Source organism: Cornus florida, unplaced genomic scaffold, assembly GCF_030987335.1.
Source record: "Cornus florida cultivar Cherokee Brave unplaced genomic scaffold, ASM3098733v1 CherokeeBrave_3.0.0_Hap2_Chr11, whole genome shotgun sequence".
In the NCBI taxonomy this organism is placed as follows: domain Eukaryota; kingdom Viridiplantae; phylum Streptophyta; class Magnoliopsida; order Cornales; family Cornaceae; genus Cornus; species Cornus florida.
This window is the reverse complement of record NW_026775581.1, coordinates 76,782,620-76,926,798: the sequence shown is the minus strand read 5'-3', so window position 1 is coordinate 76,926,798 and position 144,179 is coordinate 76,782,620. Positions and strand designations below refer to the sequence as shown.

The 144,179-nt window shown below is 35.3% G+C and overlaps 5 protein-coding genes across 9 annotated transcripts in view; 3 read left to right on the top strand and 2 right to left on the bottom strand.

Annotated features, from left to right (window-relative positions):
* Window positions 1-3,256, top strand: part of LOC132283055 (chaperone protein ClpB4, mitochondrial-like) — a 26,849-nt gene extending 23,593 nt beyond the window's left edge. For 4 of the 5 annotated variants that reach the window (XM_059784935.1, XM_059784938.1, XM_059784937.1 and 1 more), the window contains 3 exons: window positions 1-9; window positions 137-1,057; window positions 2,100-2,690. The exon at window positions 1-9 is cut by the window's left edge and continues 254 nt beyond it. In XM_059784935.1, coding sequence (XP_059640918.1) covers window positions 1-9; window positions 137-1,057; window positions 2,100-2,405 — 1,236 coding nt within the window. In that variant the 3' untranslated portion in view covers window positions 2,406-2,690. Of the gene's footprint in view, window positions 10-136; window positions 1,058-2,099; window positions 2,691-2,752 lie in introns of those variants that run through there. The other variant, XR_009471932.1, reaches the window with a different exon arrangement.
* Window positions 3,257-51,726: 48,470 nt separating this feature from the next.
* Window positions 51,727-52,528, top strand: LOC132281327 (F-box/kelch-repeat protein At3g06240-like). The gene is made up of 2 exons (XM_059783043.1): window positions 51,727-52,243; window positions 52,407-52,528. Exons 1-2 carry the CDS (start codon window positions 51,727-51,729, stop codon window positions 52,526-52,528), a joined length of 639 nt encoding a protein of 212 aa, XP_059639026.1.
* A 22,906-nt stretch (window positions 52,529-75,434) lies between these two features.
* On the top strand, window positions 75,435-76,058 carry LOC132281326 (F-box/kelch-repeat protein At3g06240-like). Its single transcript, XM_059783042.1, has one exon. It carries the CDS (start codon window positions 75,435-75,437, stop codon window positions 76,056-76,058), a length of 624 nt encoding a protein of 207 aa, XP_059639025.1.
* A 13,928-nt stretch (window positions 76,059-89,986) lies between these two features.
* On the bottom strand, window positions 89,987-97,054 carry LOC132282500 (uncharacterized). Its single transcript, XM_059784205.1, has 10 exons — window positions 96,823-97,054; window positions 95,858-95,934; window positions 95,509-95,729; window positions 94,339-94,456; window positions 93,227-93,304; window positions 92,991-93,114; window positions 92,326-92,888; window positions 91,944-92,080; window positions 91,347-91,436; window positions 89,987-90,433 (listed from the first exon to the last, which is right to left on the bottom strand). Exons 2-10 carry the CDS (start codon window positions 95,882-95,884, stop codon window positions 90,331-90,333), a joined length of 1,461 nt encoding a protein of 486 aa, XP_059640188.1. The 5' UTR covers window positions 95,885-95,934; window positions 96,823-97,054; the 3' UTR covers window positions 89,987-90,330.
* Window positions 97,055-113,299: 16,245 nt separating this feature from the next.
* Window positions 113,300-116,165, bottom strand: LOC132284497 (uncharacterized). Its single transcript, XM_059786607.1, has 4 exons — window positions 115,649-116,165; window positions 115,268-115,404; window positions 114,670-114,759; window positions 113,300-113,759 (listed from the first exon to the last, which is right to left on the bottom strand). Exons 1-4 carry the CDS (start codon window positions 116,153-116,155, stop codon window positions 113,657-113,659), a joined length of 837 nt encoding a protein of 278 aa, XP_059642590.1. The 5' UTR covers window positions 116,156-116,165; the 3' UTR covers window positions 113,300-113,656.
* Between the last annotated feature and the right edge of the window lie 28,014 nt (window positions 116,166-144,179).

The window sequence follows — 144,179 nt, the reverse complement described above, 5'->3', positions numbered from 1 at the left end:
AAACAGTTGGTAATTCTTATTTTCGTGTAGAATCTGCAAAGCTAATTAAGTTCTCAAATTTTTCGTCCTATATCTGATTCATATATTTTAAATCATATATTTTTTTCCGTAAATAATATTTTAAAACATATGATAGATTGAAAGAGTTAAAAAAGATATGGAAGCCCTAGAGCATGATGATCCGCTCAAATATGAAGAACTAAATAGTTATGTGGAGTCTCTTCAGAGCAAGCGTGAAGAGGATAGGAAGAGTTTTATGGAATCACAAATTTCTGGAAATTGTTTGCTTCGATTTGTAGTCACTGACCATGAGATTCAAGAGGCTGTAGGTGAATGGACAGGTATACCATTATCGAACATATCACAGTCAGACATGGAGAAGCTAGTCACGATTGAAGAGGTTCTCCACCAAAAGGTTATTGGTCAGGATGTTGCAGTTAAATCAGTTGCCGATGCAATTCGGCGTTCAAGGGCAGGATTGTCTGACCCCAAAAGGCCAATAGCAAGCTTAATGTTCATGGGCCCTACTGGTGTTGGTAAGACTGAGCTGGCTAATGCATTAGCTAGTTACCTCTTTGGCACGGAAAAAGCTCTTGTGAGAATCGACATGAGTGAGTACATGGAAAGGTCTGCAGTTTCCCGCTTGATTGGTGCGTCTCCTGGACTTGTTGGTCCTGAGGAGGGACAGCTTACTGAACCAGTTCTTCGGAGACCTTATTCTGTTATTCTATTCGATGAGATTGAAAAGGCACATAGTGATGTGCTCAATATTTTGTTACAGCTTTTGGGTGATGGGAGGGTAACTGATTCTAGTGGGAGGACCGTTAGTTTTAAAAACTGTGTGGTGCTAATGACATCAAATATTGGGTCCCAGGATATCCTAAGAATTCTTAAAAATAACGACGACGGCAAGGAAAAAATTTATGATACAATGAAAAGACAGACTATGGAGTTGGCTAGAGAAACTTTTAGTCCTGAATTCATGAATCACGTTGACGAGTTTATTGTTTTCCAGCCGCTGAATACAGAGGAAATTGCTAGAATTGTTGACATACAGGTGACTTCTCTTCTTTAGTTTTTATTATTTTCATTCAATTCCAACCAGCAATTTGCCTTACTGTATCCTTCTTCTATTAATTGGCATATATGTATATATATTATATATTTAACCTAGAGTTAGAGTGGAGACGCTTTGTTTCAAAGTGTTCATTTTTACCCTTGATTAGTTATAATCTTCCACTTGATATATTTTTATTCTTCTTATGGACAAGAGGAGTTGAGAAGATATCAACATGATGGAGCCTCCTAGGCCTTTGGTTCTTGTATTGACATCTGATTTTTTTTAGTTTCTTCAATGATGAATCTATTCTTTTCTTATATATTTATACATGTGTGTGTCAGAACCCATCCACACCGTGTAGATATTTTTCGCTTTGCACACTCTACTCTCAATGCTCACGTTTTCCTTGAAATGTGTCTAACACATGTAGGTTGGGGTATCCGCACATACACGTCTCAACAACTTCTCCCTCGGGCGATGTGAAACGTCACAATCACTTCTTCTTAAGTAACATTGAACTAGTTCTGCTTGAGTATAAGTCTTAGTTGGATGATCCAAAAACCAATTGATCGATAATGTGTTATGAAAATAAGATGAGAATTCAGAGCAGCTCATTACTGCATGGTCAAAATAGATGTAATCAAAAGTAGCTCAATGCTTAAAGTAGTTGGTTTTTGTCAGGGGCTTGCTTTTTTTAGAGATTAAGAAATTTCTCGTGTCACATAAACATTTCATACAATTAAGTTGAGATGTGTTTCAAGTTGTTTCCATTGATATGGTTGTGGCATGGGTGCTACTGACTTGAACAACATGAGGAAGTTTGAACTTCTGATATCTTCAAATTGTTTTCCCTTGTTGCCTTCTCACATGCACCTCTAAACATCATCATCATCCTTGCCTTTATCTCAAACGAATGCGGTTAGCCAAAAGGTTATGTATCTACATGAACTTATTAATCTCTTAATTTAAGAATATTAACGTATTGTAATTATTAAAAGTAACTTGTATCGCTAACATCATTGCTAATTATGTGTTGCAGATGAACTGCTTGAAAGATAGACTCAATGAAAGGAAAATTGATCTCCACTACACAAGGGAAGCTGTCGATCTTATTTTAACACTGGGCTTTGATCGAAACTTTGGTGCCAGACCAGTGAAAAGGGTGATACAACAGATGGTTGAGAATGAAATTGCAATAAGAGTCCTCAAAGGTGATTTTAAGGAAGATGACTCGATTCTTGTTGATGCTGACATGTCCCCATTAGCAAATGACCTTCCTCCCAGCAGTAGACTGCTTATCAAGAAATCGGAGATTGAAATGGTGGCAAAGCAAGCAGAAGCCTGAACATGATTGGCGGTTTTAAGTGTTTTGAAATGCCAGTTTTTTTTTTTTTTTTGGCTTATAGAGGGATTCAGGTAACTTAGGTTTTATTGTTGCATGCCCATAGAATAGTTTCTTCAAAGCACAAATACAATCTATAAAGCGTCACTACATAAAAACACGCCCACTAAATAAATTGAAAGGGAAAAAAAGGGATTGCTATATAAGTGACAACTCTCCATGCGAGGAAAATGTACATAAGAGGGTTAAATTCAATGCTTTTAAACACCACATTTCATTTCATTTGAATGCAAGATTGTCGTATGGAGTAACCATTTGTTAACACTATAGGAAATTTTTATCTTTTTCAGGAGGCATCTGAATGATCGGCGCTGTAACTTACTACGTATGATTCTACAACACAAAGGTGGCTTCTTCTTCTTCTCCTTATGTCCTTGTGAAGAAATCTGGAGAGCATTACCAAAATTGTTGCACTATTAATCTATTGTTGTTGGTTTTGCATTTGAATGAACGAAAGAAAAGCCTGGAAAGATACTTTACTAGAAAACTGATTGGAAAATCAATAGGTTTGAAAAGAATAGTGCAAATTCATCCCATGACTACCTACAATGAGCAGTAAAAAGATATTGTTCCCTTCTGAAGTGGAAACAAAAATCTAATCTCAATATTTAATTAGGGAGGCCGAATTATAATTTTTTTATTTTTTTCGCATATTGAAACTTTTCAGCCTTGGAGCATTTGGTTTTTGAAAGTAATGGCATATTGATAGTCATTTTCTCTTCTTTCACCTGGCTAGTGATAGGTATATGGTAAGAGCAGTATCTCAAGTCCAGTAAGTTTTTTTAGTTTTTGTAGTCAGAACTCTTTGATAGTCTTCTTTGTACTTTGCTCTTGTCAATAGTTAGCAATGAATGAATGTTGTTCTTGTGGATTACAATAAACAATAATCAAATTAAATTAATAAAAAATAAAAAAATCTTTGGAAATTTAGATTTTGTGTGACTCCATCTATTTTAGTTTAAGAGGCATATTCAAGTCAAGAGCTCATGTTTTAATTAGTTATTCATTAGAGTTGATTTTAAATGTGGATTGTGGCAACTTAAGTGAACACTTTCACCTTTATACAGTTAGAGATTCAGCATGGAAAATAATTACCCACCAAGGATTGGCAAACTTACATATTAAAAAATACTAATAATAATAAAATAAACTAATCTTATCAAAAAGCAAATATGTTCCCAATTTTGCAATTGAATCAGCAATGCAGCAAGTCAACCGGACGAAAAATAGGAGTGTAGTGATAGTGCGGTATTCAAAATTTGTATAGTATTTAATAATTTGAAAATTAATTGTTGTAAAAAAAAAAAAAAAAAATGAGAAATATAAAATAATAAGGATATTAAGGACCTGTTTAGTAAAGCTTTTGCTTTTTGATTTTTTACTGTCAATTCCTAAAATTGTGAAATAAAAGTGAAAATTATGTTTAGTAATATAATTTTACTTTTTACCTTTTTCTACCGTAACATTATTTATCAAAAAATAATAATAATAATAAATGAATAAATAAATCTCAAAAATTATTATCACCAATCGCTCCACGCTGCCTCCCCCGACCATGGCCACCGGCTACTGCCACCGCCATCACCTCCCCCCACCTCCTCCCCACCATAGCCACTGCCACAACCATCTCCCTCCTCTCTCGTACCAATCAATAATATATACCCAAATCAACTTGAATCAGTCACATAAAGACGAATTGGAGAAGGCGAAGTCGACTCTCTTTCATTGGCGACAAGCTGTGTTTTCACGTCCTTTCCCGACGAATTCGTGAAGTTCACTGTTGTTCAACCACTTGTCACAGCCTAAGAAGAATAGGTAATCAAAGAAAAAAAGCTAAAAACAATTCGAATCAGGACAAGAGCAAGTGCCAGAGCAAGCGCCAATCTCAGAAGCTAAGGCGGCCTTTCTTTTTTTCCTTTTGTTTGTTTTTCCTCTTGGTAGCAATTTCTCTTTATCTTCCCTATGTTCACAATCTGACTCTCTAAGCTTATTGCCAAGAGGTTTGGGGTTGCACAAATAAGTTTTGCGAGGTCAGATCTTGAAACCCCAATAGACTGAAAAAATTCAAGTTTAGGCAAAAGGGTTTTATCAGGATTGGCTAAAAGCAGCAGTGGATGTTTCCTCACAAGAAGGGCTATCTGGGTTTTGGAGAATCCATGGTTTCCTGAGTCCGGTTTTTCTGGGGTTTCAAAGTAGAAATACTAGTTTCTGGAGACAACCCACATGAATTTATGAGGTAAGAGACCATAAATGAATCTTGATTTGAGGAACTCTTTGACGAAATGGGTGTGAAAGTTGATGCAGAGGTAGCAGTTTCACGGTCTCTAGTTCCACTGAATCAACCAGAGTAATGAATCTGCCAATTGGTTGGTTCACACCAATTTTTCTGATGTTTTGATTTATCATTATGTTAAAATCTGCATTTAAAAAAAAAAAAAAAAAAAAAAAAGGGATATTGTAGGGAAAACAGAATTAAAATCAAAACTATTAAACTTACTTTCTATTTTTTGCTTTTAAAATATTAAAAATAAAATCTTCTTATTAAACATCATTTTACTTTCTATTTTGATAGAAAAAGTAAAAATAAGAAAATGAAAGCGTTGGTAAACAGGCCCTAAGGGGTTTTGGCAACAACTCTATTTTGCATTTTGGTTTTCACATAAACATTCATTGATGAGGCAAGCTGATGGAAATTATCAAAAGCCTATCGTCTATTTTATGAGAAGAATATGTAAGTAGTGGTATACATATAAAATAAATTAGTTGTTATGAATATAAAATAAATTAGTTGCTCTTTAGTTAATAACAATGAAAAGAGAAAAATAAATAAATAAAGGGGATTCATGGAAATGTGAGTTTAGATATGTAAATATTCACCACCAAACTTCTGACATAATATTCACACACGCACGCATGCACGCAGACAGAGGAAGAGACTCTACTTACTACAAGACAACACAAAATATAAATTACAAAAGGGATCACACACACACACAGAGGAAGAGACTCTACTTACTACAAGACAACACAAAATATAAATTACAAAAGGGATCACATATGGTATAATACTAAAATATACGTCCTTTGTGCAATTTTGTGCAATTGGTAACATACATGTCCTTTGTGCGATTTTTTATTTTATTTTTATTTTAACAACAACAATATATTCGACAACGAAAAGGAAAAGAAACATCAAGGAGAAGAGCATTTAACAACCACAAGGGCCATATGCTCCACTCAACATCACTACATTCAGCTATAAGAGCCTTTTTACTCAACACATGAGCGACAACATTCTCACGACCGGGAACCTAAGCAAGGGAAGAACCCACACAATCCTTAAGGATAGAAAGGATGTCATTGAAAATCACCATCAAACCATCAACCGAAGCTTGCAATTTCATCACAGGCATATAATCTCCTTCCACAACCACATTGTGATAACCCTAATTTTTGAGAAGAATGAGCGATTTACGAAGAACAAGGCCTTCGGCCAGCTGAGGGCTAGATGCATGATCAAGAAAAATTGAGGCAACTTTAATGGGATGGCCTAAATGATTATAAAGGATCATACCTCCTCCACAGGTCCGCAAAGAAGAATTAAACGCAGCATCAAAATTAAGCTTGAGGAAACCCGGAACCGGAGCATACCACTCCTCGCAAGGAACCACAGGAGGAAGAGGAGAAGGGGGAAGGGAGAGCATCGAATCTTGCCTAGAGATTTCCTTGAATTCCTGAAAATCAATGAAGGCTTTTTGAGCAGCCTCAAATGGATCCCATCTTTTTCGCTGGAACACCAAATTGTTGCGGCATTTCCAAATTGTCCAACAAACAAAAGCAGCCAAACTAGAACTATCATCCGAATTATCCGATTTGTGCTAGCGAGCCAAAAGGTCCGCCCATCGTTTTGGCTAAATGGTGGGAGAAAGACCACCAAAACCAATCCGAAGAGGACACAGTTTCCACACCAGACCATCAAATGGGCTTGTACAAAGGAGGTGGTCTAGTGTTTCAGCAAAAATCTCACAAAAGGGGCATAACGAAAATTCAGAAGCTCCACGCTTATACAACATAGAATTCACAGGGATGCGCTCATGAAGGCACTGCCATAGGAATAATTAAATTTTTTTGGGACCTTGAATTGACCAAACCTGCTTCCACATAGATTCTCTAAGAACATCAAAGCTACAACCCTCCTCTGAAAAAAATTCTGACTGAATGCTAAGAACCGAAATAGCAGTATAGTAGGCATTTTAATAGTAAAGCGTTCGTCCCTCGATGCACCCCAAACTTTACAATCATCACTACCAACCGAGCTTAAAGGAATTTGGAGAATGAGTTCCCGATCTCTCATGTAAAAAATACGATTCACCAAATCAAACTTCCAATTATGGGTAGAGTGGTTGATAAGATCCGAAACCAAGGAGAGGTTGATCCCTGGAGTTGACGATGTAGTAACAAAATTAAAGGTATCTGGGAGCCAATTATCCTTCCAACAATCAACCTTCAATCCATTACCAATACGACATTTCATCCCCTTTTTGATAACCGCACGAGCCGAAAAAAATACTCTTCCAGACCCAAGAAGCTCCAGACTTTAGAGAAGCGTCCACAGAGCTACAATTTTTAAAATATTTATTCTTAAAGATCTAAAAAGTAGAGAATCATCCCCAATCTCCATCCACCAGGCCAAATTTGCAAGGAAGGCCAGATTGAAAGCTTCAACATTTTTAAAGCCCAGACCACATTTATTCTTTGATTTACAAAGGTTTTCCCAGCTGATCCATTTAATTTTGTTGGACTTCTCTTCCCCACTCTACCAAAAATTGAGGAAGTTACTTGTTAACCTCTGGCAGTTTTGTTTCGGAAGACGAAAACATTGCATAGCAAAGGTTGGAAGGGCTGAGAGTACTAATTTCACCATCACTTCCCTGCCAGCTTTTGACATCGTCAGGCCTTTGAGAAGCTTAGTCTTGGATGAGACTCTCTCCAAAATGAAATTAAGCGCTGAAACTTTGGAACGCCCAATAGGGAGGGGAGACCGAGGTATGTATTACACCAGTCCACATTTTGAATCCCCATAAAAAACACGACAACCAGATTTTTGGGCAAGAAGAGTATTTGGAGAAAAATAAATACAAGATTTATCAAGATTGATTAATTTACCTGTAAAAGCTTCATATCGATCAAGGATGACTTTCATGTGTTTCGCCTCAAAGGCATTAGCTTTGCAAAATAAGAGGGCATCATCAGCGAAAAGAAGGTGAGATATAGGTGGGCAGCCTCTACCTATCTTAAAACCCAAAATATGTTTTCTTCACGCAAACTCCTGAAATAACATAGACATAGCTTCGGTACAAAAGAGAGAGATATGGGGAGAGGGGATCCCTTTAGCAAAGGCCTCTGGAAGGAGAGAAACTGTCTCCACTCTCGCCATTTAAAAGGACAGAATAAGAAACCGTAGAAATACATTCCATAATTAAATTCACCCATCTCAGATCAAATCCTAAATGACTCATGAACTTGAGGAGAAAGGACCAGTTAACTCGATCGTAGGCCTTAGCCATGTCAAGTTTTAAAGCCATGAAACAAGAGTCACCATGCTTTTTGGATTTAAGAACACGTAGGAGATCATGTGTGAGAATTATATTATCATGGATGAGTCGTTGAGGAACGAAAGCACTTTGGGATTCATTGATAAGGAGAGGAAGGAGAGGCTTGAGATGATTTGCAAGAGCCTTAGAGAAGAGCTTGTATGCAATGTTACATAAAGCAATGGGACGAAACTGAGACATGGAAGTCAGATGAGGGACTTTAGGAATCAGGACAATATGAGTAGAGTTCAGATTCTCAGGGAGAAGACCACCTTGGATGAAAGCATTAAAACTGATAACAAGATCAAATTTGAGCGTCTCCCAATTGGACTGGAAGAAAAGGGGCGTGAAACCATCCGGAACAGGGGCCAAGGGTAAAATGGAGTTCTTCAGCTGTACCCATCTTCAGGAGCTCACCATTCATCTCAGGCATTACTTTAGGAATAACCAAATCCCAAAAATCCATGACATCTTGAGGAGGAGTAGAAGCAAAGAGGATTTGAAAATAGTCTTCCGCCACCCTTCGTATATTATCTTTGGAGTCTTGTCATTCGCCAATAGAATCTTCAATACCAATGATTTCATTTTCCTATGCCGAATTTTTTTCTTCCGATGAAAGAATTTTGTATTTTGGTCGCCATGCTTCAACCAAGCAATTAAGGACTTCTGCAACTAATAAAGTTCTTCCTAACGCCACGCATTCCCCAGTTCTTGTTCCAAGTGAAAGCATTCAGCTCTATCAAAACCATGGATTGTCTCGCTTGCTACCATGCCTAACTCGTTGTGTATTATGACATTATCTCTTGGTCATATCCATAGTTCACCGTATCGTTTAATACGCGATTTATCGGCTAATACGCGACTTTTTTTAAGTTTGATATGCTACCCATATCGACCAGTTTGCACTGACTTTATCAAATTTGGTTATACCGCAATCGCAACCGATACGACTATGACTGATACTGCGAAACATGGTCATAACTCAAAAGATTTGGGATAACTATAAGAAGTTTATTTTTAAATTGAATTACAATTACCCATGATCACCCAAATTACAACAAAATATAAGTGTTTGGCCAATGAGACATGCCAAGGAATTTTTTTATTTAAAATTCTAATTGAAAAAAAATAATAATAAAAAAATTGTTCACCCGTATTACCCAATATAATGGTAAATAACAAAGACTGTCAACTCACTATCTTACTAGGGATGAAACATATAATGTGCCCACTCTCTGCCGGACACATCTTCTTGGTGTACAATGTACAATACATGCCCACGTGTAATGTGTCTGATGCACCACATTGTACATTTTCTCCTTGCTAGTACTATTATATTGGTCGGAGTTATGTTAATATTTTCAAAATGTAGATAATTTATTTATTTATTATTTTAATTTTTAGGTGATTCGTCATCTAGAATAACTACCATAAAAACTTAAATAATTATTTTCTTGAAAAATCTAGAAATAAATCAAATATTATAGATTAAAATATCCTACAAATCTAGAAAGTTGTACAAAATATCCTTTGGGTACTCAGATATTTTGTGACACGGTGACACTTAAAAATGGTCATTGTGCGCTATCATTTGAAAACAAGACACAAATCAAGTATACAGTGTGTATCAGAGAGAAATAGATATCAGTAAACAAAACAAATATTCTCTCAAATTTCAAAATGAGGATTAGAAAATCTCATAGAAATGTCAGATTGACTTTTCCATAAATCGAGAAAAAATCACGTGTATCCAACTTTTCTATACACACACTAAAATTTAGTTCATAAGGAATAGTATTATGATATACATTTTTGGACCATTTTTTTTAAAAAATCATTTTGACTTTATCTTTTCTATTTTTTCCCTAAGTCATCTAACTTAGTTTTTTTTTTTTTTTTTACTCTCCGATAAATCCCTGCTTCATCAATCTTCCTAGAAACATGAACCTAATTGAATTCCATGAAGATTATGATTCTCTATAACAAATCATCCATTCTCACCTATCAAAATTCATGAACATCCTGATTGTAAGCAGGGACGGAGCCATGATCTAAGGTAAGTGGGGGGCAAAAATAAATTTTGGGAGGCAATAGTGCATTTTTTAATAATTTTAATGGGGGCAAATGTAATATTTTATGGGTACATTACTGAAAATGACTAAATTATAAGGGTAAAATGCTAAAAAAAAAAAAAAATCAGGTGGATCCGTCCCTAATTGTAAGATATTAATTCGATCGTCACATTTATATATATATATATATATATATATACTTACACAAAAAATAAAAAATAAAAAATAAAAATGAAAAATTAGTTACTTTTAGGACTAGGTTAGTAAGTAAAAATTTTAGGATAATTTATACTAAGCTAAGCTGGTTAGATGGGGTGAGCGCTTACCCAACCTATTAAGGTTTTGGGTAGTGCTACCTGGACGTCTTTCGGGTTGGACCGGAAGTTTGGCGTAACACCGGATTAAAGATTGGGTCTAACTCTGATATCAAGTGTAACTGGTAGACGTTTGTACATTTAATCAAAAGCTTAAGTTGTTGGATCGTGCTGCATACCCACCTATTTATACCATTTCACTTTCCATCTAGATTCTATGATTTGTAACAGCTTCGAGTGGTAGCAAAAGAAACGAAATGAAAAAAAATTAATATTTATACAAGTTTGGATCGGATGAAAATCAAACGTCATGTTAATTCTTGTTCATTTTCCCATAATTTTTCGGTGTCAAACTAGCTCCAAACGCTCCCCTTCAAAGCAGAAATGATTACGAGAGTTCCAAATGTACCAACAATAAAGAGTAGAAAACTCATCAATCGATTTTTGACTTTCTGGGATCCTTCCACAGGACAAAGGTCATCCTACCACTCCACAGAGGACTAAAACTTGAAAGAAGAAAAACCCCAACATAGTTCGTCGTATCATACGCGACGTATCAGTCAATACACGACCTTATTTCAAGTCCAATACGTGATTCGTATCGGTCAATTTATACTGATTTTGTACGAATCTGTTACACCGAGACCGCAACCAATACCGTGACCGTGACCGTGACCGATACTGCTTATAGGGAAAAATAAACCTAATCTACCTTAGCCTAATGACAGAGGTAACTGAGTGTTGACCAGCCGCCAGATCTCTTTTACTTTCGAACGATGATATTTTCATTGGATAAGATGATGTGTTTCAACAGTCTAAGATAACCTTGGTACAATTTGAGAAAGTCAAAGGGTTAAATCATATCCTGGCAAATCTTGCAACAAACAGATCTCCTCTGATCTCGCAAATAAACTGAGGGAGAGTAGCTATAAGAAGGAGATCCTACCAGTCAATAAAGGTTACAACAAAAAATGATTATTAAATCCCTGCCTTTCTTTTAGACCTCCGGTGATTAACTTGATCATCAGAGAGCTCTCGGCAGGCACCACACCGGTGCTGTCAAGCTTCATTGATCTTCTATTCTTTTCTTTGCAGGAAAACGGTGCCATATCGGACCGCGTGGATTTCTCCCCCAACAGTTGGTGCCGTCTGTGGGAACGACGATTCCCTTAAATCAATTACTCGGTTAGGTATATACACTTACAGTTTGGTATGGTAACTAGAACAGAAACATCATTGCAGGGATCCAATCAAAGAGAAGGGTCGGGTGAACACCCAGATGTCCTGAATGACCAGGAACGGCTTGCAGTGTTAGAATTACAGGTCCAAACTCTGAATCAGGGTATGGATTAGTTGATCTAACAAAATGTAAAGATCCTGCAACATCTTATCCCAGCGGGACCACCGCCTCAACAAGAATTATCTGACCCATATCTTCCCAATCTGAATGATAAGGGACAACACGAGGAGGACCGAGAAAACAATCCTTCTCACAAGTCCAAGGCAGAACAAAGCCAAGTCGGAAACCAACACAGAGAACCTCCTTCCCCGCCTTCGCGGAATCCCTAGTCTCAAACAGGCACAACCTTCTGTGTTAAGGAAAAGACATATAAAGTTACTTATTTCGACCTACAGATCGAGGATCTCAAGGCAAAAATGGAGGATGAAATGCAGGCTATAAAAGGGAAAGGTCCTGCTGCCATAAATGACCTGGTGCAGAGGACCAACTTGTCGTTCAGCCCCGCCGTTATGAAATGCCTCTTGCCTCGCAAGTTCAAGATGCCCTCGTTCGAAAGGTTTGATGGGACCAAAGATCCCTTCGATCACTTGGAGACTTTTCAAGCTCTTATGCATTTACATGCCATGCCAGATGAAATCATATGCCGAGCTTTTCCTACTACACTTAAGGTATCGGCAAGAATTTGGTTCAACAAGCTGAAGCCAGGAACCATCAACACCTTCGAAGAACTGAGTAAGCAATTTGTGAGCCACTTCATTGCAGGTCAGAGGCATAGGAGGTCGGCCACCTACTTGCTTACGGTGAAGCAACAGAAACGAGAGTCGATCCGGGAATACATTACTCGATTTAACACAGAGATGTTGCAGGTAGAAGAGGTGAACGACAAGGTTGCTTTGACCGCTTTCATAGGAGGCCTCCAAACCTCCAGATTGTTATTCGCCTTATCTAAAGAACCTCCCACCAGTATGGCAGAGTTGTTGATCAGAGCACAGAAACACATGAACGCTGAAGAAGCCATAAATCCACGGAAGGGAAAAGAAGGAAAGGATAAGAAAAGGTCTACCCCTCTCACCAGGTATGAAAAAGGTGTGATACCTCTCGAATCCGAGACACGAGTTGATCAAGCCCAGGCCCAAACCCGGGGGAATATCAAACAATTAAAGTATTTTAAAACAAACACAGATGACAAAAAAAATAATAAAGATAAAATAAAGCTGAAAGAAATAATAATAATAAAACCCTCCATGTATAACTGAAAAATGAAACTCCAATCCTCCAAAACTTCAAGGTTACAACTTGGGAATCCACTAGTGGACCCCTAACTAAAAGTTCAACTGAAACTGAAATCTGAAAATAGATAATGCTAGAAACATTGAGAGAAGTCCTACGTAATCAGATGAATGTGAGACTGTCCTCGACAAGCACGATCAAGCTCTAAGGCTGGAACCGTCCCGTACCTGAAAAAAATAATGAAGGAGTGGGTCAGACCCACGAGCAAATTCTAATCTAACTGCAATCCATACAGTGACCCGATACGCAGATACACCGTAGACACCTCACAATATCTATCTAGTTCATACATATAAATATATCCACACTAAGGGACATTCACTGGTCTATAATAGGGGTCTGAACCTGAATAGAAGGCAACATGCGAATACGCACCCAAAGGTTGGCATGAGTACCTAGACCTAACGGGGTACACCTCAACCTATTATAACCAGCTACACATCCTCCGCATATACGCACCCTAACCAACGAGTCTGAGACTCAAGCTCAACTCGTGGTACTATAACCATATATATAAAGTCCGTCCAAATCCAGGGTATGTAGTTCAACTATTTATTAAACTGACATACAATAAACCAACTAGTTAGTCACTCAACTTATTCAGTTGATATGACTTAACTACCATCCGTTAATGCAGGAAGTCATCCAACTTGGTTACAGCTGATCTGACTTAGTCACAATTAGGATTCGATATCTTTCAATCCATTCCATTAATCTATTAGGTTAGGTTTATGCGTTTTGAGCTAAATCGTCCCTAGTATGTCACCGTCCCATACCGGTACATACAATCCTCCATATCCATATAAATTACAATATATATAACAGTTCAATAATTTATAGACCAAAACCACCATCCAAATAATTGCAGAAACATATTTAAAGTTTTAGCAATTTAAATCCAAGCATTTAACCATATAGTTGCAGGAGACGATTTAATAAATCAACAACTAACATCCAGAGCATGCATAGACTAAATTTAATATGTCAAAGACTCCATCATGCATGTGAATAGGTTAAATAATCCTATTATTTTTCAATAATTTGCTAAAACAATTTCAGAAGATTGTTTAATGTTTCATCAATTTAAATCCAAGCATTAACCATATAATTGCAGGAAACGATTTAATAATTCAGCAACTAGCCTCCTAAGCATGCATAGATCAAAATTAATAATTAAATGACCTTATCATGCATTTAAAAATAAGTTTTATAAACACATTACATTCCATCAAATTGTTGAAATTTATTTCAACAATTAATTTAACTTCCATTTGTTAACAACATAGGAAGTGCCTTAATTTTTACACTATTTGTCCCGACAATTTAGAATTAAACTTTAATCAATTTAGGGTCTTAATAACACTCAAAATTCATTCCTTAATCCCTCTGTAAAGTTCCAGATTCATTCAAATAGTCTCCATGCTCTAACAGTGTTAAACAGTACGTAGAAAACTAAAAAAAAATAACAAAAAAAAAAAAAAAACAAAATTGAAGATGGAGCCTGCTCCAAATTTTGGGTGCAAGCTCTTTCAGCCTAGAGCTGGCTCTAGGAGTCCTTAGAGCCGGCTCTACTTGTTGTGGGAGCCGACTCCCACATCCATGGAGTCGGCTCTCACCTCCTTTGAGAGCCTCTGTCCCCGTTTTGCTTCGTTTCAGTCCGTCTGCTCCCTCTCTGATCAATTCCTACCACTCCGTTGGTTTCTAAAACTAATCTTAGGAGTCTTAATTTAGTCTAGAAGCATCCCCAAGGTTGTTTACAATAATTTTGAAAACAATTACAGAGTTTAATCAAGCCATTTAAACTAGCATTGTTGAAGAACAGCACTGAAACTAATTTGCAACATCAGTTCTATCCCAACCCCTCTGTTCTTCCTCCAATTTAAATTTGAAGGTCTTAAATTACATCTAGTATCCATTCAGACCTTGGTTGATTTCAGTAAGATTCAAAATAAAAATTAGAACAGTGGGACGTTATGCTAAAACAAAGAATAGAACACATACCTGACAGAATAGTTTTACAGATAAATTTTCACGGTTAAAAGATCCTCAAGTAAACATATACAAATCATGCATGGTTCAGTTAATGGCCAATTAATCCCCTAGATGTTATCTAGGTACACAGAACACAAGCCAGAGGGAAGGAGGAAGATAAGAACTTGCATGTACAGTTTTGTAAACAAAACCTTGTCGCCGTTGTTCTAAGCTTTCCGACGACCACTGCAATATCGTCTAGCCTCCTATGACTTCTGTTCCTCCCTTCTCCTAAGCCAAATCTTGAAGCCTCGGTTGGAAACCTCACAAACTTGCTCTGCTCTCTCAAAGCCTCACTCTGTAACTCTCTGTATCTATGTTACGGGAGTAGGGTTTTTCCAACCCTTAATACAGATTACAACTATGTATATATAGGCGTAAAAATCCTAAACCCTAATCCTTGTTTAATTAAAGCCAGAGCCCTAATGTAAAACTCTAGTCAGTCGGCCCATATAGCAATCTAGGTTATAAGATACTCGGCTACATACGCGTAACCTCTTAGGGAACCCTACTGTTTAAAATTAGACCAGTTATTAATTTATTTTAATACAGTAATTGTTACTAATTTAATCCATAATTTAATCTAATTAAAACATTTAAATAAACTAATTTACACATTAGAATGACTAAACTAATCCAATTACAGAAAATACACATATAACTAAATACACAACCCAATCAAAGAAAACAAGAAACAATTAACGAAATTAAAATTCATAATTAAACAATTAAAACACTTAAACAATTAATTCCAATTAAATAATAAAAGATAACACATGTCACATAGTTAAGCAATTAAATCAAATAATAAATAAAAATAATTAAGCCAAATAATCACCCAAAAATATAATAAAAATAAATAAATAAATGCTGAGACTATCCTTTTTAAATTAGGGGTATTACAAAAGGATACCAGCTATAAGAGATCGTTCTTTAGCCAAATCGATAGGACATATCGTGAGGTGGACTCAGATAAGTATATCGACTAACAATTGTCTTACAGCTGGAATTAGCCTTATCAAGTCATTCAAAATAAAGACTGGGGGCATCTCAGTTCATCATTTTACATGGAGGGTAGCTCCTTCACGTGTTATTTTGTTTTTCAATAAAGTCACCATCACCAATGAGATGGATGACCCTTAATTTTTACGCAATAAAATATTACGTTTTCAGTTACCTACTTATGTGGTAATATTAAACTCATATTAATCCACTTATCTTATTAAAGGGACGAGAGGCCAACAACACATTCTTCCCTCATTAAAGGGAGAAGAAGCCGACTACTCCTTCTACATAGAAGGGTGAGATAATTAAAGCTTCCTTCATTTACTAGAGAGACGAGACGACTACCTTTCGTATTAAAAAGGTCACCCTCCTTCAGACTACACCTCTTTCCTCCATAAAGGAACGAAGGGTCAACTTTATCTTCTTCCCTCGGTAAAGAGACGAAGGGTTAACTACTCCCTTATTAAAGGCAGAGCTCACAACGCTCGATCAAATCTATTTCCCTTATTATAAAGGGTAAGAAAGTAATCATCAAGCATGCTCAGTAGGACTTGGCATTCCCGACGCTTTACAAAAATCTAATTCCCTTACTAAAGGGATACAAGGGATGACAATAAGTGTCCTATATTAAAAGGACCCGGGCAGAATGAATCTCGTAATCAATATCCCTGTACTATAAGGGATAGTAAATAAATGTCCTGTACTAAAAGGATCCGGATTGAATAAATCTCGTAATCAACATCCCCGTACTATAAGGGATAGTAAATAAATGTCCTGTACTATAAGGACCCGGGCTGAATGAATCTCGTAATCAATATCCCCGTACTATAAGGGATAGTAAATAAATGTCCTGTACTAAAGGACCCGGGTTGAATGAATCCCGTAATCAATATCCCCGTACTATAAGGGATAGTAAATAAATGTCCTGTAAATGTCCTGTACTAAAAGGACCCGGGTTGAATGTATCGCATAAACAATATCCCTTTACTATAAAGGATAGTAAATAAAAATCCCTTACTAAATGGACGAGCTGAGTAAAACTCGTAAAATTTAATTCCCTTATTAAAGGAGTGACGATCTGAGTGAAGCTTGTACAATTTATTCCCTTACCAAGGGAAGATTACCCAATGGAGAAGTACCCAAGGGAATATTGTCCGAGGGAAGAGTAGCCAAGGGTACCAAAAATAGTACTCAAGGGAAGATTACCCAAAGGTACCAAAAATAGTACTAAGGGTACTCAAAATGGTACCCAAAGGAAGATTACCTAATGGTACCAAAAATAGTATTCAAGGGAAGATTACCCAAGGGTACCAAAAATAGTACCCAAGGGAAGAGTAGCCAAGGGAACAGTACCCAGGGGAGGAAAAAAAATAATAATAAAAAATAAATAAATAAATAAATAAATTTACTATTCACATGAACAGTACCCGCGGGCACTATTCCTGAGGGAATAGTGCCCAGGGCAAAAAAAAAAAAAAAAAAAAAAAAATTCATTCCCAAAGCTAGACGAGCTAGCTTGGGAATGGGGGGCAACTGGTAGGGAAAAATAAACCTAATCTACCTTGGCTTAACGATAGAGGCACCTAAGTGTTGACCGGCCGCTAGATCTTTTCTACTTTCGAACGATGATATTTTCATTGGATAAGATGATGTGGTTCAAAAAGATAAGATAACCTTGGTACGATTTGAGAAAGTCAAAGGGTTAAATCATATCCCGGCAAATCTGGCAACAAACGGATCTCCTTTGATTTCGCAAATGAACTGAGGAAGAACGGCTATAAGAAGGAGATACTACTAGTCAATAAAGGTACGACAAAAAAATGATTATTAAATCCCTGCCTTTCTTTTAGACCTTCGGTGACTGACTTGATCATCAGAGAGCTCTTGGCAGGTACCACACCAGTGCTGTCAAGCTTCATCGATCTTCTACTCTTTTCTTTGCATGAAAACTGTGCTGTATTGGACCGCGTGGATTTCTCCCCCAACAACTGTGAACCATAAATCCCAGTGGAGGGGAGACAAGTTCCAACTTAAAACGTAGTGCAGACATGTGAAAAGGAGATAGAATCAGAGTTTCTTCGTGCATGTAATGACCCTGTCATTTTCATTCTTTTCCCTTTTCTCAGATTTTTACAGATATTTTTTTTCCGTTGATCTTTCCTTTCTGAGTTCGGTTTCTCGTCACTTAGTGTCGTCTTGAGTACTCGAAAATGGTTTCCGAGACTCTTTTCTTTGGATTGACAACTTCCTTTGAGGACCGAGTCAATTCCACATTTTTTCTTTTTTCGACACTATTTACTTTTCGTCTTTTTCCCTATTTCGTCCTTTTCCCTATTTTGTCTTTTCCCGTTTGTCACTTTGTTGGCATAACCCCACTTCTTGTGTTCGGAGTTAGTTTTTGACTTCACATATCTTCATTCTAAGTGGTTTCCACGAAATACGTATCTTTACTTTTGTAAGAAAGTACTATGGTTACTCCCGATGTCCATAGGGGCATGGGTGCATAGTTTTTCAAAATCTTTTTCTTTTCTTGGGGTGTTTTTCATAAATATCTTTTAAAGATATTTTATTTTAGGAGTTTTTAAGAAAATATTTTTGAGAAGATATTTTCATTCTGGGCCATTAGTGCAGTTTTCACTTTTTGGAGGGGCCATTGTGCAATTAATGAAAGTTATTACTAAATGCCTTGTTTTGAGCCTGGATCCTCGTACGAGATTCATTTTCACTTTTCGTCGAGTCACGTACTCCTTGAATTTTCTTCTGGTTGTTTTTCTCTAGTTTCAGAGTTTTTAGCACCGGTTGTCGCCGAACTTGTTTAGGGCATAACTTTCTGCTCGGGACTCGGTTTTCGATGCCGTTTCTTCCGTTGTTCATATTTTCTCATTTTGAATCTTTTTCATTCATAGATTTTTTTTTGTTTGAGCGCATTTGCTCGAATTTAACTTTTTCGGACCCGGCGGGGCCCGTTCGGGACACTTTTAAGGTTTTTCTATAAATAGGAGGTCTTAAGAAGAAAAATCAGATTTTTTTCTCTCTCCTCTCTCTTGGCCGGCAAAGGGGCTGCCACCCTTCTCTCTTCTTTTCTGGCCACTTCCCTTAGGTAAAAAGGTGTAGTATCTCAGTATTTTATGCTCACCTTGCCGTGCTTTACCTTTCCCCCTTATTAGAATCCGTTTTTGGCCATTTCTTGAGTTCGGGTTTGAGGTCAAGTTGTGATTTTGATGGGGCTTCCTTGGGGTTCTTGTTCACTGTGTTGTCCCCGACAAAACCTAGAAGTTTCGTCGGATTCAGAGCGGTTTCGTTTTGGTGGGGATTTGAGATTTCATCTCAAATGGAGGTAGGTGGTGTTAAAATTTCATATTTTTGTTGTTTTGCATGTTTTTTATGCTTATACAACTTGTATGCATGTTTTTGTTAAGAATATAAAATTTAATTTAATTATTTTCTATGGTTAAGATTTAACTCTCATGATGATATTCAACTTAGAATTTAATAGTGGCATGCTAGGAAATTAAGTTTTGATGTCTTTGTTAACATATATTAAATTAGGATAATTTGAATAAGAATTGCACTTTTTATTTAATAATTATCCTTGTGAAGTTTAATACTCATGGACGTGCCTGGCATGAAATTAACTTGTGATATGCTATTAAATTAAGTTTTGGCATGTTCTTTAACATACTTTAATTTGAGAGCATTTGAATTAGTTTGAAAATCTAGGGACTTTAATTAAGAGAATTAATTAAAATCTATTTTTATGGTTCCATTGGTCTAATTAGGATTTTGAATGAATATATGTAATAACCATGCTATGTCCTTTAACATATATTAAATTGAAGCCATTTGGAAATGATTTGAAATCTAGAGAATTTAATTATTTTTATTTAATTAAATTCTATCTTGTTATTCTATGAATTTAATTTTGTTGTACAAATTGTTTCTATGTATAAATCTTGGATATGGATTTGGACTTTTGTGTATTCACATAATTGTGTTTTGAGTATTGGATAACATTGTTGCTATATTTATATTCATGAGAACATGTTTTCCTTATGGAATATGTTGTTACCTTGTGTAATGAATTGCACACTTTGTAATTGACATTATATATGCCATTTTAAAATTTAGACTCTAAGGCATGGATTTTGTGGTTTCAACCTACTTGTGCATAGAAGGTGATTTCGTGCATTATATAAATTATGTATAAGTTGTGAACTTATTTAGATTATTTTAGAATCTTGGGACATTGTTATTACAAGTGACATGTCTAGAGTTTGGCTCTAGTGCGGGAGGTATAAGTTCTCCCCAATTGAGATAGTGCGCACTAGGGTGGTCTTCCCAGCGGGTTAATGCCCGGAATATCCATTGAGGTCTCGGCAGAATTCCGAACTTGATGTCCAAGTCTTCCACTATTTGATTTCGCATTCAATTTCAAGTTGACAATCATGTTTAATTGTGACTTGTGGTTTTGGCTATTGGCGATTTGATGTTGTTAAGTACATTCATACTAAATTGTTATATTTAGTTGTTTTCACACTTTTAGATTTTAAGTTGATAACTTAGAGAATCTATGTATTGATGTGTGATTTTAGAAATTGTAATTGTACTAAATTGTTATATTTAGTGGTTATTGCATTTTAGATTTAAAGATGGTAACTTTGAGAATCTATGTCTTGATGCTTAGTATAGCATGCACCTATGTTGTTGAAATTGCATAGAGGATGTGTTTTATGCTAGAAATGATTCAAGGTAGCTTAGGATGCTCCCTGAGTCTCACCTTTGACATAGACATTAGGTGGCATGACCATTTTGAACTGTTTCATGGTAGTCTAAAAATCTGTAAGAAATCGAGTCGATGCATGCTCATTCTTAATGAGTAAACTTGTTTACTCACCCCGAAGTTACTGGGGGATTTGTTTAGGTACATGATTCAAGATTGAAGACTTGCATTTGCCTTGGGTGGTTTGGAGATTTGAAGCATTTTTGTATATTGACATGAAAGTGTTTAGCATGTTTTACTTTTGGATATTCTATTTTTTGCATACCATGGATGTATGGTATTTTAGAAGCTTATGTAACTTTCTTGATGTGTAATGATACTTAAATATTTTCTTTTGACATTATAAACATATATGTAAGGAGACCAAGGGCTAAGCATGTTCACTTTTGCATCTATACTCTTTTGGTTTCAAACTTTTCTTCAAAAATGTATTTTAACCATCTTGGAGGTTTGCCACATGAAATTCTTGTAATTGACATGTTCATATGTTCAGTCTTCCTTAAAATGAATCAATTTTCGATCTATGCATGTGGGTAGAATGAACCCCATAGGTTCCATTGCAATTTCACATGTTTGGAGGAGCTTTCAGCAGCATTTCGAGGAGTTTCGGTTGACCAAAACACCATCTCAGTCGACCGATCCCTTTTTGAGACCAAATGAACAGTAAAAAACCAACCTTCAGAAAACATTCTGTGAGTTTCGGTCGACCGAAATAGCCCCTGTGCACCAGCACTTCCAGATTTTAATTTAGCACTGATGGTCCAACTTCGAAAGGCCATAACTTCTTCGTTCCTTATCCAAATAGGGTGATTCTTGAGCCTAAACTCAAGGATTTTGAGTCAGCTTTCCAATGATACCTATGCCATTCTCAGATTCCAAAAAAATTGGAAGTTATTCATAATTTAGTAAATTAGTGTTAGTTTTCACTTCAACCGGGAAAGGGCAATTTGTGGGATTCTTAGCCAATGTTCTTAAAACCTCTTGGAATGTCTTAAAATGATTAGATTAGGTTGTATTAACCTTGTTTGACTTGTTTAGAGTCAAGTTTCTCACTTTAATTATGAATTGACCGTTTTGCCCCTTTGATATCGAATTTTGTCCTTTTTAACCTTTATTTCTGCTTTTGCGCTCTTTAGATCCCGTGATCTCATGAAAGGTCACATTTGTGTCTTAGGAGTGATTCCTATCTCTTAAAACCTTGGTTTATCATTTGCTTCCGCATTTCGGATCCGTTATTGGATTAACTTTCAATTCATCACTGACGCACCGGGTTGAAAAACTTGGGCTGTCACAGTGCAGGCCACAACGGGAGCACAAATCATTACCAAGAATACCCCAAAAGTGGAGAGAAGACTGAGTGGGAAAGCTTGATCTTTGGATAGGTGTTACAATCCCACATACTCTTCCAGAGAGTAGAATAATGTCAATGAGACCTTGAAATCCATAGCTCGTATCACTTTTCTTAATTGTGCTGCTTTTACGTCTCTCCGAACATGTTCAAACCATCTTAACCAATTCTTTCTCATTTTATCTCTCCAATTTGAGCTACTTTAATTATCTCCCAAATTTAATCATTTTTAATTTTATCATTTCTAATCTTACCGAACATTCATTTCAACATTCTTACACACCTAAAAAAAAAACATACATATAAATTAAAATTAAGAAGATGTACATCACAAAGACTTCACCTGCAAGAAGTTGAAAATGACTGGAAGAACATGTGGAAAATAATGCTGGTGTTCATATTAGTAAATAAGCATTTCAGACCTGAATTCCCCCTGCAATATATATCATGCATCAAATTGACAAATTCATATTAGTAAATAAGCATTTCAGACCTGAATAACATATTTTTCTTACTTCACAAACTACACAAGAACAACAAAATTTACTTACCCAATAAACAAGAACCACAAAAGTTGTGATGAAACAAGATCTTAATTAATCGAGGTTTCATACAAGAGTTCAAGTTTATACAACAAACAGAGAAGAAAAAGAAAGGAAGGACAAAAGGTTCAATTAATGTTACACTGTAATAAGCACCTCAAGATGTAAAAATAATAATAATAATAAAAAAGAAAAAGAAAAAAAGTCTCTCTCTAGTTCAGTCCTAAAACATCTCAAACATTCCCTTCATTTATTCTTGCCACACTATTATATAACATATCTAGAATTTTCACTACGTAAAAATTTATGAGTGATTGTACATATCTAAGATTTACCTTGCAGCAGGTAGAATGGTTAATATTAATATTAATTCTCAATAAGTATTCAAACTCACAAGATCTTCAAGATAGGGAAATTAAACCACCTTGGAACTAGTCTTCTTGGCATCTTCCTTTGCCACCACTTCCCATAATTCTGATGTGGACAATGTAACTCTTGATTCACACACACACAAAAGCATCCACAAAATAACAGTACCGTTGAGCCGGCTGGCTTATTGTTCTCAGGGCGCAATGACTCTGGATAATGTGGTTATAGTGCTTGACTAGATGTTGATGCACCGGAGATTTTGACATGTGGATAGCGGTGAGAATGCTGAAGCTAGGGTTTAATAAAGCAAATGGTAGTTTTCGTTCTTGATAATGATTCTCAATCCTAGAAGAAAATCCAGAAAGTACAGACACTTTTCGTTGATGGTTTCGGTTGTCGAACTGGACATGAGTAGAATTGTCCCCAAATTTGATTATTTTATTTTGATTTTGTAATTATTTTTTAAATAAATTACACTCAGACCCCTTAGGTCATTTTTCGGCTATATTAACATTTTGATTTTAAATTTCACTTATATTTGAATTAGTTGTTTAACATTTCACTTACACCCAAAATGTCAATTTTTTCTAGGGACATAATACTTTTGAGATATTAAATGACTATACTACCCTTTGACCTCATGTTGACTGTTTTTGTGACCAAACTACCCCAACATACACCTTTCCTTTTCTTCCTACCATCATCATCCCCAATTAACCAATTAATCTCACCATATTCACACACTCATCATCCCCAATTAACCAATTAATCTCACCATATACACACACATACAAAACAACCATATATACAAAACAGCCATATGTATACATGGTTGTTTTGTATGTGTGTATACAAAACAAACACACACACACACACACACAAAACATCTATTCCAAAGTAAAGAAATTCCATATTTTTAATGTCATATCTTGTAAATCCACCATTCCAAACACACCATTATAATTCCATTATTGCAACGTTAAATAATAGAGTGAAGGAGTAATTAGTAATATACAGAAAGTTGTTATGGGTCTCTGTCTCATTTTTCTTCGTTCTCATCATCGTCAAGCTCCCGAATCTCAATATCTTTGCTGCTTGTGTAGCTGAATATTGGACCGTTATTCCATGGCTCGCCAGACCCTTTTCAATCATGTTCATCCGGAGTTCTTTGACTGGGTTCCAGAAAAACTCTCTCTAATTCTCTCTAATTCTGTATTGTAGAGAGAGAAATAACTTTTTGAGCTCAACACATGCACTTTATATTTTTTTTCTCCATTGAAGCTCTGTTCTCTTTCTTCCTTCGTTCCTTCGTTCCTTGAATTAGTCAGCAAAACAAACTCTAAAAGATAGGCAACAGTTCAATCACATTAAAAAATAGTTATCAATCATCATATTCAATTCCATCAAAGAATGCGGGGATGAACTATTCAAGATAGAATCAAAATTGGGCTTTCTCTCTCTCTACAATACAAAATCAGAATTGGGGTTTTCCAATTTAAACCGTAGAAATAGTGAGTTGAAGAATTAATCAACTAAATGTGTAGCTAACGAGAGAGAATGGTTGATAATTAAGAGTGAACAAAATTTGAGTTTTTTCGCTTTGGATTTCCATCTCTAGTGCTCTCTGTATATATATGGTTATCTCTAGCTCATATACATACACACATATATATATATACATATTTCTTTCTATGGGGACCAGTATTGTTGTTGTTGTGTTCTAATTTCAGTTGACGTGGATCTTCAACTTACAAGGGAGAGAGAGGCAGAAGTGAGAGAGAAATTTGTAGAGGGGCGTTTATGTCATTTAAGATTAAACATATTTTGTATTAAAATTTTGAGGGGAAAATGGCTAATTCGCATGTGTTTGATGCCAAAAAATAAATTGGGGTGTAAGTGAAAGTTAAAACCAAAATCTCCATCTAGCTGAAAAATAACCTAATTCCAGGGGTGTCTGTAATTTACCCTTATTTTATTATAAAAAAAAAAGGAATTCAATACAATTTAAAATATATTAAAAATAATATAAAATTAAAAAAAAAAAATTACAAAACATCTAGCTCAAAGCTTCAAATAGTGATTGGGATTTTTTTCCCCCTTTTTTTTGAGATTTATCATGTTCTCATGTCCATATTATGCCACTTTAATCGTTGTGGTATTTGTAAAAGAAGGTTTGACATGCATAAAATAAATATTTAAATATAAGGATAGAGAAAATATAGAGAGAAACAAATAATTCAATTCCCGGAATCAAACATGAAAGAGCTCTCAAATTGTACATCAAACCCAAAATTAATTCAAAAATAAGAGTGAGACACTGATCTAATTGTAAAATCTAGTTTTAAATAGTGAAACAATTAATAAACTAAATAATAAAATTGTCCAGACTCGAATTCATGATCTTCAAACCACAAAGAAACAACTTTATCATTGTAATATATATATATATATATATATATATATATATATATATATATATTTATTTATTTACCGTATAAAAGTGTATTCTATTTGTATTTTTTATATACACTTTTTTGTAATAATATATACTCGATTTCAATATTTTATAAGCGCCGTTTCGATTTTCAAACACTAGTTTTCGATTACACAGTTCTCTCATTACATACATTTCTTAAGACGCCATAGTTTTATTTTTAGAATTTTTAAAAAACAAAACCCTAAAACAAAAAAATGATAATGTTTGATGAGTCGCAATTTTTGAATTGATATAAAATAATATAAGAAAATCTAAAGAGATATATATATTTCTTTCAAATTCAATGATAAGTTAGGTCTTTTGAAATTAATTAAGCAACAATAATCCTATATATAACAAATACACTTGTAATGTTCCTATTTTTCGCCATTTTTCATTTTTCTGGAATTTCTATTGTTGTAAGGGCATTCTAGTCTTTTCTTGTTTTACGTGCACGACACTGTGGGGTGTGCCGGGTGTGTCTGAGAGTTGGGTGGGATATTTCCTTGAGTTCAAAACTCTTGAAAATACATCGGTTTACATTTCGGCATTTTTCCGTCTTTCGGGCTGAAAGGTCCCGGGTGCGACTCGCTACCGGAATTGTTGTGCACGGGGGTTTTGTCACGGGTTTATTGCATTGCATGCATATTTATTTTATGAATATTTCTATATGGGTGTGTGATTAATTGTGTGGTTGCAAATTAAAAGGTATATATATATATATATATATATATATAAGTTTGATTTTCTTAGTGATGAGACCCACTCCCCCCTTACTTTTCTAAAAGGCCAAGAGGCCACTTTGTAGCCTCATCTTTCTCTCTCACTCCCGGCAGTCTCTCTCTCCCCCCTTGTTTCTTTTTCTTTTTCTTTCAATCAAGCTTTTAAAGCTTGATTTCTTCTACACCATTGGGATTTTGATAATACTTCCTTCGGCAAAGTTGTAGAGCTCGTCGAGGCCATCGATTTGATAGGAGCCAAGCACTATTTGGCCAAACCTATGGATTTCGAATTTAGGGCTTGATTTGGGAATTTTGGGGGTTTTCACTTCTATTGAGATATGAGTCTCTAATACATGAATTTCTTATGCTTTTGTGAGTTACTTCCTTATAATTTGTTGAATTGCATGCTTAATTAGTTTAAGTTCTTGCAAATTGCTTAAGTGTTGTATATATATATATATATATGAAATTGTGGCTATGTGTTAGTTGATATGTTGTGATTAAGCATGCCTATATGAAATGGAATTTGTGTTTTGTATGTTTAATATGCTAGATCAATATGGGATGAAAGCATGAATTACAATTTTAGAAGCTTATTTTTAAAGAGCATGTGTGAAATTCTATAGTTGAATTGATGATTAGATGCATGAAGCATTCATACATCCATTGGGAAAGAAAAAGGGGAAAAGTATTTTGAAAGTAATGAAATTGTTTTGGAAAAATGGTTTTGAAAAGTGGTTATGAAAACCGGATGACTATGAGACGTCTAGTGGTCCATGGTGTTAATGTGATCTAGAGGGAGCTAGAGAGAGACTCTAGTCGGGTTGAGCTACCTAGACCCAGACGACGCCATGAAGGTGCCATGTGGTCTGGGAAAGCTTGCCAATCTTTCCCTCATAGCGTCATAGAGGTGTTATGGGCTGAATTGCATTAACGGTTTGGAATGGTAAAAAGGAATTGTTTTGGAAATTTAGGGAGCGACATTACATGACATTGCATCCTATAGCACAGCATGTTTCGTTTGTGACTTGGATTATTACTATTGACACTATTGTTGTATTTCTCCCAGAATTGGCATGATCCCGTCCTCTTCATTTCCTATTCATTGTATGGATTCAAAGGGACATAAGAAGTGTGTCTTAGACACTTCGTACTGAGCTTAGGCTCACCCCTTTATTCTTAACATTTTTCAGGTTTGGGAAAAGAAGTGGCAGACCATAATCCACCACAACTCTAGACAGGATCGGGACTAGCATTTTGTTGTCTTTTGTATAGTGATACAAACCATGTTCTTATTGTAAAGCTTAAGTATCACTTGTTGATGTTGTAAATCATGGTTCTTTGTACATCTTTAGTTTTGCTTCATAACCTATAAATTGATATTAATTTATATTTTTTGATTATAGTTATTACTTCATGAAATGGATCATGTATTATAATGTTGTTGGATATTGTAAGGTTGTATTCTAAGATTTTATATGTGTTTGAGCAAGATTCATTCAGCGTAAAGTTCCATAATAGGCTTTTGTGCATTTTCATGTTCATAGCAGTCCAGCAGGAATTCCTTAACTCGCAAGGCCATTTCGGTCGACTGAAACTTCTAGTGGCCTCATTTACTATTTGAACCACAACCGGCCGACCGAAATACAAGAGCCATTTTGGTCGACCGGTCTACTGCTATTTTGTGATTCTTGTCCCTTCTTTTGACCTAACCAATCTTGAGTCTTAGAAAGTTGCTTAGGGTCTTTATAGATCATAAATAAGATGTATTAATGATGCAAAAACACCGGACTTGATGGCATTGACTTAGGTAACCACGAGTTTGGGCAAGGACCAGGTTAACGGTTCGGACCTACAAATTCAAGTCGTTACAACACTACTCTAAGATTTAAAGTCCAGAGATTGATTTCATAGCGCTCCTCATTCCATCTTTGTCCATACTACATGTAGAGTAGACATTGAATCAATCTCTATTTTGCAAGACTTCTTAATTAACGAAAATTCTTCTTGTACGATTTTACTTTAAAACATATTTATTCTGATGAGCCATGTAAGATTTATTCAAATATTTATTTGACCTTTTCTTTTTATAACGTATCTCTCCACTCCAACTTATTATTTAGTTTTCTCTTTCCTCAACTCTAAACTAATAAATTTTAAAAATTTATTTACTAATGGAAACCGTGAAATTTAATTATTTATTTTAGTAAAATAGTTATCCTTTACTAATTATTTAATTTTAAATTAAAAAAGAATGTACGTAACTATTGCAACTTGTACCCAACAATGTGCCGTTTGGAAAAACGATGTGCTCATTTGTCAGTTGCGAAGAAGTTTGTGTTCTTTAAAAAACTGTAAATGGTAATACAATTATTTAGAAAAAAAGAAAATATTTTAGATAAATATATTTATGTCATACCGTCAATTCTTTTTTTAGAATTTTTTAAAAACTAAACAGTTTTCCTTTACACTTTTTGGTAATAATAATAATATACACTCGATTTTAATATTTTATAAGCAGTTGTTTCCATTTTAAAAAACATATATGTTGTTTTAAGTTACACAGTTTCCTCATTACATACGTTGCTTAAGACGATGCCAATTTAATTTTAAGAATTTTTAAAAAAACAAAACAGTTTTTCTTTTTGTCCCCCTTTTTTTTTTAAATAAATAAATATTCCTTTTTTTCCATTGTTTCAAAACAATAGTAAACACATCTTCTTTTTTCACGTTTACTCGGCTGTTAGTGTCTGAAGAAAGTTATATATAATTGGCAGATTGAATCTTGCCTCTCTCATTCTATCTTTCTCGCTTTTTCTACCCATCTCTTCTTTCAATATTTACTATCTAACTCTATTTCAAAGCTTACCCAGAAAGTCAGTATTTGGTTGAAGCGCATAACTCAAGGCCTCTTTTGGCTTAAGATATGTTTCAATCTGTATTTTGTTTTATTTATATTTTTGTTTTTGAGGATACAATGTTTGAATTTTTTTTTCCTATTCTGTTTCTTAATTATCTAAAGTTTGTTGCCCATAATCTAGAATTATTCATCGTGGTGTTCTCATTCTTTGGTTGCGCTAATATGCTTATTGTTTAGTATATGTGTGTGTGTGTGTATATATATATGCTATACTATCTGAAGAACTCTTTTAAGATAACTAACATTTCAATTCATAATGTTAACCTTAGGTAATCATGTATTTATTAAAAGTCATTTCTTCTAAGATAACTAATACAACTTTTCTATTTGAATTATATCCATTTGGATGAAAACCACAAAGTCATTTTGTTTGGGAAAATGTGGTATACCGGTGCTGGAGGGCAGCCTTTTCCTACAAAGTATTAATAAAGGGGCTCTTTTTCAACCTGGCCAATAAACCAAATAAGCCCTCATCGGAAGCAAGGAATTGGAAGCTTATGTTTGCAGTTGATAAGACCTTTACTAGACTATAGTTTCTGGTCGTTTATCTGTCGACCTTCACTATCTTATTTGTGGGAAAGGATATTGTCCAATTTAAATCATAAAATTGATATTGGTTTTAAAGTTTTTTACAAGAAATACAAATATTGACTGAGTTAGTAGAGGCCATCGAAACCTCGAGGAATAATGTCATCCACATAAGTTCTAATAGTGAAGAGGAGAATCCAGCAGAGGAATATTCTCCATGGTAAATGTTCGTTTTATATCATTAATTGATTAATTATGTTTGGTAGAGTATTTGCAAATTCATTATATAATAATAATAATAAAGTTATTTTAACATAATATTTTTTGAAGAATTGTCTCAAATAGTCATGACTGTTCCGAAAAATTGTCATTATTAACATATATTTTTTATATTATATTTTCCTGTATCGAAATAGTTGTATCCAAATTGAAATGCATGTTCGGTTAGAATTCATTTTTGTTTCCTTTCACAATAAACTATTTTCTTAACATCATAAAATGTGTCTTTATCACCCACTATCTATTATCATTGTTGTAAAATAAAATTTTCTCTTTCGAAAGCCTTGTATGGAAATTGAAATACATGGGTAGAACTCCTTTTTTAATTTCTTAAGGGAAAAAAGTGATCCACTGTGTTCTGCAAAACCAAAATCAGCTCAACAAACCAACTCTGAAATAAGGTACGACATGAACCTCGAAGGTAACTCTGACGAAATAGGTTAGAAATCGTCCCTAGCTCTTCCCTATAAGCCTCTACCTGTTCGCGCACTAGCCGCAGCATTGTCTTACTACGTTGTTACGGGTCTGAACTCCGATAGTATATCTTGACTACTATTAGCTTATTCTCTTGGATCATATTTTAAGATTTTTTTTGTAATATATTAATAAATATAAAATAATTTTTTGTTTTTGAACGAAAATTTTCTATGTATTTTTTTTCTTTCTCATGTATCAATAGTCATATTCTTAGTCTCTTTATCACTTCAAAGTTTTATTTTTTTAATTATTTATTATTTATTGTTTACGTGACTTATAAAAGAAAAATTAAACTACTTAATGACTTACAATCTTAACAACAAACACCCTTTTTAAAAGTCATCTCCTTAATGCAAAACACTTCTCATACTTTGTAAGTTAGACAGAAAGATGATTAAGACCCTCATATAAATCATATTAACAGTTATGTGACTTTTTTTTTATTCTTTATATTAATAGGTATAAAATTCATCTGTATTAACATTTATTCCGTTAATCTATTAATATGTATTAACATCTATTCCGTTAATCTAAATTCATTCTGATTAAATTATTTTCTATTTGTATATATTTTTATTAATTTAATTAAAGTTTAAATAAAAATAATTAAATAGATTTTTAAATTACATTAATGTTACTAATAAGTTTATTCATAAATAACACATCAATTGTTGAAGGGCACAAACGTTCATGTAAATAACACAACCTTTCACAAAGAATAGGCTTGTCGGATAACATAGTAAAGTATCAGTTGTCCAATATTTTCAATACAACAAGAAGTATATGATTATGAAGTAAATAATAAGATTAACATAAATATCAACAAATGAGTAATTAAAAAAAGTCGCATAACCATTTGGTAAAATTCAACAGAAAAAATTAAATATCAATTAAAAATGATTCTTTTGGTAAAAGGAGGCATTGTGATTAAATAGAATTTTAAGTTATTTTTATTAGTTAGTCAATGTTTGGTGATGAAAAATATTTTCATCTTTCATTTTTTGTTTTGGAAGATTTAAAATTAAAGTCAATTTTATCTTATTTTGAGATATAATAATATATAAACTATCAATTATTTATTCAATATAGATTTTTATTTACATGCAATGCATTGAATTTTTACCGAAAGTACTTCCTATTTTTTTATCTTTTAAGAAAAATCACAATCCCATTCTATTAACAACTCTATGCAGAATCAAACAAATGCGACACAACGAAAATGGGCCTAATTAATAGGAGTGATGCGGCATGCCTATCTATAAGAAGAGAAGAGGCCAAAGCCATGGCGATGAAATAGGCAAAGAAGAAAAATCAGTCGTGCAAAGAGGCCATGCCTTTGCGTTACCTTTTTTTTCAACAGAAGTAATTCATTTATTTGGGATCTCTCATCTTTTGTTAATTAAATTTCTATCGTATTCGTAAATTTTTAAAAATAAATCTACCTTATTCCTTCTACTTTATAAATGAAGGAGTTTATCGAGAAAGGTAATTACACACGACAAACTCATCAACCGGCGTCTCTTCCCCATATAGTTAGTTCACAATCCATGCAAATTTCACTCGATAAAATACAATTGGCATGCTAAGAAGCATTCACGCCCCATCTATGCGTAAATACTAAATAGTATATCAATTATCAACAATATGTTTGCTTATAATTATTTTTATAAATGAATGTGATAATACTATTCTAATTAAATGATTGGAATATTGGAAGAAACTAAATATATAGTAATTTCTCAGCTGGCAGTACATTCTATCCTGAATGCGCCACGTATCCATCATAATATTATAGCTAAAGCGACTTATATTATCCCGAGATTGCAACTTATATTCCATCCAGCTATACTGGTCTTCAATATTCACTCTATTCCTAAAATGGTTATGATATATATCAAAATTTTAAATTATTTATTTGAAAATTAATTGGGGAACAATTTGCATGCTTTTAGTGAAAATGTGTTCTTGGTATAAAAAACATAGATGGAATCATCCCATTCAATTATCTACTTAGAATCAAACAAATGCGAATCAAACAAATGTGGCAATTTCCTTTATAAATAAACACCTATGTGAAAAACAGAGATTACAACTTTCAGTCCTTTACTCTTGTATGTTTTCAGTGCATCATTTGAACTTCTAAGTAATAGGAGTGATCTAATATTCTCTCTATCTAGAGGGAGAAAAGAGACCAAAGCCATAGCATAGAAGACAAATAAGTCATGCAGAGAGGCCCTGAATTTTGGATAATGAAGGAATATGGCTTGAAGCAGTCGTGGACTAAAATTGGGATCACCATTCAGTTTTCACATGTAATCAAGCTGTTGCCAATGTTAAACAGTGATGAAACTCTTGACGACGGCCATTCCTATACGCTAAAATAATGTAGTGAATGTGCAGTTCAAGAAAAGCCTTTTAGGTCAAGTTTAAATTTATAAAAATCACTACTACCACTACTACTAACGTAGCAAGAGTGAGTAGGGATCGTCCCAATGGATTATACATGTTGGAATTTAATTTCGACTCTAGCGTATCATAAGATTGCAAAGAAGGGGTGGTTGGTTGATTAGTCTAGAAAATAATTAAATTAAAATGAAATTAAAGTAAACTAGTAAGAGATAGGGATTTGAGAGATATGAAGAGAGGTCTTAGGGTGTTTGGAATCACCACTAAGCTCATGTAATTAACCACTTGCTTTCCATTAATGGGGAATACATTGTTGTGAACAAAATGCGACTACCAATTGCAATATTTAGCATGGACCATCAAATTCATGTATGAATTGTCTACCTAACCGATAAATAAACTAAGTGTAGAACAACCCATCAAATCTAAGCATGACCCATCAAACTAGTCACAATTGTAGCACACATCAATTTAAAGAATCATGGAATTTGCAATAATAAGTCATGAAATATCAACTCAAGTATAGATTGTCTACCTACTTACAAACATGAATTAAATTGTAGAACAACACATCAAGTATAAGAATAATCTATCAAATTAATTGACAAACCCATTCAATAAAAACTCATGCTTAGCCATCACGAAATCCTTAATTAATCACACATAAACATGCAAGCAACATAGAGAATCTAGTGTAGAGATCAATTCCCAAATAATCACACATAAGACAACATGTAATCAAATAGAGAATCAATAGAAAGAATTAATCCATATGAATCATGTAAGAAATAATTCCTAATTTAATCACACATAGACATGTAAATAAACTAGAGAATTAATAGGAAGAATTAAACCATAGAAATCGTAGAAATATACCAAGATTCATTAAATTCACAAGAGTAGAACACTAATCACAACAATATATATAAATCCCCAAAAATAAAAATACAAGGGTTTAGATTACACAAGATTTAGGGCTCATCCAAGCTCTAAGTATAGATCTAGCCAATCATAGAGGAGGTGGATGTCGTCATGAAACCCTCAAGGGCAAGCTCCAAACATGGCTCCATCTTCTTCTTCTTTTTCTTTGAAGCTCTAAAGAGAGAGAATATGTGGATCTAGAGATGTGTTTTTCAGATGAGCCTCCACTTCCCTCTTTTCTTCTAACCCTAATCTTTAACTTTTCTAGAAAGAGAAAATAAAAATTACAACGTAAAAATAAAATGATAAAAAACTCTCTTACAAAATGGGTCACTTCCCTTTATATAGAAGGTCATTTTCTTAGTCATTAAGTCAAAAATATAACCCCAAAAATATCTAATCCCGCAACTATGTGGTAGGTAAAAATTGGCGCGCTCGGAAATTAGACAGCTCACTACCAGCACATTTTCGATCGATTAGACTTTTCTTCAATCGATTAGAGTTTGTTCGATCGATCTAACTTTTGATCGATCTAGGTTCGATCGATCCAACTCTGATCGATCTCACTTTTCTCAAATCTATCAGACTTTTCTCAAATCTATCTAACTTGGCAGTTTTTCTGCATCAGCCTCCTTTTGCTCCAAATTCTCATAAAGACTTAATTTGACTCCAAAAAAGCCTTAAGAAGTCATTTTTAGCTCGTTTTAACTTTATTGACCTAAAAAGGGAAATAACACGAAATTAATCTAAAATGGGAAAATAAGATAGATAAAGGTCCTAGAACACTCAAGCTTAAGGGGTTTAAATGTGCACTTTTCAGCGCTTATCACACCCCCAAATTTAAATATTGCTAGTCCCTAGCAATGAATTACAAAGTAAAGGAATGAAATAAACAACTATACAACTATGAATCTAGAAAGCAATAAATGGATAACGCCACTTTCGTAGGAAACACGATTGCATTTAACACATGCAACAAGCCTTTTAAACACCTAATGGACGAGTGAAGTCTCGTGAGGGTTTCCAGAAATGATACCCACAAACATTAAGCTCATTTTTTCAAAAGAGGCACCAATATTGCAAACAAGTATTGGGACAAAACTACCTCAAGTATGTAATTTTTCAAACATTTCCAAGCAATCTCCCAAAATTTCAATATCAAATAAGAAATTAAATATGGTCCTCCACACATCAAGAAAATGATTATGCAAATCAAAACAACTCTAGAATTCTTTTTGAGTGGACCGGCATCAAATATGTTGTTATCTAAGCCAATTAAAGAAATGATCACATCCTTACTCTCAAACTAGCACACAAATCTAGTCCCGATCATCAAGACAAAGAGTGAACTTTTTATTAAAGCTTTATTCATCTAGATTCGCTTATTCTTTTTACTCAAATTTTTTTTTTATATATAAATATCCTAGAGGATCAAAGATGGAAGCATAGTGCAATGTGTTGATCTATTAAGCTTTCTAGCGATCCATGAGGTCGAGCCTTAGGTCAATGACTCCCAAACCAAACGGTTTTAGGGCACTAGGTGTTCAAACACCCCTAATGACTTACAAGCTCAAATCAACTAGACTACAAATCAAGACAACCTCCATCTAATCATTTCCCACTTCTCACCTTTTGGGAGAAGTCTTCACTTTTTTATTGCTTTTGCAACTTTCTTGTTTTTTTTTTTTTTTTTTTTTTTTTTTTTAAGCAAGTTCAATTATTAACTTAGAGTTTGGACCCTCCACCTTTCGGCTCTAAAAATTCAGTGTTTGATGAGGCTAGAATCCCGACTACTCAATGAAAAGGGTTTGTTATCCACCTTTATCAAGAATGAAAGCTTTCAATGCACTACTAGCCCAATTGGGATATAACCAATTCAATAATTAACAAAGCATGTACCCCACGAATGAATGCTAGTGTGTGCCTGTGCTAGTGTAGAATCATAGAGTGAATCTCAAAACAATCACAAAATTAGGATGATGTGGACCACAAGTGCAAGCAAGATATCAATATTGAAAAATTTACTCATAAATGGCATCCACAAGACATACAAGGAGTATTGGACTCTCAAGTCAAGCAATTTTTAAATTCGAAGCAATATAATCCTCAAAAGATCAAAATCATAGCTAACATGGATCTCCAATCTCAATCATACATTTCAAGCTCAACTTTAAGTATAATGCAACAAAGTCAACTTACCCCCAAACTTAAACCGCGCATTGTCCTCAATGTGCAATGAGAATAATGGAAAAAATGGAAAGAGTATACCGTGGTGGCGAAAACATGAAGCCCTGCAATGATTCAATATGAAAAGGATCTCCCCCAACCTATTTGAATAACCACACTAGCAAACTCATATCAAATATCAAATGGGATAAGAATAATCAAATTATGCATTATATGACAATATATAGCAAAAGATGAAAGAGAGATATGAGATCAAGCCCAATATAAATCATAAGGTATGCATGATTACACATAAGGGTACAATGGTGAAAAGTTTTTATATTTTTCTTTTTATGAAAGTATGTACAATGCAACAAAATGCCAGAAAAACAAAGAATAAAATTCATAAACAAAATAAATAAAATAAATAATAAAATAAAAAAAGAAGAATAAAGAAAGTAAAATGTAATGAAGGAATATGTACAATGTAAGAAATGAAAAACAAAAAGTAAGAAAGGATGCAAGAACAAAATAATGAAAAAATAAATTATTATTATTATTATTATTATTATTATTGACATAACAAGTATGTACACACAAAAAAATAAAAAGGCAAATAAATAAAAATGAAAGAAGTAAAAATGTAAGGAAATTAAGAATGCAAGAATCCAACATTTTTTTTTTTTTTTTTTTTTTTTTTTTTTTTTGAAATTTAAGATTCAAAATAAAGTCTAAGTAAAAGTCAACCAAAAAACAAAGATCGATCAATCCTAGATCGATCTAGAAGAGGCTCAGATCGATCGAACATGCAAAAACCTGCATATAAGTTCGAACAATGCAACATAGAGGCCTTTTTCCGGGGGTTCAAAATTTTTTCTAAGTGTTGGAACTGAAGATCAATCTAAGAGGGGGTTGGATCGATCTTGAAACTTAAGATCGATCAGATAAGAACTTCGCACAATGGGACAGAGAGCTGTTTTATACAGGAAATCTTCGCACGATTAAACAGAGAGGTGATTTAGATGCAAGGTGGAAGTTCGATTGATCGAACCTCTTTTGAGATCGATCGAACAGACACAAAATGCTTATTTTCAACATGAAAGTGCATGCAATCCTAAACCACAGTTCCTAGCAGTGTGTATGAACCTAAAACAAATATTTAAACGTCGCAAGAAATGAAAGATAAAAAGAAATGGGAGAGAAATACTGTTAAAAACTCTACGAATACTAGTGTTTAACGTCTCTAGCAAGACGTTGGGTCAACTCACTAATCAAAAGAATCAAAAATCGGATATAAAACATCCTTATTGATCCTCTTTTCACTTTTCTCATTTAATGTCCCACTTAGAACAATGAAATCATCCTCCAAAAGAATGACTTGAAAAGAAATGAAAGAGATGATATTGTTCCTTTTATCCACAGTCTAAAAAACAAAATCAATCATGGTTGGTCTTGCCTCTTTGTTGTGTTCTTGAAACACATTCAAAGGATCATTCACTTTGATAATTGGTGAGGCATTGTCTTTCAAAGACTCATTTGGAATATTAAGAAACACCCTCTCTTCATCCCTCTTCTCTTCCTCAAAAATAACCATCTCATCACCTTCCAAGTTAGCTAAGGAGTCCATTAAAGAGTTCACTTCATTTTTGGAGCTTTCAAAGTCAAAACCTTATACATTTCAAAAATGCATGTCTCAAGAGGGTCTTTAGAGATAATAGAATGAAGGTTCTCTTCAACAAATTCCTCCTCCCCCTCTCCTACCTCTATAGTGGTCAACATCTCCTCACTCTCTAAAGTAGCAATAGTGGAGATAAAATCGTAATCAAAACAAGAAAGTCCTCATTAATCATATTATGCTCTATTCGATTAGCCACTAACTCACTTGCCACTTCCTTCTCTATACAAGATAGAGTGCTAGGCATTAACTCACTTGTTTCATTTTCATCATCCTCATCTATATACATTGAAATTCTTGCCATTTTTTTATTTGCCTCTTCCTCCTCCTCTTGATGAGAAAGAGTACTTGCAATTTGCTCAACTTGAGCTTCAAGCTTGGCTAAAGTTTGAGAATGAGAATTAATAAGTGGAGTTTGTGAAATATGCACATCAAGTAAAGCTAATACTTTTTTCTTTAAATCCGGGTGAATAAGGCGATGGAGGTGGTTCTTCATAAAATGGTGGGGGAGGGTAATAGTCACAAGGAGGATTAAAAGAGTGATCAAGCCCATAATAAGATGATGCATGAAATGAATTGGACTCAATCTCATAAGGATTAAAATATGATAGAGGAGCATAAGGTGAAGGGATGTAATTTTTCCCCAAACTTGGATCAAACAATTCCTCCATTCACAATTAAAATCCAAATGCAAGAAAATATTGGCCTCCGCACGGGCCGATGCTTGGACAAAAATTTAAGTAATATAATGAGCCTCAACAAGGGCTATCACAAGCATGTAAAGAAGTGCACAATTAAAATACAAGAGTTCCAAGAATTGCTCACAACAGTTCTTAAGCAACTTCAAATTCCAATGTTAGCTTTAAGCTCCAATGATTGCTTCAAGTTCCAAAGCTTGCCTTTCTTATAGTTAAGTACCTAATTGACAAATAATAATGAGAACAAGAGAAAAGAGTATATAATGAAAAATAAAACAAAAATAGAAGCAATCAAATGAACATTATTGTCTAGTTTAATTCCAACAAAACCGTTAATCCCCGGCAACGGCACCAAAATTTGACGACGGCCGTTCCTATACGCCAAAATAATGTAGTAAATGTGCGGTTCAAGAAAAGCCTTTTAGGTCAAGTTTAAGTTTATAAAAATCACTACCACCACTACTACTAACGTAGTAAGAGTGAGTAGGGATCGTCTCAAGGGATTATACATGTTGGAATTTAACTTCGACTCTAGCGTATCACAAGATTGTAAAGAAGGGGTGGTTAGTTGATTACTCTAGAAAATAATTAAATTAAAATGCAATTAAAATAAACTAGTGAGAGATAGGGATTTAAGAGATATGAAGAGAAGTCTTAGGGTGTTTGGAACAACCACTAAGCTCATATAATTAATCACTTGCTTTCCATTAATGGGGAATACATTGTTGTGAACAAAATGCGACTACCAATTGCAATATTAAGCATGGACCATCAAATTCATGTTTGAATTGTCTACCTAACTGACAAATAAACTAAGTGTAGAACAACCCATCAAATCTAAGTATGACCCATCAAACTATTCACAATTGTAGCACATATCAATCTAAAGAATCATGGAATTTGCAATAATAAGTCATGGAATATCAACTCAAGTATAGATTGTCTACTTACCTACCAACATGAATTAAATTGTAGAACAACCCATCAAGTATAAGAATAATCCATCAAATTAATTGACAAACCCATTCAATGAAAACCCATGCTTAGCCATCACAAAATCCTTAATTAATCATACATAGACATGCAACCAACATAGAGAATCTAGTGTAGATATCAATTCCCAAATAATCACACATAAGACAATATGTAATCAAATAGAGAATCAATAGAAAGAATTAATCCATATGAATCATGTAAGAAATAATTCCTAATTTAATCACACATAAACATGTAAATAAACTAGAGAATTAATAGGAAGAATTAAACCATATAAATCATAGAAATATACCAAGATTCATTAAATTCACAAGGCTAGAATACTAATCACAACAATATATATATAAATCCCCAAAAATAGAAATATAAGGGTTTAGATTACACAAGACTTAGGGCTCATCCAAGCCCTAAGTGTAGATCTAGCTAATCATGGAGGAGGTGGATGTGATCATGAAACCCTCAAGGGCAAGCTCCAAACATGGCTCCATCTTCTTCTTCTTCTTCTTTGAAGCTCTAGAGAGAGAGAATATGTGGATCTAGAGATGTGTTCGTGAGATGAGCCTCCACTTCCCTCTTTTCTTCTAACCCTAATCTCTAACTTTTATAGAGAGAGAGAAAATTAAAATTAAAATGTAAAAATAAAATGATAAAAAGCTCTCTTACAAAATGGGTCACTTCCCTTTATATAGAAGGTATTTTTCTTAGTCATTAAGTCAGAAATATAGCCCCAAAAATATCTAATCCTGCAACTATGTGGTAGGTAGAAATCGGCACGCTCGGGAATTAGACAGCTCACTACCAGCACATTTTCGATTGATCAGACTTTTCTTCAATCGATTAGAGTTTATTTGATCGATCCAACTTTTGATCGATCTAGGTTTGATCGATCCAACTCTAATCGATCTCACTTTTCACAGATCTATCAGACTTTTCTCAGATCTATCTAACTTAACAGTTTTTTAGCATCAGCCTCCTTTTGCTCCAAATTCTCACAAAGACTTAGTTTGGCTCCAAAAAGGCCTTAAGAAGCCATTTTTAGCTCGTTTTAACTTTATTGACCTAAAAAGGGAAATAACACGAAATTAGTCTAAAACGAGAAAATAAGATAGATAAAGGTCCTAAAACACTCAAGCTTAAGGGGTTTAAATGCGCACTTTTCAGCGTTCATCAGCTCTGTTAGTGATAGACTCCAACAAATTAGTTCTGTATAACATAAAAGAGGGAACACATAGGGATCTTGTATTTCAGGACATTGGGTCCATTGGGTATGCATATTGTTAACCAAGAAATATTTATGGAGAGCCTCATATCACCATGTTGTCACTGTGAACAACAACCAATATGGTTGAGATATGAATTTCTGGGTGAAGGATCTTTTGTAGAAAGGTAAACCATATCAATTTTTTTTTTCCTTTCTATATTATAATTCCATGAAATACATAACGGTTTTTTAAGAAGGATTTGAAATTATATGCTATTCAGGTGCTTTTTTTATTTTTTATTTTTTTATATGGAAGTAGATTGGTCCTTCTATTGAAAACTGTTTGTCATTCGATCCCATTGTCCTACAATGGCAGCATTTTCACTTCAACAATAGCTAGAAGCCCTAGAATATATAGAATCTTCTAGTTGAAGAGATTAAATTTGTTCATCATATATATATATATATATATATATATATATATATATATATATATATATATTGTATTTTTGTTTTGTGAGGAAAGAAGCGACGCCCTTCTGTTTTTAAGTGGTCTAGACTACATGATCTTAGTCAATTCCCTACATTCAGCCATACAATCAAGTGTATTAGCTTTATTCAATTTTTTGATTGCATGACAAATTATGATTGGACGGGATCATGTAGTTCTGGTTAATTACCTGTTGGGAGAGATGACAATAAACAAGCACAGCGGAATAATTCTTCTCCTTATATGCAAGAAAATATAGTGTATCTCTACTTTTATATGTGCTGAAAATAACAGAGAACAAATCAATCACACCAAGCCACAAGAACACAAGTAATGTTTTACGTGGAAAACTTCCCCAGTGTGAGGAAGAAAAACAACGGGATCTAGTATAGTTAAAAACTCCAGTATCAACCAAATAATTGGTACACAAAGTCTTCTCTAATCTCAATTAGAGGCTACAAAACATCTCATCAAGATAGCAACAATCTTGGCAAAAAACAAAGAGAATTGGAGAGAAAAATACCAAAAACCTGTTTCTTGTTCACGGGAACGAATCACTATTCCTGAGCTCAAAATCCGATCTTCACCGTTCAAATTTTAATTCATTGACTCATGAACCTATCCTCCAAATTTCAGCTCGATCGGACCATGGACGAAGCAGGATCGGACGTTTGATGAAATCTTGGCAGAATAGAAAAACCTGCATTTTTCTACCAAAAACCTGGTTACTCTTCACAGGCACGAATCACTGTTCCTGAGCTCAAAATCTAATCTCAACCGTTCAGATTATGCATCACTGAGTCATGAACCTCTCCTCTAAATTTCAGCTTGATCGGACCACAGACGAAGCGGGATCGGATGTTTGATCAAACCTGGGCAGAATGAAAAAACCTGCGTTTTTCTTCTCTTTTGTTCTTCTACTCGTGGCTAACCTCTCTCTCTTTTTATACTAACTTCCTTAGGGTTTTCTTTTCCCTAAAGATTGGGCTTTGGGATTTTAATAAAACCCACTTGGGCTTTCCACCATATAGAAGGAAATAAACCCAACAAATCTCCCCCTTTCCGACTATGTGGAGGGAATCGCCATCCCGGCGATCGAACAACAAACTTCAAGCTTCTCTCTTGGTAGGGTCTTTGTCAACATATCAGAACCATTATCATCAGTGTGAACCTTCTCAAGTTCAAGTAACTTATTGTTCAACGCATCTCTGATCTAATGGTATCGTACATCAATGTGCTTAGATCTTGCATGGAAACTGGAATTCTTAGCAAGATGAATAGCACTCTGGCTTTCACAAAACAACACATACCTCTGCTGCTTGAAACCAAGTTCTCTCAAGAACTTCTTTGCCCATAGGAACTCTTTAGTCGCTTCCGTTGCTGCAATAAACTTTGCCTCTGTCGTAGAAAGAGCAATACACTTCTGAAGTCTCGATTGCCAACCTACAGACCCACCTGCAAAAGTGATTAAATAACCCGAAGTAGACCTACAAGTATCCACATCCCCTGCCATATCTGCATCTGTGTAGCCAACTAACAATGGTTGTCCGTTTCCCAAACCAAGGCTCAAACTGGAAGTGCCTCGAAGATATCTCATGATCCACTTCACTACATTCCAATGCTCTCTTCCCGAATTTGACAAGAATCGGCTAACTACACCAACTGCATGGGCTATATCTGGTCTTGTGCAAATCATTGCATACATCAAACTTCCTACTGCTGAGGCGTAAGGAACTCTTTGCATGTCTTCCTTTTCCTTGTCTGTGGAAGGACATTGCTTTGTACTCAGTCTGAAGTGGGTAGCAAGAGGAGAACTAACCACTTTAGTGTTGTCCATATTGAACCTCTGAAGCACTTTTTCAATGTACTCCTCTTGTGACAAATATAACTTCTTGGCACTCCTATCATGACTGATTCTTATGCCAAGAATTTTCTTTGCTGGCCCCAAATCCTTCATAGCAAATGACTTACTCAATTGCTTCTACAACTGGTCAATTCTTGAAGCATTCCTGCCAACAATCAACATGTCATCCACATAAAGCAGTAGAATAATAAAATCATCATTAGAGAATTTTTTAACAAATACACAGTGATCAGAAGTTGCCTTCTTGTAGCCTTGCTCCCCCATAACAGACTCAAACTTCTTATACCACTGTCTCGGTGCTTGTTTCAAACCATATAGGTTTTTCTTTAGCTTGCACACATAATCCTCTTTCCCTTTCACTTTGAAACCCTCTGGCTGCTTCATATAAATCTCTTCCTCCAAATCACCATGAAGAAAGGCAGTTTTCACATCCATCTGCTCAACTTCCAAGTCAAGACTAGCTGCTAGGTCGAGTGTTATGCGGATCGATGACATCTTTACGACTGGAGAGAAGATCTTATCAAAGTCAATACCTTTTCTCTGACCGAACCCTTTGATAACCAATTCAGCTTTGTACCGTGGCCGTGAAGATAACTCATTTAGCTTTCTTCAGCTTGCACACATAATCCTCTTTCCCTTTCACTTCGAAACCCTCTGGCTGCTTCATAAATCTCTTCCTCCAAATCACCATGAAGAAAGGCAGTTTTCACATCCATCTGCTCAACTTTCAAGTCAAGACTAGCTGCCAGGCCGAGTGCTATACAGATCGATGACATCTTTACGACTGGAGAGAAGATCTCATCAAAGTCAATACCTTTTCTCTAACTGAACCCTTTGACGACCAATCTAGCTTTGTACCGTGGCCGTGAAGATAACTCATTTTGCTTCTTCATGTAAATCAACTTATTTTCCAAAGCTCTTTTTCCTTTAAGTAGCTTCACTAACTCAAAGGTGTGGTTATCATGTAATGACTGCATTTTATCTTGCATGGCCTCAACCCACTCTGTCTTTTGTTCATCTTCTATGGCTTCTGCAAAATATTGGGGCTCTCCCCCGTTAGTCAATAACACATACTGCTCTGCTGAATACCGAATGGAAGGACGTCGGTCTCTGGCAGACTTCCTGGATGGAATCACTGGTGGAATTTCTGGCACTGTCAACTGCTCATTAGTCTCAACATCTCGCTGAACCTGTAAGGGAACATCCACATCACCTGTACACTGGTGGTCATCCTGACCATCATTCTCAACCTGAGATGGCAAATTCTTCAGAGGAGTTGTATCCATATCAGTCAAGATATTACCTCGTTGAGACATAAATTTCCCTGCTTTCTCAATATCTTGAATCGTCTGATCTTCTACAAACACGACATCTCTGCTTCTTACAATTTTCTTCTCAACTGGATCATAAAGCTTGTACCCAAACTCATCTTAGCCATAGCCAAGGAATATACACTGTCGCATTTTCACTTCAAGTTTGGACCTTTCATCTTTTGGAATATGCACAAATGTTTTGCACCCAAAAACCCGCAAATGATTATAGGATACATCCTTACCTGTCCAAACTCAGTCTGGCACATCAAACTGTAGAGGAACACAGGGTGTAAGATTCTACATATGAACAACTGTGCTCAATGCCTCCCCCCAAAAAGATTTTGGCAATTGGGCTTGTGAAAGTAAACATCTCACTCTCTTAACCAGTGTCCTGTTTATCCTTTCTGCTGCGCCATTCAACTAAGGAGTTTTTGGAGTTGTCTTTTGATGCCGGATACCCTATTGTCTACAATACTCATCAAAAGGACCAGAATACTCTTCGCCGTTATCAGTACGAATACATCTCAGTTTCTTCCCAGTCTGTCTCTCAACTAGGGCTTGAAATTGCTTAAACACTGCTAACACTTGGTCTTTTGAATTCAAGGTATATACCCACAACTTCCTTAAATGATCATCAATGAAGGTCACAAAGTATCTGGAGCCACCAAGTGTTATCGTCTTCATAGGGCCACACACATCTGAATGTACCAAATCCAGTATCTCTGACTTTCTCGAATGAGGGGAATTCTTGAAGGAGACTCTACTCTGCTTCCCAGACAAACAATGAGTACACCTTTTCAGAAGTGTACTTTTCAGTCCATATAGTGGACTTTTCTTCCCTAGTAGAGCTAATCCTTTCTCACTCATGTGAGCCAGTCTCTTGTGCCACAATTCTGTTGTATCATTATCCTCCATCGCATTAACAATGTCGTTGGAGAGCTTTGCTTGCAGAACGTACAATGCAGAATGCTTTATGCATCGAGCCACAACCATAGCACCCCTAGTGAGCTTACACTGACCATCACTGAAAGTGCTGTAATACCCTTCATCATCAAGTTTACCTGCAGAAATTAAATTCAAGCGAATGTCAGGAATATGCTTCACATCTCTGAGAACTAACCTCGTGCCATTATTCATCTTCAGATACACATCCCCAATTCCAATAACTTTAACCAAGTCATCGTTGCCCATCTTTACTGTTCCAAAATCACCAAATTTATAAGATGTAAAGAAATCCTTCCGAGATGTAGCATGAATGGAGGCACCACTGTCAATCACCCAACTAGTCTTATGGTATGAAACATTTATCATCTCATCATCATAAACAATAAGGAAGTCTGCAGGAGTGGTGGTAGCAACTCTGTCATCACCATCTTTGTCATCTCCATTCTTCGTTCCCTTTCCTTTCTCATTCTTGTTTTCTTTCTTCAATTGCCTGCAATATTTCTTGATATGTCCCTTTTCCCCGCAATGATGACACTCAACATTTGCAAACTTGTTGAACTTGCTTCTGCTGTTATCTCTGTTCTTCGGACCTCTGCTCTTACTTCTCCCCCTCTTTTCTGTAACCAAGATCTCTTACTGTGAAGAGGATCCCTGTGTTTTTTTCTCATCTCTTCATTTAGCAAACAACTTTTGGCCATATCCATTGTGATTACACCTTCTGGAACGGAGTTAGACAATGAAGTTCTGAGCATCTCCCATGAGTCCGGTAATGAACCAAGCAACCATAACCCTTGTATCTCATCATCAAACTTAATACCCATTCCAGCCAGCTAATTAATAATTCCTTAGAATGTATTCAGGTGATCAGATAAAGGAGTCCCGTTCTGGTATCTCAAAGCCATCATCTGCTTAATCAGAAACGATTTATTATTTCCAGTCTGTCTAGCATATAACTGTTCAAGCTTACTCCATAGAGAACGTGCATGTGTCTCTCCACTAATATGGTTCAAAACATTATCATCTACCCACTGCTTGATATACCTACACACCTGTTGATGTAACAAAGTCCATTCCACGTAAGATTTGTTTTCTGGTTTTTCAGCACTAAACACCGGTAGGTAATAATCTTTCACAAAAAGAAGACCCTCCATTTTTCCTTTCCATATGTGATAATTTGAACCATTTAGATTAATCATTCTACTCGTATTTGCTTCCATAACTCAAACTGCCAACCTGGCAATCTGTCAACCTAGAGCTCTGATACCACTCTGTTGGGAGAGATGACAATAAACAAACACAGCGGAATAATTCTTCCCCCTCTATGCAAACAAATATAGTATATCTCTACTTTTATATGTGCTAAAAATAATAGAAAACAAATCAATCACACCAAACCACAAGAACACAAGCAATGTTTTACATGGAAAACTTCCCCAATGTGAGGAAGAAAAACCATGGGACCTAGTCCAGTTAAAAACTCCACTATCAACCAAATAATGGGTATACAAAATCTTCTCTAATCGCAATTAGAGGCTGCAAAACATCTCATCAAGATAGCAACAATCTTGGCAAAAAATAAAGAGAATTGGAGAGAAAAATACCAAAAATCCGGTTACTGTTCACAGTCACGAATCACTGTTTCCGAGCTGAAATCCGATCTTCACCGTTCAAATTTTAATTCATTGAGTCATGAACCTCTCCTCCAAATTTCAGCTCGATCGGACCACGGACGAAGAAGGATCGGACGTTTGATGAAATCTGGGCAGAATAGAAAAACTTGCGTTTTTCTACCAAAAACCCAGTTACTCTTCACGGGCACGAATCACTGTTCCCGAGTTCAAAATATGATCTCCACCGTTCAGATTGTGCGTCACTGAGTCATGAACCTGTCCTCCAAATTTCAGCTTGATCGGACCACAGACAAAGCAGGATCGGTTGTTTGATCAAACCTGGGCAGAATGGAAAAACCTGCGTTTTTCTTCTCTTTTGTTCTTCTACTCGTGGCTAACCTCTCTCTCTTTTTATACTAACTTCCTTAGGGTTTTTTTTTCCCTAAAAGTTGGGCTTTGGACTTTTAATAAAACCCACTTGAGCTTTCCTCCATATAAAAGGAAATAAACCCAACATTACCCACCTTGGTGGATTCTTATGACGCTTCTAAATGAAGCCATTCATTAAAGTTCGAAAGGAGCCACTTTTGTGTACACTCGCCACTGTACACGCATTTTATTAGCATGGTCTGTCAACTGTTTCGTTATGTTCAATGAATATAATGTATTTCAGACTTTCAGTGCATGTGTAATAGATATACGAATGAAATGAATATAATTTTCATTTTTCTTCTTTATTGTTTCCTGAATTTATTATCAGATAAGTTTTTCCCTCTTCTTCTCTGTTAAAATAAAACTGAATTGGAATATGAACAAAATATAGGTAAGCCGAGACTTGAGTATGGTGAGTTCTAACAACAAGAACACCACCGAAGAGGGAGGAAGTATAGGGTGAGCCACGAATACTACATTATTGGTAATTGGTATGTCCACTCCGTAAAAAATTAACAATTCAGTTTGTGAACAGTAGTTTTGAGCAATTTTTTTCAACTGTATGTTAAGACCTATTTCATTGTATGTTGAATTTTCAGTGTGATTGCGCATATCAATAGCATGGCATGCCCGACTTCCCATTATCTTCTCAATTCTGTTTAAGTAGAAAGTTTGGACGAATTTGAGACACTGATTGTCTTTTGATGGAATGAGCTCAAATACCTCATATGCACACTCACATTCATATATACATATTATATTCCTGCCAAATCTTGACCCTTTTTGGCCATGAGCTAAATAATAGGTGTGCTTCAACTCTCAAGTCTCAAGATCCCAGTTTGAAAACAAAGTTTGTGCAATTGAAAATTACATACTTCTTTGAGCCTTTATAATATATTAATTAATAGTGCCAAACCGATTCTCTATTTGCATCTTTGTTTTAAGTGTAGTTCTAAAACAGCCCATCTACACACTGACCGCCACATATATTGACTGTCCATCCACAATAAACTGAACGGAGCTTAACCCTAAGCCTTTATTTTTCTTTGAAATTTACAAGCAATTATTAATAATTACTTTATTAGTGTTTGTTTTCCAAATCTTAGCATAGATGAGATAGGGTGACTAATGAAAATGTAAGAGAAAAACTAAAAGTGGAACAAGAGGAAATAATCGTTTGGACACGTCCATTAGAATGATTGAATAAAATTAACGGTACAATCTATTGAAAAAAAAAAAAAAAAGAAAAAAAAGAAAAAGAAAAATTGAATACAATATGTAATTTACACTTTTGTATTTAGAAAGACTAGAACAATAATTTCTAAATAAAGTTAGTTAATTTGATTTTATGTTAGTAAATTATATATCTAAAGTAGAGAGGGATTTCTCTTATCAATACCTCTACTTTTTTTTCTTTTTTCTTTTTTTTTTCACCTAGGCAGGGCCTCTTCGAGACCCACCCTAGGCTACAAACCTGGGGGTGTAAGAGCCTCGCCCCAAGGATAACACCGGGTGAGTCGGAGGACAAGGAAGGCTTGGGAGGAGTCGAACCAGGGCCGTTGGTGTGGCAGGCCGAGCTCCTACCATCACTGCCCTGCCGCCGGGGGTTACCATACCTCTACTTTGTAAAAAAAAAAAGAAAGTGTCTTTTGCGATGTCAACTCCTGATATCCTCTTACCTAACAAGTATAAAAACGATACGATATGGATAGGCCGATGAATCAAATTCTAAAAAAGTAATAACGGACACTGCATGAACACGACTAATAGAAATATAAAATTTTCATTTATATATCTATGGAATAAGATAATTATAGAACTTTATAATTTTTAAACTAAAGTTACATAAGTTAGAACAATTTGAATATCAAATGTACTATACATGATATTACTATTTTATTTTGTTATTGTGGTTATGTTTTTGTTCATGTACATATGTTTAATAAATTTTTTTTTAGAGAAAAAAAAAAAAAAAAAAAAAAAAAAAAAAAAGAAGATTGAGCACTTTGATATATATTCATAATATTATTTCTAGGACTGCCATTATTTATTTTATATAAAATAAGATGTGGGATATGCTGTCGAGTATTCAAAATGTGTCTGAGCAGATGTATCAATCAAGTGTCTAAAATAATAAAGTATATTTTTAAATTATGAACAATAGTATTGATAAAGTATATTTTTACAATAGTATCGATAAAGTATCAGCGTCACCATGCAGACACTCATAAAGTGTCCAATCTTCTTAGCCTCTTACCAAAGAATTTCTATCCCAATAGACATGTGCCTTTCTGCCTTCTTTGAATCCCTTTAGGATGTAAAGACTCTAATGTTACGTTTGGTGTGCAAGAATATAATGAAATGAAATAGTCATTCCAATCATTCATTTATTTAGTATGTAATTTAAAGTGGGAATAGTTATTCCATCATTCCACAACTAAACCTATGAAATGACCATTCCATTCCTAAGTAATTTTTAAAAAAAAAAATCAAATTCCAAAAAAACCCTTATGTTCCAAGTTCAAAAACCACCACTACCTAGCTAGCTCCACCACAACCACCTCCGCCTTTCACCACCACCACTACATCCCTTTCACATCCGATTTACACATAGAGCCTTCCACCACCACCACCATCGACTTTCACCACCGACCACCACCACCTCCATCGCCATCGCCTTTCACCACTGCCACCACCTTTTGCCACCGCCATCGCCTTTCACCACAGCCATCACTTTCCGCCACTGTCATCACCTTTCACCACATCCGCTACCTTCACCACCGTTACCTTCCACCTCTACCACTACCACTACCACTTCTTTTCACCACCACTATCGCCTTCCACCGCTTTCATCACCACCACCGCCACTGTCTTCCACCCCCACTGCCTTCCACCACCTTACAACGTCTTCCATCACCGCCGCCTTCCACCACCACCGCCATTGCCACCACTGTCTTCCACCACCACCACCGCCACCGCCACCTCCTTCCCCCACCCCCACCGCCACCGCTTTTCACCACCACCACTGCCACCACCACCGCCTTCCATGTACCACCACCGCTACCAACTTCCACAATAGCCACCACCACCACCTTCTACCATCGCCACCGCCACCTCCACCGCCTTCCACCACTTCCATCACCGCCTTCCACCATCACCACCACCTTCCACCACCACCACTCCCTTCCACCACTACCATAATCACCTCAATTGGCTTCCACCACCGTCACCTACACCACTATCTCCTTCCACCACCACCACAACCACACTACTACCACTGCCTTCCACCAACACCACTATCGCTTACCAGCACCGATGCCTTCCACCATTGCCACCACCGCCCCCTTCTGCCACCATTTATTTTTTAAAAAAATTATAGAAGAATGTCATTTTGTTAATTTAATATATTTATTACTAAAAGGGATATTTTGAAAAACTCAATTTAAAATTTATTCTATTCTAAATTTTAAATTGGTACAACCAAACACTAGAATGGTTATTATTATTTTATTCCCACACATTTTATATTTACAACCAAACAATAGAATGAGAATAGACAATCTTATTCTAATTTTATTCTCATCCCATTCCCACTTATATTTCATTTCATTCCTACACACTAAACATATCATAAGAAGCAACCGACCTTGACACTTTGCGATAAAAAGTATATATGAGAAGTTTACTACTACTAATGCCAAGGCCCACTATCTTTTTTATCTTTTCTAAAGCAAAGTTTGGTCAAATTACTCAATACCGTGAAGACATATGATGTTGGACAGATTTAGTAATTTCATTAATTATGGTTTTAGTTTTCTTTCCTTATTTTATTAGGTTTTCCTTATAGTGTTAGGTTTCCTAGTAATTAAGCTTTTTTATTTTTATTATAATACCAGTATCTTAGGAGAGCAGAATTAATTAATTGATAATGCTTAGCTATTCACGGGTAAGTAATTTCACCCTACTCACCCCTTATGTGTTCTAATAACAATTTGTCACATCAGTTTTAATAAAAAAAATAACCCACGTTTATTCAATGGTTGATCCCAGAAAATACAAGAGGATGTAGATTATTTTTTTATTAAAGCTAATGTGGTAAATTGTTATTGGAACACACAAAGGGTGAGTAGGGTGAAGCATTATCCTTAATTAACACACTCAATTAGCAATACAATTTTATCTTCCTTGGTGATAGCTTCACCTTCGTCAAAATAGTTGGCATATTATCATGAAGAGAATTCGGTAACCAAGAATTAATAGATCAAGAAAGAAGCGAGCCACAGCCAGCTACTCAAGGGAAGAAGCAGCCATGCCTTTGCCGTTTTCTTACCTTTCCTGAACATCTCGTGGTTGATGAAATACTTTCAAAACTGCCCGTCAAGTCTCTGTTGAAATTCAGATGTGTTTCAAAGTCATGGTGTTCTTTGATTTCCGACCCTCACTTCATCAAAACCCACCTCAATCAATCACTCTCAAAGACCAACAACATCCGGATACTCATACCCAGTACTCCCAACGGCCCACTCCGTTTATACACGGCAAGTTTCGGATCCTTGGGTAATGACGTCAATGCAGTATCGAAGATATATTGATATTTTATTGAAGGACAATCCTCATTGTAAATGGGAAATTGTTGGTTCTTGCAATGGGTTGATATGCATGGCGGTAGATTTTCAATTCATATATATATTCAATCCTTCAACGAGGGAGTACAAGCAAATACCGGATTTCGATCCCTCTGGTGTAGTTGGATTTGGCTATGACCATTGTTCTGATGATTACAAACTGTTCAAAATACACAGCAATAGCATCTATGCATATTCACTGAGAAATTGTTCTTGGAGAAAAGTTCACGACTTTACTTATAAGTCCAGTGTTGGTGCTTCTTCGAATGGGATCCAGCTGAATGGAGCCCTTCATTGGCTTTGTTTGGACGAAATAGGGAATCCATTAGAGATTGCAGTTTTTAGTTTGGAGGATGAGAAAGTGTGGAAGATTCCCATTCCCATTCCCATGCCGACTCCCTTCACCGATGCTGATGAAGCATACTTCCTAGGGGTGCTTGAAGGATGCCTTTGTAAGTTTGTATACTACCAGATCAATGTGATGATGCATTCTGGGTTATGAAGGAATATGGGGTGAACGGACTAAACTTGAACTTAAAATCCCATTTCGGCATAACTTCAAGCCATTGGCTTTGTTGAGGAATGATGTTGCTTTGTAACCTTTGTTATTGATAGACTTCAGAAAGTTTGTTTTATACTACACAAGAGAGGGAACATATAGGGATCTTGTCTTTGATGACGTGAACGGTTATGATGCAGAGATCTACGTAGATAGTCTCGTATCACCGGTCATGTGATGGGAGAAAAACAAATGAAATTTAGGATGATTGATGTGCTAGAAACAAATAAAGCCTTGGATCGGACTAGATAAGAAATTGGGCTGTGTAATTTCTTTGAACCTCTCTATAATATGTATTAGCTAGTGTCAAACCGATTTACAATTTGTTTCTTTGTTATAAACATTGAGCACGTGAGATTTAAAATTGTAAAAAATTTAGTTCAAAGTTTAAACTAAATTTATTTTAATTCTAATTTTGGTGCCTTCACGTTCACAACGGATCTTAACCATAAGCCTTTCTATTTATTTGAGCTTTACAAGCAATTATTAATTACTACTTTATTAGTATAAAATTTCAAGCAATTATTAATTATTTCTTTATTAATATAAAATTTTAATTACTTTATAATTTCAATCTATATTAAAGTTACATAAAGATAGAATGTGAAAAAATCTGAATATCAAATGTACTACGTAGTATGATATTACTATTCCATCTCGTCATTGTAGTGTATTTAATGTGAAAAAAAGAATTAAAAAAAGAAGAAGAAAGAATTGAGTACTTTGATATATGTTTTTGTTATATGTTCATGATGTTATTTCAAGGACTACCATTATTTGTTTTATATAAGACGGTGTATTTGATATATTGTCGAGTGTTTATTGTTCAAGATGCGTCTTTAAATTATGAACAAGGCGTCGAAGCGTGTGCAATAGTGTTGAATGAAGTTTTTTCGGCTCCTCATAAAAGTGTATGTGGCTCCATGCTTCTTATCCTCTTACCAAAGAATTCTGTCTCAATGGAACTAGGCCTCTCTTCTCTTTGAATCCCTTTAGGTTGCAAAGACTCAAGTCGTAACCCATTTTGACACTTTTTGTATGAATATATAAAGATCGGATCATTATAATAAGAAATTAACTTTTTTTAAAAGAATAATAATAATAATAAATCACTACTACGAATGGTACAAGGCTCCTCGATCTTTTATCTTTTCTAAACGGAAGTTTGGTTAAATTACTACATATGTAAAGAAATATGACGTAGGACAGACACATTTAGTAGTTTTCATTAATTAAGTTTTTTATTTATTTTCTTTTATAAATTTTTAGAGTATAATTTTAGATAATTTCGTTATATTTTTAGTTTTCTTTCTTTATTTTATTAGATTTTCCTTGTAACTTTAGGTTTTATAAATATATGTATTGTAGAATTAACACATTCAATTATCAATACAATATTAGATTTTAACAATTAGTTTATCTTTTTTTTTTTTGTGAACTTTCATAACTTCTCCTTGGTTAAAATAATTGGCAATCATCGTGAAGAGAAGTCAGTTACCAGATTTTAATAATAGATCAAGAAAGAGGCAAGCCCATGCCAAACCAGGGAAGAGAATACAAATCATGACTACTCACTCATGCGAAGAAGAAGCCATCATGCCTTGGTCTTACCTTGATCTCCGACCCCCACTTCATCAAAACTCACCTCAATCAAACTGCTGATACTCATACCAACTCCCGGCAGGAACGGAGCCAGTATAGGACCGGGGGCATGTGTTCATTAGATTTTTTCCTTTCCTTATTTTATATATATATTTTTCTATAAGATGTATATATTTTTTTAAAATGTGTAAAAATGCCCCCTGAAATTTTCTCCTTCCCTTATATACTATATATGTTTTTTTAAATGTAATTTATTAATTTACCTATGTCATAAATACTCCGCAAACACTAATTTATATGTATTGAGTGTAAAATGTGCTCCCTAGACAAAAATTCTGGCTCCGTTCCTGACTCCCGGCTGCCCGCTCCATCATTACACGGCAAGCTTCGGATCAGCCGGTAATGACCACATTGCTAAATCGTAGATTGGTTTTTTATTTCCGAATAATCCTCATCCTAAGTGGGAAATTGTTGGTTCTTGCAATGGATTGATATGCATGGAGGTAGATTTTGGATTTAAATATGTATTCAATCCTTCAACGAGGCATATACGAGAAAGATTCATATATGTATTCAATCCTTCAACAAGGGAGTTCAGGCTTACCATAGACAAGATTGTTAATCAATGTTGTAGTGTTAAATGATCAAACTACCCTCGTCATGACCATATCACCATTGTGTGTCATTACATGAGGACTCTATTAACAATTCGGAGCCATGGATTCGGATCGTTACATATACCTTCGGAGTGGGAGAACCAAAAGAAGAAGCGCATAATGTCCCAGATTGTTGTTGAATTTTTTTTCGGATTTTTCTGGATTTTTCTTTTATTTATTTTTCGTGCCTCGTTTTGCATGCCACACTGCCCCTAGGCCCGTTTAAGTCATTTTCTCGAGCCGAGAGTTTTAGAAATGCATTTTTAATTTTTTAAGCCAATTTCAAGTGACGGGATTATTTTTAGAATTTTTCAAAAGTCGGGACGACCTTTGGGCTCGGAAAGTTCTCTCGATTTTCTCATTTTAAGTGAGGGGCGTTATTGGCATTTTTCACACACACACACACACATATATATATGTAAGTATGCATTGAGGGGATATTTTAGGGACTTAGATAGCATTGCTAAGGATGAGTAAGGGCATTTGGGGAACTTTGGCTAAAGTTAGTAATCAACCATTTGGACATGAAAAGTTGATTTCTAGGTCCCAAATGGTTGCCAGACTTAGAAGCAGGGATAGTAATAAATCTCGCCTCGGTAAAGTCGGTTAGCAGTTTTAAGTGTGAGTTAGGGCCGGTAGAAATCAAATTTGGGGACAGTTGTGCATTGCATTACATTCTATATAATAATTTGATGAGTTGTATAAATGGTATTGTTGATATTGATTTGTGGTTCAAATGTGAATTAATCTCCCCAAAAATGACCCCTATTCCCTTTTATCCCCATTATGTGTTACGTGACTCAAGAGAGTCCAAAGTTGGTGCCTTAGACATCTTCTACTCAGCCTCTATGCTCACCCCTTTCCTTTAATATTTTCCAGGTTATGACGTGGTTGATGGCGAACCCTCACATATGTAGTTAATGGTTGACAACGTGATTCCACGAACCTAGAGATGTACTAGTGTTTTTTTTTTTTTTTTACTCGCTTTGTAACGACGCTTGTTTTTGTAAAGACATGATTATGGAATTGTAATTTTTATAAAATATTGTATTAACATTATAATAATATTATTTGGGCTCACTTTTGCATTTGAAAAAGCTAGGTTGGTATTGGTATATGTAATAATTCTATTTTAGGCATGTAACCATAATATTATGTATTTACGTTAATGTTGTTTTGTTTGAGGGCGTAAGAGAAGAGAATTATTTGAAATATTTTAACGTAAGTGTGTGTGTATATATATATATATACACATACGTATTTTAGTGGCATTTTAGTATGTAATTGTGGTATTTTAGTGGTTGGATTTAGGGATAGTTTGAGTGTAATTGGCTGAGCAATTAAAGGAAATAAGTATCCATCCATAAGGGTCTACACGTCGACTTATATTTCACGTTTTTGGTCAGTGAGCAATTTTACTGTGGATGTCCCTATCGGTCAAGGTGAAGTACACACACATCAACCGAATATCCCAAACCAGTCGACGTGACTGGTCCCTGCTCGTTGTCGTTTGTGTTTTATCTTCCTATTTTTCCCCTTATCACCCATTTAGTGTTGCTAGCTAGTATATACTATGTGACCTAGTAAAATACATTAATTCTATTTTAACCACAAAAATGACCATTTTACCCAAGGATTTCATCCTAATCATTCGATGACCTTAGTAAATGACCATTTTACCCTCTCTTTTTTTGGGTCTTAAACCATCATAATTATGTTAAATGACCATTTTATCCTTGTTGGGCTTTAAAGTAGTAATTTAACGTGAAATGACAATGTTCGGGTCGGGTAAGGACCCTATTAGCGATCCAGATCCAGCAGATTTAGGTCATTACAAAGCAGCACTTGCACGAAACCCCACAACATGGGTTCCAAGGGAGCAATGATGAATGGTAACACCTCTAAAACCTCCTCTACTTTCGAAGACGGTTGGAATTCCTTTAATAAACTAGTTTCAAAGAAGAAATTAGGAGCAAAGTGTACAGGGAAAATATTCCCCCAATCAACAAACGACACGTGTACGCCATGGCCCAAGGGAGTAAAAGCCAGAGGCCCAATCACCAAGCACAGCCCAAGGAATCAAGGAATTTGTCATGTGACAAACAGACCCGAAAAGAATATCAAAGCCCACCCGGCCCATAACCACATATTGTCATATTGTTCAAATAAAGGAAAGATGGCTTACGGGAAAAAGTCCCTAAAAAAGCTGCGCATATTATAAGTATGAGAGAATGATTCTAATAAACATATATATGTTGTAAGTGGCCAAGTCTTCTCTCGACTGATTTTTGATAATTGTTTTGAATCATCTTTCTTTTTGTTAAAAATTGAGTGTGAGAGCATTTGAATTTCTTGGTTGCAAACTAAGTGGTCGGCCAGAGATTTTGTGCACCTACAAGTGTGTAACCTGTAATTAGCTGCCACCGTAAAGAACTTTGTTACGGGATGCAGGTTTTAACCAGACAATTTTATGCCTGTGGATAATGAGAGAGATGAGGTTTAGGAGCATGCAAAGCATGAGGAATAAAGAAGGAACCAAGAGGGAGGGGGGGTCCAAATGACTTTATCCTGACTAAAATCAGGACTGAGATAGATAGAGTGTGATATTAAGGATTTGGCATTGCAGCCGATTTGGGATATATTCCATTAGGAATTAAGAATCAAGGTACCAATCTTAGAGCGAATTCCAAAGGGTAAGGATTGGAATAGATTGGGTTGAATGGAGCCATGGAGGTAACCACAGGACCTTGAGGCCTTTCTTTCTTTCTTTCTTTCTTTCTTTCTTTCTTTTCCCCAGATTTATGTAAATTATGTTTCATGAATGGAGTGAAGAAACTGAAAGACTAGGACCAAAAACTTGCATCCACAGCACAAAACTGGAATGCATGAAGTCATGAACTGAGACACGTATTGCTATTAGATATAACCCTCATTATCCATTTTAAATTTCTTTTACCAGAGTAGAAAAGGAATTTGATTAAAACCTGAAGTTTTTAATAAACAGGACATGAATTTGATTAAAATTAATGTTAGGGTTTCACACACACAATTGGCAAATATAACAGATAAAAAATTACACACAAACAAAAAACGAGATTTACGTGGTTTGGCAAATTGCCTAGTCCACGGGCGAAGAACGACTAACTTTACTTCAAAAACTTGATTACACACTATTCTCTCTCTCACAATCTCAACTCTCTTTTTCTTTGTACAATTTACTCTTCTCATACCCATGTCTATTTATAGAGTCTTCAAACCCAAATCCTTGTTGAACAAGTATTCCCCAACTTGCCTATAAGGAATTACCATATCAATCCCAACTCTAAAATAGGAACTTTATGGGACACAATTTCCTTAACAAATTTCAACATTCCAAAACGGAAAAAAAAAAAAAAAAGGAAATTAATTTCAATATTCCAAAATGAAAAAGGAAATTAATTTCTATGAACAATTTTGAGCCACAAACCCAACAATCTCCACCTTGGCTCGAAATTGGTCTTCACACGCTTCTCTATAGCTCCACCTCGAATGAAGATCGCTCCACATTGAACAAAGATTTCTCCACCTCAAATAAATCACTATAATGAAATTGAGAAACACTCTAACAAATTTCACCTTTTCTCAAATTCATCACTCTTCTTCTTGTCGTTCTTCGCCCGCACCACTATACTCATCTATTTTTAGCAAATTCCAAGCTCAAATAATTAAACTTGGAATCTACTTTCGCATCACCAAATTAAACTCTTCTTGCTTTTGGAATAAAGGCCGGTACTCTTGCAATTGTCAAGATTTCTTCCTTCTCTTGTTGTTTTTGATTCTTTATTCTAGTAGATCTCGAAACAGGCTTCTTTTCCGTCTTTGCAATTGCTCCACCTAGCATAATGTTTCCTAACATAATTAAGAGATTGTTGACCTTCCTTCCCAAAAGCATGACACGTGGCCCTCTTCTAATCTTCATCAATCCATTTTTCACTTCACACCAACAACCTTTGGAATCCAATGCTCCCACAGAGATCACATTCCTTCTAACACTTAGAATATGGCGTACATTCGTTAGGGTTCTTACCAAACCATTCATTGTCTTGATTTTAATTGTTCCAATTCCCATAATATCGCAAGAGACATTATTCCCCATAAATACCTTACCACCTACAGGTTTGTAAGTAGCAAACCATTCTTTATGAGAACATACATGAAAGGAGCAAGCAGAATCAAGCATCAATTCCTTAGCTTCTCTCTTATTATCAATGATTGATAATGCTTCATCATTATCACTCTCTTCTTTTGTATCATCAGACACAATAACGGCAGCGGATGCACTCTCCTTTCTTTCTAGACAATACCACTGAATATGGCCCTTGCTTCCACACTTATAACATCTTTTCTCTGATAATGGCACAAGGTTTCTTAAAGCTCCAAATCTCTTATTCTCTTTAGCAATAAGAATTTGAGCCTGATCATCACGACTCTCTTCATCATTCAACTTTTCATTAAAGAACAAAGCACTCTTAACTTGTTCCACCGAGATGGTGTATCTCCCATAAAGCAAAGTATTCAATAAATGCTTATGGGTAGAGCGTACTGACGTCAACAAAATAATTGTTTTATCCTCATTACTTAACTTGACATCAATGTTAGACAAATCACAAATAATTTTGTTGAACTCGCCAAGATGTTCTTGAAGGCTTACTCCATCTTTTCTCTTGAAGGAATACAACTCTTGCTTTAAAACTAACCTGTTGGTGAGATTCTTTCCCATATACAGATTCTCCAACTTCTTCCACATATCTGTTGCTGAATCTTCTTTTATCACATCATACACAATATTATCCGACAATGTTAATCGAATTGCACTCATTGCCTTCAAGTTGATCTTCACCCAATCTGCATCATCCATCTTTTCTGGTTGCTTACCTAAGGTATCTTCTAGACCGTGCTGAATCAGTAAATCCCGCATTCGAACTTGCCAAAGACTGAAGTTCTTTTTTCCATCAAACTTCTCGACCACGTACTTTCCATCTGTAATAGTTCCCGCCATGTCTCTGATACCAGTTGTTAGGGTTTCATACACACAATTGGCAAATATAACAGATAAAAAATCACACACAAACAAAAAAACGAGATTTGCGTGGTTTGGCAAATTGCCTAGTCCACGGGCGAAAAATGATTAACTTTACTTCAAAAACTTGATTACACACTATTCTCTCTCTCTCTCTCACACACAATCTCAACTCTCTTTTTCTCTCTACAATTTACTCTTCTCATACCCATATCTATTTATAAAGTCTTCAAACCCAAATCCTTGTTGGACAAGTATTCCCTAACTTGCCTATAAGGAGTTACCATATCAATCCCAACTCTAAAATAGGAACTTTAAGGGACATAATTTCCTTAACAAATTTCAACATTCCAAAATGGAAAAAAAAAAAAAAAAAAAAAAAAAAAAAAGGAAATTAATTTCAATATTCCAAAATGAAAAAGGAAATTAATTTCTATAGACAATTTTGAGCCACAAACCCCAACAATTAAAAGTTTTAAAATTACTAGGGCAAATTGCAAGTGCACCATGTCTCCCTAAGGTCCTTTGGCAAAGTTTTTACATGATCTCAGCCAATTCTGTACATGACAAATTATGATTGGATGGGACCATATAGTTCTGAACTACCTAATAATTTTTTATTTAATTTCCATATGTATTCATCAAGAAAAAAGCAGAAGCTTACCTTTTAACCAAAAAAAAAAAATTCAAGAAAAAAGTTGTTCCCTTTAATTTCCCGTGGAGTCGTGTGACCCTTCTAAATGGAGCCATTCATTGGATTTGTTTAAATAAAGTTCGAATGTAGCCGGTTTTGTGTACACACACCCTCATACACGTATTTTATTAGCATGGACTTTCAGCTGTTTCATTATGTACAATGAATATCAAGTATATCAGTGTGTGTAATTGATATACAAATGAAATGGATGTAATTTTCATTTTTCTTCTTTGTTGTTTTCCTGGATTTAATATCAGATCAGTTTTTCCCTTTTCTTTTTTTAGTTAAAATAAAACTAAATTAGAATATGAACAAAATATAGGTAAGCTGAAATTTGAGTTACGTGAATTCTAACAACTATAGAACACCATCAAAGAGGTTAAAAAAAAAAAACAATGTAAGCCTGGAATACTACGTTATTGGTATGTCAAGCCGGTAAAAATTTAACAATTCAATTTTTTAAGTGCATATTGAGACCAATTTCATTGTATATAGAATTTTTAGTGACCGAGCATACTAATAATATGGCATGCCCGACTAACCCAATATCTTCCCAACTCTGGCTACGCAGAAAGTTGGACGAATTTGAGACTGGTTGTCTTTTGATGGAAAGAGCTCAAATTCCTTAAATGCACACACATTCATATATACATATTTTATTCCTGCAAAATATTGGGCCTTTTTGGCCATGTGGTAAATAATAGAGGTGCTTCATGTGAAAATAGAGTTACGCGGGGTGCGGAAACATTTAGTTAATTTTAATTGTGATTAACTCCTTTAATGACCTAGATCTTATTATTAGGTCAACTTACTCAATTTATGATTGATTAACTTGTATGAACAATTAAACATCCACAATCATAAATATAAATACTAAAAAGTAAAGCCAGTTAAGTTTAGAGAGATTGCACCAGGATTTTTAGCGAGGAAACCCCAGTTGATAAAATACGTCAACTATTTGCATGGTTAAAACCTTGTGGACTATTCAGTCCAAAGTAAATTGATCCACTATGTTTGAAACAAAGTATACTGAACCTTAACTCTAACTCACACCCTATCGTTCTACCAAACACCAATTGCTGACAATCTTCTGGCTTTGCAACTCCCTGTCCAACAGCAACTCGACCTCAGGCTTATGCTTGATATTTGTAGAAGAGAAGCAGGTAGATCAGACAATACTCCTCGAATGCTCCAACCATTTCAAAGTGTGATCACTTTTACTTTTGTTCTTCAAGATCTGAACTCGATGTAGAAAATTAAATCCTACTTTTCATCCGGAATCTCTGAATCTTCAATATAGCTCCAATTAATTTATGAGATAGAGAACAACACTACTAAACTACTCATGAATATATGTGTTTGCTCTCATAAATAAATTTAGAACAATCAGATTTGATTTTTTGCATTTTCTCTTAAAAGGCTTTCTCAAAATATAGAATTGATTTTTCCTAAAGCCGTGAATAAACCTAGAAAACTAACAAGGTTTATATAGAGTTTGGAAAGTCATAATTCCTCTGAAAATATAGAAAATTTCACGCATAGGATTTGGAAAGAAGTCTAAACCAAAAAGGAATCAAATAGAGTCAGAAAGGTAAGTTTCCATAACCCGTCAGGAGTCTTGAACTGGTTCAGGAAAGTGGAAACCGGTGTTTTGAATTTTTCCAACTCTGCTGATGTTGAACCAGTTCTGGATTTTGGGAACTAGTTCAAGATGGACAGAATGTAAATGCTTCTTTAAAAACTTCTAAAACTGTCCCAAAGTGTTCTCACTACCTCTCAATCTTCCTAAAGCATTGTTCTTATCATTTCGGAGTGTAGTATATCATGAACACTTGAGCTTCTCCAAATCCGCATCCGATCTTCAATCTTTGAAATTTTGAACCGAAAAATTACAACTCGATCAGACTTGTTTTGACAACGAAATTAGCCAATTATAAAAATATATCTCACAATCTCCCCCTTTGGCAATTTCGTGACAAAACCCTAAAAACAATTCAGCAATCTACCCAAGCAAGAAAGTAAATTACAATAATTATTAAAGGAATTAAACCGCGGAAATTTTATTGAACCTCATGAAGCTTCATCACATATAGCAACCTGTAATCTATACATTAGCTTAAACACGTACAATGTAATATCCCTAGTTTTTAAAAGGATAAGATTGGAATTTAAATTTTATTCTATGTGCAATTTTAATTTGATTTTGTGGCTAGGTGCTTATGTATCAAATTGGTTATGTGTTTAATTGTTTTATTTTTTACTTGATTTAATTGTTCATAGTGTATTTGAATTTTCCGTATCTGATTAATTAGTCTATTTGATTTAATTGTGGTTAGTTGCTTTATTTTTAACCGATTGGATGGGTTGGATTACATGAGTACGGTTAATACTCATGATTTTATATTCATGTATTTATGGGGATATATGTATGTTTGGATTAATTTAATTATAAGGAATTATTAATAATTAAATTAGAAAATTATTATTAAATGAATATTATAATTTTAGGGTTTCGTTTAATCTCACGAGTTAGCCGCCTTAGTATAATTTTTATTTTTTTCCCGTCTCCTCTCAGAATTGGAATTAGGTTTTCTTTAAGCCTATATAAATACAACAATAGGTCGTCTTAGGGTTGAAAAATAAACACAGACACTATTCACGTATATAAGGGTTTATTTTACAGAAAGCTTTTAGAGTGGAAACAGAGAGAGGGTTTGAGGAAAACAGAGTAACCTAGGTGAGGGTTTCGGCTGCGGATTAGGGTTCAGACTTAGGAGAAGGGAAGGCTAAGCAGTAGAAGGTGGAGTTGACAGTACTCAGACGTTGTCGGAAAGCTTAGGAAGACGGCGACATGATTTTGAATCCAAAACTGTAAAGGCAAGTTCTATTCTGTCTCTCTCCCCTTACCTGTGTTCTGTGCACTCTTAAATGGTCTCTAGGGTTTTAATTAAATATTAATTGAGTTTTTGCATGCCTATCATATGCCAATATAATCATCTGTATATGTTTACAATATGTCTGAAATTTTCCTCGCATCTCTGTTCTTCGTGATTAGTTTTAAAACATGAAACTGTTATGGTTTTAATTGTTGTTGTTGTACTTACTGTTGTAAACCAAGTACTGGGATGGAAATGTATAAATATTAGACTGTTAAAGTTAGTCTTAAGGAAGAACAGAAGGGTAGGAAGAGGCCGGAGATGAACAGATGATGCAAAACGAAGCAGGAAGGAGCAGCTCTCAGAGAGGGGAAGAGAGAGACGGCTCCAGAAGTGGGGAGCCAGCTCCCCCTTTGCAGAGACGGCTCCAAGGGCTAGGGAGCCGGCTCTAGGATGCTTAGAGCCTACTCCACTTTTTTTTAGAGCAGGCTCTATGATGGTTTTCATGTACAGGGTTGTTTGGATGGGTTCTGGAGTAGTTTTTATGCTCTGTTTGGAACTGTGTGGACGATTCTTGAATCTGGAACTGTATGGGAAGTAAACTAAAATGATTAACATGCAACCTAGGTATTGTTATAAGCTCTCAGTGCATAAGAGATGCAATTATGCAAGTGGAATAGGAAGCAAAGGAGAAGACTCAAAGGAAGAAAGAGAAGGCTCTAAAATGTGGAGCCTGCTCTAGGTGGTTTAGAGCCTTCTCCAGTTTTTTAGAGAAGGCTCTAGGTGGTTTAGAGCCTTCTCCAGTTTTTTGGAGAAGGCTCTTTTCAATAGTGTTTTCATAATTTTATTTTTACGAACTGTATTGTTACTGTTGGAGCATGGAAACTGTTTTGTTGACTCTGGGGTTTTACGGAGGGATTATAAGGTTGGTTTAGGGTGTTATTAAATCTTTAAATTGAGTAAGGTTGACCTCTAAGTGAATGAAATTAACAGTGCGCTAATTAACAACTTTGCATGCGGTTAACGGCTGGAAGGAAGTTTATTGTCTAGTTTTAATTTGACAATTTAGGGTGCTATATAATGATTCTAAATTAAGTTTAAAAGCACAGTGAAGTCTTTTAAATTAATAAATTGGACTTGGGGCATAGTGCATGGCTCTGTGCTAAAAGATAAGACAGAATACAAGTATACAACTTAGTACGCTGTTACCGGATGGAATGAATTAAATTGCTTAAATTAATGTACCGATTTATTGGACTATAATATGATTATAGAATTTATTTTAAATACAAGATAGAGTCATTGATGTATTAGATTTGATCTATGCATGCTCTGGATGGTAGTTGCTGAATTATTAATTGTTTCTTGCAACTATATGGTTTAACTCTTGGGTTTAAATTGCTGAAACTTTAAATATGTTTCTACAATTATTTGGATTTTGGTTTTGGATTGTAAATTACTAAACTATTATGTATCGTTGAAATTTACATGGTTTTGGATTTAAATTGCTGAAATACTAAATACTCTTCTGCAATTATTTGGAATGGTTTTGGACTGTAAATTGCTAAACTATTATGTAATTGTTGTAATTTACATGGATATGGAGGATTGTATGCACCGGTATGAGACGGTGGCATACTAGGTTTGGATTAGCACCAGTTGCTAAAATCCTACCTATTTTGGAATAAGGGTACGGGTTATTAAATAAAATCTTCCTTATATATATGAGTCGGTGCGGTTGAATACGCCGAACGACTTACTGGATTTCTTATGAATGAATGTGAATGGATTTTATATATATTATTACGGTACCGCGATCTGAGCTTGAGTCTCATAGTCGATGGTTAGGGTGCGTATATGCAGTAGGATGCGTAACTAGCTATGTTAGTTGAAGTATACCATGTTAGGCTTAGGTAGTCATGCCCACTCAGGTGCGTATTGCATATTGACTTCTATTCAGGTTGAGACCCTCAGCATAGTTTAGTGAGAGTCCTGTAGTATGGATATATATTTATCTATTACGGACTATATAGATATGGTTGGGAGATCTAGGATGTATCTGCATATCGGGTCTCTGTTTGGATTATAGTTAGGATAGAACTTGTTCGTGGGTCTGACCCACTATTATTTTCAGGTAACGGACGGTTCCAGGTCTTAGAGCTTGTTTGTGCTGAGCAGAGACGACTACTCATTCTACCGACGACGTAGGAGGTTTCTTCATGGTTTAGCAGTGGACTTCTTTTCAGTTGTTCACTTTCCAGTGTTGGTTTTGATTAGGGGTCCACCAGATGGATTCCCAAGTTGTATTGGAATTGGAAAAGTTGAATGTATCAGATTAATACTTTATTTATAAAATTTTATTTTGAGGTTTTCAGTTTTGAATTATCATTCTAGTTTCTTTTCAGCAGTTTATTTATTCTTGTTTATCTTATCTGTATTCTGTGTTCGTTTATTGCTAATTGATTTGATATCCTCGGGTAATCAGGCGTGGGCCTGGCCAACCCGCATCCGGAAATTCGGGGGTATCACATACAACTACCTGTAAAGCTTAATCAATGCACAACTACCTGTGCATTGTATTGCATTTACATTACGTTGATTAAATTTTCTCCCCCTTAATGCAAAAGTTTCTCCCCCCTGAATGATAACTCTTATCTCCCCCTTTTTGTTACAAATTAACAAGGGTCCTAAGGTAGAAAAATCCTAGAAGTAGGAAGCAACCAACCATATAAATCTTGTAAATTGAAACCAATGAGAGTGTAAACTCCACAAGATTATATGTTTCAACACAAATAACCAAGATCAATTCTTTTAAGTTGCACAAATTTAGTAAGTGTAGTAAAATCACCTCCAAGTTCCAAAAACATATAATCTGTCAATTATTCAGAGTTCAGATAATAAATCAATGATATCACATATCCTTGAAAATCGAACAATCAACATGTGCAAAAGACTTTTTTTTTTCTCTTTGTGCTCCATTTTTCTTTTTGCACATTGACAACTTTCAAGCTTATGGGCAACCAACTCTTTCCCTTATTCCCATTTGTTTCAAGTCAAAATAGCTTTCGGACAAATCTCAAAGGTAGCCTTTTCCATCTAACCTTTTTCAAAACAGCAAATATTTTCTTTCTTTTTCAAAAACTTTTTCATTCCAAGCTGTTTTTCAAAAAAAAAAAATTTCTTTTCAGTTTTTTGGTCGAAAACACAAAAATCAAGTTTAAATCCTACGACAATTATCAATTATGTCAACATTATCTTTGACCAAAATAATGATATCTCAAGTAAATGTACTATCAATAATTTATTTATTATACGAAATAAGTAAGCAAAACCAATTTTCATCAAATCCTAGCCATATAATATTTTACACATATAATCCATGTGACATGAAACTCCTTGTGTTCAACATACTCAATTAATATGGTTTGCTTAACTTTCCAAAAACATAATCTAAATTCTCAAGATATGCATAAAAATCATTTCTAGACTATATCTTTACAATGCATCTAATCAAGACAACATACACCAATAGATTTCCTAAAATGAGAAAACTTAGGAGCATCTAATGGTTTAGTGAGAATATCAGCTAAATTCTGATCGGTATGCATTTTTTTCAAAGACACGACATTTTGTTCAACAAGTTCCCTAAGAAAGTGATGTCGAATATCAATGTGCTTAGTCCTACAATGCAAAACTAGATTATTTGAAATATTAAATGTACTAGTATTAACCAGAAGCATCTGTTTCATCCAAAGCAATTGTGTGCAACAATTTTCAACAGCAATGTATTCAGCTTCACAAGATGATAAAGATATGTAATTGTTTCTTACTGTACCATGAAACAATATTAGTAACAACATAGAAACAACCATCTGAAATACTCTTTCTATCATCCTTGTTACCAGCCTAATTAGCATCAGTATAGCCAGCAATCTCAGAGTTAGACTTAAAAGAATAACGCAATCCATATTTCAATATACTATTGACATAATGAATAATGCGTTTCATTGCAAGAATATGTTGTTCTCTAAGATCAGTTTGATACCTAGCACACACACCTACACAAAATGAAATATGATAAGCGCCGAATATTACATATTCAAGTGCCCTTTCTTGCATTAGTTAAATCCATTATTAGAGGATAATGTACAATTTTAATTCAGTTGTGTATTTCTTTCTGATTTCAGGTATTTTTCCCGAGAATGATCAAAGAAGTGGTTTTGACAACTTTCTGTTGAAATACGTGTGCCGTGTCGGGGAGTCATCTTCGGGACAAATTTTCTTCAGTCGCCGTTTTTGTGAAGTTCGTGGCTTAGTGTTCATAGTAGAAGTGTGTCTTTGCTTCAACCTGAAAAAACTTGCAACAAAATAAAGCCTTGATGAAGTGCAGCTGCAAGCTCTCGCGAGCGCTCGCCGCACCACCGCGGGCGCCCACCGAATTCCACACCTCACTGCCAGGTTTCGCGAGCCCCCACAGATGCTCCCGCGCCCTCCAGCGGGCGCCCGCCAAGCCATCGTGGGCGCCCGCCAATAACACCAGTGCCCTCTTCGAATTTGCAAGCTCCCGCAGGCGCCCGCCGATCTGCAGTAGGCAGTTCAACTGCCCCTGAATTTCAGCATTTTGGTCCCCTTATCCTTCTTTTGTGTGGTCTAGCTTCATGCAGAGGGGGGAGCTCGGGATTTTGAGTATGGAGAGTAGGTTTTGAGTGTAAAAAGGGGGGAAGCTCATTATTTTTAGATCTCATAATTTTGGTTAAGTTCTAGAGAGAGAGAGAGTAGTATTCTTGAAGGGTTTGGAGTTCTAGCTTGTTGGAGGGCGAAAATGGAGTTCTTCTTCATCTCTTCCTCTCCCTTCATTGCTCCTATAGGTAACTAATCCCTATCTAGGGAGGTGATGAAGCCCCATTTTGTAAGCATTACTAGGTTTTGATTTATATTTGGCGTATAATGTATATATGTAACTTTTCCATGAACTAGAGCACTTCATATGATATAATGAATCTCATTATCTATAAATGATCATTTTGAGTCAAATATCTTATCTTAGATTGTTTTTCTCTCATGATTATATTGCTACATTTTCATAGTGACAATGGAGATGAGTTCATGGAAGTGTTTTTATTGGCATGATATTTAGGAATTTTGATAATCTATTGCTTAGGGCTTTCCACTAATAGATTCTTCTTTATTTCTATTTCATGTGCTCTTATTATGAGATTAAGGGCTTGATAATCTATGGCTTGGTGATCATGTCTAAGGTTGCATCCTAGTTTAGGTAACCAAAACATGTAAGCCTTGATAGGTTATTCTTGTATCCTGATTTTATATATTTCTTGAAGGTAATGTATCAATGTTATGTTGTTGCATTCCACGGTTATATATATATGTATTTCCCCAAGTAAATCATTTCCTAGCATACTTATTGATGGGTAGTGGATTTATTTCCCTAGTCCCTTTTTAATTGTCTTTGCCTCTTTACTTCTTAGTATTAATGTTTTATGCACTTTTCAATTCATAATCTTAGTGACAATCCAACAAATCTTCTATAACCCCCTTTATCATTCTAAAAATGACTCTAGACACCTAAGTTGCCATAAACTAGCAGTCCCAGTGGTTCGACTTACCCGACCAATAGCCATATTTTACAATGATTTGTGCTATTGCAAAGGTTGATGTATAATTGACAACCGATCAAAATATCTGGCCTAGTTACTGCCAAATATAACAAACTACTAATCATACTCATATACAAGAAATAATCAACCTTGTTAGGATCAAAGTCTCTATCCAATTTGGATGAAGTACTCATAGGAGTTTAAACATGCTTTGAATCTTTCATACCAAATTTCTTAACTAGCTCGTTTGCATATTTTGATTGAGATGTGAAAATTCCATTATCAAGTTGTTTCACATAAAGACCTAGAAAGAAAGTCAGTTCACCAACCATGCTTATTTCAAAAGTATTACTCATATCTTTAGAAAAATTATGAACAAGGATATCATATGTAGCACCAAAAATAATATCATCCACATATATTTGAGCAACAAGAAAATCTTTTCCTTTCCTGAAAATAAACAATGTTTTATCTGCTCCTCCTCTTCTGAAGCCCTTGTGTATTAAATAAGAAATTAACTTCTCATACCATGCTATAGGTGCTTGCTTTAAACCATAAAGAGCCTTTTTAAGATGAAATACAAAATCAGGATTATGTGGATCAATGAAACCTTTTGGTTGTGCTACATAAACTTCTTCCTGCAAAATACCATTTAGAAAAGCACTTTTCACTTCCATTTGAAACAATTTGAATTTAAAGTGACATGCAAGAGCAAAAAGAAGTCGAATAGACTCAAGTCTAGCAACAGGTGCAAAAGTCTCATCAAAATCAATTCCTTCAACTTTAGTGTATCCTTGTGCAACCAATCTAGCTTTATTTCTCGTGACAAAACCATGTTCATCAAATTTTATTTTTAAAGATCCATTTGGTACCTATGATATTAACATCACTAGGCCGAGGCACTAATTTCCTAAAATCATTCTTCACAAATTGAAGCAATTCTTCTTGCATAGCCATAAGCCAATCAGAATTTTGAAGAGCTTCATCAACATTCTTAGGTTCAAACTGAGCCATGTGACATGAGTGCCTTATGTCATCTATAATGCATAAGTATCCTAAATGATCACGGACTGTACTCCTAATACCATGTTGATCCCATGAACCTATCACTTTGTCAACTGGATGACTTGATTGAACTCTAGAACTGATAAATATGGGAATATCTAAGGATGGTGCAGGAATTCCTATAGGTTCAACAGTGGTGACCTTTAATTCCTCATCATCATCTTCTTCAACCTCTTCACCTTCTCCACCTAAATTCTCAACTCTTTCTTCCTCATAAATTGTATGTTCTTTTATTTCTCCTGCACTTTCAAAATTAGTTTATTCTTCATCAAGTTGAGAGGATGTTATCTTAGATTTTGTATCATCAAATATAACATTTATAGACTCTATGACCACTTTGATTCTAAGATTAAAAACCCTATAAGCCCGACTTGTTTGTGAATAACCCAAAAACACACCTTCATCACTTCTAGAGTCAAATTTTCCCAAGTGTTCCATATTTCTAAGAATATAACATTTATTTCCGAAGACTCTAAAGTATTTAACAGTGGGCTTTCTATCATACCACAATTCATATGAAGTCTTTTTAGTTCCAAGCCTAAGATAAACTCTATTTAGGATATGACAAGTAGTACGTACTAATTCAGCCCAAAAGTAACTTGCAATTTTATTCTCATGAAGCATAGTACGTGCCATACCTGCAATTGTTCTATTTTTCCTTTCTAGTACACCATTCTGTTGTGGTGTTTTAGGTGCTAAAAATTCATGCTTAATGCCATTCTTATCACAATATTCAATAAACTCCTTAGGTTCAAATTCGCCTTCCATTGTCGCTCCTAATCCGATTAATTCGATATCCCTTCTCATTTTGAATAAGTTGGTAAATAGATCTAAAATTCACAGAAGTATCAGATTTTTCTTTCAAATATGCAACAAAAGTAAATCTAGAAAAATCATCAACCATAACAAGCATATATCTTTTTCCTCTAATGCTATCAGGTGCTATGCGACCCACCAAATCCATATAAATCAAATCTAAAAGTCGAGAAGTGATTTTATGAATAAGTCTCTTATGTGACACTCTAGTTTGTTTTCCCAATTGACATGGACCACATATTTCATTCTTAGGCATCTTCAATTTAGGCAAATCTCGAACAAGATCATTATTAGACAAATTCACTAAATCATTAAAATTCATATGTCCAAGTCTTTTGTGCCATAAAACTGCCTCATCAATAACTGAAGAAAAACACATTAGTAAAGGATCTGAAAATACAACATAACAATTATTAGAAGTTCTAGTTCCTTTCAAGATACGTTCACCTTTTTCATTAGTTACAAAACACCCTTGTTGATTAAAATTAACTTGAAATTCTTCATCACAGATTTTACTAATACTCAACAGATTAGCAGCTAAACCTTTAACATATAGAACATTTTTTAACTCCCCAATTCCTAGAAATTTGATCTTACCTTTACCACTTACAGTAGTAGCATTACCATCACAAAAAATAACAGTACCAACTGAGCATTCCTTAAAAGTGGTAAACAATGTTCTATCCCCTGTCATATGCCTAGAGCAACCACTATAAAAGTACCAACCACATGGCCCAAGTGCTCTAAGTGCAGTGTGCATGGCAATGCATTTAAAATTCTCTTTCTTTACCTAAACAATTTTAGATTCATATTGCAATGATTTCCTTATTTTTCTAGGCAAAGTGTCACAAGGCTCAATAGTCCTAATCCTCTTCTTCCTTAACTTTGAACTCTTTAGATTTTTCAATTTTTTTCCTAGTTCAAATTTTCTTTTCTGACACTTATACTTGATATGCCCTTTTTCACCACAAAAATGACATGTTGAAATAAGTTTGGTAGAGCTAAAAATAACACAAGGTTTGGTTTCAACTTCCATAAAAATATCTTTCGATTTTTTAAAATACAAATCATTTGAAGTTCAAGCCAATTCTTTGTTATGACTATTATTCTCAACTACTCCTTTCAACTTATCAATTTTGCAAGTGTCAATATCAACTATCTGAAAAGACTGTTTTGACTTAACAAATTCACTACTCAAATTATCAATTTTAAGTTCCAGTAATTTATTAAACAAATTCACATTCTTAAGTTCATTTTCTAGAAAATCAATCTTATGAAGAAAATTCAAATTTTTATGGCCAATTTCTTCCAAATTTTTATTACAGACAAAAACTTCTAACTTATAAATATCTCAATTAAGTTCCACAAGATTCAATTTCTCTAACAAAATTTCAAAATCCTTTTTAAACTTGGACCACTTAATTTGCATGCTTGTGACAGAATCAAAAACAGGAGTTAAAGATAACACATCAACAAAAGCTGAATTTTCAAACATGATGCAAAAATCAACAATAAATCAACAAATATGATCTACTCTGTATATCGAGTATCCCGCTCTGATACCAAATTATGAAAATAGAGTTACGCGGGGTGCGAAAACAGTTAGTTGATTTTAATTGTTATTAACTCCTTTTATGACCTATATCTGATTATTAGGTCAACTTGCTCAATTTAAGATTGATTAAATTGAATTATTAATTAAACATCCACAATCATAAATCTAATTAGTGAAAAGTAAAGCAAGTTAAGTTTAGAGAGATTGCACCAGAATTTTTAGTGAGAAAATCCCAGTTGATAAAATACGCCAACTGTTTGCATGGGAAAAACTTCATGGACTATTCAGTCCAAAGTAAATCGATCCACTGTGTTTGAAACAAAGTACACCGAATTTTGACTCTGGCTCACACTCTATCGTTCTACCAAACGTCAATTGCTGACAATTCTCTGGCTTTGCGACTTCTTGTTCAACAGCAACTTGACCTCTGGCTTTTGCTTGTTATTTGTAAAAAAATAGCAGGTAGATTATACAACACTCCTCGAATGCTCAAACTCTTTCAAAGTGTGATCGCTTTTACTTTTGTTTTTTAAGATCTAAACTCGATGTAGAAGAATTAAATCTTGTTTTTTATCCAGAATCTCTGAATCTTCAATATAGCTCCAATTCCGATGAGATAAAGAACAACACTACTAAATCACTCATGAATATATGTGTATACTCTCATAAATAAATTCAGAACAATCAGATTTGATTTTCTGAATTTTCTCCCTCTAAAAGGCTTTCTCAAAATATAGAATTGATTTTCCCTAAAGCCGTGAATAAACTTAGAAAACTAACAAGGTTTATATAGAGTTTAGAAAGTCCTAATCCCTCTGAAAATATAGAAAATTTCGTGCATTGGATTTAGAAAGAAGTCTAGTCCAAAAAGGAACAAACAGAGTAAGAAAGGTAAGTTTCCTTTAACGGGTTCAGGAAAGTGGGAACCGGTTCAAGAACACCAGAAATAATTTCGAAGGTTCTCTTTTATTCTTGAACAGGTTCAGGAATTTGGGAATCGGTTCAAGATGGCCAGTCTTGAATTTTTCCAACTCTACTGATGTTGAACCAGTTCAGGATTTTGGGAACCAGTTCAAGATGGACAGAATATAAAAACTTCTTTCAAAACTCTTCCAAAGTGTTCTCACTACCTCTCAATCTTCCTAAAGCATTGCTCTCATCATTTCGGAGTGTAGTATATCATAAACACTTGAACTTCTCCAAATTCGCATCCGATCTTCAATCTTTGAAATTTTGAACCGAAAAATTACAACTCGATCGGACTTGTTTTGACAACGAAATTAGCCAATTATAAAAATATATCTCACACTTCAACTCTCAAGTCTTAATACCCCATTAGAATGACTGAATGAAATTAACTTATAATCTATTGAAAAAGAAATTACAAAATAAATAAATAAATAAATTTGAAAAAGACAAGAACAATACTTTCTAAATAAAATTATATATATAAAGTAAAGAAGGATTTCTTATTATCTCATATCAAGACCTCTGCTTTGTCAAAAAAATAAATAAAAAAAATAAAAAAAGGTCTTTTGCGAGGTGAACTCATGATATCCTCTTACCTAACCAGCATGGAAACTATACGACATGGATAGGCGGATACATCAAGCTCTAAAAAAGTAATAGCTTATAAATATAAATTATCATTTATATATCTATTAAATAAGATAATTATAAAACTTTTATTACTTTATAATTTTTATACTAAAGTTACACAAGTTAAAGCAAATTGAATATCAAATGTACTATATATGATATTACTATTGTATTTCGTCATTGTGTTTAATTAATTTTTATTTAGAGAAAAAAAGATTAAGCATTGATATATGTACATAATTAATGTTATTTCTAGGACTACCATTATTTGTTTTATAGAAGATGAGAGGTGTGTGATATGTTATCCAGTATTCAAAATGTGTGGGAGATATATCTGTCAAGTGTCTAATATAATAAAATCTATTTTAAAATTTATGGACACACTGTCGAAGAGTGCAATAGTATCCATGTTGTCTGAGAGTGCAATAGTATCCATAAAATATCAGTGTCGGACCTGACAACATGAACACAACACTCAAAAAAGTGTCCGCGCTTCTCAGCCTCTTACTCCGACATGAACACCACACTCATAAAAGTGTCCGCGCTTCTTAGCCTCTTACCAAAGAAGTTCTATTTCGATGACCTGCGTGTGTCTTTCTGCCTTCTTTGAATCCCTCTAGGATACAAAGACTCAAGTAGTAACCGACTTTGACACTTAAATTCACAGAGTATATAGGTGAAGCAGAGATATCACATCATTATAATAAGAAATAATTACTAATTTACTACTAATGTTAAGGCCAGCTATCTTATATCTTTTCTAAAGCAAAGTTTTGGTCAAATTACTCAATACCGTGAAGAAATATGATGTTGGACGGATTTAGTAATGTTCATTAATTAGGCCTTTCTCTATTTTATTAGAATTTCCTTGTAGCGTTAGGTTTCCTAGTAATTAGGGTTTTTTCTTTTTTCTTTTTTTTTTCACTATAAATCTGTGTATGGTAGCGAGACTACGTAGAAATAATTAACACTCAATTATTAATACAATATATCATATTTTCTTTCTAAATTTTCTTCAGAATTATTTATTATCTTCCATGGAGATAGCTTCACCTTCGTCAAAATAGTTGGCACATTATCATCAGGAAGAGAATTAGGTTACCAAGAATTAATAGATCAAGAAAGAAGCGAGCCACAGCCATGCCTTTGCCTTTTTCTTACCTTCCCGAACATCTCGTCATTGATGAAATACTTTCAAAACTGCCCGTCAAGTCTCTGTTGAAATTCAGGTGCATTTCGAAGTTATGGCATTCTTTGATTACCAATCCTCACTTCATCAAAACCCACCTCAATCAATCACTCTCAAAGATCAACAACATCCGGATACTGATCATACCCAGTAGGCCCAACTTTCCACTCCGTTTCTACACGGCAAGTTTCGGATCCTCGGGTAAAGGCGTCAATGCAGTATCGAAGATTGATATTTTATTTAAGGACAATCCTCATTCTACGTGGGAAATTGTTGGTTCTTGCAATGGGTTGATATGCATGGCGGTAGATTTTGAATTGATATATATATTCAATCCTTCAACGAGGGGGAGTACATGCAAATCCCGGATTTCGATCCAAATCCCTCTCGTGTGGTTGGATTTGGCTACAACCATTGTTCCGCTGATTACAAACTGTTCAAAATACACAGCAATAGCATCTATGTATATTCCCTGAGAAATTGTTCTTGGAGAAAAGTTCAAGACTTTACTTATAAGTCCAGTGTTGGTGTTTATTATTCGAATGGGATACAGCTGAATGGAGCCCTTCATTGGCTTTGTTTGGCCGAAAGAGGGAATCCATTAGAGATTGTTGTTTTTAGTTTGGAGGATGAGAAAGTGTGGAAGATTCCCATGCCTACTTCCTTCACTGATGCTGATGACGCATTCGAAGTAGGGGTGTTTGATGGATGCCTTTGTATACTAACACTTGATCATGTATTCTGGGTTATGAAGGAATATGGAGTGAACCAGTCTTGGACTAAACTTGAACTTGGAATCCCATTTCTGCATACCATCAAGCCATTGGCTTTGTTGAGGAATGATGAAGCTCTGTTGTTGATAGACTTCACAAAGTTTGTTTTATACAATACAAGAGAGGGAACATATAGGGATCTTGTCATAGATGGTGTGGAATGTTTTGATGTAGAGATCTATGTAGATAGTCTCGTATCAACGTAGAGAAAACAAATGAAATTTAGGATGATTGATGTGCTGAAAAAATAAAAATAAATAAAGGCTTGGACTGGATAAGGAATGGAGATTTCTGTAATTTGTCATTGGAGGAGTACATTGAAAAAGTGCTTCAGAGGTTCAATATGGACAACACTAAAGTGGTTAGCTCTTCTCTTGCTACCAACTTCAGACTGAGTACAAAGCAATGTCCTTCTACAGATAAGGAAAAGGAAGATATGGAAAGAGATCCTTACGCTTAAGCAGTAGGAAGTTTGATGTATGCAATGATTTGCATAAGACCCGATATAGCTCATGTAGTCGGTGTAGTTAGCCGATTCTTGTCAAATCCGGGAAGAGAGTATTGGAATGCAGTGAAGTGGATCATGAGATATTTTCAAGGCACTTCCTGTTTGAGACTTGGTTTGTGAAACGGACAACCATTGTTAGTTGGCTACACAGATGCAGATATGGTAGGGGATGTGGATACTCGTAAGTCTACTTCGGGTTATTTGATCACTTTTGTAGGTGGGGCTGTAGGTTGGCAATCGAGACTTCAAAGGTGTATTGCTCTTTTTACGACAGAGGTAGAGTTTATTGCAACAACGGAAACGACTAAAGAGTTGCTATGGGCAAAGAAGTTCTTGAGAGAACTTGGTTTCAAGCAGCAGAGGTATGTGTTGTTTTGTGAAAGCCAGAGTGCTATTCATCTTGCTAAGAATTCCAGTTTCCATGCAAGATCTAAGCACATTGATGTACGATACCATTAGATCAGAGATGCGTTGAACAATAAGTTACTTGAACTTGAGAAGGTTCACACTGATGATAATGGTTCTGATATGTTGACAAAGACCCTACCAAGAGAGAAGCTTGAAGTTTGTTGTTCGATCGCCGGGATGGCGATTCCCTCCACATAGTCGGAAAGGAGGAGATTTGTTGGATTAATTTCCTTCTATATGGAGGAAAGCCCAAGTGGGTTTTATTAAAGCCGAAAGGCTAGTCCTTTAGGGTGAATAACCCTAAGGAAGGCAGAATAAAAAGAGAGGGAGATCAGCCGTAGCTTTCACAAGAGAGAGAGGAAAAACGCAGCTTTTTCACATACTGCCCAGATTTCATCAAAATTTCGATCCCGTTTCGTTCGTGCTCCGATCAAGCTGAAATTTGGAGGAGAGGTTTACGACTCAGTGAGTTACAATTTGAACGGTGGAGATCAGATTTTGAGCTCGGGAGTTGGGGTTCGTGCCCGTGAACAGTAACCGAGTTTTTGGTATATTCTCTCCAATTCTCTTTGTTTTTGCCAAGATTGGTGATATCTTGATGAAATGTATTGTAGTCTCTAATTGCGATTAGAGAAAATTTTGTGTACCCAATATTTGGTTGATAGTGGAGATTTCAATTGGACTAGGTCCTGTGGTTTTTCTTCCTCACATTGGGGAAATTTTTCACGTAAAAAATTGTTTGTGTTCTTGTGGCTTGGTGTGATTGATTATTTCTCTATTATTTTTTAACACATATAAAAGTGCAGATACACTATATTTGCTTGCATATAGGGAGAAGAGTTATTCTGCTATATTTGTTTATTGTTATCTCTCCCAACAAAATTGCCTAGACTCAAGTCGTAACCAACTTTGACACTTTTTGTTTGAATATATAAATCAGAAGTTGAGAGATTTGGTCTAACTTTTTTAAAGAATAATAATAATAAATTACTACTTCTAATGCTACAAGACCCTCCTCCCATCTTTTATCTTTTCTAAGCCAAAGTTTGGTAAAATTACTCTATACGTGAAGAAACATGATGTAGGATAGACAGATTTAGTAATTTTCATTAATTAAGTTTGCTTATATTTTATTTTATAATTTTTTTAGAAAGTATAATTTTAGGTAATTTCGCTATGATTTTAGTTTTCATTCCTTATTTTATTAGATGTTCCTTATGGGCTTTATAAATATGTGCATTGTTGATAGCATAATTAATTAACACATTCAATATTAGATTTTCTTTGTAAATTTTTACAAGTAGTTTATATATATATATTTGTGAACTTTCATAACTGGTTCAAATAATTGGCATATCATCATGAAGAGAAGTCGGTTAACAGATATTATTAGTAGGTCAAGAAATCATGACTACTCATGCGAAGAAGCAGCCATCATGCCTTTGTCTTGCCTTCCCCAGCATCTCCTCCTTGATGAAATACTCACAAAACTGCCCGTCAAGTCTCTGTTGCAATTCAGGTGTGTGTCGAAGTCATGGCGCTCTTTGATCTCCAATCCCCACTTCATTAGAACTCACCTCAATCAATCACTCTCAAAATCCAACATCCAAACACAGCGGATACTCATAGCCAGTCTCAACCGCCCGCTCCGTTTTTACGCCGGATCAGCTGGTAATGACTACATTGCAGAATCGAAGATTGATTTTTTAGTTCAGTACAATCCTCCTCGTAAGTGGCAAATTGTTGGTTCTTGCAATGGGTTGATATGCATAGTGGCAGATTATGGACATAAATATGTATGCAATCCTTCGATGTATGTACTAGAAAGATTCATATATGTATTCAATCCTTCAACGAGAGAGTCCAAGCAAATACCGGATTTCAATCCCGCTGATGACATAGTTGGATTCGGCTATGACCATTGTTCTGATGATTACAAACTGGTGAAAATACACAGCAATAGCGTCTATGCGTATTCCCTGAGAATTTGTTCATGGAGAAAAGTTCATGACTTTACTTATAAGTGCAGTATCAATGTTTATGAGAGTGGGACACAGCTGAATGGAGCCCTTCATTGGCTTTGTTTGGACGATAAAGGTCATCCATTAGAGATTGCTGTTTTTAGTTTGGAGGATGAGAAAGTGTGGAAGATTCCCATGCCTACTTCCTTCACCGATGCGGATGAAGCATATGAATTGGGCGTGTTTGAAGGATGCCTTTGTATACTACCATGGTTTGGTGATGTATACACATACTGGGCTATGAAGGAATATAGGGTGAACCAGTCTTGGACTAAACTTGAAACTAAAGTCCCATTTGATGATACCTTCAAGCCATTGGCATTGTTGAGGAATGATGAATCTCTGTTGTGGATAGACTACAAAAAGTTAGTTTTATACAACACAAAAGAGGAAACATATAGGGATCTTATCATAGATGACGACATCGAAGGTTCTCATGCAACCATCTATGTAGAGAGTCTCGTATCACCGGTCATGAAAATGTGATGAGAGTTGAAATTGACTCATTCATGTTGCATTCTCTCATTAACAGCTTTTTAACCTATTGGACAACTTTCTTTCTATTCTCTGTTATATGTCTAAAAGTTTAGTTTAGTTAGATTTTATAAAAGATCAAATTGGAGGTTTTTGCATTTTTAGAGATAGGGGTTTCTAATTCCCACCCAATTTCTTGTTCCTTTGTGAATTTTTCTTCAATATTTGTTGTCAAGCATACTTAATTTGAGTTGTTTGCTTTTAAAATGATATAATTGTTGTGTGTGAAATCTATGATTATGTGTATTAGTTGATTTGTATGAAAAGCATGTCTAAGTGTTAAATTTCTATGCCTATGGTGTTTATTAACTTGTTGGAAATTGCTATAAGAAAGCACGGTAATTTATGTGATATAAATTCTTCATCTTCATAGTATTGGCAAAGCATGTGATATTCATGCATAACACTGGGCATGAAAAATGGCAAAATGATTTGAAGTGAATGAAAAAGGGGGTTTGGGATAAAGTTTTGATTAAAGAATTTTTTTTTTGAAAAATCCGGTCGTCGAGGAATTACCGAAGGGCCGTGGCATTAATATAACCTAGAGGGAACTAGAAAAATCATCCTAGCGTGGTTGAGCTAGTTGGGCATAGCATTCCATAGCATCAAATTGTCCATTTTGGCCTTGTAATTTGTTGTATTTTCTCCCGACATAGCATGATCCCGTTTTTTATATTTCTACTCATTATTTGGATTTACGGGATTACAAGAGGTGTGTCTTAGGCACCACCTACTTAGCTTTATGATCACCTTATTATTTAACATTTTTTAGGACATAGAAAAGAAGTGGCGGATGACGTTCTACCACAGGCTTAGTATGGATTAGAAGATTATTTTGTTGTTTTTGTATCTAGGTCTCACTATTTTTGTAAAACTTAGCATATTGTATTCTGTACGGAGACTTATGGACTCTTGTTATTGTAATTATATTCATGAGCTGTAACTTTAATATAAGTTGTCTAAACGTTGTAAGACATGGATTTTTGATCTTAACCATATTTTTTTGGCACTGTAATTATGATATTTGGATTAAATGGTATGTGGTTGTTCCACCATGAGATGAACTATGTTGAGGCATAATAAATGGATGAAAGGGATGTTGAAATGTATTATTTGTATTGTATGTTGGGAAATGTTAGATAAATTTTGAAGGTCCAAGAGAGGCCATTGCATTTTTTTTTATATTTAAGCAGGTTGTTGTAGAATCTTTTTTAGCAAGGTTATGTTGAAATTTTTTTTTTTTTTAATTTTTTTTTTTTTTAATTGTTATCATTTTAGGGTCATTACACTAACCGTTTGCTAAACTCCTTAAAATGTATGGCATTTGTGCTCAAAATATTATGCTAGGCATGCCACAGCAGAAGCGTGTAGCTGAAAGGCATAATCGTACTCTTAGAATCTTTTTTAGCAGAGGTTATGTTGAATTTTTTTTTTTTTTAATTTTTTTTTTTTATAATTGGTATCATTTTAGGGTCGTTACACTAACCGTTTGCTAAACTCCTTAAAATGTATGGCATTTGTGCTCAAAATACTATGCTAGGCATGCCACAGCAGAAGCGTGTAGCTGAAAGGCGTAATCGTACTCTTAGGGATATGGTTAGGAGTATGTTAAGTAATTTCTTATTACCCATAATCTAAAGGGTCCAAGTTTTACGATTCTAAATATAGTACGAGAATTGTTAAAACCGAAAATGCTAGATTAATTGAGAATGGTGAAATCAGTGGGAGTGATAAAAAATAAGAATGTGATCATTCAAGAAGTTAGGGTATAAATTCATTTACCAAAAACTCATAAGGAAATAATTGTTCATTTAGTTGTTGAATCGTATAATAACTAAGAACAATTGAATGATCAACAACTCCATGATGAGATTGTCACCGATTAATAGATTGTAAAAAAATCACAAGGAATAACATTAAGACGATCTCAAAAAGAAAGCAGATTTGCTATTTCGAATGACTATGTGGTATATTAGTAAGAATCTGATTTTGATATTAAGATATATAAGGATCCGGTCACATATTCACAAGCCATTGACAATAATGATTTTACTAAATGGATTAGTGCCATAAATGAAGAGATTATAAAGAAACATTCTCTACAGTATCTAAGAAGGATTCTCTTAAAATATCATGGTATTAGTAGCTTATTATGATTTAGAGTTCCATCAAATGAATGTGAAAACAAATTTTTTGAATGAGAGTTTAGAAAAAAAAAAGTCTATATGGATCAACCTGAAAGCTTCACATTAGAGGGTAAAGAATATATGGTCTATACACTTAAGATGACAATATATGGACTTAAACAAACTTCTTGACAATGGTATATTAAGTTTAATGATACCATTATTTTTTTTGGTTTTAAGGAAAATATTGTTGATCAGTGTATATATACTAAAAGATTAACGAGAGTAAGTTTTGTGAGATATATTTTTGTAATTGGCTAATTTCGTTGTCAAAACAAGTCCGATCGAGTTGAAATTTTTCGATTTACAATTTCAAGTTTGAAGATCGGATGAGGATTTGAAGAAGTTCAAGTGTTCATGATATACTACACTCCGAGATGATGAGAACAATGTTCTAAAATTTTTTGAGAGATAGTGACAACATTTAGAAAGGGTTTTGGAAGGTTTGGAAAGAGATTCAACAGGGCTAAACTGGTTTAACTTTTACAGAAATTCCAAACTGTCCATCTTGAACTGGTTCAACAGGGCTAAACTGGTTTAACTTTTACAGAAATTCCAAACTGTCCATCTTGAACAGGTTCAAGGGGGCTGAATCGGTTCAAGAACCAAAGTTGGCCACGACAGAAACTTTCTGCCTTCTTGAACCAGTTCAGCCCCTTTGAATCGTTTCAAGGTCTTCTAGCAGCACTTGGATTTTAGTTTCCTTTTTGCTGTTTGATTTCTTTTTTATCCCAACTTCTTTCCAAGTCCTATGCATGAAATTTTTCATATTTTCTAAAGGATTAGGACTTTATAAACTCTATGTAAACCTTGTTAGTCTTCTAGGTTTATTGACGGCTTTAGGGAAAATCAATTCTATATTTTGAGAAAGCCTTTTAGAGAAAGAAAATTCAGAAAATCAAATCTGATTATTCTGAATTTATTTATGAGAGCATACACATATATTCATTAGTGATTTAATTGTGTTGTTCTCTATCTCATTGAAATTGGAGCTATATTGAAGATTCAGATATTCTGTATGAAGAGCAGGATTTAATTCTATTACATCGAGTTCAGATCTTGAAGAACAGAAGTAAAAGCGATCACACTTTGAAAGGGTTGGAGCATTCGAGGAGTGTTGTCTGATCTAACTGTTACTCTTCTACAAATATCAAGTATAAGCCTGAGGTCAAGTTGCTGTTAGACTGGGAGTCGCAAAGCCAGAGGATTATTAGCAATTGGTGTTTGGTAGAACGATAGGGTGTGAGCTAGAGTTAAAGTTCAGTGTACTTTGTTTCAAACATAGTGGATCGGTTTACTTCGGACTGAATAGTCCACGAGATTTTTCCCATACAAACAATTGATTTATTTTATTAACTGGGATTTCCTCGCTAAAAATCCTGGTACAATCTCTTTAAACTTAACTTGCTTTACTTTTTCAGAATTTATATTTATGATTGTGGATGTTTAATTGATCATACAATTTAATCAATCATAAATTGAGCAAGTTAACCTAATAATCAGATCTAGGTCATTATAAGAGTTAATTACAATTAAAATCAACTAACTGTTTCCGCACCCCGCATAACTCTATTTTCACAAGTTTATATTTCTGATTCTATATATTGATGATAGTTTGTTTGGTAGTAGTAATCTTAGTTTATTATATGAAAGTAAAAGTTATCTCTAAGAACTTTGAGATGAAAGATATGCATGAGGCATTCTACGTGATAGGAATAGAAATATTCTAGGATAGATCACGTGAATTTTTAGGATTGTCTCAGCTTTTTAGAAAAAATTACAGGAGCTAATGCTTTGTTTGGAATCAAATTCGTTTTAGATTTGGAAAAGAAGTTGGATTGGATTTGAAAATAACATAATTCCTTTTTTATTTTTTTTTATTTTTTTAAAACATTACCAATATAACCTCCCTGCTTTAAACTTAAAAATAAAAAATAATAAAAAGGGGGGTAAATCATCACATCACGTGGATAAAAAAAAAAAAATACTCAAGTCTTCTCTTAAAAAATTAGATTCTTAAAAAGTGACATTTCTTTTGGGGGAGAGGGAGTATAACCTACCAAACATATGAGTAATTGAATTAAATTTCTCTTGGACAATACTTAGTTCCTCACTAGTGAGGATCTATAACATACTGACCACTGATATGGATCAATAATAAATGTATACATCCTATTTTAGTTATTATTATTTTTATATTATTTGTAATAGTATTATTCTCCCTTCGAGCAGTAAATTAAAAATACCCACATTCCAAAACAAACTAGGGGTAATTTTATAGAAAGAGTGAACAGTGCATATAAAATAGAAATTGCAAATGCCCAGAAGGCCACCAAAACTCAACATCTTAGGAATTCAAAGCACCCATATGGGAAGCAAAAAACCAAACTACTGCTACTGCAGAATCTAATGCTACTTCAAAAACTACAGCTCCAAATAAAAAAACTTCTAACTGCTTCCTGCTATTGCTAAAACAACAATGTCCTTTGAAGAAAGAAGTTGAGATGCTTAATATTTTGCACTATCCTAAAGGGAGGCTCACAGTGAGGTATTTCAATGTTCACTCATAACAACCAGGATAAAGAATGATGGTTGCAAGACTATAATAAGTATAATGGTAGCTAAAGCCTAAAGCAAGACTTTTTGACTAGAAAGCTCTTGTCCTTGGGAGGGAGATTACAACTTAATAAGGCTTAGGAGGGAGTTAGACTGGTCTTTCAGCCCATATAAGGTGGACACAGCAAGCAAGAGCAAGTTTGTCGATATCATCATCAGATGCCCATAGGAGTAGAGAATCATGGTCCAGAGGATTAATATGGAAGCAACACAAGTATCGAATGTGATTCCATATGAATGCAGAGAAGAGACGGGGCATTTGAAAAACAAGTGGGAAATGGATTCACCATCAACCAAGTAAAGAGGGCAGTGATTAGGGATATGAAGGAATACAACTGTTGTGCTTTCAATGAGTGTGTAATATGTTCTTAGCTGTCATCCAGAGTACAAAGCTTTGTTATGGGATGCGGGTTTTAACCAGACAAATTTATGCCAGTGGATGATGAGAGATGGGGATTTATGAGCTTGTAAAGCGTGAGGAATATAGAAGAAACCAGGAGGAGAGGGGGTCCAAATGACTTTATCATCAGTAGAATCGGGACTAAGATGGATAGAGTGTTAAAGGGTATGAGATTAGGGGCTTGGAATAACAGCTCATTTGTGATAATCCATTGGGAATTAAGGATCAAGGTACCGACCTTAGAGTGGATTCGAAAGGATAAAAATTGGATTAGATTGGGGTCACTGGAGGTCACCATAGGGCCTTCATGACTAGAGTGAAGAAACTGAAAGACTTGGACCAAAAACTTACATCATGAAGTCATGAACTTTGACACATATTGCTATTAGATATCACCCCTTCATAATCCATTTTAAATTCTTTTAAAAAAATAGAAAAATAAATGATAACAAAAAGGGTTGTGAATTTGGAGATATCTATCAACACTCGTAAAGGGTACAAAGAGAGAAGGAAAAGGAATAATTAAACTTTTATCATTCAAGCATGAGGAAAAAAGGAATTTGATCAAAACCTAAAAGTTTTTAATTACTAGGACATGAATACGTACCATATTGCAAGTGCTCCATACCGCCATAGGTGCACACTAAATCAGGAGGTGTGCCATACAAAAAACACTCGCCAACTGAAAGATATCTTTCCATAGCTCTGATTCAAAAGTAATTTATTCTTGATTCAATTTTTCCTTCTGTTGGTGTTGGTGTAGGTGTTTGCGTGCTTTTTCATATTTTTATCTTCATCCTGTTGCTGCATTATCACAGTTACCACCACTGCCCTCCTCCTCACTGTCATTGATTGTTGCCGATGACACAGATCTTGTTGATAGTTTGCAGCGGATATCTTCCTCTGTTCCCCTTCCTTGAAATGCAGGACTTTTAATCGACCCAGGCAAATTCATATAAATTGCCCAAACAAATGTCAGAGGAACAAATAAACCAAATTTTCGCATGAATCATAAATTACTACAACCACCCAAAGAATGTTAAAACCCTGAAGGTTTCCAAATATGAACACACAAATATATAATATAATGCACCTAGCTAGTTCACTTGTACTTCAAATTGTAATAAACATTGCATTTATCCATGCAAATATAAGCATTTCCATCATCTAATTATACAAAGAGATTTGGGACTCTGGAATAGGTCTCTGGCGCTCCACTTCTTTGAGTTTAAATATCAAAGGAACTGGAGTCCTATGGTTTTTTTTTTTTTTTTTTTTCATTTCCCTTATATAAACTATTATCGATATTAAGTTGCATTAGTAGAGGCACAATTTTCTTGTCCATGTGTCTTTGTGAATCTGGAATGATGCAATAAAAATGTTAGTTAGCATTCATGAAATAGAAGAAAGGAATCTAATCCTTCATATCGCCAAAAAAATGACATTCTTGAAGCTCAAGTCCTAGCAACCCCAGCTAATAACGTTCAGGTTAGGCTGTGTTCGAGCTTGGGTAGCTCAAAGTTGAAAATCATGTTTAGTTGGCCTTGGTTGAGCCCTCTACCCCTATTTTGCTTGGCAAACGCAATACGACCTGCTCAAATTGAAGCACTAGTGACTAGCCACAAAACAACTTCTGATTCAGTTTCAAATTACAAAAATTATTGATTTTCAAGTACTCGCAAACTATAATATGTCCATAATACAGCCAAGTAGTTTGTGTTTAAACTAGCTATTATACCCTAACCATGTTTGTTCTAAACCTGAACAAACAATCAAAGGCTCAGATGGTTAGGGATTGGGATCTCATGAGTTCAGTCATCCGATTAAATAGTTCCCCTCTGAATGACTACCCACTGGCTTGATTGGGGCTTTCGTCACTGTTGACAAATTCAGAGTACTTGGTCTGGAGCTTCAGCAACAGTCAATTGGTTATAACTTATAACGGTCATTTGATTTGATTTTTGGTTGTGGGCACCTGCCCTTTTTGAGATTCAAAGTTGTGTTTGTTTGGGACCACTTTTGTTAATCTTAGGATCGATTCTCTAGAGCCCATTTGAGTGCCTGACCCTTTTTCTGATCAGGCTTGTACTTTTTCTTTCAAAGAAAAATTCCACTTTAACTAGTTAATTAGGAACCAACAACGACAACAGAAAGAGAACCAGATAATTCCAACGATCAAACTTTAACCAGCCACTGCATTCCAATAGCACAAAGAGAAGAGTATGTACACCAAGTAACAAGTCAAGGGCCGACAAGTTTGTCATCTTTCAAAGAAACCATCACAAGATGCTCAATACCCACTTCTTAATTGTTAACAATCCAATATTAATCAACAAATGAATTCTTTTTAAATGAAAAAATAAATAAAAATTAAAAGATAGTATATTCATTCATGTCATAGTAAGGAGAGGAACAAGTTGTCATTATGCAGACAGCAATATCAATTTGACTGATTCGTATTGGTTTTAGACTCCATAATGTATTCAGTCATGTCATAGTAATTGGGGCAAACTGAGAGGAGAAAATGAACACAAGAATACAATAGTTAAAGAGAATCCAAAATTAGTTCTTACATTGCAATGCAGTCTAAGAACTTGGCCTGCAAACCGAAACTCGATTTGGACAGAGGACGAGCAACCAAATCAACAACCTCCCCGGACGAGCAACCAAATCAACAACCTCCCCGGACGAGTTCTGCACCTTAGAGACGCTAAACTTCAAACAGGTAATGATGGACCGTCCTCCCATATATTCTTTCAGAATAAGACACAACTTATCGTCCCCTAAATGGAGGAAATACCCAACTGGAAAGTGACCGAAACAGTTAGGTTTGGGAAGGAAGTCTTTCTCCTCCTCTAATCCCCTCACTTGTTTTGGGGGGCTGTTAGTGTTCTTGACATCAAAACCCATAATCCTCCCTGGTGCAGAATCTAGAGGTTCGTCTAAATTCGTGCTGTCGTGCAGTTATAGCAATACATTATGTCATCTAAGAGTGACATAGATACATTCCGGACCAAAGTCACCATCATAACAAAGATTCCATGATTGATCATCAAAATCATATGAATACAGGTACCCAAATCCCGGGACAACGCTATACACCAAAAGCTGCCTCTGCGTCTTTGTTACAGTAAGTTGGTGTGCACAAAGATGACCACCAGCTATATCACAGGGAATATAGGAAAAAGCTGGTTTCCAACACCTCTTGCTCTTTTCCTTTTCGGAGGGATAAAAAACCTCAAAATAATTTGGAAGTGATGGATTCAGAATCAATAAGAAAGCCACCCATGACGCAGATCTTGCTGTCAAGAGTGAGAGCATAAGCAGTGGTATAAACCATCATTTGTTTCTGAACGAAGGTTATACGTATGCATTTTCACTAGTTACTGGTGTAATTTTGTGATGGCCGTCGTCAGAACTCGCAGCAGCAGATACCTTAATGTGTCTTATATATTACATCTCGTCCATGTCCCAAAAAGAATAAGTTACAGTATTCCAAAAGATAAAAGACATTTATTTTGAGATGGAGAAGAATTTCCATTACACTACACTACATGTTTTTTTTTTTGTTGTTTTTTTTATAAAATACCTAATAATAATTCACCACCAAATACATGTATTTTCATGTCCCATGTACACCAGACAATTATCAGTGTGATCTTTAGAGAATTCGAACTCCCAACCTACATGCATTCTCATGTCCCATATACACCGGACAATTATCCAAAAATTTTCTGACAGTGACCTTTAGAGAATTTAAACTCCCAACCTCCAAACAGTGAAGTGAGGTGAGAATGGGTTATTCGAACTCGGCCTTCCAATCTCATTCCAACTTCTCAATACCAAATGGATTGCAATAGTATTCTTAACAACTGTTTTCAAAACATGTCCCAATCCAGAAAGAATTTTTGTATATTTTGGTTTTAAAATGGGCCCACAATCACTTGACATTTGGGTAGCAACATCGAGTTTTAAGAGAGTAGGAAATGATGAAAATCAAATTCATACGACATTTTAAGGATTTAACACAAAATCAATCTATAGCCTCATTTATAAAAAGCAAAATCCTCCTATTGGTTTAATGCTGAAAGTGAGAGGAGGTTTGTTCAGAGCATGTGTTTGTGAGTCAAAGAAGGACCTGTGTGGTACAATCTCTTTTCTAGGCAATAATCAAACATGCAGATGAAGAAGAGCAAATATAAAAGTCTTATGTCATTTGCTAATCCTAAATTTTAATGCTAATACATGTCAATAAATCATGAACCTAAAACATTTTTAAAAATTATTAGCATGCAAGTAACATAATTACAAGTGCTCCTATGGGTGCAGAAATAAAAATAATCACCAATTGAAAGATACAAACACCCAAGATTCAATGACTGAAGAAATTTCCTACCATGAACAAGAGAGATGAAATGAAGAATCACATGATATATATATACGTGTGTGTAACTAATTCATCAAAAAAATATGATAAAATCAGTAAATGACATAAACTTTTAAGATCAGGCTACATGAATTTTGTTTTTTCTTTTCTTTCATTTATTGGGACGGATTTTATAGCTCAAAAAATATATATATAATAAAAAGAAATATATCATACTAAGGGTCTTGTGCCTCAATAATATCTCTTCTATCTTCTAAATTGGATGGTGAATGTTCGAATCTCCAAAAAAGCAAAATGGATGAGTTAGTGTGTGTGTGTATATCATGTGTGTGAGAGAGACTAACTCATAAATAAATAAAAAAATGACAAAATCAGCAAATGGCATTAGACTTTTAAGATCAGGCTACATGAATCAAATTTTTTTTTTTTTAATCTTTCATTCAATGGCACGAAATTTATAACTCAAAAAACATATATTGTAAAAAGAAATATATAAGCGTTAAAGAAGAGAATTGTTTCTTCGTTCCTTCTCTTATCCTTCTCTTATGAGATCTTGTTTTCCTCTCTTTTCTTTTCTACTCTTCTCTTTCTTCTATAACTACACACAAGGAATTTTAGGCTTGTCTAATTTTTTACTCTGAAAACCGTTTTCAAGAATTCAAAAAACTGTTTTCAAGAATTCAGAAAACTGTTCTCAGAAACATGCATTTATTTTCTGAAAACTCAACCAAGCATACTTTTTTGTACTGTTTTCAATTTTCAATTTTCTGAGAATAGAAAACTATTTCTATAATTACAAACCAAGCATGCTTTATATCCCCCAACATCTTCCTTTTAGAGACCGACACCATTATGAACCATTATGAACGAGTAAAAACAATTCATTAAAATGCCAAATTCAACCTATTTATATTTGAGTAATTCACTTATAATTCCATAAGAAAATGCCACCAATTTCATTTTCCCATCAATTTTTTTATTTTTTACATTTGTCTTTTACTATTAACACTATATCATTCTTAATATTTTCATTATCATCATTATTTCAACATGTGCATTATACATACAAATGGGTTGAGCTGGAAAAAAACAGAAGAGATGACATTATGTGAATACCAGTTAGGAGCCATTGTTGTCACAGTAAATTTTCACTTTCTGTTATTCCGACACAAATGAAGATTCATTCACCTACAAGGCTACAAATTACCTTCCCAGCATCACCAGTACCCCCAAGAAAAGACCCCAAAAAAAACCCTACGTTTTACAATATTTATCCTGTAACTGACAAATAAAGGAACCCATAATTCAGCACCTTGACACAAAATAAAATAAAATAGAAAACTAAAACAAAATGGGCAAATAAACTAAGGGGTACTTCAACTATTTCACCCAGCTAATCAACGTAATTTCTTCTATGGTCATCGTTGGCTCAGCTTACGCTTCTTTCTCAACCGCTCCTGCCTCTCTTCTTCCTCAATCTTCCGTAGTTCTTCTTCATCTTCCTTCCTAGCAATTAGTGCACTGAATCACAAGAAATCACTGGTATATGAGACACGACCACAACCAGAGGAAAACAGATTTAAAAAAAAAATTAAAAAAAGAAAAGCCTGTATGAGCATCCATCAAATAATTGCTAGCTCACAAAATTAACTCAAACATGAGCACGCATGCCTTCATTTATATATATATATATATATATAATAAATAAAAAATACACACATCCGCATTTATACACAAACACATATATAACATATGATTCACACAAGATATATTTACACAACATTCTAACAAGGAAACTCTTGAGAGAAATTTCTTTTAAGGAATTCCCAAAAACCATCTTAATGATCATTTAGGCAAAAAAATTCACAAACAGATGGTTGTTTTTTCCTCCTTTGTTGAGCACTTGACCTAGAAAGAGTATTACTAAGGGGACAAAATCATCAGATTCATTTTCAAATGTTCTACACACAGAAACCCCCCATTTACAAAAATCATGGCTCTGTATGTAAAATAATAATAATACCATCAACAGGAGCTCGCAACTTCTTTCAAATAGAATAAAAATCCTGTTATACCAAGCATCAAGCATTTGATGCTTTAAATTCTGCAAGTCTTAAAAAAAAAGGCGTGCATACTAATATACCAGATGTTATTTGCAAGATAGCGTGTAACTCGCTATATGTGTGTCTAGAAGAGAGCAATAGAGGAGGTGGCAGGTGAATCAGAAGTAGAAATAAAAAAAAAAATTGGAAAAAAAAATATATATATATATATACAAGAGTAGATTTAAGGTTTATAAGCATTAAAGGGAAAATATATAAACTCAAATGAGTGTATAATATTGGAGAAGGCCGACATACAGAAATGAACAAGAAAGCATTTCCAAAAACCATAAATAGACAAGGAATTCATGCTACAACAAAACCATACTAACCTCCTCTTCTCCTCCTTCATAATATCGGCATAGTTGGCCTCCATGTCACTATCATCTTCATCATGACCAGCAAACTTTTGTGGATCATACCTGCAAAGTAAATCACCAATTTGCTTAACATGGAAAAGAAACATAGACCATCCAAATGGCATCATCACCCACATCAAACAGAACACACTTCATGTCAAGTATGACCAAATCAAAATTACATTCCACAACTGAAGTTTTGTTGATTCTAATAATATGTCCCTTACAAGACATGCAATTACATTATTGTTTAAAAATATAAACATTTACCTTTATTAAAGAATAAAACAAGTGCCTTCCCTTGAAGAGTTTTTTTTTCTCTTTTTTCTTTGTTCTTCTTTCTTATATTCTCTCTTTTTTGAGGGGGGAGATTGCATCTGATGGCTTACTTGTAATAAATAAAAATATGCTACAATTATATCCAACAAATCTAAGACTATAATCAAACACCCACATATAGATTATTCAAATCAACAATCAACTGGGTTAAATTATTGAATCAACATGAAGAATAATTCAATTGCATAGAGGCCAAAATCAAATAATATAAAAGGAAGGAAGGTTATTTACCCAAACATTTGCCTAATCATACTGATTGCTTCATCACCATCATCCTCATCATCAGAGTACCTTCTTACAGGCTTTTTCTTTGGACGTTCCTCTTGCAAAGTGGCACGGGATGCAGTTTTAGGCAGTACCTTGTTCATCTGTGCATGTGTCATCAAGGACCCAGAACATAAGAATGTATATTATGCAATCTTTCATTAGATATGCAGGAATTTTCACCAGAAAAAAGGCTGGAAAAATCTGCTTTTCATGCAAGGTCAAAGTATAAAACAAATAATAATAATAATAATAATAAGGGATTCTTTCACGGATTATACCCAAAAAAAAATCCAACATAACAAACGTTCATGCATAAAATACAATTCCACAGGAAGTAGGATAAGACCTGAGGTTTAGAGGATGACACTGGATGTTTAGGGATCACCCTTCCCTTGCTAGATTCATGAAACTCCTTTCTTGAATCTATGGACTGCTTTGGAGTAGCATATTGCAACTTCGAAGATAGTGGCTTGTGTAAACCAGCAGTGGAACTCTTTGCACCCGGTAGAGATCCCTTCTTCTCCATTACAGCCGCAGGTTTCTTAGTAGGCAAACCTTTTGACCCAAGAGGCCGACGAGGCTCATTTCCACTGTTGCTACCAAGCTGTTTCCTAGAGTCCACTATTGTCCTATTGGGCTTAGCTACAGAAATTAATCTGTGGGACCCCGCCTTAGGTGGCATGTGGGTACTTTTAGACATAGGTTTCCTCTCTTCACGACCATTAGAAACATGGGACATAGGTCTCCTCTCCTCACGACCATTAGAAACGTGGGACGTAGGTTTCCTCTCCTCGCGACCATTAGAAACATGGGACGTAGGTTTCCTCTCCTCACGGCCATTAGAAACTTGTCTTCCAGAATTGCTCAACAACGGTTTGCTCTTTGATGGCATCTGAGCTGATCGCGCCTCTTCAACATCACCAAAAAACCTGTATAAGTTTTCACAATGAAAATAGTATGCTTTGGGGGCTAACAGATCAACAGTCTCATGCATGGTAAGTAGCAACGCACCAGAACGTGAAACAGAGACATTTCGGGGTAGAGGATCCTTTCTAGGTGCTGGAAGCTCTATATCATCAGATAATAGAAAAGAGTAATCTCGTGTATCCTTAAGTCTCTGTGCTTTCACTTGTAACTAAAGCATGAAAAAGAAAAAAAAGATAAGAATATATGTATATATATCCCTAATAAATATCACATTTATTTCGAAGTTAAGGGAAAAATCTACATCAAATTCGCTTCTATACCTCATTTTTTACTTTAGGAAGGTGGCCATTGACTTGAGGCTGAGGTCTTGCGGTTGCTGAAGCAAGGCTCTTATTGTTCTGCAGAGGCAAGTAAGGTCATCAACTTCGTCATAAATAAGATCAAAAGATAATAATTCTTTTAGTGCATGTGTAGTCTACTTATTTCGCACTATCATAATATAAGCACGAATTTACATGTAATAGGGATGAACCAACAAAGCAATCTGAGTAACACACACCAGATTTCAACAGTTCCTTCCGCAGTTATAACAAATTTAAACAATAAGGAATCACAATAAGTACACAGATCAACCAGTAAACAGAATTTCTTAATATTCTAGAATCCCCCCGATAGAACCTCAAAGGTGGTTACAAAGACTTAACTACAAACTTCCATAATAGAGAGTCACAAAAGATGAAACTGAGCAACCAGTAAACCTAATTCTTCCTGTAAAACCTCAAAGGTTACATACATAGCCACAACTGTTGATGTGGTGACCAAAAAAGATAAAGCCACCAATGTGGTGCAGTAATAGTAAAAGGAATTGTAGTTGTTGTGGGGGGTGGGTGGGGGAGGAGGGGAGAGAAGGGAACGCATTATGGTTGGAAATGAAAATAGGTTTTCCTCTAGTTGTGAATAATCAGGCACATTCATTGAACCTCACAGTTTCTGAGGCATAAATCCTAGAAATATTTTTCAACTTAACTATGACCTGAGACTCTAGTTGTGAATAATCAGGCACATTCATTGAACCTCACAGTTTCTGAGGCATATATCCTAGAAATATTTTTCTACTTAACTATGACCTGAGACATATTTTAAAACCAATTATTTTATTTATTTATTGATAAATAATATTCCAAATCAATTATTATGATAACCATAAATTCTTGTATTTTTCCTAGACATTTAAAATAAACCAAGAATTTATACTGTCAAAGATAACAGAATATTATCAAAAAGGAACACAATTTCTAAGGAGATAACTTCAAATGGTGGGTTACACAACCCTCCAGGTTCATCATTCATGTAGGTAGCAGGTTGAAGACAAAATCAGTTTTGCAGTATGCAGGCATGGGCTACCCCAAAACCAAGGGAATATGGAACATACCCCATTATGTGATCTAGAAACCTTAGCTGCCAAATGCTGGTTCTCTAATAGTGACTTGCTTTCTTGAATTACTCTTTGAGCAATAACCGGCTGTGAAGGTCCAAAAAAGGATCCATAACTGCAAGATATGAAACAAGTATGTCAAGAATGAATTGTATAGGACTAAAATGCAGAATTAGTTTTCACTAGGATGAATCATGCCTGTGGTTTGACTAAAGCTATGGCCTTAGATAGAGCAGAACGGAAACATATGGATTATTAATTAACTATCAATTACATGATACTATAGCTCAATTGTTGAAAAAGGCAAAATATATATATATAAGAATTAATAGTTTAGACACCTGGAAGACACTTCAATCAGATGTTAAAGTACCTAAAAATGAATCAAACGATATTCCTTCTGCCTCACAAATGCACTGGGCAAAAAACTACAAAAGATGCACCTTTTTTTATCTTTCCTTCTTTTCTTTTTTCTTTTTTTCTGCCGTCATAAAATCTTCATAAATTAACCTATGTCTGCAATCCATAAGGCATATAAATTGTGCATTTTCAGTTGTGAAACACCAGTATGACATTTTAAACAATTACCTCACAAGGAAAACATCAAATAAGATGCGCTAACCCACCACTTTCCTTCAACCCCACAAAAGAAAGGGACTGTGTGAATTTGAATTTCTTCTTTTTCCCTTTTTTGAAGTGCACCAATTATATATTGCATATACATGATATCAAATTGAAGGGGGGGAAAAGGTAACATGAAACAAAAGGGAAAGGATAAATGGAAGCAATAACTGATTTACACTTTCATCTCACTTAAGTCACCGACTTATCAGAATCCATATAAAGCAATTTACAAAAAGCACGTGCCAACAATGCAGTTACCCAACCTCAACGTCTTAAAAATGTGATAACTTATACATGTTCAAATAAACAAAAGTAAACAGATGACTAGTCCCCTATGCCAATGATAATAGGGCTTCTAACATGAATGAAATACATCATTGCAAATTCCATTGGAACATATAAAGTGAAACTCAGTCTTGTCAATAACATATATGTAGGCTACTTCAATTAACATATGCACTACAAACATGCAGAACTTGTTATGCCCAACAAATTAATCAAAGGTCTTGTCTAGCAAGCTTGCGAAATTGGTAAAATACTCACTTGTCAGAGGGTAGTTTGTTCTTATTCTCTCGGAAATTGGCAGACCCAGATTTCTTCTTCAACTGCCTTCTGATATCTTCTTTCAATCGGTGCCTCAGTTCAAGGTACTCCAATTCCTCCTTTGTGGGCTGATGAGTCTCTTCCTCTTCATATTCCTCTTCACCACCTCCTTCCTCTTGCTCTTCATCCTCCTCTTCATATTCATCCAAATCTTCATACTCCTATATAATCACAACATATTATCCATCAATGCAAAATTGTTCCTGTTTTTATGTATACAGTTAACTATAAGTGTGTGAAATATATGGGAGGAGATGCAGTAATTCCACATAAACTCAAGACCACTTACATCTCTGTTATATCCCCTCATAGCCATTTCAATTCTCCAAGAGTATTTGGACAGCTGCTACTACAAAAACTCAAATCCTGCAAAGCCCAATAACAAAAAAGGGATTTTAACCATGTTTTTTAAAGACCAACAGTAAACAAAAATTAGTTATATTACTTAGTACTAGAGACATAGTAATATAATATATAAGTGTGTGTGTGTGTGTGTGTGTGTGTGGGTGTGGGTGTGGGTGTGGGTGTGGGTGTGTGTATATATTACAGATGATCTTTTTTGCCGTAAACAGCTAAAATTTAATTTGATATTTTTTAATCTGAACGTATGGCTTTTGCACACAAAAATTCATCCATCAAGTACGTAAAAGAACTACAAAAGTTGCTAGAACAAAATTATCAAAGCAAATAGCAAATCAGAGCATTGGATTAGGGCTTACCCAAAAAAAATAAAAATTACTTCGGATTAGGGCTTACCCAAAAAAAATAAAAATTACTTCGTATTTTTTTTTTTTTTTTTTTAATAAGTGGCTTGGGGTTTCAGATTCCTTGAATGTAGAGACAGAAAGAGGATCAAAAGCGAACAGCGGTGACTCGGGTTTTACCGGATTTCTCTTTCCTAACTCTTTCTCTCTCTTTCTAATTGTATTTCTGTTTGAAGTATAATGAAAATTATAATGGTCAGAAATCAGAAACCCTAATCAAATCTTCTTATAAATCAGAGATTCAGACCCTTTATCAACACGGATCAAAAAAAAAAATTAATAAATAATAAAAAGTTGTTGCCTTTATCGAACACCCTAATTATCTCAAAACAGGTTGTTTCAAAGCCAATTCATATATATATATATATAAATCAATGAATCAATGTTTTGAATTCAACGATTGAATACAATTTGCTACTGAATTAAAAAAATTATATAAAAAAAAAAAAAAGCACAAACAGAAAATTTAAAGCCAGAACGTAAAAATCACCTGTTTTGTTAGGAGAATCGAAGAAATCAGATCGAAAATCAGCGAATTTGAAGCTGAAAAAGAGCAAAGCGACCACGAATATTAATAGAGCGAAGCGAAGAGACGACGATGGGTATTCGAACGTAAAGGAGAGGCCAGTGATATAGTGAATTTGGGGATCGAAGGCGAGAGAAGGGAAGATAAAGAATGTAGGAACCGAAGGACCCAGAGACAATAAGGGTAACCGCTATGGTGCGCCGGGTCGTATATAACACCCACGTCTTTCGATTTTTTATATATCTTTATCGTGTCACGGTGAGAGTTCGAACTTCGAACCTTCTTGATGTCAGAGTTGGATATACAGATATAACACATAATTCGTGCAATACAACTTTTTACTACAGCAGCAAGTTACTTGTAATCCAGGATGGAATCTGATTGAATTAAAAAAATAAAGAGTGTCCATCTTACATGGTATAAATGAAAAATATATATATATATATATATATATATGATAATTTCTCTTTCCTTCGTGGTAATTTCTCTTTCCTTCGTGGAAAATATAAAACTCTCTAAAATTAAATATATATACACTTCTCTTCAAGCGTCACTTTTCATAAAATTACTCTAGACCCTTACTTTTTCTCTAAAAGAATAAATTTTAAAACAATAAATATTTGGTTTATACATAGTATAGATAATACTGTATTTGTAATTTTGTATGGTTCCATGAATTTTTACTTTATAAATTTAAATTTATGGAACACGAGAACAAGTAATTTTCTGTTTGTGATTATTTTTTTTTACTCTCTACCAACAATTTTAGAGAGTTTTTAAAAGAAAGAGAAACACCATTTTTTTTTTCTTTCCTTTTTTTCATCTTCATTTATACCATGTAAGAGGAGACTCTTTCTTTTTTAATTTTTTTAATTCTTACGTAGCTTAATCAAATCATTTTTTAATTCTTACGTGGCATAGTCAAATCCGATGTAAAAAGTTTTTGCGCTTTCTCTTTTGTGTTGCTTTTCATTACTCATATACTTCTTAAAATTATATAACTTATAAGATATTAAATAAGCCATGTAAGAAAATAAAATCGTGAAAAGTACTAATTAAATCATCACACTTATTATGCATTATTCTTTTCGTTTTTTTTTTTTTTTTTTTTTTTTTTTTTGGTTCCAACTGGATGCTGAACCTATTACATTTTCCACCTTAATCTATATTTTAAGAAATACTTATTTAAGTAATTAAGTGAGTCAAGAGTTGACCTCCATATAGATTCCATTCCCAGCCTTACTTGGATAGGAGTTAAAGAAGATTAAGGAAAGTAAGAGATGAAGGAAACCCACTTCTTGCTGTCTTAGGAACATGCATGACATTAGCACTGTATGCTTATATAAAGGGAGGGGTAATGTGCATGTGTGCGCAATTGTCTCATAACTCTCCCTCTCTAGAATTTCTAGGGTTTCTTATTTGCTTGACGAGGGAAGAAAAAATTCATTTATTTGTGGTAAAATTGTTTTTTGAACATGCCAATTCCATCAATGGGAAGATCTTATTTATTAAAGGTAAAAATTATTTGGGAGTTACTAAAAAAATGCCTCAACTTCTAACCTGTAAGTTCAAAAACATTCAACATTTTCAAGATCCGGCTAAATTTCTGACTCATTCAAGACCCAAACTTTTTAAAGAAAACAACAAGCACATTACAAGAGTATCATTCTTCTTAAAAGACTTTCAAAACACATTATTCGAAATCAAGTTTTGCCAGTCTTTCGATTGAAAATTTCGTTCAAGTCTTCTACTCATCTTCAATCTTAAAGAACTTGAATGACTTCCACGACCAGTTCAATATTAAATTTTGAAGCCCTTGCAACGGACAATTCAAGAAAATTGTATCAGGAAAAGATTCTTAATTCTAAAAGAATCAATCACAAATGATTGAACCTTTTTCAAAAATCAATAAAATTGATTATTTGCTCTGCATTTTCATTCATAATTTTTCGGACACAAAATTTGCGTGTACCACTTTATATTTGTTATTTATATAATTTGAAAGTAGAAAAATTCTACCATTTTATATTTGTTATTTGTATGTGGGCTGATTCGTGGAGTCCAAAATGTTCATAATACATTTAAATGACAAATTCATTTATGAACATTGGTAACCAACCTCTATCACGCGGACTCCGACAATCACTAAGGCTATGTTTGGTAGGATGGATTTGAAGGGGAAGAATAACATTAGTTATAAGGGAAAGGGAAGGAAAGGGAAGGGAAGGGAAGGGAAGGATAAGTTTAATCCTCGATCGTGTTTGGTTGATTAATGAAGGAAAAGAAAGGCAATGATAACAATCATGTTTGGGAAAAGAAAGGAAAGGGAAGGATAATAAAAAATTTACTATTATGCCCTTTATATATTTTAAAAGATAAATTTTTAGATTTAAATATGCAACAATATTTTTGCCCCAAGATTCGGTTCTAAGGCTCAGTTTGGTAGCAAATGCCACATTCATCTTCTCTTTCCAAATCAATATTTCAAAACTCAACAGCACTTAACTAATTTATGCAGTGGTATTGAGGCTAAGCAGCCCAACTCTACCATGAGAAAATCTGCTCGTGTGTAGCTGATTAAGAACGGGAAGAAGATCGCTGCATTTGTACCCAATGATGGTTGCTTAAACTATAGTCTCCTCAATATAGTTTAGTGTAGATCTTCTTTAATGTATCAAATCTTATAAAAGGAGCCGGCTCAAGTAAAAGTGGAGGAGGCTCCAATATGAATGGAGCAGGCTCTACTTTAAGTAGAGGAGGCTCCAATATGAGTAGAGCAGGCTCCCAAAATGGGAGGCAGCTCCTTTGAAGAAAAATTGTTCTGGGAACCAATTTTATGTCATGTTAGGCGGCAGAAGTAAAACAAAGAAAAAGAAATGCAATTTACCCAAAAATAAAAAATAAATAAATAAAATGTAACTCATTTTTATTCCTAAAATGAAGTTGAAATAACATTCATACTCAAGAGCACAAATGAATTTTCGCTTAAAAGTTTGATTTCCTTCAACAAAAAAGATGATAAAATCAACAAAACAATAATAAAGTCAATGAAATAATCATATTGGTAAGTACTGAAACAATCAACAGATCGCATAGAAAACCCAATTACTAGATCTTCCTTCAAGCAAGTAACAACAGAGAAAAGTAAAAAAATGATCATTAATTTAATCTTTAAATTTGGCTTCTTACTTTTTTGGGTGAGAGGGGTTTGATCACAAATGTAATCAATGATGATCAACAACATAAAACAGTAAGTTAGGTTCTTTCTGACTTTATTTAAAAAAAAAAAAAAAAAAACTTAACAACCCAAGGCATGAAGTGGATCGAACATACAGATCCACCAATTTCTTGCAAATACCATATCTTCAACTGAAAAGAATCAAAGACACCAAAAAATTCTATAGTGAATTATGTTTGTGCTAATTTCGACTAAAAATTAAGAGCAGGAATATATATAAATTGAAGAGGGAATTTCATGGATTTAACATACCAGTGAAGGAACCCATCATATGGAAGAATTCGCCCAAAGCAAGATGAAGTCTCCTAAGTCAGTTTGCTCTCTGGAATGTTTCAATAATGACCCCAAATTAGGAAGTGCCGAGATATAATGGGAATAGGACACTTGAAGGGAGCCGGCTCAACCATGATCATGGAGCCGGCTCTTATGGGTTTTTGAGAGGTGCCGAGTGAAATAGGAAGGATGTAAATGAGTGGAGCCGGCTCTTCCTTTTTGTGGAGCCGGCTCCACATTTTTTTTGGAGCCGCCTCAAGTAGTTGCTGGAGCCGGCTCTCTTGGGCATTTGAGAAATCCCAAGAGTTGGTGTACGCAGGCCAATAAAGGAGCCGGCTCAACCTATTTCTAGAGGCGGCTCTTCTTGGAGATGCCGTTACAAACCTTTCCCTTCTATCTCTATCATCAACTTCCTCCTCCGGCACAGAGACCATGCAGTGAACCCACTTCCCCTTCTCTCTCTCCCATACGTGAACCCACTTCCCCCTTTTCTCTCTCCTATTTCTTCTTATACCAGTGAATTTTGGCGCCTTTGTTCCCGCGCTGAATATACGCCTTCCTTTGTTCCCGCGCTGAATACAGGCCCTAATATGAAGAGCAAATTTGAGGGTAAAATTGGCCTAACAAATATTTTGTATGCCATTGCCTTCCCTTTCCTTCCTTATCCTCCCAATTTTGGAAGGTTAAAAAATTACTGTACGTTGCTTATAAATAACCCTCCAAACCCCTCCCTCTCCTTCCCTTTCCCTCCACTAACTTTACCCAAACACAATTTTTTTATTACCCTCCGTCCCCTTCCCTTCCCTTTCCCTTCAAACCCATCCTACCAAACTGACCCTAAGAGACATCGAACCCATCTCTCTAAAACGGATCAAGACCCGGTGGGTGTTGCTGCACACTATTGATCATTGGGTTGGGCCTGCTCCCAATCTTTCTCATGTTTCAAGTAAAGCCCAACAAAAACCAACCTCGGAGGATGAACCACGGATCCTCCTGTCTATCACCATGTTTGCTCATGACCAATTTTGGCCCACTCTTCTAGGCAACAAGAAGATACTACTTTGATTCCTCCTCTGCAGACCAGAGAGGTTGCCTCTCAAAAAACTTGGAAACGCAAAGCTCGAGCAATCCATATGCAGGAACAATTTTCGGTGATTTCTAATGATGAAAAGCAAAAATCGGGTGACCGGTGCCAAACCTGATATCCATTTATCTGAAGTCATGGAGCCAATGATTAAGAGAAATAAAATAACTCACTCAATCAGCAATAAAAATAACCAAGAACAATATATAGAAAAGCGTATAATTGCTTGGACGCTTGGGATCTCTTTTATTGGAGGTCTTGGCATCTATTTATACATAAAAAAAAGTAGTAGAATTATGGTAGGACTCGCATTGATTGTCCTCCAATTCTTTCCATGTATGACTTTCTTTACAATTAGAGTTCTTTCCATTATTTAATTTTCCATGCACAGAACTTGCTTTGTGTAGAACTTCATATTGCAAAGTCTTCCTTCTGTGGTAAATCCTTCAACTTATAGGATTTGTCCAATCTTGAATAACTGGGCTGGCTATACCTTTAACCGGCTGGGCTTGAATAACGGGCCGGATGTTGATATTAGCAAATCGGGTTGATAACCTTTTGATTCGGCCTGGATAAAGGTTGGAGGGCAAATAACAGTGATCATGGGCTAAGAATACATTCAATTTGGGCTTGAGCATGACGGGCCTTTGAAAGACAGATTTGCATCCGTGATGACTTGAAGTAATCTTATTAGAGGGGATTTTTTCCCTCCACACTTTGCCCCCAATTCCTCTTTAATTGGACTACGGCTCCTAATTAAAAGGGAATTGAAGTTGTACAGTTACCACTTTTGCACGAGGCGTTTCCAGTTGTGTCTATTGTTATTCTCACTCAAGGACTTCTTCAAGACTTGCTTTTGTTCTTACTGCGCTCGTTTCGTCCCTTGCGTTCTTCACATTCTCATATCACCAGGTTAGTTCTTCATCTTCTTCTTTTAATCTTGCATTATGAGTACTTCGACTACTCCTAATCATGTAGAAATCACGGATTCTGAATCCATGCTCTCGTCTTCTTCTAACCTCATTAGGGTTCCTCCTCTTAGGGTTTCTAACTTTCTTAGATCTACAAATGACTCGGCCAATCAGCCGGTTATTTCTCCATTCCAGGCTGAGACATCCACCTCAGGGTCGGATAGTGTTTTTACTAACGAAGAGAGAAATGCAATTTTATCTGTTCGTCGTATTAAGTTTTCCATTGAATCCATAATAGAGGATTTTGAGATTCCCGAGAAGGGAGAAATTGTAGAATACCCCAAGGGCGCCGATTTTTGTGCTGGTGAGGGCGTCGGCGATGACGAGTTGCTCCTCTCTGTTGGGCACCTCAACGCTCTTCGATTCCCCTTTCACCCTTTTTATCATTTAGTTTTAAACAAATTAGGGATTGCACCCCTACAAGTAAACCCTAACTTCTTCCGAATAATCTTGGCATTCCTAGCTCGCCGAAGGCTAGAGAGTCTTGATCTGACTCTTGCTGACTTGCTGATTACTTATGCTATTTTCAAGTACGGGACCGAACCTGGTCACTTTTACTTTACCTCTTCCTCGCACCAGAGGATATGTACAAACCTCCCTTCCTTTGAAAAGAAGTGATTAGAGAGGATGATAACCATTAAAGGGAAATGGGCTGTATCTCAAACGAGCAAGCTCCCAATCCCACGCAAGTTTGGGAAGCTAGGTATAGATTATGTCCCCTCTCTACATAAAAATTGTTCTGGTTGTTCCCCATGTCTAGTCTTACTCTTTCTTTATATTTATGAATTTTTTGGTCTTGTTTCAGTGACATTTCCTTCCTCTACTGCCAAGAAGAGACTTTCCTTTCTTGAAAAGCAAGTTTGGTGGGAGCCCCCTTTCTGTTGAAGATTTGTTTACTTCGGCAAACCTTAAGGAAATTGTTTCTAGAGCTGTAGCTGCAGACCTCATGGATCTATCTCTACCGACCTTTGACAGCTTCTCAATGACTGAGGAAGAAAAACAGAGGGCTAAAGCCCTAAAGAAGAAAGCTGTTAAAGATCGGCCTTTGGTAGTCATCAGATCAAATGAGCATGAGACAGAGGTTGACGAGCCTCATTTGAAGAAGACTAGGCCCAATCCACCTTCCCACGGCAAGAGTAAGACTTTCTCCAAGAGCAAAGGGAAAAAGGCTGAAGAAACTAACCCTGAGGAAAAGGTCAGAGCATATGTTTTGTCTGAGACTGGGGCACCTTGGACGCCCTCTTTCTCAAGAGCTGATAAATCGGTGCTTCACTCTGGTGATTCTGTGATCACCGACCCATCTGTTACACTGGCAGTTGCTAGGGGGAAGTGGTTTCTCAAAGATGAAAAAATTATTGGCAGAATGGGATTGGAACAGTTGCTTCCATCTGCCCCCGTTTGAGCCATAGAGGTTTGCTCTTCCTTCTTCTTCTGTTCTCTTAACTTTCTTCTCCATTTTACTTACATTGCTATTTTTACTATCTGATGATATAGGGCTTGTATCATACTATGGCTCTTTGTGCCACTGCTGAGGCTCAGTCTCTTTCCATCAAGAAGTTGGAGAAAGACCTTAGCAATTCTGAGAAAAAAACTTCAAATGCATCTTTGAATGCTGAGACTGCTTCCGAAGCGAGGGATGTCTACATGAAGCATTTGGCCGAGTCTGCATCTAAAGTGAAGACATTGGAAGCTGAAATCCAGCGTCTTAACGAGGCAACAAAAACTTGTGTCATTGCTAGGAGACAGATGCAAAGCCGTTACTCCACTTTTGCGCGTTTGTCAAGTGCAAAAGCCTATCGGTCTGGCTTTAATCAAGGCTCATCCAGAAGATCCTTCAGCTCCAAGTTCATCAACTCATTTAGCTGCTCTTGGCCCCTCAATTCCTCCAACTTCAAGTCCAGCTGTGGTGGACGCTTTTGAATCTGCTCCGTTTGATCCGAAAAGGAAGTAGAGTCGTGTAATCTTGTTCTTTGTAATAAAACAATACTTTTAGAATGATATAACTCTGTTTTACAGGCTGTGATGCCTTAAGTTTGCCTTGATTGAATATTCCCGAATGCTTTTAATATTGCACACACTTTGTTGGGCGGTAATGTTTTGAGTAAAGTACCCTGTCTGAGGGTTCCATATTTGTTGTAGTTCGAAGCAAATATAGATAAGAGATGAAGAAGGGATCTCCTTTGACAGTTTACCTGATGTCTGAGGATTATTTTTTACTCTAGTGACTTAACCGTTAAGGGAACCCTTCTTTCCATGGATTTGTGTGGAGTAAATATGTATATACTTGTTTCTTCTTGTATTTTTTCGATGTGGGAAAGCTCCGTGGCTCATACTAATGGGCTTAGGGTGAGAGCCAGCCAATTCGATTTCCACAGGACATTTGCTCTAGGCACCTTAAAGCCTGAGACGATTGGTTCCTTTGTTTTGAACCCGAAGAGTAATATATTAAGCAGGACATTTAGGGTCTGAGGCGAATTATTCCCCGGCGCTGAGCCTAAGGGGAAGTATGCTGAGCCGGACGTGTAGGGTCCAAAGCGAATTATTCCCCGGCACTGAGCCTGAGGGGAAGTTTGTTGAACCGAAAGCTTAGGGTCGAAGCGAATTATTCCCCGACGCTGAGCCTGAGGGGAAGTTTGCTGAGCCAGACGCTTAGGAACCGAAGCGAGTTATTCCCCGGCGCTGAGCCTGAGGGGAAGTTTGCTGAGCCGGATGCTTAGGGTTCGAAGAGAGTTATTCCCCGACACTGAGCCTGAGAGGTAAAATGCTGAATTTGGATACTTAGGGTCCGAAACGATTAGTTCCTCGGCGTTGAGGCTAAGAGGTAAAATGCTGAATTTGGATACTTAGGGTCCGAAACGATTAGTTCCTCGGCGCTGAGGCTAAGAGGTAAAATGCTAAATTTGGACACTTAGGGTCCGAAGCGATTAGTTCCTTGATTTCTGTATTCGCCTTAGAGGAATTTTATTGATACCCTCAGACTCTTGAGGTCCGAGGCTTGTATTTTCTTTGATATATTCGGACTCTTAGGGTCAGAAGCTTGTGGTTTTTTGGCTTTGCGCCTTAAAGGAATTTATACTGATACTGTCTAAGGTGGTAGTATTTACTGAGGATAACTTCCTTAGCTTGTGGGCTGCCCTCAGTCTGGATCGGTACACTTCTTCTAACTCTTGGTCGTCCTCTGATCTCCTATGTATTGTATGAATGAATTTTACTTGATTGCCCTCCACTTTCCGAGGGTTGACCTCCCGAGGCTTCACGTACTCTTTTGGTGTGAGGCAGTCTGACAACTTACCTCTGGTTATCATGTTTTTCACTTGCTGCCTAAGGGATCTACAATCATTAGTTGTATGCCCGTAATCCCTAATCCCTATGGTAGGCGCAGTACTTGTTCATGTCCCTTTGCTCCAAGGGTTGCCTCATTGGCTGATGGGCTGCGAATCTCACCTTGTTTTCTTGGAATAGCCGAGCCAAGGTGGTACGAAAAGGCGTGAACCTTTCATCTATCCTTTTCCTCTTCTCAAGTACCGGAGCGACCGGTGCTGAGGCATGCTGGCTTCTTTAACTTTTTGAACTTAAAACTTTTCCCAAGACTTATTATCCACTGTGATGAGGGTGGCATGTTATGCTTGGTGGGCTACATTCTCCTCAAGTTGAAAGTAGGTCTGTGCTCTAGCATTGAGAGTCTACATGTTTGGAGGGGAATATTTGAATGTCTCTATAGTGAGATAATATATATTCTTCGGACTCGTAGGTTCGAAGATTTCAAAAGTGAGAGAATATATTTTCTTTTCTTAATAGCTTTTTAGGGCTACTTATCTTGCCCTCATTACAGAAGGTATTGCCCCCATTAAAGAAAGAAAAATATGTCTCATTTCTGTTTTCATGAAAGTTTATTTATCGGCACTATTTTGTGCCTTACAAAATTTTACATGAAAATTTAACCTTCAATTTATTTGAGTTCGAAGTAATTTTTATGTAATTTTATTCCTCGGCAGCTCTTTGTGCCTTTAGAGGAATTTGAAATCTTTGGACTCTTGAGGTCCGAAGATGAATTTTCTTCCTCGGTAGTTCGCTGTGCCTGAGAGGAAATTTGAAGTCTTCGGACTCTTGAGGTCCGAAGATGAATTTTCTTCCTCAGCAGTTCGTTGTGCCTTAGAGGAAATTTGAAGTCTTCGGACTCTTGAGGTCCGAAGATGAAAATCCTCGTCGTGCCTTAGAGGAAATTTGGAGTCTTTGGACTCTTAAGGTCCGAAGATGAATTTTCTTCCTCGGCAGTTCGTTGTGCCTGAGAGGAAATTTGAAGTCTTCGGACTCTTGAGGTCCGAAGATGAATTTTCTTCCTCGGCAGTTCGTTGTGCCTTAGAGGAAATTTGAAGTCTTCGGACTCTTGAGGTCCGAAGATGAAAATCCTCATCGTGCCTTAGAGGAAATTTGGAATCTTTGGACTCTTGAGGTCCGAAGATGAATTTTCTTCCTCGGCAGCTCGTTGTGCCTTAGAGGAAATTTGAAGTCTTCGGACTCTTGAGGTCCGAAGATGATTTGAAGTCTTCGGACTCTTGAGGTCCGAAGATGAATTTTCTTCCTCGGCAGCTTGTTGTGTCTTAGAGAAAATTTGGAATCTTGGGACTCTTGAGGTTCGAAGATGAGTTTTCTTCCTCGGTAGCTCGTTGTGCCTTTAGTGGAATTTGAAGTCTTCGGACTCTTGAGGTCCGAAGATAAATTTTTTGTGGTTAGGCTTGCCCCCGCTTTTTGGCGCTCTGACGCCACATATAGTATAACTGTATAGTTGGACTATTTGTCATTTCACTTGGGGATTGATCTTTATTGCAATGCGAATAAATCAAACCCAAATATTAAGTAACCTACGAACACAGAGCAAATACAAAGTTATTCGTAAGCAAAGTTATCAGAAGCATGCAAAATGATGACACGTAGCATATAGCAACTGATTGATGGAAAGTAAGAATTTTAAGAACTTCTTATGTATCACAATTGAATTTGTAACTAGAAATTCTAATTAACAATAAGTATTTACTCGCTCTTGTTTATCAAGTATATTGAAATTACTCAATGTATGTAATATTTTAGGACTTCAAGTAATAGACCAACTGGCACAGCTCGTGCATTCAACAATGCCTCTGGCCTCGGATCTTTATTCAATTGTAAATTTCAGAAGTCAATGTAGAGGGTCAAAATCTTCTTTTAGTTGAGTAGTGATGAAGTTGTGCATCCCTCTGAAGAGTCTGAACCAACAATGTCAAGTGATGTGGTCCTAAGGCTCTGATAAATTATCAACCTTCAGTGAACAACTAATAGATATAATCTAAAAATTTTCTCAAAGTGTGAGCAAAACAGCTAGTGAATATAACTAAAATTACAATGCTGAAAATCCTCGATGAGAGAGAGAGAGGGATGAATCAGTAGAGGATTATAATCGAAGAAAGAAAGACTAAAGAATCTGTTGAGTGTTGACAGAGACAGAAGTTCAAGTGATTTTTTTTTTTTTTTTTTTTTTTTTTTTTGACTCAATAGAGTATACTGAATAAGCAATTTGGTTGGTTCAAACTAAGTCATAAATCTTTATGTATAATGAGCGTCTACATGAATAACAAAATATGATTGCATCATGTGTAAATATATATATATATATATATATATATATATATGTATATATGTATTTTTAACAAAAATTCGTATCATGAAAAGCTTAACCCAGATTGTAAAAATCAAAGTTAGGAAACTTATCTGATTAGAGAGATAGAAAGATTCGCGTCTGAAAAGGCCTGGGATGTTTGAAATGCCCGGCCGATGAGTTTACTAAAGTTTGTGGCGTTGAGCGGCAACCCATTTTTAAAACTTTTCTGAAAGCCTTTATTTCGCCGTTAGCCTTGAAAAATGGAATGCTAGGAAGAACTTTGCCGAACTAAAAGACCGACTTCTTCAGGTTCTTGGAAGACCAAGCTATCTTGGAAGACAAAGCTTTGAATGCTCCAAAATGAGTCCCCAATTCGATTTTTTTTTTTTCCCGAACTAGGTTACCACAGAACCAGTCTCAAATGAGGTTACAAAGCGGGTTTAGTTATATATATATATAACTGATAAAGGTACCAATCAATAGAAGAGGCGAGCGAGGAGAAGCTCAGATGTGATGGACGACGAGCTGTTCCGCTTGTGGGCGACGGCTCGGCGAGGATGAATATGGCCGGCAAGCTCACTGCAGAGATGGAAGGCTAGTGAGATGAACACCGCCGATGAGACAGATCCACGCGCTTGGTGAGGGAACACCACCGGCGAAACAAATCCAAGAGCTTGGTGAGGACTTGCGGCCGGCGATGATGGAGGCAGCGCTGCAGATGGGTAGCTCGACTGGGATGAGCTCCGGTCTGGTCATGAGGAAGTGGCTGTGAACTTTTGACGGTGCACCGGCGGGCTTGGCCGGTAGCGACAGTCATCAACTCATCTCTACAGGTTAGACACTAATACTTTGCGATATAGAAGTTCACATGTGGTTGCATCAAACTGCACTCCGTTCAGATGTAGGCAGTTCGCGGCAGATTAGATGAGATCGACGGCGAGCACGGGCGTGATGGCGGTGCAACGACGGCGACTCGGTTGAACTCGGCCGGTAAGAAGGACGACAACGTGCAGCGGTTGTGGCTAGGCTTAATGGTAACTGGCTCAGATAGATTTTGTTTCGGTCATGAGGTCGGCGAACTTCAACTGAACTCGCGGTGGGCTTGATGTGCAGCCGGTGATGGGTGAAGATATACAACATTATACGAAAATCGATCATCAACGAAGGCATATATCGGCTTGGAGTTGAAAAATTGAGTTCGTTGCAGGTTCACAAGACGGATTGGAATTTGTTGGAGATGAAGATCAAGAATTGGTTAAAAGCTGTGAATATTACAGTGAAGATGTTGTTCAACGGAGAGAGAATTCTCTGTGATCATGTCTTTGATCGCATCGTTAGAGTCGATCAGAGAGCCCTTTCAATCTCCAATCACTAACCGCAGATCGACTCAATCTTCACATTCGAATCAACGTCCGTAGTTCGAGCACAATGTGTCATAAAATCAAAAGACACCTCGTGTATGCAAGTCAATGCAGTCTTTTTGGGGGTGCTGAACATTGCAAACCATGCTATTTAACCATGATGATACTGAAGGTTCACTCAAAATTTTGTAAAAAGTCAGATTGCAGAGTGCCGATTTGCAGGCCTTTGAAGAGTGAATTAGAGAATTTTAATTTCAGTCTAAAATTCTGTGAAGGGATGCTACGACTGGTCGGGAAGCACCCAAGGTTACTAGAACCAGTTGATTGTCCAAGTGTATAGTTATTGATGGATTATCAACGATAGCAGTCGCTTATACTGATTAATACAATTCAATGTAACATTGAATATATACTGACTTATTTCTTTTGACGGTTGTATAGGTTGGACTTGCAGTGAGTTCATTCAAACGGTGATTCATGTAAATAAAATGATGCTTATTGATTATTATTCATGAATAAAAAATAAATCAGATTTTGCAGTAGATTTCATCAGTAATTCTTTCCCAATATTTGAGGTCTTAATATAATGGTCCACCCAAAACCCTCTATTCATGTGATGTAATACTTAAATAATAATACGCCACCAGCAAAGTAAGACTAATTAATCACTTCTAGCTAGTGCTTATATAATAATTATGCATGTTGGATTTGTTGATCAAGAACATATATATATAAATATTAACACGAAATCAAGATCAGAACACTTATCTGATTAATTTATGGCTTGGCTTTTTGAGCTCAGATAGACATTTGATTACCAAGGCGAACACGAGTGATGCCTCCTGGGTTTTCCATTCATCAGTCTTGCTACGAATTATTGTCCGAAAGCCGAATATTGATGGAAAGAACCTTGTGGGAGGTTCAGATGTTGGACTTTGGTCGGCTTGCTACGTGGAGACCTTCGGCCATGAGAGTTGTTGTAGAGAACTTGGGTTCAAATCCTAGACTTGAAGATTTTAATTTCAAGTCATATTGCTGGATTTGGAGATTTTAATTTGAAGTGTTGTAACTTTGGTGGGGATATATTTCTATACGTTTCCCACAGACGGCGCCAAAGTGTAGGTGCAAAATTTCACTCAACCAATAACGATTAAGAGAAATAAAACAACTCACTCAATCAGCAATAAAAATAACCAAGAACAGTATATAGAAAAGCGTAGAATTGCCTGGACGCTTGGGAACTCTTTTATTGGAGGTTTTGGCCTATATTTATACATAAAAAAAGTAGTAGAATTATGGTAGGACTCGCATTGCTTGTCCTCCAATTCTTTCCATGTATGACTTTCTTTACAATTAGAGTTATTTCCATTATTTAATTTTCCATGCACAGAACTTGCTTTGTGTAAAACTTCCTATTGCAATGTCTTCCTTCTATGGTAAATCCTTCAACTTATAGGATTTGTCCAATCTTGAATAACTGGACTGGCTATACCTTTAACCGGCTGGGTTTGAATAACAGGCCGGATATTGATATTAGCAAATCGGGTTGATAACCTTTTGATTCGGCCTGGATAAAGGTTGGAGGGCAAATAACAGTGATCATGGGCTAAGAATACATTCAATTTGGGCTTGAGCATGACGGGCCTTTGAAAGACAGATTTGCATCCGTGATGACGTGGAGTAATCTTATTAGAAGGGATTTTTTCCCTCCACACCTGTGATACCCTCTAATTTCGGAACACGGGTTGATTAGGTCCCTGCACAAAATCAGAAAATATCAGTCAATCAATAACAAGCAAACACAAATTAAAAAGACAAATAACAATATAGTCCTGATAAGTAATTTCTGAAATCTCAATAATAATATAAAACCTTCAGAGTACAACTTAGGAATCCATACAATGTGGACCCCTAATAAAATCCCAAACTGATAGATGAAATAAATAAATGTCTAACTCAAAAGTAATAAATAATTAAGAAAAACATAGTGTAAGATCCTACGTCAATAACACCGGAAGAGTGATGAGAATGAACTGACTCTACACCTGGAACTAACGATAACCTAAAAAGATAATAACAAAGGTGGGTCAAAACTCACGAACAAGTCATTTCTACTACATCCCAAACAGAGACCCGATAAACGATACATTCTAGTTCGACTCATGCAATAACTACATAAGTAAATATACATAAGTATTATAGACTCTCATTGGACTTTGAGACAGACTCAACCGGATAGTAGGTCTCATGTTAGCGCACACAAGGTGATCATGAGTACCTCGTTTATCAGGGCGCACACTTCCTTATATCCAGCTACCCATCTTATTTGGCAATATACACCAACCCTAACCATCGATCACGAGATCTCAAGTTTATATCATGGTACACAATCAAAATATACGTATGTGAGTAACTATAGCCATATTAAGGTCATAATTATATCCTGACAACAGTATGACAAAACAAATGGGTCTAGACTTGTTAGTTCGCCAGTATAAGTATCAGCAAACTATATCCTGACAATGGCGCTGCTAAAACCATATCATGACAATGATCCTCAATATACACGTATATCAAGCATATATAAACTCGCATGCATATACAGTCACATACATGACTATTATCCTACTATCATCTACAACAGTTGATATAATAGTGCAAGCTGATACAATTATCATGTAAGTAACTTGCAACCCAAGTAAAGTCATTCCCACCATCTCATGCATGATTAATATCATTTTATACTCTGCAGTACGATATATGACTATACAAGCTAATATAATCACCGTGAGAGTAACTTACATTATAAACAAATCCATAACTATTATTTCATGCAATTAACTTACAATGCCAGTAAAGACATTTAAACCAATGCATGCATGGATAACATCATATTATAACTTACACAATATGATAACTGCAAGGCATTAAAGAGCGTCAAAAAAATAAATAGCTTGCATCTCAAATAAGGTCCATTATACTCCATGTTATTGTCGTCGTAATTTCTATAACAACAAAAATGATAATAGACAGCATTCAAGCAACTTACAGTTCAAATAAATTTTAATAATTCATCAAACCAACATATAATAATCTAATTTTCCACATTCTGGGATTTAAACAGACTACTTAGATGACCCAAACTAACCCCAGACCAGTAATTCATCTCTGGACAACTTCAAAACTCAAGAAAACCCAACCCAAGTAACTAAGAAGAAGCCGACTTCATTCACAACTGAGCTGACTCAGTTGGAACTGAGTCGGCTTAGCTGCTCCAACTAAGCCGACTCAGTCCTGGTACTTCAACTTCTTCACGTCGAGGCTCTGTAATTCCTCCTAAACTCCGTAGCGAAGGTCCCTTTATTATACACAACTGAAACGTCTTTTAGGCAACTTCTCAATTTTTTTTTCTTTTTTTCTTTTTTCCTTTCATTCAATGGCACGAAATTTATAACTCAAAAAACATATATTGTAAAAAGAAATATATAACAAGGGTTAAGAAAAGAATTGTTTCTTTTTTCCTTCTCTTATGATATGTTGTTTTCCTTTCTCTTTTCTTTCCTTCTTTTTCCTCTATAACCACACAAAGAAAAAGCTTTTACTATATTTACCATTATATCCCCATCATCTGAACTTTTTATATCCACAGCGTCTAAACTTGACCATCATGAACGAGAAAAAACAAATCATTAAAATGCCAAATTCAACCTATTTATATTTGAGTAATTCACTTATAATTCCTTAAGAAAATGCCACCAATTTCGTTATCCCATCAATATTTTTATTTTTATTTTTACATTTGTCTTCTACTATTAATACTATTTCATTCTTAATATTTTCATTATCATCATTATTTCAACTTGTGCATTATATACGCAAATGGGTTGAGCTGGAATAAACAGAAGATGACATTGCGTAGATATACCAAGTTAGGAGCCGGCCATTGTTGTGACAGTAAATTTTAACTCTATCTGTTATTCCAACACAAATGAAGATTCATTCACCTACAAGGCTACAAATTACCTTCCCAGCATCACCAATACCCCAAAAAAAAAAAAAAAAAAAAAAAAAACTACATTTTGCAATATTTATCCTGTAACTGACAAATAAAGGAACCCATAATTCAGCACCTTGACACAAAATAAAATAAAATAGAGAACTACAACAAAATGGGCAAATAAACAAAGGGGGACTTCAACTATTTCACCCAGCTAATCAACGTAATTTCTTCTATGGTCATCGTTGGCTCAGCTTACGCTTCTTTCTCAACCGCTCCTGCCTCTCTTCTTCCTCAATCTTCCGTAGTTCTTCTTCATCTTCCTTTCTAGCAATTAGTGCACTGAATCACAAGAAATCACTGGTATATGAGATACGACCACAACCAGAGGAAAACAGAATAAAAAATATTTTTAAAAAATAAAAGCCTATATGAGCATCCATCAAATAATTGCTAGCTCACAAAACTCGAACATGAGCACGCATGCCTTCATTTATATATATAAAAAATAAAATAAATAAAACAAACACACATCCGCATTTATACACAAACACATATATAACACAAGAGAAACGCACAAGACATATTTACACAACATTCCAACAAGGAAACTCTTACGAGAAATTTCTTCTAAGGAATTCCCAAAAACCATCTTAATGTTCATTTAGGCAAAAAAATTCACAAACAGATGGTTGTTTTTTCCTCCTTTGTTGAGCACTTGACCTAGAAAGAGTATTACTAAGGGGACAAATTCATCAGATTCATTTTCAAATGTTCTACACACAGAAACCCCTATATACAATAACCATGGCTCTGCATGTAAAATAATAATAATACCATCAACAGGAGCCTTCGCAACTTCTTTCAAATAGAATAAAAATCCTGTTATACCAAGCATCAAGCATTCGACGCTTTAAATTCTACAAGTCTCAAAAAAAGACATGCATACTAATATACCAGATGTTATTTGCAAGATGGCGTGTAACTCTCGCCAGAAGAGAGCAATAGAGGAGGTGGTGGGTAAATCAGGAGTAGAAATTAAAAAAATTGAAATATATATATATATATATATATATATATATATATATATATATAAGAGTAGATATAAGGTTTACAAGCATTAAAGGGAAAATATATAAACTCAAATGAGTGCATAATATTGGAGCAGGCAGACATACTGAAATGAACAAGAAAGCATTTCCAAAAACCATAAATAGACAAGGAATTCATGCTACAACCAAACCATACTAACCTCCTCTTCACCTCCTTCATAATATCGGCATAGTTGGCCTCCATGTCACTATCATCTTCATCATGACCAGCAAACTTTTTTGGATCATACCTGCAAAGTAAATCACCAATTTGCTTAACATGGAAAAGAAACATGGACCATCCAAATGGCATCATCACCCACATCAAACAGAACACACTTCATGTCAAGTATGACCAAATCAAAATTACATTCCACAACTGAAGTTTTGTTGATTCTAATAATATGTACCTTACAAGACATTCAATTACATTATTGTTTAAAAATATAAACATTTACCTTTATTAAAGAAAAAAACAAGTGCCTTCCCTTAAAGAGTTTTTTTCTTCTCTTTTTTCTATGTTCTTTCTTTCTTATATCCTCTCTTTTTTGAGGGGGGAGATTGCATCTGATCGCTTACTTATAATAAATAAAAATATGCTACAATTGTATCCAACAAATCTAAGACTATAATCAAACACCCACATATAAATTATTCAAATCAACAATCAACTCTGTTAACTTATTGAATCAACATGAAGAATAATTCAATTGCATAAAGCCAAAATCAAATAATATAAAAAGAAGGAAGGTTATTTACCCAAACATTTCTCTAATCATACTGACTGCTTCATCACCATCATCCTCATCATCAGAATACCTTCTTACAGGCTTTTTCTTTGGACGCTCCTCTTGCAAAGTGGCACGGGATGCAATTTTAGGCAGTACCTTGTTCATCTGTGTATGTGTCATCAAGGACCCAAAACATAAGAATGTATATTATGCAATCTTTCATTAGATATGCAGGAATTTTCACCAGAAAAATGGCTGGAAATATCTGCTTTTCATGCAAGGTCAAAGTATAAAACAAATAATAATAATTATAATAATGGATCTTTCACGGATTATACCCAAAAGAGAAAATCCACCAGAACAAACGTTCATGCATAAAAATACAATTACACAGGAAGTAGGATAAGACCTGAGGTTTAGAGGATGACACTGGATGTTTAGGGATCATCCTTCCCTTGCTATATTCATGAAACTTCTTTCTAGATTCTATGGACTGCTTTGGAGTAGCATGTTGCAACTTCGAAGATGGTGGCTTGTGAAAACCAGCAGTGGAACTCTTTGCACCCGGTAGAGCTCCCTTCTTCTCCATGACAGCTGCAGGTTTCTTAGTAGGCAAACCTTTTGACCCAAGAGGCCGACGAGGCTCATTTCCACTGTTGCTACCAAGCTGTTTCCTAGAGTCCACTACTGTCCTATTGGGCTTAGCTACAGAAGTCAATCTGTGGGACCCTGCCTTGGGTGGCATGTGGGTACTTTTAGACATAGGTTTGCTCTCTTCACGGCCATTAGAAATATGTGACATAGGTTTCCTCTCCTCACGACCATTAGAAACATGGGACGTAGGTTTCCTCTCCTCACGGCCATTAGACACTTGTCTTCCAGAATTGCTCAACGACTGTTTGCTCTTTGACGGCATCTGAGCTGATCGCGCCTCCTCAACAACCCCAAAAAACCTGTATAAGTTTTCACAATGAAAATAGTATGCTTTGGGGGCTAACAGATCAACAATCTCATGCATGGCAAGTAGCAACGCACCAGAATGTGAAACGGAGACATTTCGAGGTAGAGGATCCTTTCTAGGTGCTGGAAGCTCTATATCATTAAGAAAAGAGTAATCTTGTGTATCCTTGCGTCTCTGTGCTTTCACTTGTAACTACAGCATGAAAAAGAAAAAAAGATAAGAATATATGTATATATATCCCCAATAAATATCACATTTATTTCGAAGTTAAGGGAAAAATCTACATCAAATCTGCTTCTATACCTCATTTTTTACTCTAGAAAGGTGGCCATTGACTTGAGGCTGAGGTCTTGCAGTTGCTGAAGCAAGGCTCTTATTGTTCTGCAGAGGCAAGTAAGGTCATCAACTTCGTCATAAATAAGATTAAAAGATAATAATTCTTTTAGTGCATGTGTAGTCTATTTATTTCGCACCATCATAATATAAGCACGAATTTACATGTAATAGGGATGAACCAACAAAGCAATCTGAGTAACACACACCAGATTTCAACAGTTCCTTCCGCAGTTATAACAAATTTAAACAATAAGGAATCACAATAAGTACACAGATCAATCACTAAACAGAATTTCTTAATATTCTAGAATCCCCCCGATAGAACCTCAAAGGTGGTTACAAAGACTTAACTACAAACTTCCATAATAGAGAGTCACAAAAGATGAAACTGAGCAACCAGTAAACCTAATTCTTCCTGTAGAACCTCGAAGGTTACATACATAGCCACAAATGTTGATGTGGTGACCAAAAAAGATAAAGCCACCAATGTGTTGCAGTAATAGTAAAAGGAATTGTTGTTGTTGTGGGGGGTGGGTGGGGGAGGAGGGGAGAGAAGGGAACGCATTATGGTTGGAAATGAAAATAGGTTTGCCTCTAGTTGTGAATAATCAGGCACATTCATTGAACCTCACAGTTTCTGAGGCATAAATCCTAGAAATATTTTTCAACTTAACTATGACCTGAGACTCTAGTTGTGAATAATCAGGCACATTCATTGAACCTCACAGTTTCTGAGGCATAAATCCTAGAAATATTTTTCTACTTAACTATGGCCTGAGACATATTTTAAAACCAATTATTTTATTTATTTATTGATAAATAATATTCCAAATCAATTATTATGATAACCATAAATTCTTGTATTTTTCCTAGACATTTAAAATAAACCAAGAATTTATACTGTCAAAGATAACAGAATAATATCAAAAAGGAACACAATTTCTAAGGAGATAACTTCAAATGGTGGGTTACAACTGTAACCCTCCAGGTTCATCGTTCATGTAGGTAGCAGGTTGAAGACAAAATCAGTTTTGCAGTATGCAGGCATGGGCTACCCCAAAACCAAGGGAATATGGAACATACTCCATTATGTAATCTAGAAACCTTAGCTGCCAAATGCTGGTTCTCCAATAGTGACATGCTTTCTTGAATTACTCTTTGAGCAATAACCGTCTCTGAAGGTCCAAAAAAGGATCCATAACTGCAAGATATCAAAAAAGTATGTGAAGAATGAATTGTATAGGACTAAAATGCAGAATTAGATTTTAAAATTTTCACTAGGATGCATCATGCATGTGGTTTGACTGACGCTATGGCCTTAGATAGAGCGGAACAGAAACATATGGATTATTAATTAACTATCAATTACATGATTACTATAGCTCAATTTTTGAAAAAGGCAAAATATATATATATATAAGAGTTAATAGTTTAGACACGTGGAAGACACTTCAATCTGATGTTAAAGTACCTAAAAATGAATCAAACCATATTCCTTCTGCCTCACAAATGCACTGGGCAAAAAACTACCAAAGATGCACCTTTTTTATCTTTCCATTTTTTTTTTTTTTTTTGGCTGTCATAAAATCTTCATAAATTAACCTATGTCTGCAGTCTATAAGGCATATAAATTGTGCATTTTCAGTTGTGAAACACCGGCATGACATTTTTAACAATCACCTCACAAGGAAAACATCAAATAAGATGCGCTAACCCACCACTTTCCTTCAACCCCCCAAAAGAAAGGGGCAATGTGAATTTGAATTTCTTCTTTTTCCCTTTTTTGAAGTGCACCAATTATATATTGCATATTGATATCATGGAAGAAGAGGGTGGGGGGAGGGGGAAGGTGACATGAAACAAACGGGAAAGGATAAGTGGAAGCAATAACTGGTTTACACTTTCATCTCACTTAAGTCGCCGACCTATCAGAATCCATATAAAGCAATTTACAAAAAGCACGTGCCGACAATGCAGTTACCCAACCTCAACGTGTTAAAAATGTGATAAGTGATAAACATAAAATTTAAAATTGATTCCAACACAATAAATGTTCAAATAAACAAAAGTAAACAGATGACCAGTCCCCTGTGTCAATGATAATAAGGATTCTAACACGAATGAAATACATCATTGCAAGTTCCATTGGAACATATAAAGTGAAACTCAGTCTTGTCACTATAACATGCAGAACTTGTTATGCCCAACAAAGGTCTTGTCTAGCAAGCTTGCCACAATTGGTAAAATACTCACTTGTCAGAGGGTAGTTTCTTCTTATTTTATCGGGAATTGGCAGACCCAGATTCCTTCTTCATCCGCTTTCTGAAAGCTTCTGTCATTCGTTGCCTCAGTTCAAGAAACAATTTCTCCTTTGTGGGCTGGGGAGTCTCCTCCTCTTCACCACCTCCTCCTCCTCCTTGCTCTTCATCCTCCTCTTCATATGCATCCAAATCTTCATACTCCTATATAATTACGACATGTTATACATCAATGCAAAAATGTTCGTGTTTTTGTGTATATGGGAGGAGATGCAGTAATTCCACACACACACTTACATCTCTGTCATATCCCCTCATAGCCATTTCAACTCTCCAAGAGTATTTGGACAACTACTACTACAAAAACTCAAATCCTGCAAAGCCCAATAATAAAAAAGGAATTTTAACCATGTTTTTTAAAAACCAACAGTAAACAAAAATTAGTTATATTATTTAGTACCAGAGAAGAGACATAGTAATATAATATATATATGTGTGTGTGTGTGTGTGTGTGTGTGTGTGTGTGTAAACAGCTAAAAATTAATTTGATATTTTTTAATAGGAATGTGTGGCTTTTGCAAACAAAAATTCATCCATCAAGTACGTAAAAAAACTACAAAAGTTGCTAGAACAAAATCATCAAAGCAAAACGCAAATCAGAGCATTGGATTACGGTTACCGAAAAAAAAATAAAACTTACTTCTTCTTTTTTTAATAATAAGTGGCCTAGGGTTTCAGATTCCTTGAATGTAGAGACAGAATGAGGATCAAAAGCGAACAGCGGTGACTCGGGTTTTGCCGGATTTCTCTCTCTCTCTTTCTAATTGTATTTCTGTTTGAGATATAATGAAAATTATAATGATCATAAATCAGAAACCCTAATCAAATCTTCTTATAAATCAGAGATTCAGACCCTTTATCAACACGGATCAAAAAAATAATAATAATAAATAATAAAAAGTTGTTGCCTTTATCGAACACCCTAATTATCTCAATACAGGCTGTCTCAAAGCCAATTCATATATATATATATATATCAATGAATCAATGTTTTGAATTCAATACAATTTGCTACTGAATTAAAAAAATTATAAATAAATAAAGCACAAAAACAGAACATTTAAAGCCAATACGTAAAAATCACCTGTTTTGTTTAGAAAATCGAAGAAATCAGATCGAAAATCAGCAACTAAAATATACTAATAAAAAAATCACATTGTAGCAAAAATACTTTTTTTTGACATAAATTAATATTATAATACTTATTTTATCCTTTTACTGTTTCAAAAATGCCAGTGAGATACATATGCTGTTAATCTCTTAATATATGGGTACTATGTGCACAATATATATATATATATATATATATATATATATATATATATTGAAAACTATTTTCTTTATATATATCTATAAACATTTTTAAAATAAAAAATAAGGATTTCAAATTTTTGAGATTTTAGTTTAATTTTTTCTACTAAATTTTTTTTTTCTTTATTTTATTTTTTTTTTTGTGCCAACAATGTTAAACAAAAAAAAAATCTCAATACCAGTGTGCACTAGTTTTTGAAGTTTGGAAAAATTTTGTTTTCTTTACTTTGCACTTTTTTTTTTTTTTTTTCTATTTTTATCTTTACTTTACTTTTATACTTTTATTTTATATTTTTATCTTTACTTGTCCATTGCCCCTCCAATAATGTCATTTTTTGTCATTTCATAAAATTATTTATTTATACATATTTTATATTATGGTTCAGTAATAGTAATTTAGTCAATTTAGAGTTTAAATTTGTCAGAGGAACCTATTTTTACTAGACTGAAACTTTATGGATGTTTTTTGCACGAGAGTGACATCTTCCAATAGTATCTTTTTCGATTATTTTATAAAATTATTTATTTTTATATATTTTATAAAAAGGTTCAGTAAGGGTAATTTAGTCAACGTAGAGTTTAAATTTGTCAAAGGGGCCTATTTGCACAAAATTAAAACTTTAAGGATATTTTTTGCACGTAAGGGGTGTGATATGCAATGTTATCATACTTTAAGGGTGTTTTCTGCACTTGACCATAAAGAAGATTAAGGAAAGTAAGAGATGACGGAGGCGCACTTCTTCGTGTCATGCTATTTAGCCCGACAAATAGAAGTTTGTAGAAAGATTAGACGGATTTGTTAGACATAATCTACATGGTAAAAAAAGATAAATTAATATGACAATCAAATGGTCTCACTAGCATGTCCATTAAAACAACATGAATTTTCAAAGACAAAATTACCCTTATATTGCCTTCTTGTATTCATCCTCCCTATCACTCAATTTCAAAAAACAACTGTAATTAAAAATCTTTTAAATTCGTTTTATAAATTTTGTCAGAAAACTATCTCTCTCTAGATAGATGTATAATAATATATTAATTTCTAAAAAGAAATCATGAGAATAATTATTATACATAATGCAATTCAATCCCAATAATTTTATTTTTTTAAATTTAATCAAAATACTCTCCCTCTCCTTTATAAATATATAATGTATAAGAATATGTAAAATTTCGCAAAACATAAAATAAATAACAAGTTTTTTAAAATTTTCATCATAACTCCAAAAACAGAAAAAAAATAAATAAATAAATAAAAGTGGTGTGTTTGTATGCAGAGCTGTTGGATATGGCCACCATGGAAGAGGAACGAGTGGTCTCTCAGGGCAAGCTGATGGCGACGGGACGGCAACGGTGGTGACGCCAGAGATAACGAAAAAAAACCATCCTCGCCAAGTATTATAAATTGATATATTTGTGTACCCTGATTATCGGGAATCAGTGATGGCAATAGAGAAAAAGGTGAGATTATTTGGTAATTGAGATTTTATAAGGATAGTTTTGTCTTTATAATTTTAACTTTCTAAGTATATTACAACTATAATGACACATTGCTATCGGCTTGAATTTTGGGCCTGAGTAGTAGGTGTAAGTATCATTTTCTCAAATAAAAATCTACTATTTCACCGATGTTTATGTGTCAAATATTACATACTTAGTTTAAAATATATCCATGCTCTATGATTTCATCTTAATATTCTTTGTTGACAATTAAAGAATGAATCATGATACTTTAAGTCCGTTTGGTTAGGAAGAACTAGCTAGAAAGGAAAAGAAAAGGAAAAAAATTAAAATTTGTATGCGTTTGGTTAGATGAAAACTGAAAATTTTCGAGAAAGTAGATTCTTGCATGTTGTGAATTTTTCCTAAAATTTTTCCCGTACAAAACACGTGAAAATTTACTTTCTCGCAAATTCTCGCAAAACTTAGCCACTATGTATATTTATTTCCTCTTGTGCCCACTTTATATATTTGTTTCCTCCTATGCCTCTGTCAGTTGTTTCTCCCCCCACTCTTCTTCAATTTCTCCTATTTCTCTCCACTTTTCAGTTTCTCTTAAACTTTACGCAGAGGTAGATTTTCTTCTGTAAATTGTTATAATCCTTATTTAATTATTTATATTTCTATATATGCATATAAAATTAATTTTTTATTAATCATGATTGAGATCGAATAGTATACGTACATGTTTTTTTAGTTTAATTGAAAAATTATGTTTTTTTAGTTTAATTGGAAGTTTAGGGTTAGTGTTGGTGTTTGAAGATGCAAGAAATTCCTCCTCTCTTTCTCTCTCTAGAATTCTTGCCTTTCAACAAAAAATATCCTCCTTACTCTATCCATTACTTCTCCTATTTATAGATATTTACAAATGTTGATGGACTACTGGATCTAAGCCCGTTCCTCTATGAGTTCTGGTCATCTTTGATGGGCTTATTCGCGTTCGGCCCATATGGCAGTGTCTTTCTATGGGCCTGACCCATCTGTACGGACCGGATGTCGCGTTTGCAAGTCATATCCGGCCCATGTCACTTCGGGCCTCCTCAACTGCCCCCATAATTACCCCTTGTTTAATAAGGGGGTAATTATTGAAGGCATCTCATCATGACGTTGACGGCTCGAGAAACCCACATGGGGGAACGGACGGTCAGATCCAGAATCAATGTTCCGGGGCTCGATGAATTTCTCGCCTTCCTGACGCTTCAGCCCTCGGGTCCCCCTCGCCTTTATAAGGCTCTAGAATATCACTTCATGCCTTTTTACCGTCTCCATCATCAGTCAAATCTCTCGTTCATCTTTTTAGAACAGTGCTAAATTTCTTCCGGTGAAATCCTTCAAGAGTCATTCTTCCAGCGGTCTTGCAGTGCTCTTTGTTGCTTTCTACCTCAGAGGTTAGTTTTGTTCCTTTTTACTTTCGGCAGGCTTCTTTTTACCCTTTTAGATCCTTCAATCACTTCCACAATGGTTGTAGATCTAGATGTTCTTCGTATGAGACTTAGACTTCCTGACAACATCCAAGTTAGGGTTTACCCTAAGGATGTTAATATTATGACCGGTACCGGCCTTCTTCCCGGCGAAGTTTTATTTTCAAACCTTCAACTGAATGTCGTTAGATTCCCTCTGCACCCCTTCTTTAATTATGTCTTCAATAGACTGGGGATATCCCTCCTGCAGGTAAACCCCAATTTCTTTAGAATCATATTCGTTATGCTACTGTTGATTCGTGACAGAAGTCTGAACCTTGACCTCATAGATCTTCTTCTGTGTTATAAGGTCAGTAAGATCCGAACTAACGAGTCATTCTACCACCTCTACCCGATCGATAAGATGTCCATATGTACGGATACAATCAAATCTGAAAAGGGTTGGAGGGATAACATTGTGGGCATTAGTGGGGCCTGGTCTTCGCCGACTGCAGAGGATTACCCAATCCCGAGCGCCTTTGGCGCCTGTTTTGTTTCCTCATATAAGAAATTCAAATCTCATAAAAACGATTGTCCCTGCGAAACATGCGTTCCTCGCTTTTGTACTTTCTTATGTCGCTCCTTAGGCATACCTTGTGATGACTTGAGCTACAGTGTTTGCAGGGATAGGAGTAATTACTTGAAGAAATACGTTCTGAACGATATTCCTTCTTGCTCAGACCTCCTCACTTCAGACAACCTTCTAGCGCTCTCATCCCTCGGCTATACCATGAGCAGGCTTCAGATTCCATCCTTTGGTAGGAGGAAAAATACTCCCCTAGCCACTTCTGCTGCTGGAGCAACCTCCTCTCCTGCATCAGCCTCTTCCGCAGCCACCATCTCTGACACCATCCCGAGTACGGTGGCTATTGATTCTGTTGTCAGCACCCCTGCTACCAACCCGAGTGCGTCTCCACAAATCACTACTGCTCCTGCTGCCGCTGGGGGCGCTCGGGACAAAGAACGAGGCAAAAGGCCTCATCCTGACGGTGGAGTCGACCCTGAGGAGGAACCTCTTATAAGAAGGACCCGAGTCTCTGGGCCGAGTGCTCTCTTGCATCGCCCAGTCAGAGCTCTTGCCCCCTCCAGGCCTGTTGCAGCTGGTGCCTCTGCTTCTGCTTCAGCTTCTCCTTCTCTTCCCGCTTTACCACCATGGGCTCCTCGGTACATCCGAACAGATGGGACGTTCGTGAAGCCGAACGAGACTATGCTAAAGGATGGCCAGACCGCCATGGCGTATTATAGGAGCATGTGGACTCTGAAAGACCTTGAGGCGGCGAAAGGTCTATCCCAAAAGGATGTGTTCAGCCGCTTTCCCCAATCTGCCATGGAGGTGACTTTTATTTTCCAACTCATGAATCCTCTCATACTATTTGGTCTTGCTTTCGTCCGACCAGACTATCGGTTTAACCATTATTAACGTATATCTATACAGACTTTGTTCGGTATGATGGCTATGCAGAAGCAGGTGGAAATAGGGAACGCCAGGGCCCGTAAGTTCTCTGATAGCCTGGAGGTGGCCAATAAGGAAAACGACCTTCTCGCCAGCAAGAATACCGAGGTATTGGCTCGGCTTGAAAAAATCGAACAAGAAAGAGATGTCTTGAAGAAGGAAAACGACTCTCTTCAGGATGAGAAGGATGCCCTCCAGCTTGAGAAGAGTGTCTGGCAGACTGAACGTGATTCAATCAGAGACGAAAAGGCAGAGCTCCAGCGCCTTCTGGCTGATGAACAGTCTGCTCGGATGGCTTTTGAGAAGAGAGCTCTAGACGAGCGCAATGCTCTGATTGATACCATCAGCAGAGTGAACGGTGGGATGCTGGCTCTTCATGCTCGGTTCTCAAGAGTCGGAGCTCTTAGATATGCTCAAGAATTCCGAGAAGGTTTCTCCGACCGAGTTCCAGCTGAGGGACAGACCAGTTCAACTCCAGATGAGGTTGATAAGGATTTGGGGATTGATCCTCTGGGGGTCTATGTTGACCCAGAACCCACCGAAGCGGAGCACATATTTGATGAATGTCAGGATATTGCTTCCTCTAGGATCACTACAACTCCTCCTACCGTTCAGCCTCTAACCGCTCCTCATTCGTCAACTGTGGTATCTCCCATAGTTACTGCTGACGTTGGCCCCGAGCAGAATGACTCTATTATTCATCTTGATTCCCCACCTCGTGAGGGTGAGATGGCTGATGGGACCGAGGAGGCGGATCGGCACAACCAGGAGGCTGTCGGTACTGGGGCAGCTAGCTAGGACTCTTCCAGACTCTTCGATTCCATACTTTTTTGTAACAATGTGACTTGAATACTTCATTTTTTGTAAATCCAATGCTTATCATGAATGAGATGACAGAACTCTTTTTTCTCTTTTTCCTTTGTGTTACGCTCTGTTCAAACCCATTTTCAATATATATATACCTTTTCTTCTTTTTTTTATATTAACTTTGTCGTGTGCGTGTTTATGGCAAGTGCCTGGCGTTCGGCTTGTGGTGCCAGCTGCCACTTATCTTACTTAAGTGCCTGGCGCTCGGCTAGAATGCCACTTGCCACTTGGCTTTTCATTTTTTTAGCAAGTGCCTGGCGTTCGGCTTATGGTGCCAGCTGCCACTTATCTTGCTTAAGTGCATGGCGCTTGGCTAGAATGCCACTTGCCACTTGGCTTTTCATTTTTTTAGCAAGTGCCTGGCGTTCGGCTTGTGGTGCCAGCTGCCACTTATCTTGCTTAAGTGTCTGGCGCTCAGCTAGAATGCCACTTGCCACTTGGCTTTTCATTTTTTTAGCAAGTGCCTGGCGTTCGGCTTATGGTGCCAACTGCCACTTATCTTGCTTAAGTGCCTGGCGCTCGGCTAAAATGCCACTTGCCACTTGGCTTTTCATTTTTTAGCAAGTGCCTAACGTTCGGCTTATGGTGCCAGCTGCCACTTATCTTACTTAAGTGCCTGGCGCTCGGCTAGAATGCCACTTGCCATTTAGCTTTTCATTTTTTTAGCAAGTGTCTGGCGTTCGGCTTATGGTGCCAGCTGCCACTTATCTTGCTTAAGTGCCTGGTGCTCGGCTAGAATGCCACTTGCCACTTGACTTTTCATTTTTTTTTTAAAAATCCATTGAAGAGGAAAGTTATTTTTATAAATTTCAGGAATTTGCACATTCATACGTACTTGATTGACAACAAACAACACCCAATAAAGCCGAAACTTAGCTTTTATTGGTGGTACCTCTTCAGAGACGTGGCATTCCAGGGCTTGCTGACCAACCTTCCCGCCATGGTCTCTAACGTATATGCTCCCTTGCCTATGACTTCTGCAATTCTGTATGGGCCTTCCCAGGGTGGCATCATTTTTTTGACTATCCCCACCTTTCTTTTCAGAACCAGATCGCCAGGGGCAAAATCTCTGTGTTTCACTCTTTTGTTGTGACTATTCGCCAATACTTGCTGGTATGATGCTAACCTTATTGCTGCAGCGTCCCTCCTTTCGTCTATCATATCGAGGTTCAATCTTAACATTCTATCGTTCTGATCTCGACTCCATGCTAAACTTCTGATAGTTGGGACCAAGTGCTCAACCGGTATAACCGCCTCGGTACCATATGCCATTGCAAATGGGCTCTCCCCAGTCGGCCGCCTTGGGGTGGTTCTGTAAGCCCATAGGACGTTCGGGAGCTCATCCAACCACTTCCCTTTATGGTCCTCCAGCTTCTTCTTAATGCAGGCGAAAATTGTTCTGTTTGTAATTTCTGCTTGTCCATTGGCCTGAGGATGACTTACTGCAGCCAACTTCTGATTAATTCCATACTCCTCCAGCAGCTCTCTTACTTGCTTGCTGTCGAGGTTCGTGCCATTATCCATGACTATTGACCTTGGAACGCCGAAATGGCAGATAATATTGCTCCAAATAAATCGTCTCACATGAGTCTGAGTCACGCTTGGATATGGTTCTGCTTCCACCCACTTAGTGAAGTAATCCGTGGCCAGTAACACATACTTGTTCTGAGCTCTTGCCGTTGGCAGAGGACCGACCACATCCATCCCCCATTGCGCGAAAGGCCATGGCGAGGCCATTACGTGCAATTCCTCAGGTGGTTGGTGGATCAATGGTCTATATCGTTGGCATTTATCGCACCTTCGAGAGAACTCCTCCGCATCTCTTGACATGTTCGGCCAGAAATACCCTTGTGTCATTACTTTATGCGCTAACGATCTTCCTCTAGAATGATTGCCACATACGCCTTCATGAATAGCTCGCAATACCTGCTGCGACTCTGCGGGGGTGACACACTTCAAGTATGGGCCAGAGTAGGACCTTCTGTACAGCTGGTTATGCACGATGGCGTATTTTGCAGCATTCTTTTTTATTTTCCTAGCTTCATCCCTCTGCATAGGCAAAACGCCATCTCGAATATAAGTGATGATGGGGTCAATCCAACTCGGTTCATACGGTATGACATTGACTTGCCAAGGGTCAGAGTCCAAAGGTTCTTCGAAAATAGATGGCTGGGTCAATATTCCTATTGGAATCACCCTCGCCAATGTTTCACCAGAACTCGAAGCACTACATGCTAACCGGTCCGCATCTGCGTTCTGTTCCCTCGGTAACTGTATGAATTCAATCTTTGCAAAGTCCTTGGCTTTATGCAGAACGGCAGAACAATATGCCTCCATCGTGTCATCCTTGGTCGCGTACTCACCATTTACCTGCCGAACAATCAACTGTGAGTCACTATACACAGTCAAACTTCTGACCTGTAGCTCTCTGGCCAACTTTAACCCATTCAGCAACGCCTCGTATTCCGCTTCATTATTGGTGGCTCGGAACTCAAGTCTGAGTGCTTGACTCAAAGAAGTACCCTCTGGGGTTTGCAGTTTAACCCCAATTCCAGCCCCCATCTGGTTAGAGGAGCCATCTACATAAAGTTTCCAAGAGTCGCACCTAAGGTCTTCTTCCGTATCCTCAGAGTCACATTCTAGCAGGAAATCGGCTACCGCTTGTCCTTTAACAGCTGTTCTCGGCTCATATGTTATGTCAAATGAACTTAACTCTATGGCCCACTTTGTCATTCTGCCCGAGAGTTCTGGCTTGTGCATAAGCACTCTGATTGGAAAAGTTGTTAGAACAGCTATAGGGTGGGATTCGAAATAATGCCTTAACTTTCTTTTTGCGTTTACAAGTGCAAGTATCACCCGTTCGGCCTTCAAGTATTTTCGTTCTGCCTCGGTCATTGTTTTACTGACATAAAATACTGGGTGTTGCACCCCTTCCTTGCAACGAATCAGAACGGCACTTGTCGCAACACTAGATACTCTAAGATACAAAAATAACTTTTCTTCTGGATCTGGGGCTGACAGGATTGGTGGATTCTGCATATATTCTTTCAAATGGGTCAATGCTTGTCGTTGCTCATCTCCCCAGACCTGTCTTCCATGACTCCGAATCGTGTCAAAGAACGGCTTGCAGCGGTCTGACAACTTAGAAATGAATCGACTTAATGCAGCTATTCGTCCTGTGAGGGCTTGCACCTCTCTAATCGTCTTTGGCTCGGCATTCTTAATCAAAGCCTCTGCTTGAGCGGGGCTAACTTCGATGCCTCTGCGGTTGACCACGTGTCCCAAAAACTGACCGGAACTCACGCCGAACGAGCACTTGGTTGGATTGAGCCTCATCCCATATCGCCTCAGCACATCAAATATATCTTGCAGATGTTTCAGATGATCATCATTCTTCCTACTCTTTACCACCATATCATCAATATAGGCTTCCACAATCTTTCCTATTTGATCCTTGAAAATTTTGCTAACAAGTCTTTGATAAGTTGCTCCCGCGTTCTTTAGTCCCAAAGGCATAACTTTGTAGCAGTATGTCCCTCACTCGGTTACAAAAGAAGTTTTTTCTTCATCTGCCGGGTCCATAGGGATCTGATTATAACCTGAATAAGCGTCCAGAAAGGTTAAACGCTCATACCCGGTGGTGGCATCCACCATTTGATCAATCTTTGGCAGCGGGAAGCTATCCTTCGGACAGGCTTTGTTCAAATTGGTGAAATCAATGCATACTCGCCATTCCCATTCTTCTTCTGCACGACAACGACGTTGGACAACCAATCAGGGTAGTGTACTTCTCTGATAAATCCCGCATCAAGCAGCCTATCAACTTCCTCGGCTATGATTTGGTTGCGTTCTGGAGCAAATCTTCGTTGCTTCTGTTTTACTGGTTTGAAATTGGGATTGACATTCAAGGAATGACAGGATACGGAGGGATTAATTCCAGGCATGTCTAGGTGACTCCACGCAAATACATCGGCATTGTGAGACAAGAACTCAACTAGCTCATGCTGCTCTTCCCTGGTCAGTCTTATTCCTACTCTGGTAGTTCGCTTTGGCCTGGACTGATCGATCTGCACATCCAGAAGGGGCTCTTCGGTCAAGTCAACTGACTCCTCCACCCTGTTCTGCTTGGGCGGAGGTTCCTGTAATTGCTATCTAGGGCTTGCAGATCGGACGGGTGCCTTCCCTTTCCCAGCATACTTTAGTGTGACGGAATAACACTCTTTGGCTGCAACCTGATCCCCACGAATGTCTATCACCTTATTTCCATCGGGTCCGAGGCACCTCATGACCTGATGCAAAGTTGAGGGTACACCTTGGACTCTGTGAATCCATCCTCTTCCCATCAGGAGATTGTACAAGGGGTGAATCTCTACAACCACAAAAGTTTCCATAAGAGCTCGTTCTGCAGCTTGAACTTCTACTTCCACCATTCCGACTGGCTCCACCCTCTTGCCATCGAATCCTAACAGGGGATTTCCAGTGGGCTTGAGCCTCTCTGGTTTAATCTCGAGCCGATCAAATGTGTCCCTCGGCATGACATTCGCACTGCTCCCGGGATCGATCAGAACTCTGCGCACCAGGCAATCCGCCACTGTCAAACTGACTACCAACGGGTCTTCATGGGGGATTTGAACACGCTGCAGGTCTGTCCTGTCGAACTTTATCTGTATCGATGTGATCTGCTGGTGTAGAGTATTCACACTGCTGACCCTTTTCTTCATCTGCGCCTGCCGTAAGCGCGCTCGGAGTAGCTCATCTGAATCTTCGCTGGGCTCAGGTCGACCGTGGATAGCATTGATTATACGAACTGGTTGTGAATTGTGGGAGCTTTGTTTATGACTCCTTTTTACTTGTTCCATCGGTCGATTCTGCTCTGTCGCCGAGCCTTGAACATAACTCGCGAACTCCCCTCTAGCTATCAACATCTCCACTTGCCTTCTCAAATTCCTGCATTCATTAGTCTGATGACCGAAATCGGAATGGAAAGCACAATGTTTAGTCTGATCCCTCTGTTCGAGGGGTTGCCCAATTGGCAGTGGTGGATGAAACTTATCTTTGTTCTCCTGATATAGCCTCGCCAGAGTGACCTTCAGCGGAGTGATCAGCTCTTCCTCCCTGAACCTCTTTTCTGCCTTCCAGGAGGTCTGACGCTGCGGCTGAGCCTGCTTCTGCCTGATCTTTGCCTTGGACTTTTCCTCGGTCGACACGAGCGACGCTGTCCGAGCATTGGCTGCCTTCTTCTAGGCGCACAAAGCCGTCGGCTCTTTCATTGAGTTCATCCATAGACGTCGGCGTGTTCACTACCAGACTGGTATGGAACGGAGTGCCATGTGTCATGGCTAATTTGAAGGCTTGAACCGCTGTAGAAGGGTGGCATTCGATCACCATACTCTTAGTGAGATTAAACCTGGTGAGAAAAGCCTGGAGACGTTCATCTTTGTGCTGTCTCATTGTGAATAGGCTTGAGATGTCCTTTGACGGACGCTTGTTCCCATAGTACTGGCTTATGAACCGATCGCACAGGTCTCGGAAGCTACCAATGGAGCTCCTAGGCAAGTTCTTGAACCAGCTGAGCGCCGGTCCAGTTAGGCTTGTAGGGAAACATTTGCACATTAAAGCGTCGTTTTCCGTATTCAGGGCCATCTTCAACTGGATATAGTACACATGATCGATCGGATCGGTTATTCCGTCAAACAGAATAAAGACTGGCATAGCAAACTTCCTTGGATGCGGGGCATTTAGGATCTCGTCAGTGAATGGTGAATCAACCGTCCGAGCCGCGGATCGGAGTGCTTCATTCTCTCTTTGGCGCCTAGTGGTAGCTCTGTAAGCTACGGTTCTGCTCTCCGAACCGCGATGAGTGATTGTAGCCATGGAGGGCCGGTAGGACGGATCGAACGACCGTTCCTCTATGAGCTCTCTTTGCCAAGGCGACGCAACTTGGCGGCGATCAACCTCTATCACCTCCTCTCGGTTGAACCTTTCCCGATGCCGATCGAAGGTCATGGCTTCGTTCTGTCTGATCTGCTCATGTCGCGGATCAACGTGAGTCGATCCTTCGTGATCCTCAACTCGACGAGCATTTGGCGGCAAATCATCCATCCTCCTTTCATCACGGTGAAGAGCTGACTGATTGTTCTCGTCCTGCTCGCCTTGATGCGCGATATTAGATTGAACACCTCCTTCACCGGCGGGAAGTGGACGCGAAACCGCGGGTATTTGCTGATGTTGCATTCCAGCTTTCAATTCTGCATTCTCTTTTTTGAGAGCCTCGATCAAGTTCATCAACTCCTCAAGCTTCGTTTGCTGGACAGCCTCCATCGGATTGGAGCTTTCACCTATCATTATTCCTGAACGGAGTAAAGGCATTAATCTCAAGTTCGTGAGTAGATCCGAGCTTCGTGAGTGGGAATTTTTCAGATCTGGTTTCGAATTCTCCGAATTATGCTCACGGTTGACGAGATCTGAATTGTCCGAATTCTAAATCCGTCAGATCCTGCCACAATCGAACAACTCGTTGTTGCGTAGATCTGAAGCCACTTCTGCCAAAGCAACATGAACTAGAATTCCTTCAGAGTAGGTCACAATCGCTCAGATCTGGATCCAACTCCCAAAGATCGAGTTTCGTTCCCACGGATTGGTCTGAATCCACGCGATATTAATCAATGATCAATCAATCTTCCACGCTTCCCACAGACGGCGCCAATTGAAGATGCAAGACATTCCTCCTCTCTTTCTCTCTCTAGAATTCTTGCCTTTCAATAAAAAATATCCTCCTTACTCTATCCATTACTTCTCCTATTTATAGATATTTACAAATGTTGATGGACTGCTGGATCTAAGCCCGTTCCTCTATGAGTTCTGGTCATCTTTGATGGGCTTATTCGCGTTCGGCCCATATGGCAGTGTCTTTCTATGGGCCTGACCCATCTGTACGGACCGGATGTCGCGTTTGCAAGTCATATCCGGCCCATGTCACTTCGGGCCTCCTCAGTGTTGTAGGTCATTGGGATTCCTAGTTTGATCGTAAACTTACAACTTCCATATTTGAGTTTTACAATTGTTCTGTTCGTTAAAGATACAATTTAAATATTAATAGAAATAATTATATTATTATTTTTTATAATATATTTTTTTATTTTTTATTTTTATTAAAAATAGATATAAACAATTAAGTATTAGGTGATTCATCAAATACAATTTTATTTTATTTTAAAATATTTAAATTCTTAAGGATAATTTTGATAATAGAATTATTTTATTTTTCTTGAAAAATTTCCCTCCCAACGAACCCTAATATATATATCTCCCCGTGTATGACCCGACTAATAAAAATGGACATCTTACGATATTGTCCAAATAAACCGTCCTTTACCTTCTTTTCCTTCTTTGAACTTTAATTCTTTATGGAGGATCCCTATCTGTTTAGTTGTGGATCCCCTTATCTTTTTACTCACTCAATCCAAATCCACTAGAAAAATGATGAAAATAAGAGGATAAACAGGAAAAAAAAATCGACCAACCATTTTCAGACCCAAGATCAATTAAAACGATAAACAACGAAGTCGATGAACGGCGAATCCGGTGTGACAAGCCAGATAGTAAATCTGATGAACGCCCGGCAGTGGAGAGGTCAACGTTGTCGGATTCATCTGGACTGAAGGGAGAGAGATGAGACACGACGCAGGGGAGCGAAGGGAGAAAGATAAAAGGATTGAAAGAAATTAGAGAGAGAAAAATAGCGTAAAGAAAGAGAAATCAGCCTAATTGTACGAATCTACATTTGAAAAGTGTTGGATCGGCAAAATTATCATTTTCTATATATATATATATATATACACACACATATAATTACACTTAAGTAGATTTAAAAATCTTAAATAACAAATTAGTCTGTTTTTAATGTTAATTAAAAAAAGTTAATTTTTTAATTTGGTTGAGTTACGTAAAATAATTATACATGAACAAATACTATTATTTATGTCCAAAATACTCTCCAAACTCTTATTTCAAAATACCAAAATATAATTCCTAAATCAAATAATTTTTTCATTCATTAAATTTAAAAAATAAGATTTTTGAGTTGATTTTTAACTTGGCATTTTTCCATATGGTGTATATATTACCAAAATAAATAAGATAAAAAACAGTATATACACATATATATTTTTTTGCAAAAAACTTTAACGGTATGTCCTAATTTATATCGGTTCAAACCTGCAAATGTCAATTTAGAAATATACAAAAATATAGTGAAAATTCATTATGTATAGAATTTTTTATTTCGGTAAGTGAAAATTCATCCTATATATATATATATATATATATATATATCTACATATCTACACGTACAGTACACACACGGTAGAGAGAGATCATGAAAAAAACTAAATGGCTACTTCAGTAAATGGTAAACCAGCAATCATTTTTTTATATTTATAAAACAAGTGCAATTAATTGAACAAAAAAATTAATGATCATCTCAAGGCATGCGTCACAGCAAAGAGCGCCAAAAATGGTCGTACAAAGACAAATAAATCATGAAGCAAGAGAATGAAATTGAAGAACGGACTCCAGATTTGCTAAGAAACAACGCACCAGCAGAAACTACCAAGGGATGAAAGCAGCAACAGGAGTGATCTACAGGTCAGGCCATCGTCAAAGCAACAGTTCCAAGGCTGCATCCACAAGGCGCAACCAACCGAATAACCAAACCCCGCACAAGAGGCAAGGATAAACTTTTGATTGCCCTTTTTTTTACTATATTGAATCTTTTTATTATTAGTATTAGTTCTCGTATGTGTATATACGAAAGTTGGAAAATATATTATTTTCCTAAATTTTTTAAGTAAATAAATTATTTAAATAAAGTACTTGATTTTAGAGGAATAAATTTTAATATTTTAGAATAAGTGTTTAGTGGGCATTTTGGACCTAAATAATAGTTATTGATACATATGTAATTATTTTACTTAATTCAATCAAAGTGAAAATAAACTTTTAAAATAGACCATTTTGTTATTTAAAACTCCTAACTCTATATAAGTGTAGTTTTCTCATATACATACATATATATATATATATATATATATATATATATATATATATTATTAGAAGTGTACATAGTTTCAATATTTCATTATTAATATAAAAAATATATCTCTTAATTAATAAAAAAATAATAGTTTTTTAGTAAAAGAAAATGAAATTAAACAAGAAAAATATTAATATAAAAAATAAAATAATTTGTTTAAAACTCTACCACAAATTACCTTTTATTATAACTTTTTTAATGAAAGAAAATCTAATTAGACAAGAATATATTTAAATAAAATAATTTCTATAAAACTATACCACAAATTACCTATTTTATTTTCAATAAAATTCTATCACATTTTACAACGATATATTTAAAAAGTTTTTATAAAATTCTAACACAAATTACCTATTTACTTATTTATTATTATGAGTTTTTTAATAAATAAAAAATCTAATTATATAAGAATTATTAGTATAAAAAATATTTATTCACTAATATATAAAATAAAATAATTTTTCTAAAACTCTACCACAAATTATCTTTTATTATTAGTTTTTTAATAAAATGAAATTTAATTAGACAAGGCTATTTAAAAAATAAATAAAATAATTTCTATAAAACGCTATCACAAATTACCTATTTTATTTTCAATAAAACTCTATCGCAATAGACAAAGATATATTTAAAGTTTCTATAAAACGCTAACACAAATTATTTATTTATCTATTTATTATGAGTTTTTTAATAAAACAAAATCTAATTAGAAAAGTATTATTAATATAAAAAATTATTTATTAATTGACATAAAAATACGTTTTGAAAAGGTTTCTATAAAACTCTAACACAAATTACATATTTATCTATTTAATAAGAATTTTTTAATAAAAAGAAATCTAATTAGAAAATAATTATTAATATAAAAAAATATTTATTAATTGATATAAAAAGAGTTTTTAAAAAGCTTCTATTAAACTCTAACACACATTACTTATTTATTTATTTATTACGAGTTGTTTAATTAAAGAAAATCTAATTAGACAAAAATTCTTAATATAAAAAATATTTATTAATTGATATAAAAAATAAAATAATTTTTCTAAAACTCTACCACAAATTACCTTTTAGTATGAGTTTTTTTAATAAGAAGTAATTTAATTAGACAAGAATTATTAGTATAAAAATATATTTATTAATTGATATAAAAAGAGTTTTTAAATTTTTTTTTATAAAACTCTAACACATATTAGCTTTTTATCTATTTAATATGAGTTTTTTTTTTATAAAAGAAATATAATTAAACAATAATATATTTAAAGAAAAAAAATATTTTTATAAAATAGAACACAAATTAGTTGTTTTATTTTCAATAAAACTCTATCACATTATTTATTTATTTCGAATTTTTTAATAAAATAAAATTTAATTAGACTATATTATATTTAAAGAAAATAAAATAATTTCTATAAAACTCTATCACATATAACCTATATTTATCTATTTATTATGAATATTTTTTTATAGAAAATAAAATAATTTCTATAAAACTCAAGCACAAATTATTTATTTTATTTTCTTTAAACTCTATCACATATAACATGTATTTATTTATTTATGTTGAGTTTTTTAATAAAAAAATCTAATTAGATAACAATATATTTAAAGAAAACAAACTAATTTTTTTAAAGAATTTATATAAAACTCTAACGCAAATTACCGATTCATCTATTCATTACGAGTTTTTTAATAAAATAAAATCTAATTAAACAATAATTATTAATATTAAAAATATTTATTTAGTGATATGAAATATAAAATAATTTTTCTAAAACTCTACCACAAATTACCTTTTATTATGAGTTTTTTAATAAAATAAGCCTAATTGGACTTATCAAAAAAAAAAAAAAAAAAAAAAAAAAGCCTAATTACACAAGGATATATTTATTTAAAGAAAATAAATAATTTATATAAAATTCCACCACAAATTACTTATTTTATTTTGAATAAAACTCTATCACATTATATAAGGATATATTTAAAGAGTTTTTATAAAACTCTAACACAAATTACCTAAACTCTACCATAAATTAACTATTTTGTTTTCTTTAAAACTATAACATGTATTTATCTATTTATTATGAGTTTTATAATAAAAAAAATCTAATTAGACAATAATATATTTAAAGAAAATAAAATAATGTATATAAAACTGTACCACAAATTACTTATTTTATTTTCTTTAAATCTCTATCACATTAGACAAAGATATATTTAAAGAAAATATATAATAATATAATAATACATATAAATAAAATATAAAAGTGTAAAGAATTTTAGCATTTTAGTATTTATTTTTTAATATAAAAAATATTTATTAATTAATATAAAAAGAAAACTCTATCACATACAACCCCTGTATTTATCTATTTATTATGAGTTTTATTAATAAAAGAAAATCTAATTAAACAAGGATACATTTAAATAAAATAAAATAACTTCTATAAAACTGTATCACAAATTACCTATTTTATTTTCTATAAAATTCTATCACATTAGACAATGATATTTTTAAAGAAAAAAAATGTAACCTAGGGTCTTCAAAAAACTACAAACTCCATTTAATAAATTTTTATATCAATTTCAATCTAATGCATGATTAGTATAATTGAATTTTTATTTTAAAATTTAATTAAAAATTAACAAAATTGAATTTCAATTGTAAATTTAAAATTATACTAAATTACAAATTACCTAATAAAATTCAGATCTATACTATTATATATATATATATAATTTTTTAAATATTACCTAATAAAATTCAAATTACAAATTACCTAATAAAATTCAAATTACCTCTACCACCAATTTCAGTATTAAAATAATTTTTTTATTAATTAATAAAATATAAAATATAAATATTTCAATATTATTATAAAAACCTAAAAGAATTTATTATTTTACAAAAATCAAACTCTACCATCAATTTCAAAATATTTCAGTATTTATTAATTAATATAAAAAAATATTATTTAATGAATATAAAAAGAGTTACAAAAAATTGCAGAGGTATCAGCCCCTTACCTCCCAAAGAGAGGTCAGAGGTTCAAGTCTCGAAAGAGACATATGTGTGTGAGTACCAACTAGAAAAAAAATCAACAATTAAAAAAACATATGTATGAATTTTTTTTTCTTCTATAAGTTACAAATCATTCACCACGTGCATCGCACGTGTTTTTTCCTAGTGTGTATATCTATATCTATACTATCATTAAATGTGCAAAAAGTTTCAGTATTGCACTATTTATTTTATTAATTGCTTCATATATTTTTATACTATTATTAAATGTGCAAAGAGTTTCGGTGTTTCACTATTTCAGTATTTACTTATTAATATAAAAAATTATTTATTAATTGCTTCATACAAAAAATATTTGTTAATTGCTTCAGTAGTTCAGTATTTATTTATTAATATAAAAAAATATTTATTAATTAATATAAAAAGAGTTTTTATAAAACTCTAACACAAATTACCTAATAAAATTTTAGTTACCTATTTTATTTTCAATAAAATTCTATCACATATAACCTATATATATATTAAGTCAGGCTTGTGGTGTGCATATTTTTTATTTTCTCTTTATAATTGGTCTCGCAAGTTTTTTCTTTAATTTTCTTTTTATAGGCATTATTATTATTATTATTTTTTCTTTCTAATTGATGTTTATGTTTAGAAGTAGTTGATTTGTTTTATTTTTATTTTCTCTTTCTAATTAATGTTTAGAAGTGGTTGATTTTTTTTCTTCATATTTTTATTTTATTATTTTTCCTTCATTCTTAAGTTATTATTATTATGAGTCATTATTATTTTTTTTTCTTTTTCAGAAGTATCATGATAAGCGCTGAAAAGTGCGCATTTAAACCCCTTAAGCTTAGGTATTCTAGGACCTTTATCTATCTTATTTTTCTGCTTCAGATTGATTTCGTGTTATTTCCACTTTCAGGTACTTATCCCTAAAATAAGCTAACTCAGCCAAATAAGAGTAGGAATGAAGCAATTATGGGATAAATCAAATAAAGTAGCAAAGTAAAGCAAAAGGAAGCAAATGGTGGAATTTCAGCAACTTCGATCGATCTCAAGAAAAGTTCGATCGATCCAACTTTTATCGATCTCAGCACTTCAAGATAGATCCAGGCCATGATGTCATCTTCAAAGATCCCAAAAGTTCGATCGATCCAACATCATTCTTTGATCGATCGAACTTTCTTGTCGTTATCCACATGCCAGATCTTATCCAGCTGTACCACCCTACCAACCACTTTTGTCCTTTTCCCAAAAATATCTTCAAAATATCTCAGATTTGTTTTTATCCAAATAGGCGCCGCCATTAAGGATCAATCCAGCTTCAATTCGATAGATCTCAACCTTGTTCGATCGATCTCACCACAAGTTCGATTGATCGAACTTCCCCAATCCCGAGAAAATCCAAATTCTAGCTCATTAAAAGTTGTCTCATATCCAATCATTAAAGGATTATTGGTGTACGAGCCCAGCTCAATTGGGGTGATATTTGACCTACCTATATAAGGAATATGAGCCACTTTTACACATATACATATACTTAGAGAAAATATAATACTTAGTAAGGAAGAAAAGGAAAAGAGGAGGCTAGAGACACTATTGGAGACTTTTCATCAACCAAGGAGCAGATTTCTTTTATGGAGCTTACCCTTGAGGGTTAGAGGACATCATCCATGAGTGGCTAGACGTCCTCTTGGGGATAGAGTTAGCCCTAAGCATGCTTTTTACATCTTGATTTATGTATTTTTTAGGGGATTTGTATTGTGATACATGTCTTGACACTTTTATATATATAGATCTTGTTTATTTAATGATTTGTGTGGTTTAATGCTTCCAATTGATCATTTCATTCTATCCATATGTCTATGAATGCTAGAATAGATGCTCATGTGTTTGTCTCTGTTTCTTGTGTTATTGATGCATGTCTATGTGTATTAATGCTATAAATCTAGAGATTGTCAAGACATAGTGCTTAATAGCATATTCTTGTGGTTTATTTGATGGTTCATACTCATTTCTTGATGGATTGTACCTCTCCCTTAGTTTATTTAGTTTAATTTTATGTCATTAGCTTAGTTGTAGTGTAGTTGTTAAATGAGAGGACAATCCATACTTGTTGTTGATGTTCCATACTTATGAAAGCAAGTAACGTATTTCTCTAACCTTGTGATGTGTTTGGATTGTGAGCTTAAATAAAGGATTAATGGCTTAATTTGATATGTTGTGCTATCCACCATGTTGCTTAGACAATATATGCTTAATTTGCCATCCATACTTGTTGAAACAACCACACACACACTCTTTGTTGTAATACATGTTTTTCCCTTCATTAATCATTCATCAAGGGTGTAGAAAATTTATGCTTAGTGGTGATCTCTAAACCCCAAGATCTCTCTCTTTCTCTTTTATTATTTTTATTGCATTATTGTATTATTGTTTACTTTAGTTTAAATTACATCTTAGTGTAATTCAACCACCAACCGCTATTTTGGTCACTCGACCTACTAACCCTAATTTTGATTCCTCAACCTAGTACGACCCTCAATCCCTTGGGACGATCCCTACTTGCCCTAGCTATATTTTTAGTGAAAGGCAGTAGTGGCAATTTCTAAATGTAAAACTTGGCCACATTCATCATAACTCTACACTGCTATCTTTTGGCGGTGTGCACAAACTGTTGGGTTTCAGAGTGACGACACGGAACTTCATGCCATATCATTCTTCTTTTTTCTTTAGTTTTTATTTTTATTTTACTCTTTGTAGTTATACTTTGCATGGTTCAAAATTTGTTATTCTTAATTTGTTGTATTGAGAAGGTTGAATTGTTTTTTTTTTTTTTTTTTTTCTTTACTTTTTCTTTTTAGAAGCATTATTATTATTTTTTTCTTTTAGTTTATTATTATTTTTCTCTTTCTAATTGATGTTTAGAAGTAGTTGATTTGTTTTATTTTATTTTTCTCTTTCTAGTTGATGTGGTTGATTTGGTAAAAGTTTACTTTGGATTGTGATTTTTTTTTTCTTTTATTTATTTATTTATTTATTTTTGGTTCATTCATAATTTATTATTATTTTGAGTCATTATTGTTATAAGGAAAATCTCTCTTAATTAGAAATCAAAAATCTTGGTGACAGTGTAAGCTCCACTAGTCGTAATGCGAGTAGATACACACTCACCTTTCTCTCACTTTGCACACACCCTTACTCACAATAATGCACACATGCACTCCCCTATCCTAAGCAATTCTGTTTGGACCCTATGAGCTCTCACAACTCTCCAAATACATAATGAGAGATGTATTACAACAATAATTAAGCTATTACATAAGATAAAATTAAATAAACAACCTAAAGTATCAACCAACAACAACAGGCTTCATTTTGCAACTTCTCTGGTCTGAGTGGTAAAACTGAAAATTCGTATTAACTAAAACTAGAACTTAGTTCTTACAGCCTTGTATCAACCATATACGCATGCTCAAATGATAATCCCAATGAAACAAACATGGTATAGCAATGATAGTACTCAATAGGCATTAATATAGCTAAAACCCTAACTTTGAAGGTTCACAAGTCCAAAATTTGTTACGGTCACTTTTCTGGCCAAATTTCAACTTGAACAACCTCAAATAAGAAATATAAACATGCTCAAAAGATAGGAATACAACTTACAACAAGATATTAATAGTATATACTCATATCACAAGGTTAAACCAAAAAATACAAGCATAGATGGAGGTTTGAGACATCAAAATCTATTGCAGTTATAAAATAGATACATGCATGTGTTTTGCAAATGTAAAATAGTGAAACAAACTTGCCTCAATCTCTAAAAACCCCTGAAATGGCCTTAAGCTTGAATTGAACCTCTGGACCAGCCTTCTTCACCAGCAAACCAGATCACAACAGCCTTATTCTTCATCTTTAATTGCACACACACACTATATGGATTTCTGAATTAAATTTGCTCACAAACTGGTCTCAAAACTCGGTGAAAGTACATTGTTCTCGGTGTCTCGAGTACTTGTCACAATGTAGGTCTCAAGGATGCTCACTCAAAAGCTTAAGAGGCTCATTGCTATAATAGCATATATATATATATATGGTACATTTGGTCTGTAGTCTTACCCTAAAGAGGAAATTCACATGACACAATTCACCAATCATTGGCCAGAGAATGTCCTGACATTTCCTGAGTAAAAGGACCACAATGTCCCTAGTACAACTCACTAATTTGTTCTCTAGTGCACATACATTTGATAACTTGTGTATATAAGTATATTAACGATATATATCAAGCTTGGTCACTAAGAAATGCATAACAAATCTCATTTTCTTGTACTAGGATCACAAGACACGTGTCACATAAGTGTTCATCATTTGCAATGACTAAAATACCTCAGAAAAAAGGACACTTCTCAATATATACATAATTATGTACATGCAGCTGTGTGTACTCAGTCAAATTGGGATTCTGTGCAATTCAATACAATGCAGTATCCTAGGCAAGTGTATAATGATAAGATATATCTGTAAAAAGACCTATTTGCCCCTGGAAGCATTTATAACCAAATATCACTTGCAAAATCATAAATAATACACAATTAGGCCTGTAAACTTGATTGTCAACACAATGTACCTTCCTTAAGCTGTATGAAATGTTATCTCATGAGTATACAATGACAATACTACCCTTGTAAGTCACTGTGATGTACTGAGCACACCAGAAATAAGGATAATTCCATTAAATGGACCTGAAACAATCTTTTTAACATTATAAAGGGCAAACCCTAATTCAAAAGTGGGACCAACAAATACAAATCGGATATAGATTCATTACTAAATGAAAAATGATTCTTACACTGATTTATTACAGCGAATTGTTAGACCTATACCAATAGGCTTGTGGCCTAGCGGTACAAGACTCCTACTTCCCAAAGGTAGGTCAGGGGTTCGAACCTCAGTGGAAGTAGTGCGTGTGAGTCCCAATTAGGAAAAAAAAAAAAAAAAAAAAAATTTGTCAAACCTATTTATTTTAATTGGTCCATTGATGCAACAAATAAGGGAATGAGACCCTCCACTTACTTGTATTGTGCATAAATAACGAATCAAAAACTTTTGGTTAGGTAATTCACAACAACAAATCGGTACAATTATCACTACTCTTCCCAAATAATATGTGTTATCAGATCTCATGGAAGAATAACTCTTGTTGAATTCAAATCAAACTTGATCCAGTCCAAGTCCGATCTGCTTAATTAGGCTGAGAGTCTTTATAAACTTATAAGCATTTTAGAAAAATAGAATTGAAGATATTTTTTTCTTTTATTAACAAATAAAAAATCTCATAACGGGTATAGAAACAATATGGACGTTCAAAATTACTGCCAAACAAAAACATTGTAAGGAAATGGTGAGAGTATTGAAAAAAATGGATACGAAGAAAAAAGAAAAAATAAAAAAAACACACAAACAAACAAACATGATAAGGAACAAACCCAAAGCTATCGTAGCTTTACACCATAAGTCATTCCAATTTAGTGTAATGACAATTTTGTCTATCTTGTTGGTTACTCATTTGTTGCTGACATGAATTTGAAAATGTTCTAATCAACAATAATATGGTGAGTTTGAAAAGAGTGTCAAAAAAATCTCGTCTACTCTATTATTGGTTATAACCGAGGTCTACCATAGCAGACAATGAACTTCCCTTCTTAGCTGTAAAAGCATGTTTATTTTATCATCACATTTCTAATTTTTCATTCTGTTTTATGATATTATTGAATTTCAACTACTAAGTTAACAAAATCCATAGCATTTTAAAGTAAGTAATTTGTTTATAATTTAGACATTTTCACACAAAACTATGTTGATTTTGTTGAGAATTGAATCTCCTTTCATAAGCAAAGTGATACTCATCATTAATTTATTTCCATCGTACATGTTACAAAAATCTCTTAATAAGTCCACTTGATTACCACATTATTATATTGATTGGAAGAAGACCTATTTGATTAGGTTTTATGGACATTGAAGAAAGGTGATAAAAATGTCTCAATTTGTTAAATCAAATGAAATTTCATAAGATTTTAATTTATAAATTTAATGCTCTGTTTGGTTGGAGGGATGAAAAAATAGATGGAAGAGAGAGGGAAAGGGATAGGGAAGGGATGGGATGGTGTTTCTCTCAAATTTTGTTTGGTTGGATGAAATGAATAATAGAAATGATGAATGGGGTGTTATAATTTTTTTTTCGGTTGGAAGGAAGGAAAGATGGTATTTATATTATTTTTACTAGTATACCTTTATTATTTAAAATTCTAAAAATTCTATATGTATCCCAAATTTTTAGGAAGATTAGAAATGGAAAACACATATTTATGTTAGTTATTACTTTTTTTTGTCTCCTCTTCCACTCAATTTTGGGCGGATAGAAAAATACGAAGGAGGGAGAGATACTTTATCCCTCTTTACTTCTTTCCTCTTTTTCCTTTCCCTCTAACCAAATACAAAAAGTTATTTTATCCCTTTCTCAATCCCTTCCTCCAACCAAACATAGCATAAAAGTTTATCCATCCACCATTTATATGGCATAAGTAAGGATGTCAATTTAATAAT

Bases quoted from the DNA above. Each gene is read 5' to 3' on its own strand.
- LOC132281327 (XM_059783043.1), top strand. From the start codon at position 51,727: ATGACGTCAATGCAGTATCGAAGATATATTGATATTTTATTGAAGGAC. The intron at 52,244-52,406 runs GTAAGTTTGTAT...TGTTATTGATAG, and splicing joins GGTGCTTGAAGGATGCCTTT to ACTTCAGAAAGTTTGTTTTA.
- LOC132281326 (XM_059783042.1), top strand. From the start codon at position 75,435: ATGCAAATCCCGGATTTCGATCCAAATCCCTCTCGTGTGGTTGGATTT.
- LOC132282500 (XM_059784205.1), bottom strand. From the start codon at position 95,884: ATGGCTATGAGGGGATATAACAGAGAT. The intron at 92,081-92,325 runs GTCTTATCCTAC...ACACATGCACAG, and splicing joins TGTCATCCTCTAAACCTCAG to ATGAACAAGGTACTGCCTAA. The intron at 90,434-91,346 runs GTTAGTATGGTT...CTTGTGATTCAG, and splicing joins ATGAAGGAGGAGAAGAGGAG to TGCACTAATTGCTAGGAAGG.
- LOC132284497 (XM_059786607.1), bottom strand. From the start codon at position 116,155: ATGCCGTCAAAGAGCAAACAGTCGTTGAGCAATTCTGGAAGACAAGTG. The intron at 114,760-115,267 runs GTAAATAACCTT...TTTACTTTGCAG, and splicing joins ATGATTAGAGAAATGTTTGG to GTATGATCCAAAAAAGTTTG. The intron at 113,760-114,669 runs GTTAGTATGGTT...CTTGTGATTCAG, and splicing joins ATGAAGGAGGTGAAGAGGAG to TGCACTAATTGCTAGAAAGG.